General features: G+C 36.2%; 6 protein-coding genes across 10 annotated transcripts; 3 read left to right on the forward strand and 3 right to left on the reverse strand.

The window, feature by feature from the left end:
- Positions 1 to 1,982: 1,982 nt before the first annotated feature.
- Positions 1,983 to 16,149, forward strand: NUDCD1 (NudC domain-containing protein 1). The gene is made up of 8 exons (XM_051214621.1): positions 1,983 to 2,018; positions 4,976 to 5,343; positions 5,382 to 5,591; positions 7,604 to 7,808; positions 9,297 to 9,470; positions 10,672 to 11,032; positions 11,874 to 12,147; positions 14,163 to 16,149. The coding sequence occupies exons 2-8, from the start codon at positions 5,110 to 5,112 to the stop codon at positions 14,685 to 14,687; spliced, it is 1,983 nt and encodes a 660-aa protein (XP_051073588.1). The 5' UTR covers positions 1,983 to 2,018; positions 4,976 to 5,109; the 3' UTR covers positions 14,688 to 16,149.
- On the reverse strand, positions 9,258 to 22,717 carry CSN2 (COP9/signalosome complex subunit Csn2). The gene is made up of 2 exons (XM_051214637.1): positions 16,375 to 22,717; positions 9,258 to 15,317 (listed from the first exon to the last, which is right to left on the reverse strand). Exons 1-2 carry the CDS (start codon positions 17,260 to 17,262, stop codon positions 14,868 to 14,870), a joined length of 1,338 nt encoding a protein of 445 aa, XP_051073589.1. The 5' UTR covers positions 17,263 to 22,717; the 3' UTR covers positions 9,258 to 14,867.
- PPM1A_1 (Protein phosphatase 1A) lies at positions 18,148 to 37,120 on the forward strand (the record flags this gene model as incomplete). 4 transcript variants are annotated; one of them, XM_035730508.2, is made up of 8 exons in its annotated part: positions 18,148 to 18,271; positions 23,981 to 24,228; positions 24,269 to 24,615; positions 30,465 to 30,714; positions 31,831 to 31,948; positions 32,865 to 32,976; positions 35,130 to 35,177; positions 36,794 to 37,120. In XM_035730508.2, the coding sequence occupies 8 exons, from the start codon at positions 18,148 to 18,150 to the stop codon at positions 36,828 to 36,830; spliced, it is 1,284 nt and encodes a 427-aa protein (XP_035588012.1). In that variant the 3' UTR covers positions 36,831 to 37,120. The 4 variants fall into 4 exon arrangements, with proteins under 4 accessions (XP_035588012.1, XP_051073590.1, XP_051073591.1 ...); XM_051214645.1 differs by lacking the exon at positions 18,148 to 18,271 and adding an exon at positions 19,819 to 19,886 and having other exon boundaries at positions 32,220 to 32,976; XM_051214646.1 differs by lacking the exon at positions 18,148 to 18,271 and adding an exon at positions 19,823 to 19,886 and having other exon boundaries at positions 32,865 to 33,059.
- Positions 37,121 to 47,784: 10,664 nt separating this feature from the next.
- DZANK1_1 (double zinc ribbon and ankyrin repeat domains 1) lies at positions 47,785 to 89,905 on the forward strand (the record flags this gene model as incomplete). 2 transcript variants are annotated; one of them, XM_035730507.2, is made up of 17 exons in its annotated part: positions 47,933 to 49,140; positions 49,168 to 49,527; positions 51,683 to 51,833; positions 53,535 to 53,658; positions 55,574 to 55,635; positions 59,745 to 59,836; positions 62,170 to 62,371; positions 63,864 to 64,431; positions 65,628 to 65,852; positions 67,876 to 67,979; positions 76,465 to 76,867; positions 77,818 to 78,038; positions 80,551 to 80,628; positions 83,294 to 83,421; positions 84,468 to 84,872; positions 87,078 to 87,152; positions 88,170 to 89,905. In XM_035730507.2, the coding sequence occupies 17 exons, from the start codon at positions 47,933 to 47,935 to the stop codon at positions 88,306 to 88,308; spliced, it is 4,545 nt and encodes a 1,514-aa protein (XP_035588011.1). In that variant the 3' UTR covers positions 88,309 to 89,905. The 2 variants fall into 2 exon arrangements, with proteins under 2 accessions (XP_051073593.1, XP_035588011.1); XM_051214661.1 differs by lacking the exon at positions 84,468 to 84,872 and having other exon boundaries at positions 47,785 to 49,527.
- A 3,749-nt stretch (positions 89,906 to 93,654) lies between these two features.
- AP1S2_1 (AP-1 complex subunit sigma-2) lies at positions 93,655 to 98,433 on the reverse strand. The gene is made up of 6 exons (XM_012944276.2): positions 98,237 to 98,433; positions 95,826 to 95,902; positions 95,608 to 95,786; positions 95,459 to 95,567; positions 95,288 to 95,425; positions 93,655 to 95,248 (listed from the first exon to the last, which is right to left on the reverse strand). Exons 2-6 carry the CDS (start codon positions 95,826 to 95,828, stop codon positions 95,204 to 95,206), a joined length of 474 nt encoding a protein of 157 aa, XP_012799730.2. The 5' UTR covers positions 95,829 to 95,902; positions 98,237 to 98,433; the 3' UTR covers positions 93,655 to 95,203.
- Positions 98,434 to 106,233: 7,800 nt separating this feature from the next.
- VMP1 (Vacuolar membrane protease) lies at positions 106,234 to 122,872 on the reverse strand. The gene is made up of 8 exons (XM_051214684.1): positions 122,773 to 122,872; positions 121,992 to 122,458; positions 121,849 to 121,959; positions 121,643 to 121,810; positions 116,117 to 116,344; positions 113,893 to 114,071; positions 109,631 to 109,724; positions 106,234 to 108,404 (listed from the first exon to the last, which is right to left on the reverse strand). Exons 2-8 carry the CDS (start codon positions 122,253 to 122,255, stop codon positions 108,246 to 108,248), a joined length of 1,203 nt encoding a protein of 400 aa, XP_051073594.1. The 5' UTR covers positions 122,256 to 122,458; positions 122,773 to 122,872; the 3' UTR covers positions 106,234 to 108,245.
- Positions 122,873 to 144,179: the final 21,307 nt, after the last annotated feature.

The raw sequence follows: 144,179 nt of genomic DNA on the forward strand, positions 1-144,179 counted from the left end.
GTAGCCCACCTATATGAGGATTGCCGAGGTGGTAGGCCCTGTCCTTTACACGTTTTTTTATCGTTTAGACAGTCCACAAGTGGAATGGTCAGCTCCAACTTGCCTTTGTTCTTGGTCCTAGCTTCGGATGGCCTATCCGGGTGCATGTGGATTCCAGGTGGCAATCGACGTCTGTTGGCACGAAATACTTCCAGAACTGCAGCCGCCATGTGGGAAGATGGGAAGGTTATCTTCATTAGCCGAGGTCTGGAATCACCGTCCTTCTTGGCTAGTCTCGTCACATGCTGAGTCAGTATGTGTTTGAGCCTCAAGGACTGTTTGATGAATTTCCATTCCCTGATGTCAGAATTTGATTGAGTAGGGTCTGCATTTTCCGGTATACCTTGAACAATTATGTTTCTTCCGCGGAAAAACTTCTCGCGAGATTCTTTAGGGATGTTTCGTATGATATTGCGCTCAGAGTACGGTATGTCGGGCAATATTCTTACGTTACCATCTGATTTTAGCAAGTGACTTGCTAGCAAGACGTCCTCTACGTCGGTAGCATTCTTAAGTGTTACTCAGAGAAGCCTCGGGTGATTTAGATGCTTAGAATCCTTTCCTCGAGTGAGCCGGGTGACCGTCAAAGGCTCTATTCTAGGAAGTTCGAGCTTCTTGTTCAATTCACCCCAGAGCATCCTGTCGTTTTTGTCCTGCAGACTGAGAGGAAGGCCAGGGTTGTCAACGAGGTTCATGATAATGAGAGAATCGTCACGAACTGTTGTTAATTTACCAGGTTTCACGATGGGTTCAGGTTTAATAACTTGTTGTTTAATAACTTGTTGTTTGGAGGTCAGTGTGCATTTTTGAGTCTTGGGCTCTTTATTGACCGGACGAACAGTCTTGGGGGTAGACTGTGCGACCAAATCCCCACTTATTTTCCGTGCAGCAACACTTGGGTTTCTCGGCTTAGGCGGTGATGCCTGGTTCTTTTGGGCTCTCTTAACGTGGGTCGAATCACCTACAGGGTTTTTGGGAACCACTGTTGTGTTCAGGGACCCTGAGCTGGGAGACCCGAGTTTGCTTAGGGAGTCTAGTACCGTCGACGTGATGATGGTGCTGAGCCTCGACACGTCACCATTAGTGTTGATGGATGCTCCATCGATGGTATACCTATCGACATCCCTATTTTTGAGTCCGTCGCACGCTCTTGTTTGTCGACCGGTTTTTTTACTATCGTTAACTAAGTTAACCGACAACTTGTTCCGAAGACCTGTCAGTAGGACAATGATGTTGCTCAGCAAGACTACTGCGTCCGTGCTGCACGTGACACATACCCACTTTTGGTCTGACTTGCTGAGTCTGTTGTAAGAAGTTGGTGTCAGATCTGTGCATGCTTCGTGGAACCAACCTTTGCAGTTGTCGCACTGCATGCCAGTTGTGACAGCAAAACGGCATCCCGGACGTTTGCATGAGTTTTTCATGACTGTGTTGAAGCAAACTATGTTATAGATGCTTGCAAGAGCCTAAGACCTTTTTAAAAAAACACTAAAAACCACATTGAAAACGGATAAAAATGGACAAAACGAGTGATATAAACTGAAACTAGTCTATACGTGAAAAACAAAAAAAAAACCGAATAGTAAGCTGAGGCAAAACCACAGGTAACTATTAAATATAGTGAAACTCAAAAAAAGTAATCTACCGAACGTATAGCTCAGGATAGATTCTTTAGAACTGAAATGGTACTGTTGTTGCGTAAGAACACAGCAAAAGTTTGATAAATGCAAATCACGTTAGGACTAAACTTCCCGTTCGAAAAGCGCACGTAATATCAGCACCGTCTGTTAATATATTCAAAACGAGATTGGACCTCGACAGTATTACAAACTGCAAGGATTAATATAGGTCGACAGACCTCCTATCCTTAGTACTGAAGACTGAGGACTGTATTGGACAGTGTTTCGAAGGTCACCCGAAACTTTTGGAAGCAATACGTATCACAAGGTCATTAAGCGGGGACAGTAAAGAACCAGGCCGTGGGTTCTCGCTTATTTTCTATCTTGTCTCTTTCTGTGTTTATCAACTGGATTTGCTACCGTCACAAGCATTATAAAATTCATAACGCTCTTAATCCAAAACTATATTTTATGTTAAAACAAGAGACTTATGTATAAACATCTTGTTTCAATCGAAGATATATTTTTAGTTCAACTTTATTTTTTCAACAACCTAAGTAGAATGTACTAATTTGTAGAAAAGATACATCACATTGGTGTAACTAATCACCTTCAAATTCTTCACTTCGTCGAGCGTTCAAATCTTTTGACGAGGAAATGCTTCGAATTTTTATATCCCACCTACGTACGACCACATTTAGAGTACTGTATCCAAGCAGCTAGCCCATGTCTGGTAAACGATGCTAACTCACTTGAGCGTGTCCAGTGTGTGGAAACGAAATTAGTGAAGCGTCTTTCTAAACTCCCTTGAGATGAGCGTTTAAAACGCCTAAACCTTTTCCCCTTGTATCGTAAGACGCGAGGTGACCTCATACTGGCATTTCGTATCTTTAATTATGATTTGGGTGTTAATATTTATCTTTTTGCTCCCTCCAGCACTAATAATCTCCGAGGTCATAGCAAGTAGGTTCATAAAACCGCGATCTAATAAACTTAAAGTGGGGTCCCGTTTTTCTCATCGAGTAGTCAATGATTGGAACGCCTTTCCCGAACAAGTGGTATCAGCCCCACCAGTCAATATTTCCAAGGAGAAACTGGACCTTCACTGGAAGGCAAACTGCCAGGATTAACACAGGTTCACCAACAAACTATCCTTATTACTGAAGACTAAATCGTATTCAATCCACTTCCATTTATCCGACATTGTAATGTCGGGGACATATCCCTGTAGAGTCTGCTGATTTTAATTAAATTTAGGGGTCTTCCCCAAACTCATGTGAAACGTCATAGTTTTCCCCAGCCCTGGGGAAAATTTTGGAGATTCTATGCGATTTTCCCAAAATTTTCAATTGTGGCTTCCCCAAACTTTGGGGAAAACCCCAAAATATGGAATTCGGGTCACTCTTTTCTTAATTATTCATTGATTATCAGGTCATTTAGTCCTACCAATCAGGTAGATCGTGCGAATCCAAATTTGAAATCAAAAAGTTTTACTAACGTCAAAAACGTCACAAACAAGACTTGCACGCGTAAGCCATTCAATAAAATCTCTATAAAAGGCGATTTGGTAAACATATAAACAATTTGCAATAACTTTTGAAAGTCCTTCATAACGACCTCTCGTTTCACCTAGAGATAATCTTTCACACGTAATTATTCTTATCCCGAATAACCTGTACTTTACCGATCCCTTTCACTTCAAATCGTCTTTCAGGTTACTGCTCTCCATTTTCATATCTTTATGTTACACTACGCTTATGCCTGGTCCTCATATCGCATGCACCATAATCTTTCCATGTCAATTACTCTATTAACATTTTCATTCTCTTCAAAGATCTATCAGGTACCTTTCCCACTAGTAGATCTTACTGTTCTAGATGAGCCAGCAGCCTTACTGCTGACCTTACACGGTTGGTTATGAACTGTTTATAAAAACACAAATTATATTTTAGATTCAACCTAGATATATCTATTTAAGGTGTTAATTTTTAAGAACAAATCTTGTTTCTTTGTTAGGTATTATCGACAGAACATAAAGTCCTAAAATTGCATTGATTTTGCACCTTTGCTTCATTTCGCTAAACTCTTCACCTTACTGGATTAAAGTAATAGTGTCGGCCACCGAGTCAAATATAACTTAAAAGCTGGTACATATATGTATCATTTCAAACTGCCAAACCTCAACAAAGCGAGATGAAACTGTCAAGACATTTTAGATCATAGTAGTATAAATGACTAGGAACTGAAAATATGACTTTAATAAAAACACGTATTTGTGGAATATTAATGAATTATGAGGTCATTTGAAAGCTTAAGATCTAAGGGGAGATAAAGAGTGAATTTAACCACACCATCGAAAATGATCCTAAACCATGTTGTTCAAAGTCTCTAACCCCTGGTTACAATAATCTCTCGGGGCCAACTAGGTAATCTCCATCTAGTCAGTGACTTTATAAACTGGTTCCACGTTTGCATTTAGCCACCTTTAAATTTCTTTCAGCTTACTCTTACACTAGCCACCATCGTGAGTTGAGGTAAGCGGTAGCACATCCCCATGACCTCAATCAATAAAGATTTACCACACCATCAATGGACTTTCTCTCTTTACCTAGTACCTTCTGTCTAATCTTAACATTATTCATTTGGCTGTCCCAACGTAAACGAACAACGCTTCAAAGGCGTTTATGATCAGATGCCAACAACCTAAGAAAATTCTATTTTTAAAGGCCACATTTCATAGCCATAGACTAAAACAGAGAGAACTTGTAGATGAAGATCTCACTACTCCACAAGTAACATAAGTTGGCAAGAACCAATTGAGCTTTCTAAATCCATAATGAGATTTAGCCGGGCATCTACCTACTAGGGCTAATAAGGCTTCCAAGATAAGTCAAACATTCGACAGGCTCAACCGCTTCGCTGCCCATTGTTAGTTCAAGTTTTGATGCAGATCAGTCTTAAGGCGACATTTTGCATCCAGAACGAGCAAGACTCATCTTAGATATGCCAACATTGTGATTTGTTTTTGCGTACGTAAATTGACCTGACTCAATGCCAGCAAAAACTTTAGATCTATCCTTAAAGTAAAACTGCTTGAGTGAAGGAAAAAGTCGTTTCATGTCAGCTGCTCACAAAGAATAGAAGATAAGCATATAAACACATGGTTAGTTGATAGTATCATATAGTCCTGAGTTTATAGAACAATACAACTCGTTCCCATGCATACCAATTCACTTAGAATTTAGTATTTCGACAACTGGTAACACTATTCACTATGTAAATACTATATTTTCTGCTTTCTATATTTTTTATTTCAGCTTGGTCAGTCAACTGTGTGGTATATGTTTCAGACTTTCGTGTCAACTGGAGCAACAACCTTGTCAGTACCACGTTTTCACCAGCAACTCAATCAAAAATCTAACGAAAACTGAACGGGTCGCCACTCTACATAATGAATGTTAGTTTAAGACCCGACCATTCACTTCTCGACCCGAATTTTGAGTCTTATAAACTCAGTCTGCTTAAAATACCTATTTATGAGGCAAGTAGTCAAAATGGAGTTTACTGCAAACCTCTCAACGAAGTTACTTCTAAACAACATCTCAAAGCATACAATAATATTAACTGCCTGTGTGTTAATCCGTTTGATACCAGCTATGTTTACTACATGAGTACCGATGGGTCTGTAGGTTTCTAATATTGTTTAAACAAGTAGTTTTGTAGTTAGTGTCGATGAAGGTACCACAGTATCCACAAAACTTCAACCAAGGAACCATTGTTTTCACACTTCCTGATTGGTGTGAACCATCTGATGAAAAGTTTCGTAGTGTGTCGATCCAGTTTCCTGCGCTATATTATGTATCTTTGTATGATGGTTTAGGTAATCTATATCTCCTAAAGCCAGATGTTCAACAAAGAAATGATTTACTCAACGTAAGTTTTATATTTTGCCTTTTCGACATTTGATTTTAGCTCGTTTTCTTTCAGGGTTTTGTATGCTGAGAATAAATTAGCTCCACTACTTACTGTAATTGCTTTTCATATCAAAGTAGCCCTGTGCATGACTAGTTTTCGAATTTTTACTCCTAATCACATCATGAAACTATGGGACTGAATAGATCTTCAAACTAATTGCTACTTACTGAATAACTTGAGTGAACATTTTGAACAATCCAGTCATTACTTATTTTGAGTCAACTGTGACATCCTAATTAAAATTTAACTCGTAATACTTCAGGTTAAATACGTGAGTATTTCTCACTTTATTGCAACCACAGTCGCGAAGAAGCGGTCATCTAACCGTTGCTGACCCAGCGAGACTCTTTCATTTCTCAGTTCCAAAATACTGTCTAATCACTTCCGCTCTCTGAATATAGGCTGCATCAAAGAATAATACTGAACATGAAAGACTTGGAAAAGACTTCAAATTGGTATGAAGCCGTGAAAGACTTCTGTTCCAGTTGACATCAAATAAATGATAAAATCAAATTGTGATGTAATTTGATAAATTAGGATATCTGATGTTTCGCAACTTAGTTCTGTTCCATTTTTCACAGAGTAAATAAATAGATAATCGAATTAACACAGGTTTGAATAGTAAAGAGGATTAGGTCAAATATTTAGTTCAGTCGAAATCAAAACTGTTCTGATTCTGTCACCGTCTTTTCATTGGTCAAAGTGATTTTGTATGAGACATCACGATGTGTACTTATGCGTGTGCTAGTGAATGTCGAATTTGTGATTTGAAGAAGTAGAGTTAAGATTTCTAAGATTATGTGAAACGCCCCAGCTACGCGCCCTTTTTTATAGTTTAAAAAATCTTTCCGAGTTGTTTCGATATCTTTAACATTGACTTCGTGGTTGTTGAATACAGCAAATACTACTATTGTCCATTTAGTCTGCAAATTTTCCAGTTTCACGGGATCGTTGGGTATTTTTGTATAGCTTAGGTGTTGCGTGGCACGAGTTGAGATTTTACGAGGAGACTTTCCAAAATAGAAAGCATCACATTCGATACAACTTAATCTGTAGAAGTAATTCTGTATTGGTGCGAAAGTGATCTTTTCCCTTGATCTAACCTAAGTATTTCAAAGAGTATTGGTTGTTTTATGGACAGTTAATTCTATTTAGCTTCGAGATGCGTTCCAGTTCTTCCGTTGTACTATAGCAGGAAGATAAAACTACGATACTGACCCATGAAATTTCTTTTGAGTTGTTATTCAAAGGTACTTCGTTTTAGTATGTTTTAGTGCTAATATTAGTAGAATTAAATCGTCAGGTGTTGACATTATTTTTCCCTTAGCTTATCTCTTTCTAAGATAATGATCTTGTTAGCTCCTTTGAGTGAATTTAAAGTCATGAGAGAAGCAACTTAAACTGAGTGGCGGGACGTTAAAAATTCTGATTCCTTGCACTTGTAGTATCAGAAATATTTATTGTTTTGTTGCTATATTTAAATTTTTATCGGAAAGAACTAATGCATGTGTACGAAATTGATGATTACGTTTTGGTCGTGTAAAATTGACATGGCAAGTCAGTAATGACTGAGTAGAGAACATGAACTCTTATTTCCGCCACTACATTCTTCAATCTCTGATTATTACCATTGTGTACTAAAAGTGGTAGTGGTGACTCAACAATTTCGACTGCTCAATAAGTTAAAGATTCAGATTCCTGTTTCCTTTACTCTTCGTGAAGTTTATGCTAGGTCTTTATTCACGCGTTTGTTGGAAATGTGTTTCCATTGCAATAAAGTATTACATATGCGTATAAAAACTGCCAAACTAAAAAATCAAGCATAAAGTTCAACTGCTCTGAAGTCTTTATGCGAATCGATCAGTTTTCTCGAAGTTTCCGGTGTAATATACGAACCTAATAAACACAGTTAACTTAATTGCGTTGCCTAGTTTGTTATTATATCTGTTAAATCTTAAATATATTTTCAGGTTGTTAGCAGGATCCAACCTCCTGTCCATGCGAAAGATAGTCAGCTATTAGACTGTTTACTTAATTCTGATGACACTTCTCATCAACTCTTTTTGGATTGTTTATTTGTTGGTATTTCGAAAAAATCTGAAGAAGATCCCATATGTAGCGATTCGACTTCAACTTATGTGACGTATCTTGAATGGATCTCTTACAGCTCACCAGGTATTTGGTTACATTTTGATATTAATCATTTATGTTAGTTACCGCTCATAATCTAAGACGCCAGATTATTTTAGGAAGATAGTTTTAGATAGCACCTGTGCTTACCGAAATTTGTTTTAAGATGAACACTTCACTACCCAACTTTTATGCTAGACACGAATTTAAACATAACTATACTGATCATCTATAAAAAAACTGTAGGCCTGGTTTTACTAACAATTGTTTGATCAATAATTCATTATTAAATGTTATTCTAGGTTAGCGGTAAGACGGAATTGTACATGTTTCTCAGTAGTATATATTTATATCTCTCATCTACCCAACAACTGAAAGAAACTCAAATGCTTTAGTATATTGATTCTGGACAATCGCAGTTTAAACTCCAGACGGCATAAAAGAATCCTTCACTACTTATATCATAGAAATTGTCATTTGCTCATTTTCCAATTCTTCATCATATTATTCGTGTATGGTGATAGGAAATGGAGTAAATTTGGTTCCAACGCATTCGTTTAAATTTCACAATTGCATAAATCTGATTCACGTAGCTGCAGAATTGCATTTTGAGTTATTTTTGGTTAATACCCAAAGTTTTACTTCATTATTATGTTCCATGTAATCCACTAATCATCGTTCCTCCTATTCAATTTGTTTGATTCTCTTAGGCAGTTAGAGTAGTATTAACTCAATATTCCATTCACAATGGCTACACATAGTCTCATCACTTTTATGTAATTAGTTTCAACTAAGCACATAAAGTCACTCTTCCAACACTCACTGTCTTACGCCTTTGCGATGGAACAAACTATCAGTTTGTAAACTAGTGAGCGTAACAATACTAAACGATACATTCGCAATTCCTTTTTTGTCAACCTATATGAGTAAAATATAAGTTAATAAATTGACTCCTAGCGACCAACAATTTGGAGAAACCATCGGTCACTTCCCAACAATTCTGTTATTGGCATTCAATAGTTGTGGATCATAGATACGAAAGTAGTCACTGATCTGTGGTTATTCTACTACATCATACCACAGATTTACTAGTTGACCTGTTCAACTTCCCATGAGTCAACTAGATTAGCAATTTAAAATGAAAATCTACCAATCACTTGATGCACATCCTGACATTTAAATAATCAACCCATAAGGAGGACACGAATAGAAGAAATAAAGAATCGAAAATATTAAACCACAACTAATTGAGTTATTCGATTCCCTTACACCTGGACAGTTGAAATTTGAAGTAATGGTCCTACGGTTAATACCAATATAGCTGATTATTATAATTTCTAAATGATAAGTATAATCAAAAGTGTAACTCGATTCTCCGTATGACACTTCACTAGATAATAAGCGTCCATATTCTCTGCTCATCGACGTTTGCACCTTGAATATTCTCTTATACTAATAGCATTTAACTGAATAATTGTAAGTTGTTTTTGAAAACACCTACAAAACACAGGCTCTATTGTTTTCGTTTCCTAGAATCCAACATGTCCTGGTCCATAGTGCGGCACCAGAAATTCGTTGCATCTTCATTTCCTGAGTTCGCTGCCTTCGAGGGTGATTGTTCAGCACTGCATATTTGCTCAGAAAGAAAATTTCATGCTATTTACGACTCCTGCAATCCATCTGTTCATGAAAACTACCTTAATAAATGTAAGTTTCGTGAACCGTTATAAGGGGCTGGTTGTTTCCATGCCTTTTGTTGAAATACGTAAAATGCCGTCCACCTGTGCTACAAATCCTCTCCACCATCTCAATACGTAAAAATGTTCTGAACAAATCGGGCATTTCCGGATCGCCTCGACATTGCTTTAATTCACAAGTATTATAAGCAAAGATAAATGGTAGCTAGTAGTGGAACCCAGGACGCCCGTTTCGTCATATATGGGACTCGTCAGCTGGATGTACCAGCATTCCAGATTCGATGTTCGCTCCGGAACTCGAACTCAGTACCATTCTCTTTAAACGCCATCTCGTTATCCACTTAGCTACTGAGTCCTGATATGCAAATAGGGCGAAACGCGCGTCTCGGGTTCTACTACTAACCACTATCCATCTTTGCTTATAATGCTTGTGAATCAAGGCAGTATTGGGGACATCCGCAAAGAATGCACATATGCCAATGAGAGTCTGATCAATTGCAATCCTAAACATTAATGGGAAGATTCAAGTAAAAAAATTCCAAGTGAATTTAATGCTTAAGTAGTTTGTATACCGTTTGAAAATAATATGATTTCACTAATATCCTTCAACTTTTACTTACTAAATCGTTTAAAGGTGGGTACACGAACTTATACTTGAACGTCAAACTTTATTATACTGACTTTCCGAATGCATCGGTTTCAGGTCTTCCTTTTAATATTCCTGTGGATGTATTGTACCATTTATTGTGATGGTATTTTCAAAGGTTATCCGCTATGTTTTATTTCTAATAATAATGGAAAGGACTAAAGGTTTTCCATGTTACATCGAAACTAGTCTGAAATATAATACAACTCAGTAACTACGTTATTTTTTAGGCTTGTGACAGCATTTAAATGATAACTACAGACCTCACCCATGAATGAAAATTGATGTAGATGGAATAGAATCTCATCATTCATGCTTGTAATTGAATATCAAATAAGTAATCCTCCAAACCATGGTTTAAGTTCGAACAAGCTACGTGACTAAGTTCATTTCACAGTATTAAAATGACTGGTTTGTACATGTGGTTCCTTAGTTCCTTGAATTTTAATGATTTTCCCCATAATTTTTACCCCAGCCGTTAATATTTGCCATTCTCTACAGTTATCTAAAAAAAATTACGAACAATCATGTTACTAAAATTGGTAGCTCTTTTGTATTTAAACAGATTCTGAGTCTAAACAAATGGATACAGAAGATACATGTATTGGACAGGATCCCGAGTTTCTCGTAACTTGGACACAAACTGACGCCGATGAAGATATCAATCCTAGTTTGCTCAATGTCACTTTTACGCTAAATGGTATCACTCTCCCATCTTCATATGATTCGAATATTGTTTCTGTGGAAATCATTCCAATCTGTGAAGAGTCATCTAAACACCAGATACTCCGCGCGAACCTGCACTCCTATATTCCAGTCACGAAAACTAAAAAAATTGGTGATCGCCCTATCACACTGATTGATCAGATGCTCTATGAACCAGTAGAACCCAATTCCTCGTGGACCTATGATCGAAAAAATAACCGGTACGTCATTAAATATCCAAGATTATAAGTCCGATCTTTATGCTCGATATTATAACAGAAGACGGGTGGAGTAGTTGATTAGTGGTTGAAGTTTTCGACTTTCAGCTAATACATTCGAGGTTTTAACCTCACCACATCCAATTTAGTTTGGGTAGTTAGGTAGTCTCATTAACTTTCACACTAACGATGTCTCAAAGCCGGCTTTATAAACCCTATGCTTCCTAAACAGATTAATCTTAACTAGCTCTTTAATAGATGAAAAATAACTGCCCTATTAAGAACAATTTTCGAATTATTCTGCTATGCTAATTTAAAGATGTAGATCATTGATGATATTTTGTCAAATTCATGCAAACAATTATATACATAAAAATAGTTTGGTAACTTGTTTTCACGGGGAATCATAACTCTCCGTGATTTAGATGGTTTTCACATCCTAAAGTGTAGCAGAAATTGTATGTTGTACAGTTGATACAGCAAAATGCACAAATAGTAGATATCAAAAATGTTCCAGTTTGTGAAGTCATAAATATTTATCTGAGTTCCTGTCTGTCGAAATAGACCAGTTCGGCCCCATAAATAATAATAAAAGTAGGCTAAAAGAAATCCTTTTTCAATACAGATGAGCTAGTTTTTGGTTTTCACGTAAGAACTAATACTGTATATTTCGTTTGTTGACTGAAATGTAGTAAAATATACCCAATGTCTCAATGTTACGAAATGTTCCAGTAGTAAATTCTTACCTCACTAGATAAGGTTGGTTGGTGCATATTTTATTACCTTTCTGTATTTGTCTTATATTCAGTAAATTGAAAATACGAACTGTGGTTTTCATTTAAAGCATTGAAATACGCATAACTAAACAGAATTCCCATTACTGGCCCCGTTTGTTACTCGATCCACATGAAAATAAAATATTAACTGGAATGCACTGCTCACATCACACTGGTCTGGATGATCAAATGCGTGTACAATCAGATGGAAAGGCTGATTTGACACCGAAACCGCCTTTCAATGTTGGCCAGCTAGAAGAAGTTGATTTCCCAATGAGTGAAGATGAAACTGATCTTTTATTACAAAGGTTCGATCATGAAACTCTCAAGTGTACTCATCAGGTATGTGTGGGGATTTATTTGCCTTATCAAAATCTAGAGTGGTGGTTGAGTGCCCGACTCATGGCCATTCAAGCTACAAGTCCCTATTTACTTCGACACAAATCTATAGGCTAGTGAGTTACATTAAGTTAGTTACCAACTGGCATTGTTAAATCTAATATGACTGCTAAAATAAAGCTATATGTATTTATTTTGTAAGCGATAATAGAATAAGTTCAAAATGATATCTGATTCTATGATAAATTAGGCATTCCCTTCGAGACCTTTAAATACTGATTGGGCAAAAAAATATTCCTCTTCAGTTATTCCCTCGACACAGCCCTAAACTATGATGAAATATAAAAATCAACACCAAACAAATGATGGTTAGTCAATCGGCAATACACATCTCAGTCAGTCAATAACTCAGAGGATGCTAAATTAAAGAGAGGTAACATTCAGTTAATATCAGTGCAAAAACATTAAGAACTGAAATTTTGTTGGAGCAAAATTGAAATTAACCACATCAATATAATTTTTTAGTGTTATTTTTCAAAATAGTGGTATGTGGTAAACTAGGTAGTTGTTTCATTAGGACATTGTGTGAAAATGAAATTAGGGATTGACAAACGTATCCTTAAGTAGGCCATTGTAAATTAAGAATCTTTTGATTAGATGATATTCTTCGAACAGAGATTTGTCTTACATGCTTAGTGACCATTCAGTTACCCTAAATAGGTACTTTGTACCGTGTAATGCAATAAAACTTGGTTACACTCTGAGATTTAGGTCACCACAAGATCCACCTATTTTTGCCTTTTCTTTTTCCTGGCTATTAATTTAATGACTTCATTAAGTTTTGCATGTCTTAAACATCTTAAATGAGTAGTAGTGTTTCAGCTTTACGGTAGAAAATTATGGGATGTGCATGCTGTAATCGTCTGGTCTGAACATACTGTCAGCATTATTGGACTGTTGATGAAATTACCCTTCTAATACCAAACCTGAAACAGCTAACAGGAACTGGCATGCTATGCTTCCTACATTTGACTTCAGCGGACAGTTCCCCAGATGTGTTGATATAACAATTTAGGGTAAATTCCCGATATTCCAGGTTCTAAGTTATTTTTGTGCATATCATTTTTTATTAACGAACAGGCTTACCACGCCAAATAATGGCTTCGATTTAGCTACATCACACTAGGTCACCAGTGACATTGATTCGCAAGCCTTTCCTTGTAACCGGAAAGCTCTCATGATTCATTGGCAAGAAATAAATATTACTAACCATTTAGAGGGTATAAACAATCAGGTAAGCTACCAACTTCTAAGACCTGCCCATGTTTTTAACCTATTGCATACAGTGAACTGGCCCAGCAAGACCGTAGGTTAAACATTTTGTGTTTTGTTTGTCGGAGAACTGCGAACTAATAATTTAAACTGAATAGCCTGTAACCATACCGTTCTTAGGGTTAAAAATATTACTGATCGATGAGATTGTTATTTGGAAAATTTTCTGCAAGTTCACGCTGAAACCTCAGTTTGGACAGATTTCCCAAGTACTCCTAACTTACAGTAAGCGGCTAACCTACTTCCGTCAGTTATTAACGAAAATGGAGCTTAAGTAGACCTGTTTTCTATATGGGTTTTTTTTCTGAAAACTAGATGAATCTGATGGGACGACTGGTGTAACGCCTGTTATATTTTGTGGATATGATCTCGTTACTGATACGAAAACATTTGCACTGATATTACGAATAACCGATGTCAGTGTTTAAAATTAACCTACGCATTCTTTATAATAGCATTATGCGAGTATTATTTTGAAACTATTCCAGCCAAGTCTCCTTTCTAAAAAATGATTTACGTTAGACGTAAGCTTTCAAGACACATAAATTTAGTTATTTTTCCAGTCTCGCAATCCAAGCAGTCTAGTTTTCGTACTCATTTTTAGTTGTTGTTTATACATGATTCGAACTAACTAGATAACCCTTTTTATATTAAATTTGTTTAATAAGCGAATTGCTCTAATTTAGGCCTATTTATCAGGACACCAGTGGTTGTTCAAAATTCGTTGTGCTACGGGGAAACCAAATGCTACACACGCTTTCTGTATCCGTCATGATGTAGATGGGATAGTTTGGTTACCACTATGCCAGAATACACTGACAGGAAGAGACCCATGTGTATGGAGACATGTCTCAACTTTGCAAGCATTTGGCTACGTTCTCGCCAGTAAACGTGAAAGTAGGTTTGTTTCTAGTCCAGTTTTATCGGACGGATCTCCACTAAAATTTGTGGCAGTTGCAGACTTGACAAGGAGAATCTACATATATTGTCAGCCCCTATCAAATGATTCTAAGGATACAGAACTCCGGAAACGCACAACAGCTAACTCATCTTCAGCAAAAAAGCAACAGATTGTACATGTCGCATCACAACACGTAGTTACCCTACCAACTAATGACCCAATAATTGGATTTGTTGCTACAGACAAACCCTATCCATCAGTTTTGGTATGCACACAGTCTACATTGTACTTGTTATCACTTGATGGATGAAAGCAAATTACTTGCGTTATCAGTTGTATTTTTGCCATAGTAAATTTTACATAAGATTGTTAACAACGTTTCTGTTTGCAAATCGTACGCTTTTTGTAATTTTCGTGTATTGAAGAAAATTCGGTATGTTATGTTGCATGTCGTATTGGTTTTTTGTCATTGCTTAAATTCAAAAGCTCTTTAATTAGTTATAGGTACTCTGTTGGACATCGCCGTTTGTAAATGCCGTAACCGTAGGGCTAACTTGTCAAGAGCCTGGTAACGCGCTTCTGAAGTAGCTTCTGTACTAAGCACCAAAATTTGATGCTCTTGATCAATTCGCGCTTGTATTGTATTATCTAAAATGCAAGCCACTAGAAGACTTTCTACTTCTGGGTCGCTTAGATTTAACCGTTGTGAAATGAAAGGTATGCGTATTCTGGTGTACGGGCGAATTAGTTTGATGAGAACTTCAGTTCTAATATTACGAAGTAAGTCTTCAATGTGTTCGCGAATAAAAGAGTCTTCCATAATTGAATCACGTTGATGTCGTAAAATGGACTCGAATTCTACGATATTATTGTTCTGATAAGCTGTTACAAGACTTGTCATAGCCACAATTTGAGGATCATTTTTGTACGGTTTTGTTTCCTACAAAGCAAATGCAGTTTAAGGAAAACATGTAAATAATATTAGGGTAATGAACTAAAGTCAAAATAGAACCTTGGCTCATTATTTTAATTGTAAATAAATCTTCATATTGCTTCTTGAATTCAAAATAAAGCACATTTAGCGTACTTCACTTATCTGAACAGGGAAAAAGTGGAACAAAGGCTATTAAGAAGTGTAACATAGTAAGGAATGATGACACTACATAAGAACATGTGAAATGATGCATGTTATTACGAGCTTTTGAGGCATCGATCAACACTACTACCACTCAACCTTTACAAAGTTGCTATCAGGTGGTTACTAACCCAAAAAACAAAGGAATGGCAAGTTTAAGGGACCCTCTATGAACTCTTTGGTTTGAAACTACGTGGAGATTATTATACTGCTTATCATAATCAAGACACTATAATGGAGCTTTCGAAACCTAAAAACACTTCAACCATATTGCCTTCTAGCAAAGCTCTTAGAGCATATTCTGGTTCAACACACTGAAGAAAGCTCTGAAATTATCGAAACACTCAAATCTCAACCATTTGGGTTCAGACTCAGACCGAAAAGTACTACAAACACACCAAAGCTATGGCTAAATACTAAATACACGTAACTGCATCTAGTAGATGAGTTGCCTCAGTACATAAAAAGGATTAGTCCATTGTAATTTATATGACATTTAAGTGACTGAATGAGAATAAGAAGGTTATAAATAAATTGACCATCTAATATAAACTTGGTTTGCTACTTAGGAGTCGGTCTTTTACATATTTTAGATTGTCTAGGATGAATTTATATGCTTTGACGATGGTCTAATCCCTTGTGATGGGGGATAATAAGCCATTTTTGCTTCGGAGTTATGGAGCACTTTTAGTTTGCTATAACTCTAAACAATTCAGTTACAGAGGAGTATGAGTTGCATCGTCAAGCACAATCAGATAGATTCAAAGTATTATGAAGTCATACAGTCTACAAAGTATTCGGTTAGTAACCATACCAAGCAATTTTCCCATCGCTTTGAAAAATAAAACAATAAATCGCAAACCTGTGAATCGAATGGATTAATACCCGATTTCATCAACATGCTGGCCAAGACAAGATACTTTAGACAGTGTGTCCTACGTTGACATCCAGATTCATCATAGTTCTTGAAGGCTTCGAAGAAGTCAGTATGGGATTTCGCATATTCTCCTTCGCGAAGATGCATTTTCCCACCACATTCTCGTATTATTCCCATTATGAGAGGATGTGGAATGGCTGATTTAATATGCAAAGACTGTTCATATAATGCTTTAAGCTTTTTGTTGTTTTTTTGGGCTGTATACATTTGAATTTCCAGTGCGTAAATTTCTAGCAGCTGAGTTCCTTTCTTAAGATCGTCTTCTCCATCATTTGTCTGACAAGATTCACGTAACTCCTTAACAATCTTTTGTAGATGCATATAGTCACCACGTTCCAAGTAAAGTTTACCCAGTTTTGTGTTAGTTTTAAACCACAATCTTTCGTTTTTCGACTCACGAAGGGCATCTAGAGTAGTGATATAAAACTGCTGCAACAAATCCATTTGTTTGGAGGTTGACACGTAATCCAAAATCGAATTAATGGACTTCTCAGAATAATTTCGAGTTACAGCTGACTTTATGTAGGTAAGGAGGACTTTATAATTTTCCATCATATTATCGAACCTTCCAAGCCTGAAATTTATTTTAATCATTTGCTTTAATGCTCTGAATCCCCAATCGCCTTTATTCCCAGTACCTTCAATATCTAAAACTTTCTGGAATTCTAAAAGTGCCATATCTGGATTGTCATCTTTTCGCGACTTTGCCATGTAGTACTGATTTTCTAAATCAACATTGGGTTCGGAGTTGTCATCTGAGGAATATTCAACGGATAACTCCCCGTCATCAAACATATCTTCATTTCCGAACATAGCTTCCTACATGTATATGTATGTATCCGATTAGGACAGTTAAATACTATAACAAAACAACAGTTTTTTTCATTTAAGCGATTAGTAACAATCTAAAACAGAAAGTTATATGCATAAAACATGTGAAACATGTTTGCGTACTGAAAGTTGTGGAACGATGTTAAAACTCACTGAAAAATAGCTTTTCTGTGTGGATACACTCAGTTCTTGATAAAATTCAGGTATATACTAAATTTATAAGCTTTTGGGATTCTGATGAATACCCTAGTAATAAGTTTCGCTTCCCATTAGGAAAATATATTCTCATCCTACAAATACCCTGGTACGGATGAAATGCTCTCACATGGTCACGCGCATACAGCCACTGCCAAGAAAGGTCTACTCATCAGCTTCTCGCGGTAGATGTTGTTCAGGAAACTGAGATGATGAAAAGCAAATGTCCGGTGCTTTAACCGGGCTGGTGAATACGGATGGTGCACCTAGAGGAGTTAGAAAACCCTGATCCCAAAGCAATGGTGCACATGGGCTCCAGTACCGTGAGGGGACAAAAGGTGTATGAACATACTGTTGGCCGCGGGCTACCATGGGAGTGCATCCCGTGACGTTGCTCTACTGCTTTGTGTATTAGACCTTTAGGTCGAAAGCTCCGGGCTTGGTCCCCTAGGAAGACCACCTGCTTCAGTTTGCGCACCCGGGTAGTATCACAACGCACAAGCAAATCAGATGACTTGTGTAGCGCATATGTATTCGGTGCCCCTTTGTACCAATATTTATGTGTTCAAATAAATAACTAACATCCAAATAGCGAAATAATTCACAACCATCTTCATTACATGCTTCTAATTGTCAAGACTTTAAATTGAATTTCTGAAACACTACAGTTCCATGTTGAAATGCAATCATAACCAGAAGTTCCAGGATAGTTTACAACCGCAACAAAGACAACGAAAGCAGGAATATCTACATCAGTATGGCCTGGAAGAAGTCTCGCACTTGACGAATAACAGAAGTGAGTTATCAACAGAACTTTCATCACAATCTTAGGGTTAGTATTCTCTAACCAACCAACTTTCATCAAGAACTTGAAGCGCGATCTCTCACATGTGACCAATTATATGTGCATTTATCAAAGCACCTAGTTCCTCAATCGAATTATTTTTATTTCCACGTTCTCTCTGATTACATTTCATCTCCACTTCAACATGTTATCACATCATGCTGCAGAATCTAATTGTAACGGCCATACGGTTAATCATCAATTTATAATCTCTACAAATACATACAATAATAGAATTTTGAATACAACCTCGTCGAAAAAGATTCCCTCGCGGAATAAGTAGTCAAAATGGTACTTAGCGGTCGTAAATATGCTTGCACGATGGGTGACTCAACAGAAACACACTCAAACTTGTTACTGTTCGACTACGTGCTTTCTGACTACACTCCACTGAAGTTTCACTTATCATGTTACGAAACATTCAGAATCCTATTGGTTATTAGTTGAAAATTGACTAGGTTATTTTAAGCAAATGGCTACTATGGGGATCACAAACATGAAAAACAATAAGGAGAACAGAATAAGTGTGTCGTTAAGCCGAGATAGTCTGTAAATAAAGTAATGCATATCAAGACATCTGACAAACGACTTTCGTTTGCAAAACACGAGGACTCTGTCACAAATGGTTTGTTGTTCTGTTTGCGAAAAAAGACTGACACAGGTTCTCAGACATCTGTCCCCGGACAAAAAAATCAAGCCTGCTAAATTTATAGTGTAAAGTACAGAATTTCTTGACTGAATCTTGTAAATGACATCAGATGACTGTCATATCACATGTATCAGAAAATGTGAGGATTGGCGTGCGTTGTACTTTAACAAGATATGCTGAGAAAGACACTGACGGGAAGCGTATATGCTTAGTACCACAGAAATAAGTAGACTGGCATACCAATTCGTATACATTTATGACAGTGCCAGTCAATCTGAATCTTTGGTACTATTGGAAGCAGTTTCGCAAACTGATAAAAATGGCAGATCAAGGTATGAAATCAATCGAATATACATTAATTGTCATTCAATCAAATATATTTGGTGTCTATAGCCACTAATTATTGACCAACTTGCTGGCTCGCACGCCGTATACATTTTTAAACACTTTCCGAACAAACCATCAATACTTTCAATCCATTACTATAAAAAAAACAGGTGGCTTGAGGTAAGACCAAGCAGTAAAAGCAAGTCAAGGATATCAAACAATAACTTAAGCCGAGCACTTTATGTAGCGAAACTTTGGAAATTACCTCACATCTTGACAACAATCAATAAAAAGACAACCATGCAAATTATCATATTTTTAATGCATATTATGTTTTAGAGATCACTGTTACTACAACTCATTTTACAAATATGCAGATATACAGGACTCGTCATCGCCATACGACGTTGGAATAAACTATCTAAACACACGAGAAGCAAAAAACTAAATTTTTCTTTCCATAAAGTACATTTTAAGAATTTCATCTTAATTTATTGTAACTGAACCAGTGAGTACATTGTTGTTTTGTTAAACTTGTTCGAAGGTCTATGTTACTACTCTGATGATTTGGTGTTGAACTCTGCCAGTTATGTATGTCGGATTGGTAACTTTTATAACTGCGTGAAGAGAGTTGCGCTAAGTGTGATGATTTTATTTGAACACTGTGTCTTTTTTTATTTCCTAAAGTGTCGGTAGTTCCTTTTTAAGCTGATCAAGGTGAATATACCTACAAATCGCAAATATTCCACGATTATATCAGAGCTGTGTAGTGTTTCTTACAGTTAGTCATATGTAAAGTTGGTATGTTTACTCATCCAGCTTTATCACTTCAGCTATGAAACACGCTCAAATTTGATCGTGTTGAAACAAATTTGGTCGATGTGTCATTGTAGTGCTGTATCATGTTCTGATTTGGCAACAGGGAAACCGTTTTAATACATTTCTTCGTATCTGATTTACTCTTAAGTCATTCAAATGGGGGAGACCACTTCCGGTAGTTGGTTGTCAGTAGGGAAGTTCTCCGAATTGTCTTTATTGTTGGTTTCGAATGCCCTCGCTCTATTTCCTGAAGTGACCTGAAAGACGTTTCCTACACATCTGTTTTACTCCATATTCTGTGTAGTCATTGTTGCAGATTAACAGTTATAATAACCCTTGGACTACAGCGTGACACTTCCATAGTCCTAGCCGACCATTGGTTCGATAATCTCAAGTGATTAAATTCGATAATCCAAAATCCTTGTTATAGTGCTGTATCAATGACATGATCAGCTTCGTATAGTTTTTGTCTTGGATACACTCGCATTCCCCGGTGTATATTTGCTAAGTATTCAACACGTCTTTGTGTCATTTTGTTGTATGTTCCTTAAATACTCCGGTAGGCATGTCTCTACTATACTAGCACTTGTACTCACTAGGCAGGTGTTAGATAATAAATATGGGTGCTTGTTGTCGATAGATTTTCAGATTGTAAAAGTCCATTAGACTGAGTTTTCATGCTGAGCTGCTGTTTGCGAATATCACTTGGCATATATTCTTGTTCTCAAATGTGTTGGCTTTGACTCTGTCAGAGTTAAAACGGCCGAGAGTGTGCTCTCACATGGCTACGCGTATATAACCTCCTCCAGGGAAGTCCTACTCACTGCCTTCTCGTGGCGGGGGTGTGATTTACGAAATTGAGAGGTACGAAAACCGAATGTCCAGTTCTTCAACCGATGCTCCACTGTCTTGTGCATCAGACTTTTAGGTCGAAGGCACCGGGCGTAGCCCCCTAAGAAAACCACCTGCTTCGGTTTGGGCGCGCGAGCAGTATCACAGCCCTCACATAAATCGAATGAGATTTTTTGTGATGCATATGTACTCGGTTCCCCGTCGTACTAGTATTTATGTGTTCAAATTAATCTATCAATTTAAGTGGTTCAAACAGTAATACACTTTTGTATCGCTTCTTCTCTGAAAGTAAATAAATCGTTTAATTACCAATAAATTTCAGTTTCAAGGCATGGGTCAACAGCAAGTTAAAAATACATTTTGTACTTAATCACTGTCTTATCAACTCGTTATTATTTCTTGAACTTCTCCATATTACAAGTTAGATATTCAGGCCTAACCAAGATATGTCATTTCTCACTAACTTTATTGAATCTGTCATTGATCTGTATGTTTCTGAATTCAAAAATTAATAACCTGCAAAATATGTGGCTTTCATGTCATATCACGTAAAATGTAGTTAATTTTTAACACTGCTTATCTCCGGATACTTTTATGTATTGCGGGGCAAATAGTGTTTGTTATTTCGTTAACTAACATCAAATAACATTCACCCTCCTTACATGTACTGTCTAACTAATTTAATTTATCTATCGGTGGCTCCGCTAAGCGAAAACACTGCCGAAAATTAGCACCCCAATTACCCTAGTATAGACTACGTAACATTCAATGCTCAACTGCTGGATCACAGATTTAATCACTGCTCTGTGTATATCCGTTACGACAGCCGTGTGGTATCACATTCCACCCTACTTCCCAACTCTATGGACTTCCAGGAAACCTCTAAATTATGCTGCTGTCAATATATCTGTGATACCTATTAAATATCGGTAAATCTAGTTCAATATATTTCCCAGTTGGCCTACATAAATTTAGGCCACCCTTCATGTTTCCTAATGGAACTGCCTTTCTGGCGTTTTCCATTTTGCGTCATTTGTAGGTGTGATATCCACTTGTTAACAAAGTATGTGATTACTGCTCAGCAGTCCGCCGTGCATTACTTTATGTCTGTGGAGCATGATCTATGAAAGTTGGGGACGTGGTTGCTGCAGTTTTTTAATCGTCGGTGTCTTCAAAACATTACTCGCGTTTTCTAGTAATTAAGTGAGTAGTGCTAAGGTTCAATATATGGTATTAACTAACAAATTTTCGCGATGAAGTCGTGAATCTTTATCGACTGGTATGAACATTTGTGTATCCCTAATTACTGCTTAAGTTGACGCACAATGTTTCTTGGTGTAGGATCAGGTTGAAAAAGCCTGTGGCAGACAGAACAACGCATGGATTTGTTTTGATAATTTTGTCTCGAGCTTATGTAATATTGCTACTTAGACCGTCGCGCATATATATTAGGTTCGTTGCACGTGACTGACTGACCATGAAGTTATCAACTGTTTCTCTGATCCATGTTAGATCCAGACTACTTGGTTGGATCTTCATGATAATGGCGATCGGTTTTTGAAGATGATTAGTATAACTCGTGATAGTCTTCAATAGCGTAATGCATGCACTCTGTATCTACCTTCACTCTTGAGCTCCACTGTTCCTTTATTATTTATTTATTTTAACACATAGATATTGGTACAAGGAGGCACCAAATACATATGCGCCACACAATTCTCATTCAATATGTGTGAGGGCTGTGATACTGCCCGGGTGCCCAAACCGAAGCAGGTGGTTTTCTTAGGGGGCCACACCCGGAGCCTTTGACCTGAATGTCTGATCCACAAGGCAGTGGAACATCGTAAGGAGATGCAGCCCCATGGATGCCGGTGACCAACAGTTGGTCCATAGGCCATTTGTTCCCGCAGGATACTGGAGCCCATGTGCACCATTGGTTTGGAATCCGGTTAAAGCGCCGGACATTCGCTTTTCGTCCTCATTTTCGTGAACAACACCCTCGCCACGAGAAGGCAGTGAGTATGGCTTCCCTGGCAAAGGCCATATACGCGTGACCATGTGAGAGCTTTTCGAGAGAGAGAGCTCTCCCCACTCTTGGCCGTACCAGGGCATTTGGGGGCCCACTGTTCCTGCTTATGTACGTACCTTCGTGATATGTTTTTTCTGAACCGTATGACGAATATTCATTCATCATTAGCATAACATTTAGGCTCCTTCACAATCCATTTTATTATATTTATCTCAGGCTACCATGGAACTGCATCTCCTGACATTGATCCACTGCTTTGTGTATTATGTCGAAGGCTCCGGACATGGTCCCCTAGGAAGACCACCTGCTTCGGTCTAGGCACCCGAGCAGTACAGTATCATAGCCCTTACACAAATCAATGATAACTGCTACTGGCCTCATTGTATTTAGTGTCCCCTCGTACCAGTGTTTATGTGTTCAAATAAATATTATAAATAAATTTATCTCTTCGGGCTAGTGTAGAATGACTCGATCCAACGTAAATCTGTACCCGGTTGTTGATTGTGTTTATCTGTCTAAACCAAAGCTAGTGAACCGGTATTCATTTAATGCAACCTGCAGGTCGAAATATGCCTTCTGATTGCTTAGCCACCGCTTCTTCGAAGTTCAAAATTAGGTAGTTATCTGGTATGCCTACACTAAATCTGTTTCAACAGCTAGTCACTTCAATTCGACGTACACAAATTTTTTACTTATTACTTCTAAAGATGTACTTAACTTTGCAGGCTTTAAAGGCGGTATTGTAATACTGGCTGGTATTCTTTTTGTAAACGGTCCATTTGTCTGACTACTCTCAAAACATGTGATCCAGTCGGTTAGCTTAAGTAGTCGACGTAAACTTAAGTATTACTCAAAAAATTATTTAATCTCACTATATGAATCTGGATATAGCTCACTTCCATCGTCTGTAGTCCCGGATAAGTTATTTTACCAATTTTCCTATTCTTTTCGGCAAAGTGACTAATTTCTCAATTAAACTTTTTAGCGCTTTCTTATGTGCTTATGGGTGCCTTCCTGGAAAAACCCAAAACAGAAAAAGTAGTTAACGTGGGAGAAGGAAACGGACTTCGGTATGCCATTTCAAGCATGCAAGGATGGCGATTAGAAATGGAAGATGCCCATGTAGCTAAGTCCGAGCTCCCCAGTCCTTTCCAATACTGGTCGTATTTCGGCGTATTTGATGGACATGCAGGATCTCGCGTTTCAGAGCTTTGTGCAGCCAAGTTGCTAGATGTAAGTTAGTAATCTGCTTTTTAATTTTGGTTACATTTAGGCTATTCTTAACACAGAAGAATTTCAGAAGCTTAGCTTTGATAAAGAGCTTGATACATCTTTGGTCAAGAAAGGCATCATTAACGGGTTTTTATCATTCGACCGAGACCTAGCATCTGATGATTCCGATGAAAAATCTGGCTCTACAGCAGTAATTGCCTTTGTCACACCAACCCATATAATTATGGCAAATTGTGGCGATTCAAGAGCAATACTTATTCGCGACAACAAAACCTTCCTAGCGACCCAAGACCACAAACCATATAATCCCATAGAAAGTCGACGAATTTCTGAAGCTGGCGGCAAAGTCATGTTGTCTCGTGTTAATGGATCCCTGGCTGTCTCCAGGTAAATCATATTATCTTCCATGTTGTTTTTTCTCAGCTTCTACGCATTTTTAGGTATTAAAGATCAATCTTTAGTGAGGCAACTATTTAAGTGGATGATAAAGCTTCTATACCTAGAAAGTTGTGACACCCCTCAAATATTTTCTCTACTTGTTTTCTAGTGTATTAGATGTCCACAGACATAAAGTTAGAGAAATAGAATATTTCTCTTCAACTCGAAGTCACAGGTGTTAATATTATGCACATGATACATAAGGTTTACTTCCTGTTAATCACTTGTTCCCATTATATCTAAGTAACATTGTGTGATTCAATAATTTTATCTACAAAGTTGTCAATATTGAATACCATTTCGTAATTTGAGAGGTGACCAGCATAGTTCTGTATTCGCAGTCAGTCAGTACCAACGTAGAACTTCGTACGTACGCACATCAGTTCGAGTTGCCACACCACATTAGCACAGAGATGCAGTGGTCGATTCAAATCCCGTAGTGGTAGATGTAGTAAGATTATAAGCTGTAATCGGAAAGATTAGGGTTTGAAGATGTTATTCAAGGACTATAATCCAGTGAAATAAATTTGGAAAGAGAAAAAAGAAAGGAACATGAAGAATTCAGAAGATTAGAATTTGGGAGAACACGAAGAGTGGGTGCACCTGCAAACGATTTTGAGCCATGTCATTCAGGGCTGATGAGACTTCCAAGATAAGTGAAGCGGTCGACACGCTCAATTACTTCACTCCCTATCATTAGTTCGGGTGTCGATGCAACCCAATCCTGAAGCAACATTTTGCATTTCGATGGGGAGAATCGCATCACGAACATGCTTGCATTGTTGCTTAGAGTGGTCAGAAGACTCTGCATTTTGTCAGCGTCTTCACCAAATAGAACTATGTCATCAGCATATTCTAAGTCAACAAGTGAACCTCCCGGTAGAAGTTCAACCCCTGGAAATCTAGACGAGAAAAGTGTTATCTCTAAAAGTACGTCGACGACAAAGTTGAACAAGAATGGAGAGAGTGGACAGCCCGGACGAACACCACTTGAGGTAATCAATTCTGATGGCAGTTCGTCATAAGCTCTCACTCTACCAGTTGTGTTCGAGTAGATAACCTTTATAAGGTTAATGTACTTCTTTGGTACTCCTTTCAGTGACAAACACTGCCATAGAACCTCACGACCAACAGAGTCGAATGCCGCCTTAGGTCGAGAAATACTATTATTGTCGGGCGTCTGAATGTGTGTCTGTGTTCTAGAACCTGGCGTAGTGTGAATATCTGATCTATACAACCACGTCCAGGTCGAAAACCAGCCTGGTTTTCTCTAATCTACTCTTCACGAGCTTTGATTAGGCGTCGAAGTATTATTGAAGCTAATATTTTAGACACTATATTAGTCAAACTGATTCCTCTGTGATTGTCACAAGAGGACTTTTGTCCTTTCTTATAGACTGGCACAGTCAGTGATTGAGACCAGTCAGATGGGATTACGTCCAGTTCCCAAATTCTACCTAAGACCTCGGTTAATCTCATTGCTAATACTGGACCACCATCCCTAAAAATCTCAGGAGCAAACCTGTCAGGACCTGCTGCTCTCCCTCGTTTCAGATTTCCTATGGCTTTTTCAACTTCGTAAAGGGACGGAGGACCTACATTAACTTGCCATTCAGGTTGACTAGAGATCGTGGGAAACCGAAGTGTGGCTGAAGGCCAGTTGAACTGATCCCTAAAGTGTTCTGCCCATCGATCCAATCTCCTGGATTGAGAATGAATAATATGTCCATCTTTCTCTGAGATTGTTTCGCTAACGGTCGGGTTCCTAATTCCGGTTTCCTTAACGAGTCTGAACAATTGTCTGCTATTACCTATTGCCGCTGCCTTTTCCATCTCTCTTGCTTTCGCTACCCATCACTGTTCGCGATCATTGCGTAGACTTCTTGTCAGCTTGTGCTTAAGCTGACTCCGCTCTTCATTATGTTCAGAGCCAGGTGGAATGAGTTTCCGAGCATCTATCAGTGCGATAGATGCTGCTGAAATCCTGTGTTGATCCCTAACCTTCTGGTTTACCTTACTAGAAGATATCACTGCTGTTTCCACAGCTTTTCGGATATCATTCCATGCTGCATCTGGGTGGGCATCATATACATGGCTGCCTAACTGTTTTCCTAGTTGTTCCTGAAATATACTCTTAGCTTGACTATCATTAAGTAGGCCCCTAAGAGGTTTCCTTGCAGCGTCTTTCCTACGTCCAGTAAGACGCAAGCAAATACGCGCTCGCACTAGAGCATGATCTGAATCTAGGCATATGCTCCAGAATGAGCGACAGTCTTCTATCGAGCCCCTCCATCGGTGGCTGATAGTGATGTGATCTATTTGGGTCCAACGTTGGGACGAATTAGGGGGTCTCCATGTTAAAAGATGTTTTCCTTATGTTTAAAGTTAGTATTTGCAAGGAACAGGCGGTTATCTGAGCATAGCTGCAACAGGCGGTCTCCATTATCTGTTCTTTGAGCCACGACACCATAAGATCCACCTAGGTGTCTTTCCCTATCGCTTAGTTTACCTACTTGAGCATTAAAGTCACCGGCCACTATTACTACACCAGAGCTCCTAGCTTTTCGGAGAAGGTTCGAAAGCTTTCTGTAAAACTCATCTTTTACATCATCTGAGCTGCAGTCAGTGGGAGAATAGGCAGAGACGACGAAGAGGCAACGACGAGTGTCCCTATCTTTTCGGATCCTTACTGTTCCGTTTAGTCGGACAGCGCACAAACGACTGTCTACTGGGATCCACTCTAAGAGAGCTAGTTCTGCCCTAGGACTCAATGCTATACCTACGCCGGCGAGGCCACGGGAAGCAGAATCAGGGCTTCCAGATACACGAAGCGTAAATCGAGTCGGTTCTTTATTTTGGTATGGTGAGGTCAAATGAATGACGCTACTCGGATCCTGTATGCGCGTTTCGGAGACGCAGCACACATCGATGGCGCGAGATTCTAAAGTTTTAGCTAAGGAAGCCTGCTGTCCTATTTGGCAAAGTGTTCGTACGTTAAAAGCTCCTACGTGTAGTTTAGAGTGTGGTTTCAGGAGACCAGGAATGGCGTTCCACGTACTCGAATCGTTTGCCCTAGCGGTGCGAGGTGATAAAGAGGCGTGAAGAGGGTTAGTCATGGAGATAAGAGAGGTATTAGGAGGTGTAGGAAGGACCTGAATGTGACCAACTTGGTCTCGTGTGCTGTTACGGGTATGAGGGCTGGTGTCACTTCCCGGCTGCCCACACCGTGGAAGGGTATTTCTTGAGGAACCTGAAAAGGAAATTGGATTAGTGTTGGTCTTGACGACCTGGGATCGTGACCGCAGAGCCCAAGGGACAACTGCTTGTAGCCGGTCGCGCACGGCCTTTTCGTTGAAGGTTTTTGATGTGTTAGCTCCGTTCTTCAAAGGGCCTTACCGCCGGAGACGGAAATCTGTGAGGTAAGGTGAGGTGTGACATTTTTAGGGTCGACCTTTTCTAACCCCACCCCTCCTTGTGGGAAGGCAGCATCGCTGTCATGCTGTTTGTCCGAGGGAAACACCTTACTGCTGTCACACCCCTCTACAGTCAGCAGTACGACTTCGCCCTCAGACCTTGAGTTGCTGCTTTTAGTCTTACCGTTCTCCAATTGACCTGCCTGGCATGGTAGAACCTACAGGAACATATGTTCCAGCCAATATAGCTCGGTTGGGTCATCACGATAGGCAAGCCCGACCACCGCGTCAAGGTAGCAGCTTCGGTCGCATGTATTGCAAATAAGCGTTCTCTTAAAAAAAAACATCTTCATGTTTGGTTCACGCTACCATTAATAACAATAGGTAGCACTGATTTTCTTGATAGATCCTTTATTATTATCCTGACAAGTCCATGAAGTCACTGACAAGTGGACTGAGTCATGTTGGTAGGTGTAGACTACCTGGTTGGGGATCGCGAGATGATAGCAACCGATGATTAGAGACCCTGAATGACATGGCTCAAAATCGTTTGCAATGTCGCAGGTGCACCCACTCTTTGTGTTCTGTCCACTCTCTCCATTCTTGTTCAACTTTGTCGTCGACGTACTTTTAGAGATAACACTTTCCTCGTCTAGATTTCCAGGGGTTGAACTTCTACCGGGAGGTTCACTTGTTGACTTAGAATATGCTGATGACATAGTTCTATTTGGTGAAGACGCTGACAAAATGCAGAGTCTTCTGACCACTCTAAGCAACAATGCAAGCATGTTCGTGATGCGATTCTCCCCATCGAAATGCAAAATGTTGCTTCAGGATTGGGTTGCATCGACACCCGAACTAATGATAGGGAGTGAAGTAATTGAGCGTGTCGACCGCTTCACTTATCTTGGAAGTCTCATCAGCCCTGAATGACATGGCTCAAAATCGTTTGCAGGTGCACCCACTCTTCGTGTTCTCCCAAATTCTAATCTTCTGAATTCTTCATGTTCCTTTCTTTTTTCTCTTTCCAAATTTATTTCACTGGATTATAGTCCTTGAATAACATCTTCAAACCCTAATCTTTCCGATTACAGCTTATAATCTTACTACATCTACCACTACGGGATTTGAATCGACCACTGCATCTCTGTGCTAATGTGGTGTGGCAACTCGAACTGATGTACGTACGTACGAAGCTCTACGTTGTTACGGCCTGACATGAAACGCGATTTTGAAAGTAAGCAATGGAAAACAAAGATGACGGAAAACGACTCGCACTAGCTTAAAAACCATAAAAATCTTGTGTTTTCTGGTTTAAAGAAATAGTTGCCAGTGTTTTGAAAACAAAGCTCACGTTTTCGTTCATGATAACATATGAAAATCAGCAAACAGATATCTGATATTTCTATTGGATATGTTATGCGTGTTATGGACATTATAATTGGTACTCGTGCATCGTTTGGGCCTAAAATTTTTAAAGTGTAACATTTTGTTTTGAAAGCCTTCGTAATCTTTGTACCTTCGTTTAAAATAACTCATTCTCACTAGTTCTGTCGGGTTTTTGTTTATCAAAGAAGTGTGTGTTGTTACATCACGTTTCTTGGTTTTCCTGGATCTCATTAATCTTTCTACTCACATATTTATCAACTTTGTAATGAAAAGTAATGTTGTTATCCGTTTTAGAATCAGTACAGCATCTAGTCTTCGTCTCTCCAGCCTTGCACGTATTTGTTCTAATTTCTGTCCTTCACACTGGCAAACTTTTTCCGTTTGTATTAAAACATTACTTAATTGAAAATAACTTAGGAGCGAAAATATTGTACAAAAGCTTCACTATTACTACAAAATATGTTCAATCTTAATCTTCATATTTAGTTCATCAAGTTGCCATTTCGGATGTTGGACTCAGAGTATTAGGAAACTACGGTAAAGCGCGTGACAAGATTATTGTTCTTGGTTGACTAAGGTGGTTGCGATATGTATTACCTATGCTCCACGGACTACGTTGACGATGATGGTTGATGTAATTGTAAACTGGAAGGAAGCTAGAGGCACCCAAACCTCGTAAATTTTCCCTGTGTCGTTTCACTTCTCAAATTGTATTTTCAACACTAAATTTCTATTACCACTAATATTGTGACTCCCTCTACTACTTCGAGATTTACCATGGCCATTTCATTGCGCCATGTTAATAGGATTTGACAACTTGAACCAATGTACCAGGTTCTACGTTGCCGTTGACTGATTGGTTCATATTTAGTTGAGGGAAATTAGATTAAATATTCTTGGAAGCTTTCTGAGATGTAACCCCTTAGGGAAAGTTTGTATAAGTGGCCTATATTTTTATTGCCAGTGCTTTATATTGAATTGTATTTTTGTTTACAGATCTCTGGGTGACTTCGAATACAAACAAGTGCTTAATCGCGGAGCGACAGAGCAGCTTGTTTCTCCTGAACCAGATATATTCATTGTTGAACGCAGAAAAGAATTCGATCAAGTTCTTCTTCTTGCTTGTGATGGAATTTGGGACGTGTTTGAAAACGACACTCTCACTACATACGTCCTTCATCGGTTGTGTTGCTTACCATCTTTGGCGGATGTTTGTTCAGAAATTCTCGACACTAGTTTGCACAAGGTTAGTTTGTCAAGTGACCAGTGAACTACCATTGTTGTTGTGATTGACAACTGTCGTAGTTTATTAATTGTAAAGTAAACATCTGAATTTATCACTGCACTGCTGTATTATTAAAAATACTAAGATTGAGTTTAATTACACATCATTTAGATATAGGTTAAAGACAATCGCAATCACGTGTGTGAATACAAATTACACAAACTCCATCACGAAATGAATTTTATCCATCATCAGTAGGCTTTGATGATTGCAACTTGAAAATTAAAATTCAGAGCTAAAAGGATTGTTTTTAATAAGCAGTGACGAACATTTAAGTTTGCTTTCTAAAAATACTAGATGCTGCTATAGTGACTTATTGCAAAACATACTACATTTCCGGTTTTATATTCACCCTGTTTCCAACTGTAGTTGCTTTCTGTGTGAGTATTACTGTGTAAATAATCAATATTAAGAGTGCTTTAAAAATACCAACTTTCAATTACCAAATATATATATTATCAAAATGCTGCTTAAAAACAAATCGGAAATATGTTTATTGACCATTATTTCTTTGAAAGTTAAATTGTTAACATAACTCTAATAATATACATACAAGGGTCATCATTTAGTCCTGACATGTACATAATAAATGGTGTGCCAAAGTTCCGATGACTTACAAAGCAGATAATAAGCACTAATGTTTAGCAAGACAAGGGTATATTTAATGCTGAAAGATAATTTGAAATATTAGTCTCATTGTACCGTATTTACTAGAATTTTCAATTGCTTATTTTATAGCCAGATCACCAACTTATCCACTATGAGTATCAAGTTTTTTTTCTTCCCAATTAGTTTGAAAATAAATGAAGTTTCACCCCTCACATATTGATTGTCTATTAATTGTTACTTCAATTTTTCCATGGTTAGTTCTGAATGATTCTTGCATGTCATTTACATATTAGATGAAAAGTTGTCCTAAAATACACTTCATTTGAATTGCTCGGTTCCCAATAATCAACTCAACAGTAATGTTTTGTGAGTCTCATAAAATGAAGTCTTAAAATGAAATTAGAATCATTTTCTTACGTGATTATTTTTTACTATCATACTGTTTTTTTGTTACCTTGGTTTCTTCAGGGTAGTCGTGATAATATGAGTGTCCTCCTGGTAGCGCTAGATGCCGCCCCAACTGTGAATCCAGAGGCAGTTTGTAAAGAAATGGAATTAGATACTTCCTTAAACAATATGATTGTTGGTAAGCTTACTCATCATAGATATATTTTTTAATAACATTTTCATTTGACCGCTTTATTGGTTGTTGAAGACATTCAAACACTAGATAAATAACCTTTCCTCTGCTTTTTATGTCTTTAAATTTATATTATAAAAAACGGTTACACATCGTTTAAATAAGTGAATTTATTTAGGACAGATGTTCAGTGAATTCACTTTTTATTGTTTGTCATAATTTACGTTAATTGAAACACGCGTAGATCGATTTCCTTACGATGGTATTTATTTTTTAGACTTACGTTGAGGACTCTCGGTGAACAAATGAAGCATGAAGTTTCAATATCTTCCTATCATATCAACCTGGACCTGTTTCTCATATTATCCATTCACTCATTCATTCCATGAAATTTATTGTAAAGTACCCAATGTATTTGATTGGAAAATACAATACAATAGTACCGCTAGTATTATTGTTTTACGAATAAGATTACTTTTCTCTAACATTTGTTATCTTTTATCCTTTATCCACATTTCAAGTTCTTGATCACTCAATACACCTATAACTCATGAAATTTTAATCCACAAGGCGTTTCACATTGTCTTTGAGACAATAAAGTTCCACCATTAATTACCGATTCATTTCTGAACAGTAGGTTGAAAATAAAATCCAATCTTTCGACGTTACGATTTAATAGCCCTTTATGTTAGATCAAACCTGCATCGTACTAGTTACATCTCCTTCGTTTTATACAGTCACTCGCTTTAAAATGTTTTCACCATAAATTGGCTCAATTAGCCATACAAATTAAATCAATGTGTATTTTAATTTGCATTATACACACTATAAGTCATTTGTTTGGATTTTAAAGTCTAGTTAATGTAACATTCATAAACTGGTACACAAAGTGTTTATGTCATTTACCTTTATTCATACTCAGATATAATTAATTCAGCCGGCGAAGATGCTAACTTTTTGAATGTGGATTATGTCGCCAGTGCAGTTAAAAGTATGAATCTTCCCAATTATCCTCCGGGTGGCTTCAACACCAAGTGAGCACCTCACTGATAGTTATTATACTAATTATTTACATTGATTTGATAACTCAGCATATGTATAGTGTTAAAACTAAAATGTGAGCATGGTTATTTAGTTCATAATTTGACCATATAAATACTAAATTGTTTCATGTCTAATAGTTGTTTCGTTTAAATTATATTTCACAACTACTACGATTAAACAGGTTCTGTACTTAATACTGCCAATAACATTTTTTCCATCTTTATTCTGTTTTCCTGTAAATTAACATTTTAATTTCCAGTACGAGAAAAAAATTGCGTGCTGTTAGCATTGGTTCACATACATCAGCACGACGATGTGGAATTAAGTAGCAAGAGTCGAAGTTTTCGTAGTATCAACGGAGATGAGAAAGACCAAGCATTGGTAAATACAGCTTGAAGAGTAGTAGTGTCGTTATCCTCCCACACGAAAATCTAGTTCTACAAAAAGTACTATGTCCCGTACTTTGTAAATAAGTTTATGTCTTACAAGTAAGGTGATATAGAAGAAATCAGTTTGGTACACTAACAATTATCAGTGATACTTTTATTGAGTTCATGGATTGTATTGAAAAGTTACTTATCAAACTGCGATGTTTTAGCATGTCAGAGTAAAGTAGTACAAATATTTTCTATACATTCCAGACAAGTTCCATACGATGGCAAGAAAGTTATTTGAAATCCATGTTTTTCAGTCAAAAGATGGTTACTGAAATTTTCTGCCGCACTCATTGTTCTTCAATTTACTAGTTCTCCCTAAATGTAGTTATCCATTTCCTGTCTTTGCCTTAGAGGTAACAGTATCATTAAATAGCATGAATACGTAATCTCCTGTACGTCATGGTATTTATTGATAAATGAAGTCCCATATTAGAATGGAGTATTCATCCGCTAAAATATGGTTAGATTCACCGCCTATCGGCTTGTGCTTGGTACTGGCTATTCCCTAGGGTTTTTCAATGAAGCTTTTCAAAATTAGTTTATTTATATGATTCCAGATGCCAGTTATTCTTCATGTTTTTAGGAATACTCTCCCCAAAGGTCTCCCATATTACAAAAAGGAACAATTTTACTTAGTATCCCTCTCGTTGTCGCACTAAATACATTTCACTTCCGTTCGTTCGAAGCGAAATGTGTACTCAAATATTCTCACAATTCCTGTTTACATTAACTTCTCATTCTTACGACAGTACTATGAATTTAAGTAAACTAGGTTTATCTTGAAATTAGTTTTTAAATATTGCGATGGTTATTCATCATCCTCTCAAGAAATACTTAATAAATATTAATGTTTCGATTGTTGTCCTCTAATATAAGTCAAACCAACTCTGAATACTTATTTAGCAAAAATACACTTCATCTATACTTGACTTACCACTTATGGAAGACCAAATCTCCGTTGTGCCAACGTAAAAAAATAACTTCATCTGCTGTTGTATGTTAAAATGACTGAAATTGTATTTTCCCTTTAATGAATATCCTAGACATTTCGTAAAACATAACATAACCCTTTATCCATCTGTTAGAATTTTCGAGAAACTATCTGTTCATCATACATATTTCAACAACACTTTCACAAAATCTCGGTAGTTCTATTCCCCCTCTCATTTTGTTCCTTATTCTTTCGAAGTCACGGCTGTTCTTGGTTTAACCTTTGTGTCTGACTTTGATTGATTAGTTAAGGGTAACACGTTAGCATCTCTTTTCGTCGTTTATCATATGTGGCTTAAAATGATCTTGGATGCTTAGTTGCGTAAATTTCTTTAATTCAGTTCTCGGCGGCCATGCTGTATCTGTGTTCCAATAATGTAGTAGCTTTTTTGTCCTGGTTAGGTAAAAATAAATAAACAGCTTTTTAAAAACTTTTTTCCCATGTGATTACCCTCATATTTGTGCATTTGACGACGGCTTATTTTCATTATATGCATCCCTTTTGATATCGGTGTATAGTGACCTAAGTCTCCATACATGTTAAATGTTTCATTATGTTGCTATGATGTGCTTGGTTTTTACCATCGACTTCGCTTCGTATCCCATCATGATTAATTTTCTTGACTTAAATCATTTTAAAATATTGTGGATATAACAAGATTTTCTTGAATCTTACATGTCCTTGAATGACCTCTAATAATTTTTTTTATTTTTAGACGCGCTTATGTAGAGAACTTTTTCAATACTCATTTCCGACAGAATAAGTAAGTCATTTCGTCACAATCAAACAATAGTTATATTTTTACAATATGAACAAGTCAGTTCATTTCATTTTTTTATTATATTTACAGGTTGTTATATAGTTTACACTATTTCACCATAGTTTTCTCAACTCAGCGTACTATTTGTGTCTATAGTTTTACAAATATATTTGGAAAATATAGGGAATTAATCACTGTCTATAATTGATAAAGTAAAAAAAAGGTTCATTCTTTATATAAGTACTGACATAATCTTTTTGTAACAAGTAATCGTTTAAACCAATTCCAGTTAGCTTGTGTTAGTATCTAACTTATGTCTTTAAATATTCAAACTTGATTGACTCAACGATTTTTTAACTGGGTATTTACAATAATATAAATTTCAATGTTTATGTAATACCAAAGTTTTGGATAGATAAAGCAGAACATAAATGCTTTTTGGTTGTGCTCTGTAACGGTAAATTCAGTATTTTATAAAATAGCTTACTCCAACAGTGTTTACTTTTTTGGACAGGTTGTGAACTAACTAAAACTAGAAAATTTTTATTGATTGTTTCAATTATTTATGTGCTGTTCGTTGTTTAAGATCTCAAAGTCATGAGTTTGTAGCGAAATCCAGTTTATTATTGTGCAATGTTGAATATTTTATCACATATTAGTAGGGTTTTACACACTGATGTCTACATCACTTTCAGTATTTTCACACAAATTTCCATTACTCGATTTATTGTTATGTACATCGCTCGTTAATTTAGACATAGAGTTTTAGGAACTTGACTTCTAATGAAAAGCTGCTCGCTGTAACCAATGTATTTTAAATAGATAGTATTTTTTACTATCCTACAACAAATCGTACCTCCACCTGTTGTACGAACTTGTGTGTAAGTACTAATTTCAGTGTGTGGGAATACGCTTTGATGGATAGTTTTGGACCCCTCATATTTATTAATATTCATTAGAGAACTTTGTTTTTGTACATTCATAATGACTAATATCGTGAATGTTTTGTCTTCTGTTTTTATGTCAAGTCGACTATTAAGATCATTAATTCAAATTTATTTACCGACTACAGCTTTTTGTTTGTTTTTTTTATTCCTCTATTTCAACATTTAATAAGTAGTGTTTTTCATGAATGTGTTACAAATGTATAGATGTTATTTTGCATGATTGTACAAATGTTTGCGATTGTCGTCGGAGAACTATCATCAGTAAATTTCCTTTAGATCAAAAACATTTACATTCCTAATTGATTGTTAGATGATATAAAGGTTTTATTATGGATGGCGTATATAATCTCGCTGTCCTATAATAATCTTTTCAGTGATTAAGTCAAAGTAGTGAACATTTTTGGCAAATGGTAAGTCTTTCATTGCAACCTTCTCCACATTAAACATGGTCATTTATCAAACACCTACTTCATATTATGTTTTCATCTTACTGACTGTAGACCCATTCCGCCGCTTATTAAATCATTAATAATGTTTGCTTCATAGGGCACCCCGAATAATAATGATAAGACGCATAAAAGAATTTCCCACTTCCTCATGTCTCATAGTAGATTATTTTCAGTATATATTTATAGAAGTGTTTTGCCCACTTTCTTTCTTGATTATTTTCAGGGTGTTCGCAAAAACGCAACTGGATGCTCAAAGTTAACAAAAATTCCACTTTTAACCCTCAAAATTAACGCCAAATGATCACTCATATCTTAATTCATGTCTCATGCCATTCTGGATACTCTTTTAGCATCATTTCTTTACAAACTTATTATACACTTAAATTTTCACCTGTAATTTGCTCCATAATGGTATGTGTATGTATTTCTATTTAGAGACCACCCATATACAGTCGGTATGTATTCGCTTCTTCACTCCTTAATTTGTACGGATTTGTCTTTCTGTCTTGTCTTAGATATTCTGTTCCAAGCAGTGTATAATATACTGTAGTTCACATATTCACTCTCATGTGGAGTATTCACTTCATGTTATAGAATACTGGGTGCGCTTAATTTTCAGTCATAATAATTCCCGTCCCTTTTTACGGACAATTGGTTCATTATGTTGACTCGTAACTTCGTCTTATAGTAGTCCAAATACTATAAGCTCTTCTACTTGTACTACCAAATAAAGGGAATACATATTTGAGTCTCTTCCCATGTGGTTCACAAACCAGTCAACAAGGATAATCTGCAGAAGAGTTAATAGATGATATTTACACATCCGTATCGTCACTAGATATAATATCATCCTGTATAAGAAGTAAATTATCTTCTGACTTATGCATGTATTTTCTGACAAGCGATGTTAAATTAATTGTTTTAGAGCGAATTCCAAGAGCGTCAATGTCTTTACCGTAATTCAGATCACGCAATATACAGATTTACAAGCTTCATATGTCAAATAAAAAAAGGTCTCAATGGAAAAGACTGGAGGAATTGTATAAACTATAAATAACTCCAAATCCCTTTTTTAGTGGTGTCGAAATTTAGGTTGTTATTTTATGTTGTGTTAGTTGGATGAAAAAACGGGGTTTTACCTTACATTATTGAAGAAGTGTAATGGGCTGATCAAAAACAACTTATGGAATGCCCACTTATTCATCACATTCAATTTTTTATCATCAAATAAAAGGACTTAAGTACGTAGCACTTGAAAGGTTGTATTGAGTGTTGCTTGTCCAATTTACCAATGTTTCAACTTCAGCACCAAATGATGATTCTAAGCTACATCAGCTCCTGTTTTTGTTCTAACGTCGTCGATTGACCTGAACTTTTAATGACATGGTTAGCCTGGTTCTTTGTAGTTCTGCCCGGTGAAACACTTGACCTGTCTATGTCTGTCAAGACGGGAGCTGTTCAAAGCAAATGTTTTTTGTTCAGTCTGTCCAATGAGTTTCCATCATTCTAAACTGGGTTGTAACTTTTCATTTCCACAGCTACTTGGATGGTACTTTTAATTTCTTAAACTGTCTGGAAATCCCATATACCTAATTGAGCTGTAACTCTGGTAGTTAGAAGGAACGTCGGACTGATGGCTTTCGAAGAATCTCGACTACCGCCATGAAATTTCAAGACTCCAGAATATAGATCTTGGTTTAAATAACTTTCTGGCTGGAATAATTTAACTTCGTCCGCTTTTGTGAGGTTGAGCTGCTTAACCATTCCCAATTCTACTTTGCCAAGGCTTAAGATCAGTACTAACCCTAGAAGGGCTCCAGGTGGAATTACAACTGAGTTTGCGTAGGCACGTGGATAAAATATATTTGTGAATCTTACTTCTGAATCCGTATGTTACCTAGGCCAACTTCGTTTGTGTGATGGCGGTATTTAGAAGCAACATACGGATAGCGTGGGTCAAACAGAAATAGGCACGCAAGGAATATTGTGGATAGTTAACACACGCACGGCCATATGAAAACAACCATGCTTAGTAGGTCAAAATGTGACTTGTGTATGATGAATAACTCGATCTGTCCGGATGCTGGGGAATCCCTTGTGTGCTTGATACAGTGTTAAAAACCACAAGTTATAATCAAGACCACTCCACTGTGAATCTCCGCACTTCTAACAGATTCCTTACGAAATAATGGCCGTTATAGTGGCTACATGATCAGTACCAACAAATGCGTAGGTATATGAGGAGGTCCGTCTTTTAATTGATTGTCAGTTGAGGCATGAATTATCGTCTATTCAACCTAGTAGACCGGCGTCCATGTCACTCGAAGTCTTTTGCGTTTGACATTTCAGATTTCGAAAATGATGTGCTTTGTAAGTCCCTCATATCGTTACCGTGAAATCGTCAAAAATGGTCAGTGGAGTCGGTGTTTACGCGAAGACTTCAGTTTCCGCAACGGTAAAACACCAGGATTTTCTGTCTTCACAAAACTGCGATAATATATGGTATTCTGTGAACAAGTCTTAATGATGGTTTTCCTATAACTTTTTACGTTCTTGAGACAGACCTGTTTGTTGAAGTTATGAGACCAGGGAAAATTCCGTATAGATAATGAGTATTGGTTAAGTGCTGCAGAGTTTGACGAAAATAGAAGATCAGACTAAGGTATATTACAGAGTAGTCCTACCAGATATATATGTTCCTTTACTCCTGGATCTTGACAGTGAAGGGGTATTCAGAAGCCAGTAGTATTCTTCGGTTGTTCACTCAAACGCATTGTATATTATCCAGGAGTTCCCGTTACCGTCTGAGAAAATAAGAAGCACTGTGAGGAAGGACATCTCCATGTGACTCCCACTTCTGCAATTTCAAAGCAATTTGATGTCTTCCTGTAGATCTAGCACTCATCTGTGAAAAGTTGTCTCCTCAAATATGTAGCTAACACGTGGCCATATGGATGGCGGAAAATCCAGTTAGTTCTCCATTTGCATTCCCCAGATAATAATTTTATCTCGTATTGCGCTTATTCGTCCTTTAAAAAATTCGTAACTCCGGTCTATTTCTCATACTGGTGTAAGTCGTTTTTCGTCGCAAACTAAGACACAGATAAAATAAGCGACTTCGGTGGAACGACCAGGAAATGACCTCAGATGAATCCAATTAGTTCCTTGTTATGTTTTCTGTTGAGTATTGTGACATCCACACAACATCATACAAATGTATAACGCGTTTCTGCAGTTGTTAATTTGGCGACTACGTGTGGTTGTTCATGCAATTTTTAGGGGTCGTTTTATGGATATTATCAGTCACTGCTAGATATACTAGGAACCATCTGTCTTTTCGTTAAATCACTCATAAATTATGGTTACGACCACGCAGTATACATGAAATAAACCCCATCGTTTGATGCTTTTCGTTTGCATTAGTCAAAAAATATACTGTCGGACCTGAGGAAAGATTCTCAATAATTACAATCACATTTACCTTCTGGCAGCCCTGCATGCATGTAAAGAGCACAGCAGGATATTGAATGCCTATGTTTGGTAGGGACTTGCATACATTCCATGACGAAAGCTTTTGTGCCCAAGGAATCCCCCATAATGCTTGCAACGGTATCCAATATTATTTTCACAACCTCGAATAACTCCTCTCGTCCAGCCAAACGGAACAGTGTGATCCCAACTGCAATTATCAGCGATAGCTTGTAGGAACCAGGAATATCTAGAAAATCATTTTTGAAGTAACTCTTTTTCCGTCTTTTATATAAACTCTATGTCGAATCAATACACAACACTTCAGGATACTTTCCTTACAGTTCAGTATTACTGGGTCGTAAAAGCATCTAGTCGGAATGCCGTCTATTAAGTAAAACCATTTCATCATTTCAAGAGTAGCTAGCTTTCGAAGGTTTAACTACACACTTGCTCTAAGAGAGTTTATACTTTAGGTTGCTTACGTCACTAGTAGTGAATACTTCGGGAAATGTATCCTTCAAACTACATTATCCAGCGTGGATGCTTGTTGCATTAATGAAGCTGAGTTCTCCTCCTCAATAGACCATCTTGTACTTGATGGATCATAAACCATAAGACTTGCAGGACGTTCATTGTTGTGAACTATCCTGAAAGACCTCATTGTCACGGTAAGCCACTCTAAGCATTTCGTGACAATCAAGATACTTAAGCCTTCTTGGCTATTGTTATATCTAGAAGGTTGTTCTTGATACACTGTGGTGTTTGAATTAACTAATGATTCTTTTGTACTGGTTGAATGCTCGATTTCGAATTCTAAGTACAGTACATTCGTTGTGCCTGTGTCTTAATTCAATTGCGTTAATCCTGGAATTCCTAGTTCATACGAGAATTCGAATACTATATACACCTCGTATAACGTGAGCACTAGAACGCCAGAACCCTTCCAAGTAGTAATGAGAAGACTAATGAAAGGAATATTATTCCCAGACAATGTCAATTACAGTAAAAAAATTGTCAAGTATTTATAGTTTGTAGTAAGAACAAAATCATCGTTACAGTCCACCAATCAGCATACAGGGCGTTATTAGCATTTTCCAATCGGGAAGCTATACGTAAGAATTCTGGAACATTCTTCCAAAAGGTGATTGGATGGAATAGTTACGGCTCCTTATGAGCCTCTTACAGCTTCCTCGAGTCCACTCGTGTTCCGTAGTCACAGCTGTTATTGTTACAAATGTTTAGTGCCATATGCAATCCACAGTACACAATGTCTAAACAAGTTTCACTTGCAAAAAAATGTAAATCAATGTATGCATATATACATGAAATAGGTAAATAGACACTCCACAATTGAGTGAAGCGTCTTCATGAAGACAGGAGTCATTACAACCTTAAATCAATTTGTTTGACAATATGAGATTTTGATTAGGTCAGCTCCTATAAGCTTTTCATCCCATAGTATATTTGTAGATACGATATATAATGTCGTGCAGAATGAAAACCAGGAAGATAAGCATAATTTCTCACGCGATGAGATAAACACTTTCATAATTCGCATGGTGAACTGTTACTTAATATCTCTCCCTGGGAGTGCCCTCGGATTCTTCGACTGTCTGATAAAAATACTTTATTCACTATCTCACATTCTAAAATAATGTACGGTTGAGACGTGAAAGGACTTAAAACTTAGTCGCTGACTTCTTTGTGAACTAAAGTTGGGGGCACAGAGTGTGAATTTTGTTATCGTATTTCCTCTGATTTATCATTGTGCGTTATGGATTAATGCCACATTTGTACAAACAACAGCTAAGAATCATCGCGATCAAAATATTTTACCAGGGGTTTCGTACTCATCACAGTGTCTACCTCTATAGGTGAAAAGTTACATTCACCCGCTTCGCTTGCATTCAGTATTAGTTCTTATATAATTTGGTATGTTACAAAATAAATCCAGTACGAAAAATGCATAATAGCAACATCCTAAACTCATATCAAGACGATGATAATCCGACTAATCTATCAAAAGACTCACTATCAGAAGCGCCTATGGAGCAGAACCATGTTCTAAACAAGGACATGTAGGAATAACATTTTACTCGATATTAATTTTCCCTATCTTTGCTGCTAGAACGCATGACCTAATCTCAGAATCGCACATTTTCCGTGGTGTGAAAATGTAATATACAATATTTTGCATGGGAGCCACACGATTCTGTGTACTGACTTGTCCTGCTTGACAGTCATTAATAAGCTGCTAAGTGACTTTGAAAACACATTTGGGCTGAAAATAAAATAGTATATTCTATCTGAGAACCATCCTGTCCTCATTTATTTCCCTCCCTGACCTTCGATCGTCCGACTTTTGATGCGAGTCTTCCCACTTACTAAATACTCAGCTTCAGGATTCGTGGTAATAGGAACCAATGTTGTCATATAGCCTTTCGGACAGACATCCTTCATCGTCATTTGGAATGCAGAACTGTGTCGATGAAAATTGTTCAACATATTCAGGCTATGCAGATATACTCCAGAGCCATTTATACTTAGGGTGGTGAACATGAGTCCTGTATGCTCTACCTGTCCTACGGATGGACACACTGAGTCATGTGTTTGGTAGGTTTTCTTTCGTAGTGTTTTGCTTCCTTCGTTGCCCTCGAAGTACGAACTGTAGCGCTCGTTAAATCTGTGCGTATTAATAAACAAAATTTTAATTGATAGAACACTTTGATATACATTGTAAATGTTGATCTCACTTTTACCACTGATAACCTCGGATGTTTGGTAGCTTTTGACTCCTTTTGTGTTGCAACCACTGTTCTTTCACTAGATGGCTATCAATTTTCGAAGACTAGTATGCATTATCCCATATTGCGCGAAATAAACAATCTTGAAACTTAAGTTGTCTAACACCAATAATTACACCAACTTAGAGTTTATTCTGAGCAGTTTAGTGGAGTCCAATCAGTTCATTTTGTTTTACTCTGTTTGTATTCATGCAAACAAATTAAATTGGATCTGGACAAATTCCAAAGTTTTAAGTATCGTGCTGGAATGCCATAGTCTTTGTTTGTTTACTTTTGTTTATAAAGACAGACATCTTGTTAGAAACTGTCACTTTAAAAGAACTCAGCCTCCTTAGAAGCAGGCGCATTATCGCACATCTCAAGTGATCTTACTTCAGTCATTTGAATACAACAGACCTAAATATTCATGCTTGTTTTGCTCTGAAAAGACGTTCGATTTTACAGGTTACCCTGATGTACTGTCCTTCGTTTACCCTGAACCATGGAAAGGGTTATCAATCCAGGATGAAAAAGTCTTCCAGGAGCATCCTCCAGTCTCCTGAAATGTGAGTCTGTTTATGTATAGAACGAGACGACTGTAAATGCTCATATTTAATCACATTCTTAAAATTATTATTTACAAATAGCTTATTGGTACATAAGTGGTGAGAAGCACCGACCTCAGGTACCTTCGGAAAAGCATTTATATACAAATTTTAATGTTGTTCACATAATATTCACAATATTAAAAAAGGTCCCGTAGTATTTGGAGGAAAACTGAGTTGACTTTGCGAAAAAAAAGTAAAGGGTTGTATCCGTTTTGGTTGATCTCGGTGATTAATATATCGTGCTCTGACGGGACATTTGAGGTTAAAGTTTATAGAGCACGTTAGCTGTATTTATCTCATAAGTCTGAATTTTCATAACATTTTGACAATTTAGTTTTAATTTTCTGTTTACTGCTTATCCGTTAATGGATATGAGGTCATTTTGAAGCTCAGTTGAATGCTGTCCGCTTCTCATGGACTTCCGAATATTCGCGTTCTTCACATAAATTAGTGCCGCTGAAATAACTTCATCCGTAAGGTTGCTTACGAAGATCAGGAAGATAGGAGAACCTAAAGTGACCTTTCATTAAGCTCTTAAACTCGAGACCCTTAAATCGCGTGAACTCTATTTGGATTAAAGCAGAACATTCTGTTCTCCATGTAGTTTCAGGATTGAAATACAAGTGGATCAGTAAAACCCATCCCTGCTATAAGTGTGGAGTTCAGCGCCGTATCAAACAGTTTCGTGAATTCGAGCAACAGATTGTCCAGCTGTTCCATACCATGAAAAGATTAGATTTGTGAGGTCTGTAGGATCATAGTGTACTATGATATTTGTATTGCCCTAGTAATAGACTTAATCCTAAAACAATGGATTTGTGATGATGTAACTGCCTAATCTATAAGATCTTACGTGGATGCCACATCATTATCTACCCTGACTCATTCGTATTGTAAAAATCATCAATATATGATGAAGAGCAATTCCAGGCTGGAGATAGAACAATATATTTAACAAAGATAAAAGACTCACTTGGTATTGCTCAACTTGTATCTTCCTATTGAGGTTTAAGACTGAAATTGATCAGTCTGTTATTGGCATCATGTGCATACTGTGCATATGCCTCGATATTGCTTTAATTCACAGGCTTTTTGTAGGCAATGATGGATAGTGCATAAGCACAGTATGCACACATGCCAATGACAGATTGATCAATTGCAGTCTTAAACCTCAAAGGGGAGATACCAGCAAAACAATACCAGGTGAATTTAAATTCACCTCACTGTACAAGAAAGTGGCTATCAGGACCCAGTAGCTGAGTGGATAACGCGATGGCGTTTGAAGCGAATGTACTAGGTTCGAGTCTCAGAGTAAACATCAACTCTGAGATGCAGGTACATCCAGCTGACGAGTCCCAAATAGGACGAAACACGCGTCCTGGATTCCATTGATAGCTACTATCCATCACTACTTACAAAATAGATAAAAGACTGCTACATAAGTAGGCCTACGTCTGCAAGGCCGGACCACGCCATCCTATCAACTCGAATTCATTGGATTCATTCTTCCTACCCTCTCCATCATTGGGACTTTCTCCGCGTCAAATGTTAAATATCTATTTTCCCATCTATTTCGTGTTCAGCTTTGAGGATTGTGTGATTAGCGCCCAATGCCGCTGTTATCCAGTTTTCGTAAACCCTCTCCGGGCTCTATAGACGTCGTCGCTGTGAAAGTCGGGACAGGTCAAATAGTGGTCTTCTGATGGATTCCGCGTTCTATACTGACATTACAGGGCGGATTTGTTGCATTTTGATGGTTTGCTTGCACACCAGAATTTTAGTTCTCTCAGTATCAAGCCGATGAACAGATGGGTATTTCTCTAGCCATCAGGTGGTCTAGGGCTGAGGAGTTTTCTGCGCTTATATTATTCAATTTCAAGATTGGTAAAATCCTTACCATTGGGCTCTTTGAAAGCACACAACCCCTGGCGCTTGGGTTTTCTCATAGTCACTAATTCATTAAGTTATTTTGAAAATGGCCTCCATTTTAGTTGCTAGCTTGGCCTGCAAATACCTCGCGTCTTTTCAAACGTTAGCGTTGCATTTATATGTTATTATTATTACTTATAAACACCTTGTTGGTACACAGGTGTTGAGAAGAGACCATTTCAATTTTTTTCAGAAACGCAGTTATGCACAAGTTTCAATAATGCTTGCATACCATTCGTCACATTTAAAAGGGTTCTGTAGAATTTATGAGAATGATGAGTCAAATATAGATGAAAAAGGAATGAAACGTGAAATAATTAGATAATTTAATAAGTATGTTTGTGAAACCGAAGAAGAATACACGGTAATATATGCATTACAATATGAATAAATAAATAAGAAAATACATTATGATTGTAGTAAGATTCGATGGTCGAATAAGAGTTTGTGCGGTCATAGCTCAGGATGATGTTTAAGATGTTTAGGATGTTCAAGAACAACTTTAGTTTGGCACTGTATGAGCATGAGGAGGAAAATAGGAAAGATAATAACATCAATTTTTGCAGGGGACAAATTATGGGATTTAAACTTGTTCAAACTGAAATAAAGCGAGAAACATTTATTGCTAAATTTTTAAACCCGAGAGAAACACCATGGTCTCATCTGATAAACACACTTATTTTACAGATAATTTTAGGCCACAAATGTGAGTCTTAGACTGATTTTGTGATGGTATGTTCCCTCTCTTTGCTCAGTAGTTCACTGTACTCAATGCTATTGTCTGTGGATGATCCATGTATCTCAACCAGTATGCACCGAGTCATAACAAATATAATTAATATATCAGTTTCAGAATTGTGAAAATACAGCTCTACATTTGAAGACATTTGTTCGCACTGCTTTTTATTGCATTTCACACACCAAGGGATTCACGGTATACTTTGATTAAAAGAATTTCGGGATGTAGATGTACTACTTCTTATTATTCTGATAAATGTATATCCATATTTTGTTTTTTTGTCTGTCTCTTTCCCTAAAATACCACGAAGTGATTCTCATCCTTTTGTGTTTCTAGTTCTTCTGAAATAGCAGTGTGTTCCTTATGACTTCTTAAATATTTTCGTAACATCTGTACGGTAAACCACTGTCTGAGGGGACGAAACATCGTGGTAAATTTGATGACTGCAGTCAGTGATAGCGAAAATAAATCATATTCCACACAGTTGTCTCACAGTGATGTAGCTTTCTAATCTAAAAACACACTATCAACTGTTACTGGGGATCCAACCATTTTGCGCTGCCTCAATTCTAGTACTTACTGCAATATCAACACCAGCAGAACCACTAGTCTTGAATATGGCTCTCGAATAAACAACTGACATCGATATTGAGACATCGCAGAGGCATAGCCAATCTTATCTATTGTGCGATCTGCATTAGTGTGCAGACATTAAAGGAGGACATTTTGAATGGAATACATAGTTTCACGAAGGCAAGTTCAGAATTCGTATTCTATGCTAACATGTGCGTTACGTATGCAGACCGATGTAAGTAGTATTCAGCAAGAACTAGAACGCTTGCCAACAGATGGTCGAGATAGACAGATGAGTAAAGAAAACAGGCAGAAATCGGAATGACAACAGATTTGGAAGAACGATGGATTATGCAAAAGACTACTCAAGAAAGATGCGCAAATGATGTATTTAATGCATGATTTTCATCTTTTACAAAGGCGCTATATGGTTTTGCATAAAAAGATTAATTGTTTAACTGTGCCTGAGATATTTCACTACAGTAGCACTCAGCTGTCTACCAGATAGTCACTTAAAATCGTCCACTTATGATGAGATATCCACGATAGATAGGATGGTGTATGAGTGTAAGAATAACGGAATACACAAAATGGGGATAAAAGAATAGACAAGTGACACAGTTTATGATAAAAAAGGCTACTCAAGGAGGATGTGTAAATGATGCATTTATTGTGTGATTTCATATTTTAAAAAGGCACTGTGTAATTTCGCGTAAAATACCAAACTGGTATTCCTCACCTAATTCTTTGTCAATTATAGCGGAATCGAAGATATGACTTATTTATCTTCAGCTTGCAGCTCAGCCAATAGACGAAGAAGGGGTTAAAATTGATCATACAAATTACATAAAGCCAGAGCTTTCATACGATTCAGAATAAACGACGATGAAATGTTGGTGTACATGATACTGCGCAATAAATTGGCACTCGATATGTCCTCTATTTTTCATCTAATTAGGCCAACTGAAAGGCTGCAGAAAGTGAGAATAAACATCACGAATAAAGAATGTGCTTGTGATTCTTAGATTTTCCAACCGAGCAAGTTTGTATTTCAACCAAGTTAAGAGAAGAATATTGTGAGGATCTTCAATTAACCCATTCAAGATAAGATTAAACATGAACAGAAGCTCACTAGAAAGTGAATTGTTTATGGACATGACTTTCCGTACCCTATGCAAAAGTAAAAAGTTTTAAGCATTACTGTATGGTTTGTTTTATATTACTAGAGCTAGTGTTTGGTTGTGGGGGAAATACAAATTATGTTCCTAGTTGTTGTTTATAATGATGTAGCAAATAGTTTAGATGCAGACGATAAATGGAATGTACTTTTTTTAAAGCAAAGAATATGTCAGGATTTAAATCTGAATCCAGATATTTATTGTCTATCACACAAGAAATCCCGTGGCTATGAATTAATGCATGAGGATCACAAATTACTAGATTATAATCTTACAACTAACTGCTATCTGTATCTCCATGAGCGCCATCCAAAAAGACGTTATTTTGTTTTTTGCTATCCGTGTGAATCTATTCGTCCTGCGTTGATGACTTTTAGTTGTTCGCTTTGCCAATCGGCATTTATTCCTGTTTGTCAGGACGTTGACTCGATGATCTGTAGGGGAAAGTGCTCTTCTAATGACTGTAATTCAGCAGAAGCTAAGATAAATTTTTCATGCACTTTTATGTCTTCTCATAGTCCAACGGTTTTCTTGAAGCATATAAAACAAAATAGTACGGAGATATTTTGTGCTGCGTGTATGTCTTCGGAAATAGAAATTATAATATGTCTTTGCGAGGAGGAACGGCATTCTCTTTGCCTTGAATGTTTCAAAAAGTACACAGAAGAGTATTTTTACTCTGGCATTTTCCATTTCATTGACAACGTTGGATACACTATCAGTTGTCCTGCTGGATGTCCCAATTCTTTTGTTATGGATCCTCATCATTTCCGCATTCTGGGTCCAGAATTTTATTCACGTTATAAAGAGCAGTCAGTTAAACGGTATTTGCTTTCTAAAGGCTCCACATTTTGCCCTTCATGTGGAGTAGATTGGCAAATCATGAACTCTCGAGGTAATGTAAAGTCTCCTGGCATTTGGCATCACTGTCTCCCACCTGTTGGTTGTGGGTCACTATTTTGTTCTTCGTGTGGTTGGAACTGCAGCCAGTTAGATCCTGAATGCTCAAATGATGTATCTCTGAAGTGTTTCTGCGAAGAAAAACACGAGTCTTCTAAGAACGCATCCTCTGCGAATTCCAACTCTGTTTGGAAGTCATTAAAATTAAGAGTAGATGATGCAGAAAGTCGCAAATATATCAATGAAACATGTCGTTCTTGCCCGGGTTGCAAGTCTCCTACTCAAAAACATGGTGGTTGTAATCATATTCACTGCTCAATATGTGGACTTGACTGGTGTTGGATTTGCTGTAACACGTGGACTGCCGAATGCTTATCTTCGCACTGGTTGTAACTTAACACTTTTTATTTTCTCAGATTTCTAATTTTTAATAAAGATTTCTTGCGTAGATTCCAGTTTTCAAAATTTTCGATCTTTATTTATGTAATAGTAAAAATTTTTTTACAGAACATGTCTGCCGGAGCTGTTCGTGCCCCACTTGTTATCCCCCTGAGAAGCCCAGATTTAGGCTTGTACAAATCACATTTGGATACAAATACATATCTGGATCTTACTTGCGATACGCCAGATGTAGCTATTTATTTTACAATCAATGGGAATAGACCAACGGTTGCCAAAAGTAGGAAGGAACTCCAAAACAGTGGGACTTATAAATTCCAAAAGCCTTTTACTTTACCGCCTGGATGTCATACTGTTCGAGCAGTGGCTGTTTCTCTGTAAGTTTTTAAAAGCTGTTTTGTAGATTAATTTATCTTAACACTAAGGAAATTAGATAATCTTCCCGTATCAAACAATTTTTCGTTTGAAGGTGGTTTTCATCACAAACCAGCCATTAAAAACAAATGTTTTGCATCCTCATTTGTAACTTCTATAGTATGTGATTAAAACCCTACTTTGTATCGAATCTGTAAACATTGGAACTTGCAGGGCACGCCTTACTGATCAGTTACCTAACTGAATTCTGATGGTTCACATATTACAACTGTAGTTAGCTCACGATGTGTTGCTATTCCATTAATTTTCGTTACTATTTATATCTGAAAACTAATGAAATGGTTATATCGCCATGATATAAACGCACATTCAAGAAGTATATCACACACAATATCCAAAACACTTCGTCTGCTTTGTAACGCATCCAGTTGATTATGGCTGGTAATAAAAAAATACCTGTGTATATGTTTTATCTTTGTTTTTTATTGAGTAATGTAACGTTTCCGTTCATTGATTTGATTGGTTACTCCTAATTAGACTCATATATATATATATATATATATATATATATATATATATATATATATCGAAAGAGAAACTGGGATCGATTGGTTTCAGTAGCACATATCTATCCATCATTTATTTCCATCTTAATTTGAACATAGTATTTTTTGTACCTGTGATTGTTTAGTTCCATTTGCTTTTTGTCTAATCCCGCATTACTGTCGGCATTTTAGTTATCATCACTTGTCGACTCCTCCCTGTTGATATGAAGTGTGGTTCCATAGGTGGATACAAACTCCTACATCGTTTTTGTGTCTGTGATAGTGTTGGGCAGGCCGTGTTTAGAATAACAGTTGAACAAACAAGGTATCACTCACATTACTAACATCCAAACCGACGAAGAAGGATTGATGGTTCTATGGAATAAAAATTAGTATAAACGCTAAAAGCCGAACTAATTAGCCTTAGCAATATAAAAAATCAGGCTTACAAATAGTTCTTAGTTAAAATAAGTTCCATCATATATAACGAAGTTTCTGTGACTATTAGTTGTATCTATAAGTTACGCTCATAAAGTAATATCATTCTGTACCACACTAGTTCTAGCACTCGTATTTGTTTTCAATCCATGACACTGTAGGATTTGGTACTATGCTACCCCTGTGTTGATTATTCTAGATTTTGTACAAATGAGTTGAGGCGTTCTTTTTAGAACATTAGTCACATGTTCACTTGACCTTGTTGGATACTCGCTTTTAACCTTGATCGCTTTCATATGTGAGCGTACTTGTGCGTACGTGTTCATCAGTTTCTTCGTCATGTGCCTAGCTCGTTTTCCTTACCGGTTATAATTATTGAGTCACGTCTCACAAAATTCAGTAAGCGAACTCGCCTTCTCTACGTCTTACCTTGGTGTCTGTCTGAGAAAACCTGAAATAAGTTAGCCCAACCTATTTCATCTTCAGCTTTTTATTAGTGTCGTCTCCCAAACGGGTTTAGCCTAAGTACAATACATGAAATCAAACGGAGAATTTATGTCCATAGTTCATTCATTGTTCGTTCGTTAGCATTATCACCTCATAATAATGAAGTTAGATAAATGGCCAGTAATAGCTCCTAGGTAATTTAAATCGTCCTGTAAAATATTCATTCTGTATCCATAGTCTGTCCCAGAAGCTGATGACTAACTCTTCTCTATTTGTCCTTGTTCTCGGTTTCTGGAATCCAGTTTAAAATTCATCCATTTTTTAATTGTTCCGTATGTTTAATGTATTTTCTAGCCCAACTAGCTTCAGTATCGATAGGTAGGTCCTTCTAAAAAGAGTCACAAGCTAGTTCAAGTCAATCATTTAGTTCTATATGGTTTTTATTCACCCTCCGACTAATATTGCTTTATAATGAACACTGTTTCCTAGCTTTCAACAAATTATTATCAAGTGTTTAGAATTTATATTAATTTTATTAGCTCTTCATCGTTTCTTCATGTTAAACTTGTTCTTCTCGATAATGTAATAAGAAGACGAAGATTATCAGAACTATGTGATATATCTATTGTATCACATAGTTCTGATAATCTTCGTCTTCTTATTACATTATCGAAATTCATCAAAGGGACTAATTGTTTTAAACTTGTTTTTATTGTTAATATATTAGGGATAATGGTAATGAAAGCAGTGTAGTTACAAAAACATTCGATGTGGTCAAAGTCAAGAGTTTTCATGTTAGTGACAAAAATGACTTTGGAGATGATTATGGTTTTCTTAATGAACTAAACTTAGTCGATTCTAAACGTCGAAGACAATTGGTAACGATTTTATTTAATTCATTATTCGCATAATGTTAATGTGATAGATACTGTGCTATTTTTTAAATTTAGTAAACTTATTGACATAGTATTTTTATCTTCCTAGTAGGAATCCGTCTCTTTATGTTTAGTTGACATTTATTTTCATTTCAGTAAAGATTGATAGTAGCTAGCAGGAGTTAACAACAACACTGTGGTATGAGTGTGTTCAACTGACGAGTATCTATTGGGACGAAACGCTCTCCATGGATCCCACCGCTACCCTATATCCGTTTTTACTTAACTATTAGTGAATCAATCCGCTCAGGACGCAAATCTACCAAAAAAGATGACTGAAAATCCAATCCTCAGCATAACTAACTGAAAGGTTCAAACACTTAACTATGATTTTTTTTATTTTCATTTAGCTTGGAAAATTAATTAAAAGTTACGTTTTTATCATATGCTGATGGTTATCAACCTATTTTTGTTTATGTTTGTTTCTTTTTCGGTCAAATAGACTAGAATAAAATTCTCTATCGTCTGTTTTTGTCATCACAGTTTTATTTTTGTATGTTTGTGGATATGTTGTGCTATCGCCACTAGTTTTTTTATCATACAGTTATCCCTTTGAATTTTCGTGCTTGTAATTATATTTTTACAGCTTAGTAATCATGTAGGTTTGTGTTACTCAACAAGATTTGCCATCAAGGACACTAAGTATTATGTCTTCTGTGGTATAGTATTTGTAAAAACCTCTCTTCGCCCGACCTATCTGAAATCAAGACGTGATTTGAAGGGAAACGCAGATATATTCGAAAGCAAACGAAAATGTTTATATGCTACAAAGTAACCTTTATATAAAACTCACGCTAGGATTTTTCAGGGTCTTATCGGCTCATCCATTAATACCGACTGTTTGGAAATGGACTAATCAACGTCCTTCTGTGTGGATTGTCCTAAACATGTTTTAATCAAGACTTTGTCCTGCTACACTAGATTTAATTATATCTTGCTGCTGACCTAAAAGTATCGACGGATTCAGATTGGTTCGGAAGAGATCACTCAGTTTCCTCGTTTCATTCTTTCGGTGAACGCGCAGAGTTATTTTGCTACCATTTTGTTCTCATAACGTTACCCTTCTTTTGAAAGGATTTTTTAGTAAAATTTTTATTTTGAAATGAGATAGTGCACAATGGTAATATTACGGTAAATAAATATCTGAGTTTCTCCGTCAACAGACTTTTAATTACTTACTAAATGAAGAATGCAAAAACAAACGTTTCTGCAGTGTGTATGTTCAACGAACATCACAACGCTATGAAGTGTTTTTTCTCCCCTTAAACTTCTGTAAATAAGAGGAAATCACACAAAGTTTGTTTGATCGTTCGAGCAGTTGACAAAGTACTTTTAAAACCTGCCATGTGGGGGTTTTATTATCATCAGCATTCAACACTAATATTTAATGATGTTAGTCTTAGTTGTTTGAACTGTATGGATTGTGATCAAATCTACAATACCTAAATTACGGAATTCTTTTATTATCACATTTTAAAATTTGATACTATGATTTTAGATATGCAACTAAGGGTTAATAAGTCCATCTCTAAATGCTACCTATAATTTGCTCAACAATTGAACACATTAAAATATTCCCTTTGATATAAGCGTATTTATCCTAGTTTATTTATAAATTACCCTTTTCGTTTTGAACTTTTCCAGTCGGGAGCTGATCGTCCTGACACTCATGAGTCTATTCATCGCCTATCGGAGAACGATAATGAAACTGTCCGAAAATGTTCTTCAGAAAAAAATTGCTGTCACGTAATCAAGAAGTCCACTAAAGGTACCTTTCTACTAAATACTGGATTTTTGAATTCTGCTAATTTACCCGTTTAGGAATTTGTTCTGTGTTAGATTAAGATTAACTACTTTTATTGACTAGCTAAATGATTTTAGTATAAAAAGCAAATAATTAGTTTTAATGGTTAATTTCAGCTGTCAGAGTATCAGTTATAGATGAATCTTAATAACAGTTTCTCAATAATTGATTTTCCTCTCAACTAGCCGTAAATGATTACATAAAGTTACGAGACGGAAGTATATATTTAAAAAGTGTTATCCACTATTCAAAAGTTTTGAATCATGCTAACACTCATTCGTGAAAACCTACATTAAAATCGGTTAGTTGGTTTTGTCTGGTCTACATGTTTTTGCTTTTACTTTTTGATTTGAAGTTCTTCAATATTGAGTTAGTTGACTAAAACAAAGCTGCCTTTTATTTTTTACGAATTCTTTGGAATAAAAATTGGTTTTAGGTCATGTAATCCATACAGTATACCCATCTATTCATACTCATCTCCATAATAATATTCGCTTTTTTTATTTCTGTTTATATTTCAAACAATTGAGATAAATTTTCTAAATCGTAAAATTAGTCATTCTTCAGCTGAAGCAAACCTAATAATACGTATTACTTTTTAATCTTTCAAGGATTTTACATCTGGTTTACAATCAATTGGTTAGTCTCAGTGACTAAAACGGTTCTTACCTATGGTTGTTTTTTACTTTGTACTACTTTTACGAGACTTTTCTTTGTGACCAGGATTTTTCTCTTCATAATTTAGTCCTTGTTTCCGTGCATTTTTACTTGATAGTCAAGCTAATATTTCTAGTTATGTGGAATTTATCTTCTGTTTTTTGCTCACCTCATTTCTTTTATTCTCAGCATTATTTCTACATTTTTATGTCATAGTAATGTTAGCGGTGGTACATGCTGTTATTTATATGAAATTGTATTGATTGTGTATAGTTACAGTAGGACTTAATTAATTGATCTTTTATGTAGGAAGCGTAACTTTCACTTGTGGTGTAGTGTTCTATATTGTTCAACCACGTGCTGTTCCGTTGTCTTGACTTTTTAATAATAATTTCGAGGTTTACCTATAGCAGTTTTATGAATATCTAGGCTAATAGGTTCTTCGCCTCACTCCATTTGACTTCTGTTTTAAAAAAATCATATTCATGTGCCAGTAAACTGTTTATTTAAAGATAATTATATTTTGTTGTTCTACATATACCTGGATTTATTCATATCTGGTAAATACGAAAAGGGTCCGACAGTAACTGATGTATTCTTAAACAATATCTGACTGTATATGGTTGAAAAATTATGACAAAAAGTAATGTAATACTAGGATTCAGGTTTTAGTAAAATTTAGTGGAATTTTTCAATAACATCAATTTGTTAAGTAGAGCTATCAGAAAATGCCAGTCTTTGATGTGAATTAGATGTGCATTAGAACGAAAGAGCATCCAAGAGAATATTAGCGGATCATTTCGAGTAAATAACATGTAAACATCACCTGAGATAAATATATGATAGTACCTCATTAGTTAATCTTTAATATTCAACTTGATAGATTACAAATAGACATTAAGTGAGCCGAAGGCAGAGTGCTTTATTAGCTATGGTTTAATTGCCTCAGTTGTTTATTTGTGATATTTGCTTGAATCTAACCTGAATTGAGGATAACTAAATTCTAACTCCCTTAAAGAGCTGGAAACCTACGGTAACAATAAAAATTCGTTTCAGACTTTGAACAAATAACACCGTATTTTATTTGTGCAAATATATATGCTTGTAATGCTAAAAAAAGTTGCCTTTAGTATTTATCATAACTGATAATCATATTTACATGTATGAAACCCTTTTACTGACTATTAAATTTACTGATTTATTTACATTAACACTATTTTAGATCAAGAAAATCAGGTTAATTTGAAAAATGAGTCTGTATTGTCAGCAGACAATCAGAATAATGTACGTTCTGTTTCTTTTTCCAAACCGTAACCGTGTTGTTTTTATTATTACACTATCCTCTCTTTTTAACTTCAATTTGTAATTATTTATCTTTGATTTCATTCTGGCCTTTTGGTTACATTGTCAATTATTAGGTGTTATAATTTCTCTTATTACGACCGAGCTATTCCTATTGCTTTGTATTCCTGGACACCGATCCACTCGACAAGTCCCCAAATCAGAACATGGTTGAACAGGAATCAAATTATATTCCAAGTAACAAGGGCAGATAGAATAGAAATAGGAAGCACAATAAGAATACCGTTAGTATATTTATGGTTTTACATGAGAAGATTCTAGTCTTCTTCAACTATTCCCTAGCACTGATAGGTTAGGAAATAGTCAACCAGCGTGCTCCAACATAATCCTGTACGGAATATGCTTTGATGCAATTTATATTCCGACGGCGAAATAATAGATCTTTAAGTGTTTACTTGTTGCGAAATGATTTCCCTCGTCCTCCAGTTAAATAACGAGTTTTTTGCTTGAGTACAATGATTGAAATAAAATCACGACTTTTATAAAAGTTAAGTTTTATAGCTCAGTCGAGCACCAAGTTGGTTACTTGAGTGCTGCCGATTACAATCCTACAACAACTCAGGCTTATCTTAATCATATCTTTTTTAAAGGGGTCCCAGTTTGCCAAACAAGGTGGAAATATTTTATTGTTCCTTCCAATTGAGGTTTATGAAATGTAAACTTTTACGACGTAAGTATCTCCAACAGTAAGGTCTTACACAAACTGTACTAGACAAGTTTGAAATTTTTAATTTCATTTTGCATAAATGAGGAATCATATTCTAATGAACTCTTGTTGATAAAATAATTTAATATGGTAGGTTACTTTGTGTAGCGTTTACAGTGAAACAAGAAATTTTGACTAAATATGTGATTTAAAAGATTATGAAGTGTTTTCAGTCTTATATTATCACAAACATACAATTCTAATAAAAAAACTACAGAAAATTTGGGAACGTTATAATTCAATATTCACTTGAAGCTTCTGTAAGTTATTCATTCACCTATGAGAGATGGTCTATTTAATTTAATACTAATCGTGACTTATTAACATGCTGAAATGGATCATCTAAATTTATGATATTCGAAATAGACCGTCTAAGCATGAGTTTACACAAACGTTAGAAGGTGTTTAGGAAAATAAAGACGGATATTTATGGAATTAAATTCCAATACCAATCTGTTATTATATTCATTAGTTTACGTAACTGTAAAAACAGGCAGTTGTTTGGTCAGTCCAACTATTAGTTTCGTCTAACTTCTTTGAGTAAGTAGAATTTTGAGTTTTGATAAAAAAGCGGGGATAAAAATGCTGGAAAGATTGTAAATGTTTGTTACGGTGTTTTTGAATTAACGGAGTTATTTATTACATGCTCAAAAATACAACCATTTATTAGTTAAAAGAGATATGCATTTAGTTTAGCATTATTTATTACAAAATCCAAAGCACATTTAGTTAAGTGTACACTAAATTGGAGTAACACTAGCGTATAAAGTTACCTATGAAATATCTTTCAATCTGCTGTATTTTTAAATTTTCGGTGTTTTACATACAGCCAAAAAATCATAGGAATTCACACAAATAATTTTTGCGTTCAGATGAACTTTATACAACGTCTTCCTGTACCCTAACTATCTAATTAATCCTAAATTGTATCGACATCTCTCATTTTGTTTCTTATACTTACATATTCAATTTCAACACTAAAACTTACTACCTCTACACTGCTCTCGCTGTGTTAATGGAGTTTGGCAAATTGAACTGATGTACACATGTGCCAGGTTATACGTTGTGTTCGACTGACTTACTGGCACTCAATTTTAATAATTAATCATATGAAATATTTTTCGATCGGTTCTAAGTAACACTTAATTCAAATATATACCTACTGTTAATGAACCCAAAACCAAATTGATCAGTATCAATTTTGCAATCATTTGTATAACTTTTAAATACAAATATTGAACTCTGACAAGATAATTGCAGAACAATTTCTTAAGTTAATTTTTATTCTTAAACTTATCTTTATAAACTTTATATATCTACCTACAGTTTTAGGGTCTACATCATTTAGATGGTCAGTTAACTGAACGCGAAAATTATTTGAAACATTTAAATATTTCCTACTTATTTGCATTCATTAATTGTTAAACTGACTACCTCCAAAAAGTTTATAATGTATTTAAGCTGAAAAACATATAAACAAACTGAAGCACTTGAGATCTAATAAAGAGTGGTGGTTAAGGTACTCAGCTTTCAGTCAGTAGGTTGTTGGCTGAAACTCTGATTCACTTACTTTCGTTTGAGCAGTCGGAGTAACGTCTCTAGTCTTCACACAACTAAAATGTAGTTCAAAGTTGGTTGAATAAAACTTTACCCGATATATGAATCACATTACACTTAAATCGATAATAATTTAAAATAGATTATCATAAATTTTACTCATTGTCTACAGTTTGTTGAATGATATTGGAGTGTTTTCCGCACCTTATCCTATTCTTAATGTGTGTTCAGAACCTCGAAGCTTAAAATCATTTCAAAAAGCCTAATCATCCACTTTATTTTTACTGGTAGAAATCATAATATTATTTAAAAACTGATTAGTGCCTTTATTTACGAGAAAGAAAAAAGGGAAAACAAATGATTACTTATAAAGATATTTTTTCTAAACTGAAATTTTGATATAGATAACCATTAAAGTTTGTTTTTTTTGTTATGAATTTAATCTACACAAATTCATGCAATATCCAAGTGTACACGTATACGTAACAGGAAATCAGTGATTGTAATTCTTATTTCCCTTAACAAGGGTGTAACCTGTTAACCTGTTAGAACTACTTCCCATTTACTGCCTTGTTGATTGACTGGATGAACTAAAATGTAATGTGAACCATTTCTTTCTTTTTTATTTTTAGAGTTGAAACAGTTTGGTGTTTTCTTAAGCTTTAAAAATAACATTTTAAGGCTATAATGTTTTTCTTTAACAAAGTTTTAGAAATTTGTGAATTTAAACAAGTGTTATTGGCTCAAAATAGTTTCTCATATTCAAAATATGAATTCGATTCAATGAGAATAATAAATAAATTAAATATAGGAACCAAACGGAAAAATATTGTCCAGAAACATGATTCCTGAATCCCTCTCGTTCTGCTATACTACATCTAAAATACATCTGAAGTATTATACTCTAAATAAAACGCTTTAAACGTTTATCTTCCTCCTAAAAAACGAATTCTGGACAGTTAATTCATATCATTCTCAACTAAAAATTTCCACTGAAATACTTTAAAAACGTATCCACATAACCTTTGTTGTCTCTAAAGATATAATGAAATGGCTAAGCAGATTTTTAGTTTCAAATAGTAGTTCAGTGACTAGATCGCTTGATTTTTGCCCATTTAATAGCAGGTTCGAACCCATCCCCACCCATTTCAGTTCAACCAACCTGGTAGCATCATTAGCATTTACACCAAAAACAGGCCTCAAATCCACGTACATTTAATTACCATCTTGAATGGTTTCACAAATGATTGGGTACTTAGTTTTAATAACAATATAATAATTATAACTTGCTATTTTCTAATTACACCTAGATGAAGTTGCATGTTCAAGTATTGAAATTGTTTCAGTTCCAAAAACTTCTGCAATATTATAACCATTAAATGTAAAAATGTTTAAAGAATCTATAAATAGTGCTAAAAACCAACAAAGATAAATTCGCAAAAAAAATAACGTGAATAAATCATGTCATTGTTTTCATGAGAATTATATCTATGTAAATTTCTCATGTGTCTTGAATGAACATTTTCGAAAAAATATAGTGTTTTACTTCCCATGGTTGGTAATATTAGTCTACTGAGATCGATTTGCAGTGAAGATCATTTTAAGTTTTCCAGACTCTCCTCATTAATTCGTACTACATGAAATCAATTGTTTTTATTCAACTGAATTAAAGAATGAAATACAAATAATTCACTTTTTTCCTAATATTATTTTCTTTTCATACTAATAAAGTAGCAATAGTCTTTTTAAAATTCTACTTTCCCTTTAGAATATATCGATAAAATCGTCATTGATTCATGAATACCCTGAGCTTTCATCTCATATGATTAATAAACTACAACAGACAACAGATATTTTACGGTTAGTTTTTCGATTTATTTCTACACACTTTCTTATCTTCACGATATTCAAGACTGAATTTTGGTAAGTTGTTGTCCCAGGATACAGATGCGTCCAGTTAAGAAGTCCCGAATGGAATAGAACGCGTATCCCGGATTTCACTACCAGTCAAAATTTATCTACTGTGTTTTTAATGTTTTTTCCTCTGTGACTACTCTTTTTGATTGTTTGGTTTTTGTGTGAACTTGTAAATATATTTCAGCTTGTTCATCATTAGTTCGGTATAGCTGTTATACTTGGTTATCACACATAAGAAATCTGGTCACATTTATTGAAAAGCTTGTTTTCGAATTCTTCGAACACTTAATAAAAAAACGATAGGGTTGAGAGAAAACATCATTGGTGGCGTAATTGATCATCACGTTTTGTGTTCTGAAATGGAGCACATACTACTGGCCGTTGTGGTAATTTGATTCCATTAACTCTTCTTCTAGGTGTTTTTAAAAGTTCTCCCCTCACTCACTTTTTTGAATAATAGTTCAACACCCTTTAGATCACATCTATGTAGTCAATGTACAAAATAGATTTCCAAAAATATTTATAAAAAGCTTGTGAGACACCAATTTCAAGCATTTTTTGCATTGTACTTTCATGTTCTATGTTGATCAAATGTATTCCATTTACTTTCCAAACACTTAGAAAATATTACTTATGTGAGCGACCAAAATAGAATGTGAAACAACCAGTTGTAAACATAAGTCATCGATTCTGACCACCATTTAGTCACTTATCATTACTTACTACCTGTAATACTTTCGTAATTCATTGTTGTTCTGGCTCATTTCTCAGTTATTATATAACTATTACTTAACATAAATTGTAGCAATCTGTTGTTTATGCGTCGCACGAAATAGTTACATGTCACCACAAGTTATCATATCTGTTAATTAAAGAAACTTCTGTGCGTGCAGCGTATCTCATATAATCAGGTGAATGTTAATCCTTCATTATCACCGACCATCAATAACTTATTTCCAGACTTACAAGCTAATTCAATCTTTTATCATTCAGATGACATAACATTCGTTACCAAGTCAACATAAACAAACTTTGTTTAGTTTATGTTGTAACCATGCTAACAGTGCTTAATGATAGTGAAAATATTTTTTAAATGATATAAGTCGTATTTAATTATATGCTCTCATCTTGACCGATAAGTAATAAAACATCCTTCTAATTTAATAACTGACTGTAGTTAAACAACCATTTAAAACCGAGAACCATTGGACAGCTGTTTCACCCTAGTGTAGAACTCTTCAGCGGCGTGCATCCACTATCCTACCGAAAATTGAACCCAGAAACATTTAGACCTCGCACTGAGCACTTAACCTTTAGACCACTGAGTTGACATTCAGTGGTTTACGTTACTAATTTCGGAAAATTCTAGACGTTGCTTGACTGTCCTCCAATATCATGGGTGGGTAAATAAATGATATAGATAGATATGAGAGAAATATGGATGATTTGTAATGATTACTTTCTTCAAAAAGCATACGGTCATCCTACGTGTTATTGAAATTGTCTTTGGCATGCTTTCATTTTATTCTTTTGCAGAAGAGTGAAATATAATGATGTTACTTTTTTCGTTTAAAAAGGTGAATGACATGTCAACTCTCTGTAGTTTGTGAAAGCATTTCTAAACTTCTGTTATTCTTAAGAATATTACCATAACTTATAATAGCAAACACAATAATTTTAAAACCTAGAACTTCGCAAACATTTTTTCTGGGAATTAAATGGTGTTTTGTGTTATAAACCTAATTCGCAATTTCTCAATCAATCTTTGGTATAAGAATTATACGACGTTTGGCAACCTTTTTCAAGCGAAATTGTTAAGAGAAATTAAAAGATTTCAAATTAGGTAGGTTAGATATGAATGGTGTTCTACGTTTTCAACATGAATTTGTGTTATATACTAAATTTATTTAGCCTCGGTAATCTAGAGATTTCATTTCTATATTTTTTAATTGAAAAGAATGCTTAAAAATAACAAATCCGTTGCCGTTATTAAGTGCCTATTCTTACACATCTCCAGGAAAATACATATCTGAGCTTCATTTGTTTAGCATTCGTGGTTTTAACATTTTCGCAATTTCCTTCTTCGTCCAAAAGTAATAATGAATATTTAAAGTTTATAAGTCTTTTATTTGTTGAACTTACTATGCAAAAAATATACAGATTTCAACATACAAGTTTTGTTGGTTCTCATAAACTTCAGCATGTTTATTATTATTATTATTATTATTATTATTATTATTATTATTATTATTATTATTATTATTAATACCGTTCAGATGCCCCAATTGTCACCATCCAAGGCCAGTGAGTAGAAAACAGAACTTTTGCTTCCATTGCGGTGTAAGTCTACCCACATTGTCGACACAGAAATATGGTTCTTCTGCTTTAGAAAATATTGGTGTATGTCCTTATTGTAAAGCGCATGTACCATTAAATTTAACTAGCTGTTTAGTTTGTGAAAGTCCACTACAGATACAGGTATGATTGTTTTATTTAATCTTTTTAACTTAGCATACATGAAACTTACGTTTCTTCATATGTTTAACTGATTTTATTTTGCCGAAAACGTTTCCTTAACTTGTAATTGCCAATTTTTATTTCTCTGTTTAGGTATGTAATGTAGTGACTGCATCTACTATTTTGAGCCTTCTTTTATTACAACTCATCTGCTGGATTTATTCTCTCAATTCACTTAAATATTTGGCTCCTAGAACATAATAAACGTTTTATGTTCTGAATTGTGGAGATTGTTTAATTTCATTGAAACCGTTTGCCGATCAATGTTAGACTACGATATAAAACCTGGAAGCATTGGACGGCTAGTTCGTCCTAGTATGGGACTCCTCAGCAGTGCATATCTACAATACCACACGCGGAATTCAGACCTAGGACTAGTGTTCAGGAGGTTAAGCGTTCGCGCAAAACTGAAGGTCGTGGGTTCGAATCCCGCGTGTGGGGTCGTGGATGCGCACTGCTGAAGAGTCCCATACTATGACGAATTCGCCATCCACTGCTTCCAGATTTGCAATGGTGGTTTAACATTGGTCGGTTCATGATTCTAGTGACAATGAACCTTTATTGGTGGTTACTTCTTCGTTGAGAATTTTTCAATAATGTGCATTCTCAAATATTTCTGTGCTATAACACATGAACTTTAGGTCAAATGGGGAATTATGTGTTTTCCTGTTCATTTCTTACAATTTCGCTGTTAGAATTCTCGTTTGGTTTTGCTTTACACCTTTTGTTACTTATGAGTAGTATGTTTTAATGTAAAATATCTTAATCGGCTATCACAGACGCTTCTTATAAAGCATATTCAAGTCAGAAATCATGTAAGGCTCTTAAACAGATCCTCACAAATGTGAATATCGTAAGCATACAAATACGTATGCATTAACCATTAGTGTAAAATCTGTAAGAGCTTTTATGTATCCTCTTTAGGCTTCGATATCATTTTAGGTTTAGTACTCTATCTGTAGTGTGAATGAAATACTGTAAGATATAATAAATTATTATTTATCGTGGATTACTATGAACCACGACATTTTGCCGTACAAATGCCTTCCTGAAATATTTCATGCCGAGAGGTCATAACCCTTGACAAACCTATCTTTACGGAGTGATCGGACTATTTGTTTGGTAACTTTTACTGTTATACGAATAACGCTCATTAAGTATGTGTATTTCTTGTTACGCAAAGTGACCAAATTTGTCTTGTCATGAGTGCTCGTCTTTGGCTCAACGAATCGTAACCTAATTCGTGTGCTTCAATCTTACTCTAATAATCTTCTCTGCCGTACGCATTATCATTACGTCGATGCGTTGTTTAGTTTCAAAAACCTGTCTTATGGGTTAGAAATAATTCAGACATACTATAAAAGATCTTTGATATAGTCTTGATGTTAATCTAACATCCTTAAATATTAAACTTTGATTTTCGTCTTTTCTGCTTGTAAAAATAACTTCGTAGAAGTATGGACAATGTCGTAAAGAATCTCGTTTGTGTACAACATGTAAGACAATGAATCCTACTGACCTAAAAAGTTGTATAATATGTGAAGCTAAGTTAGCAACAGGAGCAACTAATGTCATTCTTTCGGGTTTCCAGTCTACAATTGATTCTCATCCTCCCATACCTTATCCAGAAATGTGTAAAAATGTACGTTTTTCTACTTGTCCTTATTGCCATCGTGAAAATAATCTTGATGCTCGATATTGTGATTGGTGTGGTTTAGAAGTACCAAAACACTATCAACAATCACTGAATGGTGGTGAAATGAAATCTTCTGATAATATTAATGGTAACAGACAGTTATTCAACTCGAATTCTTCAGATTCGATTCGAGATATGTCATCTGTTGGTTTGCATAACACTCCAAAAGATAATCAAAATAAAATCACTCTACGAGATGGTTTTATTCATTGTATAAAGTGCGATTTACCGAATCCAAAAGAAGCAAATTATTGTTCTTATTGTGGATTAAACTTGATGCCTCCTCCACGTTGTACTGGATGGTTTCCAATGATTAATAGATCAAGTGAGTAAATTCACTTATGTATAAGTAATATTTTAATGATCGTTTCATGCAATAATCTGAACTACATTATTCATGTCATAAAAGCTAACTTGCTTCCTAAGTTATCACTTATATAACAGATAAAAGGTTCTAAGATAAATTTGCATCTAATCTTTAAAAAAATTTTTTTTATGATGATAAATAATTGATTTCAATATATCAGAGAGGGATACATAACTCATTTTGGGAGGCACTTTTAACAGTCCTGTTGGTTTTTCATCTGGCTGTTTTTTATATCTGAGCTTGTTTATTATATTACGATCCCTCTCGCATTGCTTCAGTGAATGGCTACATGAAATACTTTAAAGAAAAAGAACTATCTGACTCCACTTTTGAGCGTATCAGCATCCACAGACTAGAAAAATTATAAGCCTCAAAATAACACTCGTGTAAGGAATGTTCTATAATTTACCACTATCACAATATTATGAAAGGTATCCTATATTTAATACTCTTGTCGCTTTTTTCTGGGCTCAGTACTATCAACGAGATCGGACTATTGTATAATACTTTCGTGTATTACTCGGTTATTATAAATGCTTACTAGTAAATTTTCCATTTATATATTTTGTGGTTTGCAAAAACTTCTGCTACATCTTAAGTAATCAAGTCAAATCAATAATTGGATCAATAAAACATTGTTCATAAGATGCATAAAAGTCAATGAAATATTATGAGTTCTTGGTTAACAATCAGAGTTGTCAGATCTGATGTCTTTCTTATCGTCGATGTGAGAACACCTGTCTTCTGGATAAGGGCGTTCATAAACGTTTTTATTCAAATCCCATTGTGAGTTGATCATATTAGCTGCCTGAATTTTCAGTTGGATACTTTATTGGTCACTCATGTCTTAATTTATCCTATATTCCTAGTGTAACGAGTTTATGGTTTTTGATGATTTGATTAATTCACGTTAATTTCTCCACAATGTTTTGTTCAACTGAAAATACTTAACTAGTAAATTTTAGCTTGGTAATTTGAAACGTGATATGTTCTACGAATCTTGATATTTTGAATTAATCTTATGTAACAGAATATAAATAGATACTACAAGTGATCTGTATATTAAGATAACGTGTAATTACCCAATATTTTTCGGCATACTAAAACATTTGTTTTGGCTTTTTATTATTATGATTTGAATTACTAAATTTTAGGTCACCATGGATTTGATATTGGCGGAAATCAATCTGAAAAGTCGGTTTCACAGCACAATTACTTACAACCTGTAGTCGCAAATGTTTCTACCCAAACTTATGGGATATTTTATCCAAGTTCAACAAACTTACGATGTCAAGATCAGTTAGCTCAAAACCGTTTGTCAGCTGATGTTCAACTGAGAGACAGAATACCTACACTTACTGCAATAAGTCCCGGAAGAGGTAAGCTTTGTATTTTAAAGAGTGTATACTTTGTTAAATGTGGTGAGTTTGCTTTTGATAGTGACCATGTTAACAGTAATAGTGTATGTTCCAGGTAGAGCGGGCATTTGCCAGTTTTTATGAGATAGTCACACACTAGGGATAGTTTTTTGTTTTCATGTGCTAAATTTTGAGGCCTTGTGTAGCCTTATATCTGTCACTTATATCTTCGGAATCCTTAACTATGATGACGGGGTCAATTCGCAAGTTTCAGTTTGTTTATTACAACAGTCTGTTTCTAGCTGCAACTCAATTTTCGGTTCCATCTACTCCTCAACTCAGTTTTTAATTATAACCGAATTCCTTTTTTTTAATTCACTGTTGCAACAAACAAGTGTAAAAATGTCGATTTCAATGGCAGAAGAAATGTCTCTTCTATTTGGTGAAGATGTGTTCAATAGGTCTCACTTACTGCTCGTTGACTTGCTGAAGAAACATGCTCAAACAATCAAATCACATTCAAAAATTATCTATATATTGATCCAACCGATTTGTCATTTGTTAACCTAAAGGACAGTTCCATGGTTAATGAAGAGAGCAATAAAGTTCTTAGCAAAGTAAACGTTAAGCAATTTCAAAAGTTCTCTTGTAATATGCCGCTTATCCTAATAGTTTAATCATGTCGGGTGAAATTAAAAAGCACTGTTAGAGAGATGTATTAATTTCTGATAAGTTTTCATGCCATTTAATCAAATGTGTGTTATTTTAATGACTTATGTATTTCTAGTATAGTCTTCATTAAATATGAGTTCACAACTGATTACTCTTTTGGTGTCATAACAGATATTGTCTGTCCTCACGAAATATTCGGTTCTAGCGAATTCTCCAACCAGTGTGAGAAATATGTTTTAAGTGTGTCAGATCCTTATCACATTTCTGTTGTTATTATACCAGATGTTAAGTGCTTCCACATCTCATATATGTCAAGTAGAACCATGAAGAACTCGGAAATGAAGTAAGCCGACACGTTAAGAAGACAATATATCAGATCATTTGCCGATGACCTTGGGAAGGACATGCGATCGAAAGCTGTTCTAATCATCCACTACTAGATTAATAAATCAGGATCAAATTCAGTTCGAAAATAAGACTATGGATAGTGGTAAAGCAGAGTTTGTGGATGGTCTTAAGGTCATAGATGGAATGTGGCACGCTAGACTGGAGTTCTAGGGTTCGATTCCCGTCTGCGGAGTCGTGGATGCGCACTCCTTAGAAGTACCATACTAAGACAAAACTGCCGTTCAGTGTTTCCAAACTTTCAATGGTGGTGGTCTAACATTAATCGGTTCATAATTTCAACAGTACGTTGTTGTTACTTCTAAATCTTAAGTCTTCACATCGTTACCGTTGGATAGCACGAAACTCAACTAAATAGAAACGATAAGTGAAATTACTGTTAGCTACTTATTGCGTTATTTTTATACTGATCAAGAAGACGATAATATTACTCATTTGAACTAAGTGTAGCATATCGAAATTATTTTGATCAGCTCGTTACCAGTTCATATGTTCATGAACGGTAAATGGACATGACTTGGTTTTGTTGAGTCGTTATAGTATTCGGTGATCATTTTTATCACAAATGGACATCAGCTAAAGACTTATTGAAAGCTGGCATCAGTTGCCTAATTCTCAATTCAATCCCATAAGCTCAGACTAAACGGCATTCCAATATTTTCTCGGACAGTTAACGTTTTGCATTGAAAGTCCTCTCTATGTTAGATTTGTATGTAGTTTCTGTAATTTGCTATCATTTAAGGCTTCATGGGTAATCATTAAATATCTAAATAATATTTTCCCATATAGTCTAGGACTTTTGGAATTATTTTTTACTCTTTCGTCAACTAAATTGTACATATACTCATATTTTTGTATTACATCGTTTGTGAACAAGTGAAGTTTGTTTTGATGATTTTGCACTGCTCATTATTATAGATATTAGTTTTTACTATCCATATTTTCTTCGTTAAACCTAATTCAACAGGTTTTTGGCGAAAACAATTAGACCATATATTTGCACATTTAAAATTATATACAAATAATAATTCAGAATTTCGCGCTTCGATTGGTCAACCTAGATTTGGCAAAGTATGTTTAACTTTATTACATGTACTCAGCTAATTTATTTGAACTTATTTATAATCTAATATGTAATCCATTATTGAATAAGCTTTCATTTCAGTAAATCTATTTCGGCGCTTAAAAAGACTATTCCAGAAACCATTATAGTGGTGGTTCTACGATAGGCATATAAATAGCTTCATTGATTGTTCATACCTTATTATGCACTGGAGTTTTGTTTCTGCTTTTCAGAAAAAAATTGTTCTTCTGTAGCTTACTTGAAGGTATATGTGAATAGGTGAATTATTGGTTGGATCTTCATTCTTAAATTGTTTAGTTATAAAGTAACAAATCGTATTAAAAGTAGTTTATTCACTTGCAGATTATGAAGATAATTAAATCGCTTTGAAACTTCTTTCATTGCAGTGTTTTATAATCTTATTGGAATTAGTTAATCAAGTAACACCATTTCATTAAAATTTAATCACTCTATATAGTAGATTATATGTTTTGTTAAGATATATATTCCTTATCTGTTGAATATGCGATGCAAATACACAAACCTATTCGGAACATTTTATTATTCCACACATTGTCATCCTCTTCTTCTAACTTTCACTTAGTGTGTGTTATTATGTTTAGATTTTGTCTGTCCTGAATTTCTATTCTAGTTCTTCACAAATATAGTAGAGAATAACACAATTTACTTATTACTTGATTTTTTCTGTTTATGTGTGAATATCTCTCTCTTTCTATCTAGTCGTTCTATTTCTTCTAATCATTTCGCTAAAAATTGTTCTTAGCTATCATAAGTCTTTATCATACATTCATTGAATCTCCCTAGTGGGAATAATTAATGTCTACTGTTGTATTTTCATTGTTTAAATCGTATTTCTATTCATAATCTTAGATTTTGGATATGATTGAAAGTGCGCTTTTTAATTTTTTAAATTTCTATTGAAATAAACAACTGTTTGTCACCATTTAAGTATTGTGACATTTCTACTTTTCAAATTTCGTCTTATTTTCAAAACTCCAAAATTCATCAAACCAAATCGATATATTTTTTGCTAATTAATTACTAGTTTTAAATGTAATTCCTTCAAATTAGCTCGTGAGTTGCCATCAAATTTGTTTTTCCTTATGCGACTATTCAATCACCCAGTATATACAGAGATATATTAATATCGTCGAAAGTATACATTCTCATAGTGAATCCGATCTTTAAAAATTCCATTTTATAAGAATTATGTATATCAGGTCCTAAAATTAAATGGCGGGTCAGTAAATATATTGCAACTTTCACGTTTAGCTCTTCAAGAGCTACTGCCGATCCCAAGCCCAGATAAAGGAAGAAGGTTGGGCATGAAGATGGCAACCATAACCAATAGAAAAAAACCTTGCTAAACCATTCGCCAACCAGAATAAATAATTTCAACTCAGCTGTGTGAGTTGAAGGAAGAATTATGGAACCTCATGATGAAAGCTGAGATTCTCCGAACGTCACGAGGCTGATACCACATCTACCAACAACAGCGAAAATTTTTATCGGTAAATGGGACGTCCGGAAAATGTGGGAGACCGAGAGGACCAGTCAAATAGCAACCGGATTGAAGAGATACAACTCGACGGTGCTCAGAATAAGTGAAACCCATAGACACAAGCCGGACAGAAAGGGACAGACATCCAAACGCCAAAGTCAGAATGGACAACAACGGGTGTGAAGATATCGTGCGACGACATAGACTGGGAGAAAGGAACGATAATGGCGAGAGATTCGCAAATCTATGTGCACTGAACAAAATGATTATGGATGGGGCGGTACTTTCCACCAAAAACTCATACACAAAGCTACATGGGTATCACTGGATCACACCACAGAGGCATCACACTGCTATCAGTACCAGGAAAGATTTTCAACCGATTGTTGCTGAACCGGATGAAGGATTCAGTAGACTCCCAACTTCGAGATCAACAGGCGGGATTCCTTGATGAGCGGTCGTACACAAACCAAACCGTGACACTACGGATCGTCGTTGAACAATCATTTCAATGGAACTAGTCACTATACATCAACTTCCCTGACTATGAGAAAGCGTTTGATATAGTGAATAGGGGAACTTTATTGGACCTTCCTCGACACTGTGATTTACTTAAGAAGATCTTTGATATCATGTAACCCATACATTTACCTCATCACCTTGTTGTTGTAAAATATGTAGACGTCTCAAAAACTCTTGTTTTGCAAAAACTCTCCAAGTATGTGGAAACTCTTTAAAGAACTTACAGGTGACAGGCAGATTGGGAGCGATAACCAGCTGAATGTTTGTGACCTAAATAAGTCTTTTGTACGTCAGTCATCTGATGTGATGCTCCCTCTATCCACAGGTTTAAAGAATAGCTGTGTTCCTAGTTTCACCGAAACTGATGTCCGAAGATGTCTCCAGTCACTTAATTTATCCCGATTTTTAGGACCTGATGGTATCCCAAACCTCCTTTTTTAAAAATGTGCTGACGTCCTATGTTATCCATTCACGACTATCTTTAACAGATCCTTCTCATCTAATCTCATACCGAAAATGTGAAGATAATCCCTGTACCCAAGAAAGTATCTGGTGATAAGAATATGAAATTTACGTCATCACCTTGTTGATGTAAAATATGTAGATCAGAATGGATAAATATTTGTATCATATTCTGCAATATGTAGGAAGGACAAACTAATTAACTATGAGGTAATCACTATATAAAAATGAATCACGATGTGTATGTTAGAAATCAAATAATCAGTGGTCTTTTCTAAACAAATAAACAATAAACTTGAGCATTACCAAGAGAATGTGAATTCATACTAAACGATTCAAACATTAGTCTTAACAAAAACAAAACGATGTGTAGTTTAGGTTTTTCTTTCTTTAGAAAAAATCAAATTCAATAATATTCTTTAAAGATGTATGCTAATGGACCAATTATAAACAGTAGACTAAGTGCATTTATTCTATTTAACAATTTTTCATTGCATTAATTTAAAAAAAATAATTTTAAATAATTCATTGACAAATCGATTTCACATGATCTACAAATAACTAATCATGTATATGTTGTATTTTGAAGACTGTGCAACATAAGTTGTGGTGGTGCATTCAATATACCTACATTCTTTTTTTACTTACGCATGTTACCTCTTATGGAGGAGAATAGGCCGCCCATCAGCCTTCTCAATCCAACTCTGTCCTGGACAATCTTTTCCAGTTGCTATTCACTCCCCTGATGTCTGCTTCCGATTTCCGTCACAGTGTGTTCCTTGGTCTTTCTCTTTTCCGCTTCCTTTCAGAATTCCAAGTTAGTGCTTGCCACGTGATGCAGTTTTTGTTAAGACTAATGTTTGAATCGTTTAGTATGAATTCACATTCTCTTGGTAATGCTCAAGTTTATTGTTTATTTGTTTAGAAAAGACCACTGATTATTTGATTTCTAACATACACATCGTGATTCATTTTTATATAGTGATTACCTCATAGTTAATTAGTTTGTCCTTCCTACATATTGCAGAATATGATACAAATATTTATCCATTCTGATCTACATATTTTACATCAACAAGGTGATGACGTAAATTTCATATTCTTATCACCAGATACTTTCTTGGGTACAGGGATTATCTTCACATTTTCGGTATGAGATTAGATGAGAAGGATCTGTTAAAGATAGTCGTGAATGGATAACATAGGACGTCAGCACATTTTTAAAAAAGGAGGTTTGGGATACCATCAGGTCCTAAAAATCGGGATAAATTAAGTGACTGGAGACATCTTCGGACATCAGTTTCGGTGAAACTAGGAACACAGCTATTCTTTAAACCTGTGGATAGAGGGAGCATCACATCAGATGACTGACGTACAAAAGACTTATTTAGGTCACAAACATTCAGCTGGTTATCGCTCCCAATCTGCCTGTCACCTGTAAGTTCTTTAAAGAGTTTCCACATACTTGGAGAGTTTTTGCAAAACAAGAGTTTTTGAGACGTCTAATCTCTAGGTTTATCAGACCATTTTAGTCCTCCTCCTTGTACATTCTTTCTTTTACCCTCCGTAGTCGTTTTAGTTGTGAAGATGTAAGTCGATCAAAACTTACAAAAATGGTTTCAGTTGGACAACAAATATCAAAACAGAATTTAAGGTAACAAGTGATAACATCAGTGATGATTTTCAGTGAGTCATCTGTAAATAATTCCCAGTTAGTAGTATGAAACATGTTTTTCAGATTTCGGATATTTTCTTCTGAGTAATTCCTATATTAGACTTTCTTCGTTTGATGTAAGAGTGTACTCTTCGCATGCTTTCCATATACTTTAGATAGAACATGAATTATACAGTGATCCGAGCTAGACAATGGAGCACGTTTACAAGTCACATATATACCCACATCATTAATGAAAACGAAGTCTAAATGAGCATCCAAACGAGTAGGAAAATCTACTACATTTTGGTGACCCAGTGACGTAAGGAAGCTACAGTCACGTAGATATTGGTAACATAAACATATATGTATTTATTCAGATATTTTGGACGACATCTTAGAGTTAGACAGTCGATAAAGTCATTTGAAAACTTGAAACACACAAACGAAGATCGACACCAGTTCACTTTTACAAACGTAGCTACACCGCCGCCACACCTCTTTTTATTGTTTGATCGATCCTGACGATAAATTTTGAAACCACGTAGTGATACTTGGCAGTCGTCCTGTAAATCATTTAACCAAGATTCTTGAATTGTGATGACACCATGATTTCGATAAATATTTTGACTTAGTAGGAATTGAAGATAGTCCATTTTGTTGATTAGTGATCGGCAGTTAGAATTTAGCAGCTCGGGAATCGACATACGATTCATACGATAACATTCATTGTAATTCCCTCCCTTGTTCTGAAGGATGCTTTGATGATCCTAGGTTCATGCGATTCCTATTCTATAAGTGTATTTCGCGTTCCTTTGGACAGCATCAGAGCAACTCTCTGTGTGTGTGTCGAGTATTTTGTTCTTCATGACCAGGGTTAACAGCACCTCTTTCGAATCTGTCCCTTTCTGTCCGGCTTGTGTTTATGGGTTTCACTTATTCCGAGCACCGTCAAGTTGTATCTCTTCATTTCGGTTGCTATTTGACTGGTTTAACTTATTTTTTCTGGTTGGTGTATGTTTTAGCAAGGTTTTTTCTACGGGATCGGGTTGCCATGTTTATGCCCAAACCTCCTCTTCTACCTGAGCTTGAGATAGGCATTAGCCTCAGAAGAGCTATAGATAGATTTTAACTTAGCTGTTTCCATGTTGTAAATCAAAAGAAATTTGTATAAAAATATAGTTGAATGTAACCTTTTTTTCAGTCAATCGATCAATTATTGATTCATATTTCACTATCAGCAAAGGCGAAACTCCACCCTTTTCAAATAAAAGAACTAATGATTGACATATACTTTTTTACTACTATTTAACATTTTATCTAGGGAGTTATTTCTTTCATTAACTGGGCTTAATCATTTCACGTTAGTTTGTTCGTTCATAATATGATGTTTTAGAAAATATATAACTATAAATGATATCTAGTTTATAAATATTAGAATCATATATTATATCAAGTTATACTTGTGATAAACAAGTTCTTTTAAATTATAATTTATACCCAGATTATAAGTAAAATCTTAATACGCAGATTGTAACTATAGCAAACTCCTTACCGTCAAAATTCTGATTGTTCGTAATACTATTTAGCAGTTAATTTCTCTGCTTCAAAACTCATTAGAGTTATGTGTGCTCTAAACCGCCTGTGGGATTCAATTAAAAGCCTACATGTTTCAAAATAAATGCTTTATCACATAGATATTGGTTGTTTGGATCTTCCCATTGAAGCGAACGACACTGAGTTCAAATCTCGGAGTGAACATCGACTGTGTGATACAAGTACATCCAGGTGACGAGTCCCAAATATGACGAAATGAGTATCCTGGATCCTATCACTATCTATCTCTAGCCAAATGCTTCACCATTAAACGACTTCTTATGATAATACAAGAAAAAAGAGATTGTAAAAGTCAGAAAATTAATTTTAGAGGAATTAGTTTATGTACTTTTTTATGTGTATTTATTTACTAATTAGTTCATGATATGCTTGTATGACCCTGATTGTAGGCTATCTGTTGATTTGTTGATTCTTGCCATTTCTATTTCCATAAATGACCAATCAATGCATTATTTAGTTTCATGTTTTAGTTATCTAAGTATTTTGACTTGTTATTTTTAATATCTTTTTGTCTGATATCTTAAATATATCATCATTTTAGCTATGGGTCTAAAATATACAAAGTACTTGACTAGTTCTTATAGTGTTTTGATTCGCCGTCTGAGAACATAAGGTTTTTACTAAGACCTTGGAGGATATAGTGATCTAGTCAGTTAAATGTTCGTTAAGGATGTTGAGGAATTTAGATCGTCATACTGTGTCAAAATCCATTCGTTGTGAGTCACTAAACATCACATCATTCAAAAACCAAGACCACTTATTCTCGTTACGATTGTTAGCTCATGTTGCTTGTATTATGTTATTGGTGTACTTCACATAAATAATTCTCAGTTTACTTCGGTAACTCAGTTACTGTCTTTAGGATTTTTGAATATGCAGTAGGTTGTTTGATTATTTCAACTTTTCAATGATTAGATTGAACTAAAATACTGTCTAGCCAACAGGATACTGCATTTCGTTTAGCTTTTGGTACAATCTAAACCCTTTATAAATTAATTTATATAGAGAAAATTTTGAGATGGTGGAGAAGATTTGTAGCTCAGGTGGATGATTTTGGTGGAGTTTTGTTCTCTGAGCTGGATCCAGCTCAGAGAACAAAACTCCACCAAAATAGAGAAAATGTTATCAATCATACATATTCATTTAATTATTTGGTGTTTAAATCATAAAACAATAGTCTTGTGCGATATTGAAACCTCATTTAAAACATACTCGTAAAACTGTGTGTTAAACACAGTAGTGCACACTTAATATTGTAAATCTCAGTCACAATATGACGATTAGTTGTTTGAAGACACTTGTATTTTATCTAGGTTATAGGATTATGTTAAATTTAGAAGTAAATATGTGTGTAGCAGAATATTAACACTGTACTATGTAGTAAGTGGTAGAAAATAGAAATAATATTTTTTTATCCACCTCAAGGCTTCGTAAGTGAAACCTTAGGCAACCAACATCAGTGTTTCTGTTATTATACAAATCTTATCGAGCAAGAAGTAACTTCTAGATGATTAAAGATATGGTTACTCTAAAGATTGTAATCTTATAGTATAGAATTGCACTAACTATCCATCTTTTATTGTCCATTGTTAATTTTGTTATCTGAAGAACGGTAATTATATTTTAGCCACTTGTTTTAAGTTGCTTCCGTAAATGTATTCTTAGAACTAATTAAGCAAATCATGTAAACTACAAAAACGAATGATTTCCAATTTTTGTTCAGTATCGTGATGACATTTTTCAAATCATAAAGTAACATTGATGTTCAATTAGTATTAGGGTGAAAAAATCGTTGATAATTATTTCGTCCTGAACAATTGTTATTGTCTATCAATTTTATTTCAAACACAAACGAATAATCATTGTTAATTTAGACCTGTATTCTATAATTATTTATTTTCTGATTAGTTAAATAACACTCTAATTGTAATATCTTAGCTAAGTATTTCATAGTAATGATAATTTGTTTTATTCATCTACTTTAAACAATCCTCGTATGGGACTCCTAAGCAATGCGCATCCACAACCCTATCAGGGATCAAACCCAGAACCGTCAGATCTCACCAAGACCTTAACCTTGCAGCCAGTACTCCAGCAAACAGTGGTTTATATGCCTGACATCAACCGATTCGCGATATTACCTAACCATCGTCCATTGTTTTCAGGGAATATCTGCCTCACTTCTGACACAGCTGGACTTTACTGGTCGCAGATTCTCACAAGAACTCTTAGAAATATCTCCTAAAATTAATCACTAATGTAAATGTCATAATTTTCAGAATGTAGAGGGTTATTGAATATTTTTGCGATTGTGAATTGATTACAGTTAGAAATATAGACTATGGGACAACGGCTCACTAATCTAAAGATAAAGCACTCGCCACGATATCTAAAGGTCTTGGGTTCAATCCTCCGTGTGATCGTGATTGCATACTCTTGAGTCCTATACTGGAACTGTGTCAATGCTTCTTGGGTTTCAATGATTAGTTGACATTTGTCAGTTTCTTATCTCATTGGCACTCTAAAGCCCCCCCTATTCTGTAAACCTTCATCTTAGACTTCTGTAGTACAAAGCCATGGAACACGTACGAATCATTCCTAGCAGTCTTAGGGATTTATGTTAATTAGTTAAGGCGTTAGTTTTCGACTATGTATATTGTCTTTTTGATTTCTTACTGTAAGTATTATTATTAATTCTGATACTTTTTGTATCAAGCTTTTGTCTGCTGACCTTTGTGCACTGGCATCCAATCAGGCAAAAATCACTTTAATCTATTCACTCCCGAATGACAAAAACAATACATCTATAACACTAAATAGAACAGGTCCAAGTAAAATTCCATTGGATTTAGATTACTGTGATAATCATGATAGTGACGTGATTCCTCACTTCAATAAATACTCAAATCAAACTATACCAAACTCTGGTGATTTCAGAAATGATAAACATGAAAATGATTTAGATAAGAAATCGATTGACAGTAAATCATATAATAAAGAGTCTATCAATTTGTTTCCAACAAGGGATGATCATTGTGAATCGTTTCGACCGATCCCAAATCCACGAAGTGTATATAGTAACGATAGTAACCGATCGTCTTCTAGATCTCCACATAAAGGTAAGTGTATACATTAAAAAGAATTTAATATAAACGATACTTATATTTATGGATATGTGCAATATATATTATCAATTGTGATCATAGTTATGCCTAATTCGATCAATTAGAAAGCGGTAACAGATGGTTACTTTATTGTCATTCACTTAGTGAACAGACAAATCATCCAATGTTTATTGATATCTCAGCGTTCCATTCATAATTAATTCTTATACCTCAAGAAACATAAAATTTTCGAACTTTCAAAAGTTCATAGGAAATGACTAAGTCACTCTTGAGTGTTGTTGGAAGTACTGCACTAAGCAGTTAAGATACAATTTGTTTAAAAACCACCCATTACTAAGAAAGAATAATTTTATGATAGTCAACTTTAAGGATTTTTCAATGTTTCTACAATGTGTATGACATGTAAGTTAACTTGCTCAATATAAATCTTTGTCATATTTTATCTATAAAGATTTAGTTCCCTTGTTCAATTAAGTTTAAGTTAGCTTAACTTATACACTTCCACTTAATGCTTTCCTCGAAGTACAATAGTGGCTGGTGTAGGAATATGTTATTAAAAAGCCAAGTTGCAAACTTAGACTTGAGATCAGTTTACGAAGTCAGATATTATTGGACTGAGCCATGTAGGAAAGCTCTGACTTCCAGGTTGGATTTAACGTGTTAATTCTGATTAGTGATCGGAGACCTTTGATGACGTACTTTCAAAATCATTCTTAACAACTTACGTACATTCATTTTTTTATGTTTCTGTTGACATCAAATTTCAGTACTATTTTAAACTTTAAGTGCATGTACATTTGTGCCAGACTCCACTTTTTTTACTGACTGCCTAACTAACTTATAGTCCATATGATCATGCACATGAAAATATTTTATTAAAGCCTATTTTACTTTAAACACTTTTAGCAAAGTACGTCTTTCTTTGATTTATTTTTATTACCCAGCGGACGATCATCAAAATAAAAACAAAACTAAGTCAATTGAATGGGAAGATGTTGATACTAATGAGGATGATGAGGAATCTAGACAAAATACACAACCTCCTACTAAATCAACAAGTTCCATAAAAACAAAATCAAATGATAAATCACTGAGTATACAATCTAATCCTAACTTACAATATGGTGAAGTTGGTGTTGCTCTACTACGAAATTCCAAATTATCGGTGTGTCGCGTTTTCTTTTTGCTTAAAATTATATAGCTTCTTGATGATGATTATCATCGTGATTATTTACTTGGTAATTTATTAGTTAATGTCTTTTTTTTACAAACGACCGTAATTAATGAAGTTTGCATTATTGTAAGTTAACTTCGGGTAGGATGTTAATTTTATTGCATAATTTAACATATACTAGAATTGTGAATTAGACTATATAATGTGAATAAACAGAAAACAGCCATTAAGTCATACAACAAAGCAAATTGATTCAATCGCTTAACCATTACAGTTTCAATCTATTAATAAGATTAGCATTTTTTGCTTATCTGTTACTGTACTTATTAAATTATTGTTACGAACAATTATATTATCAGCTTTCATCGCAAAAATTCCAGTATACGTTCGCCACTGCACAGCATTGGGAATGGTTTTGCTGAACCAATCTTTCTTGTTTTACAGTCAAAATTCTAGTACCTAGCTTGTTTATAATGCTAATTACCTAAATGTGCTTCAGGGGTCTTACGACTTCTGTCAGACTTTCAAGAATAATTACTTTCTCGTAACTCGGGTTTTTTTCTTAGATTTCGGTATATTTATTGAAATCTTACTGTTCCATACTATATAGTATCATAATCATCTCTATAATTTTTGTTTTGCGTATTTGTCGGTTACCAAAATATTATCTCAGAGTCTTCACATCTTGTTAAGAAAAGGATAGCACATGAAACTTCAAATATTCTGTCTTGAAAACTATTATACCGCTTTAAAAGTTTTGATATTCAGATAATTTAAATGTTATCTTTTCCAAGTATTTTATACATACACAGTGATAGATTTATTTAATTGTTGATGGTTTGTGTTAACATTCTTAGAATCTGTTATAAATTTAGAACCATCATAGTACTTATTATTATTATTATTATTATTATTATTATTATTATTATTATTATTATTATTAAATATTTGTGTAATTTCTTCCTTTGTATATCACATTGATTTATGGTGTTAGGTTGACAAATGAGAATATAGTGTTTTTGTCATTATCCAAACACCATCCTTTAAATCGAGGTAATCATGTGGCTTCCACGTAAAATAATAATGTTTCATTTTCCAAGAAAGAAAAAGTATTCAAAGAAGATAAATCTATTTTCAAATACATATTTTGACTGGTTAAATATATAGTCTGCTCATGAGATATATTACATTTACTTAATTATTCTATAGTTACATAATCAAGCTTTTTATTCATTGCGTTCATTAAGAAATTCATTAGATAATACTGTAAAGTAGATGAATGATTTTAAAAAAATAGTTTCACTCTATCTTGCAATGATTTTTTTTAGAATTCATTATAGGTTTTCAATTTTGACCATATAAACAATTGGAATACTAAATAATTAACGAAATAATATAGTTACATTTAAAAGATGAAACATATATTTAATTCTTTAGTTTTTTTATATTTCTATGAATTATATTCATACGGTTCAATGTATGTAACGGTTTAAATAGAATTTTGATTACATTACTGCCATATCATGCTTTATCATATTGTTGTTGAAATACAGATTACAAGTTTCACGGTCTTTAAGAATCCAATGAAAATTTTCATTTTCTTAGTAAATTTTCAATTTCTACTCGTGCATAGTCTATTTAATACTGGCGAGTAAAGAAGGCTTCAAGGCAATCTAACCGGATTTTATATATTCAAGCCAGTGACTTTAGCATCAACAACAATATATATATACTAGTGTAAATTCAAATGTAATTCAAGCTGCTTTTTCAATTTCATTTATTATTTCGTTTTTACCGGCTATGTATTGATGCAGTAACTAAGAACAGATCACTGATTTCTATCAGGACATCAATCAGTAACAAGATACTAATATTCGTTTCTAGTTGATGTACGTTTACAATGCCCCTAAATGCCCTGGCATGGACAAGAGTGGGGAGGGCCCGCCCTCCCTCACGAAATGCTCTCACACGGCCACGCGTATACAGCCTCTGGTAGGGAAGTCCTACTCACTGCCTTCTCGTGGCGGGGGTGTTGTTTACGAAATTGAGAGGACGAAAAACGAATGTCCGGCGCTTTAACCGGATTCCAAACCAATGGTGCACATAGGCTCCGGTATCCTGCGGGAACAAATGGCGTATGAATCAATTGTTGGTCACCGGCTACCATAGGACTGCATCTCCTCACGATGCTCCACTGCCTTTTAGGTCAGATCTTAAAGTCAAAGGTTTGGGGTGTGGCCCCCTGAGAAAACCATCTGCTTCGGTCTGGGCACCCGAGCAGTATCACAGCCCTCACACAAATCGAACGATTTATGTGGCGCATATCTATTTGGTGCCTCCTTGTACCAATATTTATGTGTTTAAATAAAATAATAATAAAATAACGTTTACAATGCAAAATAGGGATAACTTATTGCATTTTATCCGTTTTTCTCTACAATTAACTTATTTTTCGAAAACAATTTGCTGGTTAATGTTTCTTTTACCTCTTCTGCGTTCATAGACTTCAGATCTTAATTTGTTCTACACGCTAAGTCAACCAAAATTAGATATTCATGAAGTTAAACGTCTTCTTAATGAAGTGAGTATTTTATTTACAATATTTAATATCAGTACCATTTAATGTTAAACGAGATTTTCGATTGATCATTGATGATTCACAAATTATAACAATAAAAATTTTATATCCAATGTTCCAAGTGATGATGTAGATATTTATGTTCTATCTTTATACCAATAAAAAATCACAACTATTTAACTATTCATTGGTGGTAAATTAACCATTATTTATGCTGGTAGATTTTCATCAATATGATCCAGTCTTATGTATGATGAATAATTTAACCAGAAAAAATTAAAATTCACATTGGCATACATTTTAACATAATCAAGTATGTTTTAGCTAATCTTTTGTTTAATGTTAAATTGGAGTACGGGTTTTAGGGTTTAAATTCAAGTAGAAATGGACAAGCAACAGTGTATATTCTCTTCATCACTTATTATATTTTGGTTTTAAGTATTTCTAAAATGTATTGTAACAATTTTTAAATGTCGGTTTATGAATTAGAAGTCTTATATCTTCCTGTTGTTGATATTCAGTAGGGAATTAATCATTCTCTGTTGATGTACAAACTTCTTCAATAAATACATGTAATAGATGTCTGCATTTACCAGTTCATTATGTAGTGTCTAAAAGTAGAATCCAGGAAGTGTGCTTCAAGACTCGTTAATCGATTGCATCTAAATCCTACTGCCGATATTTCTCACTCTGACTCCAGCTTCATTCCCTATCACTTCAAATGTGGGAGTCTCATTCACTAGACTAAATTCACAACTAATCAAAAGATTATAAAAAGTGTCATTCATTTGAGGTTTCTATTTCTTGTCGTGAATATTTGGAGCTGAGTTTATTATTCTCTATTGGCAATATCAGTATTTATTTACACAAACTTTTTCATTATATTTTATCGAGGACTGACCTTGGTTTGACAGCCATGATAAACCACGAAGCATTTGATGGTTGTTTCTTCCCGAATATGGGACTCCTTAGTTGTGCACATCCACGACCCAACCGGGGATCGAAATTAGAACTTGTGGCGAGCACTTAACCTTAAAACCACTGACTCAGCACCTAATGTTTAATCTGTTTCAATTTAGCAATTCACGATATTGTGCGATTCTTATTGATTGTCCATTCATGAGACTTGTCTCATACACAACACGGTTAAACTTTTAACTGAGCACAGCTTCACACCAGTACTCAGAGAATTACCCTCAGAAGTTCGTCACTAGTAATCATAAGGTGATTCTTAATTGTGATTCTAAGGTGAATTACTAATGTGTAGCTTATTTGTTAATTACAGTTGTGATCCAAACATTATTTTTGTGATAGGTTATGATACTGTCATCCAGATAATGAAACGAAATTAAATTTTGATGTCTTCAAACATGTGACCCAATCACTGGACGTTGATTGGTTAAATCACTAATTCTGTAGAATATTATTGCCAATCTAGAATTTAATATAAATATTAATGATATACTGAAAGTATGTTATTAAATATATGTACAGTCCAAATTAATTAAAGTTCGCAAATTGACTTTAAGTCTCCGGGTTCAGAAATAAATGCCAGTGAATTCTTCTATAAAGGATGTGTTGTAAGTATACAAATAGTTGCTATGATTACTTACTTCAATATAAAGACTTTGTTTTTGCTTATTTTATGAAAAAGAAAGCTATTAAAATGAAGTTTATGTGCAGTAAATATCAAACAGTAAAAACCCTTCTTAGATTTGTTTGTAAGTCAGTCTGCAGGTATTTAATAAAAGCAGATAATAATCGAAATTATCTTTAAATAGACAAGGGTCACAAAAAATACTATCAATTCAATCAAGTTCAACGTATCATTATTCATATTTTAGGCGCTCACTTCTATTTGAAGACTGTAAGACAATTACTTTTACTGTGTTTTTTTTTCTTACTGATTTCTGCTAATAATCAACTTGACCATTCTTTTTTATCATATTGTCCAAAGATGATATGCTTCTTTTTTTAATGTACATATTTCTCTTTACTTTTAGATCTTTCTTAAATTCATTTTCGTAGTAAATTACATCTACGTTTATTTAACGTAAAGCGTACGATAGACTCATTCAGAAAATATTTTTTATTTACCTACCTTACGCAAGAGGTCGTTAATTACGGTACAGTAACTACTTTTAAATCAAACGAATTAATGATAAAACTTGGTGGAAAATATCCAATTGATTAGAATAACGGTTTGAAACTCCTAGTCATTTTGTACTCAAGTAAAATTAACTTCACTTTTTCTTCTATTGAAAGAAGTTGGACTCAACATTAGACAAAGTCTGTTATTTGGGAATTTCAGTGCTCAACAAATATTACCCTATGTTTATGGTAATAATTTGGCCATTAAGTCAAATATGTAGAAATATTGTTACATACCTCTTCCTTGATTCATTTCTGTGTTATATCTTTGTTTATAACTTTGCAATCCATTAGACTTAAGATATGCTGTTTATTTGACTTTCGAAATATACTGATAGGCTTGAGTTATTTCCTTAAATAATATTGTTAATGGTTTACTTTATTCCTATGTAACTTCTGAAACATATCGTAATACATAATACTCAATTGATGCATTTAATATATCATCCTACATTTTGTCTTTGTCGAATTAACTAACTTCTTTGTCCATCAACATTTTTTTCATTCAATAAAATAGGGTGCAAATCCAAATTGCATTAATGCTGCTAAAGAAACACCATTGATTTGTGCTGTACGTCATGGCTTCGTTGAAGCGATATCTGTACTAAAAGAAAATGGTGCACAGGTTAATGCTACCGGAACATCGTAAGCTGAATAATTTATATGTACTTCGTTTAAGTTTATTGCAATCTACCGATATGTCCTTACTCTTTAATCTTGACGATCTTTAATTGTAACGTAGGGACACACACAAGAACCCTTTTTCGTATTTGTCGTCCATTGACAAAAATCAATCTCACAAGGTGAGATGAATGGTTGCTGACCAATTAATTGCCCATTATTACAACACCCCTGCACTACGTCTAGATAGCTCAATATTACAGTAATATTATCCACGTGTAATAAGAATATCGATTGAAAATATTCTAGTGTTTCCATAGATCATCGGAGTTAATAACTGATATTAATACCTAATTATTTTTTTATTAACACTAATTTTCCGAATACACATTGGCTACCTATCAATAATCCGATTGAAAAATTCATCTAATGGATCGCTCATGGGAATATATTGTCATAGTGATTAAACTGAGTAGTTAAGTTTAGTTTGGCGTCTACAATAATAACCTTGACGGCTACCATAATTCTCTTGGCTTCGTTACTCTGTTGTTAACACATGACTCGTGTCACTATAGTCATGCATATGCTGTTTCACAATACTACTACTGTTAAAAACATTAGTCATTACAATATACGCCCTTACATTAACTACAAATGTTTTCATTTTGACATTTATTATGTTGTGTGTCTGTATTCTCTCGTTGTTTGTCTGTCTAACATTCAAATTATTAGTGGCTATCTTTCTATTTTTATCAATCGATAAAGAGAGTCAGCTTCTAACCATGTATAAATATTCCCTTAAAATTGTCTAAATCGTTTTTCTATACCTGGAATTTCATTTTCCTAGTGAAATATGACATCATTTATGATAATTACTGAATAAAAGATTACTTAGAAACAAAATGAACTACGTTTAAAAATACCATTACTTACTACTTACGCCTGTTACTCCTCGTGAAGGAGCATAGGCCGCTCACCAGCATTCTCCATCCAACCCTGTCCTGGGCAGTCCTTTCCAGCTCCTTCCAGTTCCTATTCATCCTTTTCATGTATGCTTCTATTTCTCGAAGTAACGTGTTCCTTGGTCTTCCTCTTTTCCGTTTCCTTTCAGAATTCCAAGTTAGTGCTTGCCTCGTGATGCAGTTTGGTGATTTCCACAATGTATGTCCTACCCAGCTCCAGTGTCTTTTCCTGGTTTTCTCTTCAGCTGAAATCGGGTTTCTTCTGTCACAGCAGGTTGTTGTTGATGTTTTCCGGCCAACGGATATTGAGTATCTTGCGTGGGCGTTTGGAAATACTTGTACCTTTTTGATGATGGTTGTTGTAGTTCTCCAAGTTTCAGCTGCATACAGTGAAACTGTCTTGACGTTCGTATTGAAGATTCTGACTTTGATATTGGTTGACAGTTGTTTCGAGTCCTATATGTTCTTCGACTGTAGGAATGCGGCCCTTGCTTTGCCAATCCTCGCCTTCACGTCTGCACCTGAACCTCATTGTTCATCGATGATGCTTCTAAGGTATGTGGAGGATTCTACATCTTCCAGAGTTTCGCCATCAAATGTGACTGGATTGCTGTTCTCCGAGTTGTATTTGAGGACCTTGGTTTTCCCTTTGTGTATGCTGAGGCCTACTGATGCAGAGACTGCTGCTACACTGGCTGTTTTTATCTGCATCTGTTCGTGTGTATGCGATAGGAGGGTTAGGTCATCTGCGAAGTCCAAATCGTCTAATTGATTCTGAGCTGCCCATTATATGCCGTGTTTTCCCTCAGATGTCGAGGTCTTCATAATCCAGTCGACCACCAGAAGAAAGAGGAAGGGAGAGAGTAGACAGCCTTGTCTGACTCCGGTTCTTACTTGGAATGCATCTGTCAGCTATCCTCCATGCACTACTTTGCACTGTAATCCGTTGTATGAGTTCCGTATAATGTTGACAGTCCTTTCAGAAACTCCATAGTGTCGAAGAAATTTCCATAATGTTCTCCTATCTACACTGTCAAATGCCTTTTCATAATCAATGAAGTTGATGTACAGTGACGAGTTCCACTCAGCTGATTGTTCGACGATGATCCGTAGTGTCTCAGTTCGGTCTGTGCACGACCAATCCTTACGGAATCCAGCTTGTTGATCTCGAAGTTGGGCGTCTACTGAGTGTTTCATCCGCTTCAGCAACACTCTGTTAAGCAACACATGACTAGAATTTATATTTACAGAAATAATTTGTTCTCACTTGGATCTCCCCTCAATAACTCTTATTTATTTTAATGTTAGGGCTAGTGTCACAGTCATTCTTTTTATATTACACCATCTTTTCGGTCTCTATTTAATTTTTTTATTATCACTATGTGTTTGACTTTTTATGTAATGATAAATGTTTTACTAAGTGCTTTATTAATAAGATATAGATATTGGGATATGAGTGTTGTCTTCATTGTGATGCAAGTAAATCTTATTATAGGCGCTATATTTATGTGATCCGTAAATTTCATTCTATAAAGTAATTGAATCGAAGAAGAGTAATATTTCACTTGAAATAAATGTCGACAAAATCTAGTAGTTTATTTAGATTATCTCATGATAAATCTAAAACACCGTTCTGGGATAAATATTAAGGACAACAGTAACATTGTTTTGTGTTGAGAGAAACACACTAGACCTAGTCAGTATCACTACTGATACTTTACTATCAGAAAATGGTAACACGTAAAGTTATGTAATAAGGACACATGAATAGAGAGTTTACAATTGATTTCTTTATTTTGCCTTTCATAATTATTTGTCTTCTCAAGAAAGAAATATTTTCATGAAAATCGCATTTTTATTCCAAAACGGAAATCATATCCTCTGTTCGTTCTTTCGAAGTTTGCTGTCCGGTTTATTTAGTTTCTTTTTCATTGCATATATCCCACACCGTAAACAATCACTGTCTTGCAGATGACTGTTAGTTGTTTTTTATAATTAGAAATGTTTGCTGCTTAAAGCGTTCCGATCTAGGCATAATATGTTTGATATTGTTAATTATTGCATCTAGAACATGGTCATTTGTACTCGTGCCATTGACAATTACCTGTCAGAGTAAATGCAATCATGAATCGCATTTGACACTGTTTCTGACGCTAATATAAGTACGGTTAGTACTAAATAATATCTATATTCATAACAAGTGTGAGTCAGTTCAGCTACTGCTGTAGAGCTAGTTACATAAGGCACCCAATAAATTCATCGTCATATCACCGAATACTATCCGGCCTGATTGAGCAAAGGGCAGTTAAAGCCGATTAGGATTGATATCCTTGATTGATATAGGCCGACAAGTTAACTTGAATAGAACTTTCCAAGTCATCTACCGAAATCTTACTCAGCTTTAATCTTTTTTCTCACGTAACTACTATTAAGTTTTTTGCAGAGATTGTTGAATTTTCTTTTTTACATCATGGACTAATCTTGGTCATTTTTCTAAATTATATATATATATATATATATATATATATATCCACAGTGAAAAATTAATTAAAAGAAAATACTTCTTTGCTTTATTCCTCTTTTTATTAAATGTCTGAGTGGGAATTTTCACAATAATAAGATCAAAGTGACACATTTAACTAAAGAATTGGTAAATACAGTAACACTGTACTCGCTATTAGTATTATTCCATTAACCTATCTCTCTTTGAAATGTCAGATTAGGCAACACTGCATTACATGAAGCAGTTCTGCGTGGCATTGACGGATTAGAATTGGCAAAAGAGTTATTAAGGTAAGTTGATTGCGCATGAAATTTCGATGTCATTATTTTTTGTTCAGTAAGCTATCCAGTGCGAATATCTAGCTTAATGAGATAAAGTTGAATAAGCGTATTCTCATTATGATGAGAGTCAGACACTATTTTTAATTAATGAAGTGAGATTAGAGCATACACAGTATTAAGATCTTATCGCTCAATCGGGTAGACCATCGGTCTGAATCTTTGGAAACTGCTGGCCAAGATCCATAGTTTATTTGTAATTTCTATACATCAGGATCGGTCTTTTAACTAAAAATATCTAAAACAATCAGGTTATTAATTATATTCAAATGTCCTAACAATGCTTCTAACTAGCATTTTTTGAAGATCGTAATTACAGGGATTTGGATTATCATGCTGTATCTACGTACTAAGTTAGTTTATAACCAACTGACAATAAAAACCCTTCGACTACTCTTAACTCATGATTTAAAAATATCAGTATGAATTTTTGTCCGTCTCCAATAACCCCTATGATTTGGAGATGGTTTTTGTTATGTGAAAAAAGTCATGTTTTATTCAAATCGTTAGTTTTAACAACTTGGTTTGTCCAAAGGACGTTTTACATTATTGTTAGCCGGAAATCACTGCAAAAAAATGAAAAGTTTGGTAAATTCTTCTGTTTTAATGCTGAACTTCACATCAGTGCAAATTCTTCGATCCCCCATCAACCTTAAATCTCAATTCGACTGTTCTGAGTTTAATGTCTGATATTTCCTATTATCGGATGATTTCCGATTACTCCTAGAATGTCTAGTGTCAAGCTGTGTCTGAATGGGCCAACCCATTTGTAAATGACAAAAAGCCTTTGCTGAATACGATAGAACAAATTTTTTAAAAAGATCTTATTCCAAATAAGTTTTCATTTCCATATTTAGTTCTCATTAGATCTGGCCATTACTTATGTAGTGTTTTCTCGATTTAGTTACTGCAGATCCTTTTCCCCATCGTATTTGTTATTATCTCCTTTCTTTCCTATTTTCTACATAGATGTGGTGCAAATATGAAAATAGAAAATAATCGTAAAGAAACACCACATTCACTAGCGTTGCATTCGAATTGTGAACCGTTAATACGGCTGTTCGTTTTACATTTAGGTCAGAAACAATTGAAAGAACTCACTGATTGATACTCCAGGTGAAGTTGACTTGGAATTGAACAATCGTCTCGATATAGTATAATCAATATCATAAATACATAGACTATCCGTTTCGTGTTTATGTTTATGCTACCCAGTGTTTCATTACTTATTTCTCAAAAGTAACCCAACCCACATATCTCTATTACAATGAGATGCATATCATTGTGACTAGTTTTTAACTTACATAAATTTTCTTGTTCAGAAGTTCATTATATAATCTTAGCAGAAAAATCGCATATATATTGTATGATTACACTTATTCGAGGGATAAATTTAATCTACACCTAGCTCACTATTTGATATAAGATCTCATCGTTGTTAATGGCAATGATATTCTATTATGAATAATATTAATAAAACCATTCAAGAAGACGTTTTTTTCTGGATAAAGCTTTTATATTCAAGAGTATTGGTCTTTTTCAGTTTAATAGTATAGAAAAAACGACAAGTGATAATTGAAAATCTCACTGCTTCAGTAACTGCCTAAGATCTAGAACATTATGGCATACATAGAAGACACAAAATCAAACTGTCAATGGCTTAAACAAATATCGATCGTGAATCAGCTTAACAAAACGACCAATTTGAATAAAATAAGGCTTCATGCAATTATCAAACTTAAAGTTATAAGCCCCGATCCAAATAGCATACTTCTCCTTAAGGTTTGCGCTGTTTTGAATGATGTCAATGACTTGCAACTAAACCATTTATGTAAAAGTATAGAAAAACTACTGTAAGACGTTTGACTTTCCTTGCTATTGGTGATTTACTGTCCTCACATTCATCATGAGTGATCGTAAGAAACAAAATAAAACTAAGCTAACTACTTTGAGTAAGCGACAAAATACTAGGGGTTGCATAACAATAAGTTTTCATTTGTCAGGACAATTTCTATACGATCGCCAAAACGAGTGCTTTTGTTGATCATGTGCTATAACACACGTTTTGTGACAGATAGATCTAAATAAATGAGGGATTATTTCGTCTTCCCAAAACAGATTTATTTGGGTTTTGTACATAATGATCAAATGTGATAGCCACGATGTCAGTCAGTTAATTGACTTTTTGTTTAAATTAATCGATTACTATTACATAAAAGCATACTGTGACTAAAATGTAGCTTAGATAAATGGTTATTGTTGAAGGTTCCTGGCTAAATAAGCACTTTATGGAAATTAGTACGTAATCGTAGCAAAGCGACGGTTATCTGACCATCGAAGTTAAAATTACTGTCGTGATTTCAATGCCTACCTCAAAGTATTTGACGATGAACTATCATCAATACGAAAAAGCTCATCTAACTTCGTTAAGCATAAAATCGTTAATACACTAGACCGTACATCGAATCCTTCACATATTTTTGGAATTACTCACTATTACCAAAATAGTCCCAGTTTTGATGCCAACCGATAACTCGCAAGACAGTACAAAGTCATTGTATGTTAAATCTATTACCTATCATAAAGTTCTGTAGAATAATCGTTTAGCTCTTTTGCTTTCAACTCAAGATCTGAAATAAATATACTGTTAAGTATTAAGACAGGAACAATAATAGGTATTTGTCCAATGTGCTTTTCAAAGTACTTTAATGAAATTTACTAAAAACTCAAATATGAAAGTTCAAAATAATTCAGCGAGTCGATGGCTTCGCTGCAATCTAACATCAGAGCAGTGATTTGTTTCTAATAATGACGCATTTCACACAACTGACAAATTGATAGAAAGGAATGGATGAAAAACTTAGCTATGTTCCAAAATTATTCGTTGCTGTCTTATATTTTTAATCCAAGTATCTGATAAGACTGCAGTAATGTAGTTTTCATTATGACAATGAAGAGATATCGACTAACTCCTTCCAAGATGCATCGCACTGCTTCCTCATCCCTCATATATATATATATATACATTAAAGTCTTATAGAAAGTAGAGAACATAATCGCCAAAACGGCTTTGACAGCTGGATATAATTGACCAACATATTGCTTCAAAATAGAACATAGTAGAGTTGCGTCTTTGTAGGATTGCATTGGAGTAAAGATGATCACTAAGTTAAGATAAATTGACCAAGATTTCCATCATTTTGTAGTTCCTTGATATTATAACAACTCCTGAGAGCGGTACCAGTTAACGTATGATTATGCTAAAGACGATACATTTAGCTACAATACAGGTTTGGCTATTGTATTTTTTCGATCATCCCTCCAATATTTTTACATGCTAACTACATTAAACCACTGATATTTTGTATTCGACCAAATCAAGGCTATCAAAATCCATGCGTAATCCATTACACGTACCCTAAAATAAATTAAACACTGAATTTTGCCATCTGATCGTCATTTTATCACTACATCAAAAAAGTGGGACCTCGTTTCGTGATAAACTGTTTTTATTTGCTTCGATGAACAGTGATGCACAACTGGAACGTATGTTTCTCATTGATATCAACGATAATGCTTCATCAGCATATCTGGAGTAGGACTAATAATTGAATGTTTAGGCACGATCTCAAGATTAGCCAAAACAATATTTCAAGAAATGAAAACATAGATTTGTCATGACTAATCTATCAATTTGGACAACTGTTGAAACAGCATTACAAAGGTTCAATACAGCCTTCCTTCGAGATACTGACAAATTCAATGAATTCAAGATAACTCTCAACAACAGGTCCCAAGCCTTACAACATCTACTGAAAGAAGAAACTACTATGGATGACAACTGGAAAGGTATCAAAGAAGCATCAACTTCAACGTGTCAAGAGGTTCTGGGCCTAAAGAAGCACCATCATAAGGAATGGATCTCTATAGAAACACTGGACAGGATCAAAGAATGGAAGAACAAGAAGACAGCAATTAACAATAGCCGAACATGAGCAGAGAAAGTCCAAGCACAAGCTGAGTACATAGAAGCAAACAAGCAAGTGAAGAAGAGCATTAGAGCCGACAAGCAGAAATACGTGGAAGAACTAGCAACGAAGGCGGAAAAAGCTACAAGAGAAGGAACTTTGAAACAGATTTATGATACAACGAAGAAACTGGCAGGGAAATATGGTAAACCAGAGAGAACTTTCAAGGACAAGGGAGAAAGCAAGCCAATCACTGAGATCTACGAACAGATGAACCCATGGGTAGAACACTTTGACGAACTCTTGAATAGACCAGCTCCATTGAATCTATCGGATATCGAAGCAGCACCTATAGACCTTCCTACGGATGTAACTCCACCAACGATCAAAGAAATTAGCATGGCCATCGGACAAATCAAATGTGAGAAAGCAGCAGGTTCAGACAATATACTACCTGAAGCACTGAAGTCAGACACAGAAGTAACTGCGGACATGCTCCACGTTCTATTCGGAAAGATATGAGGAGGGGAAGAACAAGTGCTACTGACAGACTGGAAAGAAGGATACCCCACCAAGATACCAAAAAAGGAGATCTGAGCAAATACGAGAACCACAGAGGCATCACACTGCTATCAGTACCAGGAAAGATTTTCAACCGATTGTTGCTGAACCGGATGAAGGATTCAGTAGACGCCCAACTTCGAGATCAACAGGCTGGGTTCCGTGATGAAAGGTCGTGCACAGATCAAATCGTGACACTACGGATCACCGTCGAACAATCAATTCAATGGAACTAGTCACTGTACATCAACTTCTCTGACTATGAGAAAGCGTTTGATATAGTGAATAGGGGAACTTTATTGGACCTTCCTCGATAATATGATGTACCTGAGATCTTCAATATCATGGAATTCCTACGACGGACTACACTGCAGAGTGGTGCATGGAGGACAGCTGACAGACGCTTTCTGAGTGAGGACCGGTGTCAGACAAGGCTGCTTATTCTCACCCCCCCCCCTTTCCTCTGGTGATTGACTGAGTTATGAAGACCTCCACATCTGACGGGAAGCACGTAATACAATGGATAGATTGGATGCAGCTCGACGATTTGGACTTCGCAGATGATCTGGCCCTTCTATCTCATACACGCGAACAAATGCACATGAAGACAACCAGTGGGCATCAATATACACAAAGGAAAAAGCAAGATCCTCGTACACAACACGGACAACACCAGCCTAACCACGTTCATGGAGAAGTTCTGAAATAGGTGCAAACTTTCATATATATATGGGCAGCATCGTCAATGAACAAGGAAGATCTGACGCAGGCGTAAAGGCGAGGATTGGCAAAGCAGGGTCAGCATTCCTACGGTTGAAGGACATATGGAACTCAAAACAACTGTCAACCAATATCAAAGTCAGAATCTTCAATACGAACGTCAAGACAGTTTCACGGTATGCAGCTGCAACTTGGAGAACTACAACAACCATCATCAAAAAGGTACAAGTACCTTATACCTTTACGTTATAGTTTCATGATGTGACTATTAAAGTGGGAACGCAAAGTGATGTAAACTATCACTAAATAATGTAGTAAAATTCGTAAACAACTAATTATAGACTGAATTCGTTATTCCACAAGAGCAAATGCAAACACATTTCATTATTAATACTCATGAAGCACCTATAAGCACTAAATATTTAAAGATACGTCCACAAACTTAAGATTTACTAACGAATATTTTGTATTTAGGGACCCAAACACTACATGTATTAAATTGACCTGAAGTTATTCAAACTAATAGTAAAAAAGCTTGCTGAATATATGTCTGAAATAAATACTCTTAGTTAAAATACACTGAGATTTCCATAAATTAACGACAAACAATCGTAGTGGGCAACATAAAACCAGTCAGTAACAACGTAGAACTTTGTACGTACGTACATCAGTTCGAGTTGCCACACCACATTAGCACAGAGATGCAGTGGTCAACTCAAATCCCGTAGTGCTAGATGTAGTAAAATTATAAGTTGTAATCCTATACAACAAAACACCGCACATCGAGGCAGTCGGTCGTTGGGCATACGTAACACATGTCCCAGCCATCTCAACTGATGAAGTTTCACTACGTCATCAATTGATTTGCCATCCTTACCTAGTACCCGTTTTCTAACAACTGCGTTACTTACTCGATGGTCCCAGGATATACGAGCAATATTTCGAAGACACCTATGATCGAATACTAGTAGCCTATGAATATCCTCTACTCTTACAGGCCATGTTTCACTGCCATAAAGTAGGACGGAACGAACTGCTGCGCAGTAAACACGTCGTTTGCTTGATAGACGGATATCTCGCCTACGCCATAAATGACGCAAGTTGGTAAAAGCTAGTCGAGCCTTCTGTATCCGTGCTGAGATTTCGTCACACACCAGACCACAAGGGCTGATGAGACTTCCAAGATAAGTGAAGCGGTCGACACGCTCAATTACTTCACTCCCTATCATTAGTTCGGGTGTCGATGTAACCCAATCCTGAAGCAAGATTTTGCATTTCGAGGGGGAGAATCGCATCCCGAACATGCTTGCATTGTTGATTAGAGTTATTAGAAGACTCTGCATTTTGTCAGCGTCTTCACACAAAACCAGGATCCATCAAAAGATGAAAATAACAGAATTATCGACATCCACCAGACGGAAGGACAATTGGTTTCGTATCTCATATAGTCTGGTTTCTCAAAGGTATATATATAATAGTTATATCAGAATAGCATGGATTCATTTTATTTCGTTTCGTTCTCGCCAGCTACATGCATCCTGCAATATTTAAAGGTTGCTATGATCAAAATCAATACAGTATAGCAATAATATGAAAAAAATTAAGAGACAAGGATATTGTGAATATATATCTTATATGAAAGAATATTTTACAAGATTGATAGTAACCTGAGATGAAAAGGCTAGAAACAAGTGGTTACGCAATAGACAGATGCCGATAAGAAGGATAAAATCAACAAAGTTCTGCTTGGTAAAATAAGGCTAACAATGTAGAAGACATTCACAATACAGGCATACTGATGCAACTAATTAAAAAAAGTTGGACAGCCTTTAATGACGTAATGGAAAACATGTTTGTCACCAGGGCAAAGAAAGATTAGAAACCATCTCTCTGACGTCTGATAAAGATAGTTTTAGTGAACTTCAAATGACTGGAGTTTGGTTGTTTATTAATATCCTTGAAGGATTTTAAGGTATTGACTTGATGTCCTGTGTCCAAAAGGTATTTAGTGTTCGAGTTATTTAAAGTAGTACTTTCTCTTGTCCGAAGGGGTTTGGGAGCGTGTCTACACAATCTAAGATATGCTCTCATTATTGTACGGTTAATGTAGCTCGTTTGAAAGATGCAAGTAAATTTATAGACACGGAGGCGAGCAAATGAACTTCGCTTAATTTATCCTTATTATCGGTGTTCGTTTGTTATGTAACTAACTGTTTCTAACCCTTTGATCTTGTGTTACTAACAATGTTATAAAATATTCTTCCACATAAGATATACATTTATAATATTTTATTTAGTTTGTTAAGTTTATATACATCGTTGCTACATTATATGAATGTGTGATCACAGCAACTTCTAAATAAACACTTTCATGTACATAACTTAAACCCACTTTGTAATTTTTACTTTTAAACACTATAGGTTGAAGGCAACTAACGAGAACTGAACGAAATAAGATAAATTCATGTTATCTTCTTTAAAAGTTTCGTTCTTGCTCTTTCCAAAATGATGAAAAAACTATATGCATAGTTATTTCTACACACCACTGAATCTATTCGGTTACTTGTCATCTTACCCTATATCTTTGCATAGAGTTAGTCGTAGATAACGACAACTTTCATATTTTAAAGAAAGACAATATTAATATCAAGGCAGTAGAAAAGTAAAGTTTATTTTCAAGAACATCTGACAATGCCATGGAGGGAGGTAAACGTAAGACTTAAATAATCTGGCGACCCAAATAAAGTACTACTGTCAATTGAGACTTTGGTCTTCGAAAAGTTTTTGTGGGACTTCATCCTGAAAGAAAATCAAATGAGACTAATAGAAAAAACATACCTCTTGAATTATATCTTGTGCATCTATCACAGAAAGAATTTCTTTTGCCCCTGTCTCTTGTACTTCACCAGCTAGTAAATATTCATCCAAAACAAAGTAAGCTTTTTCAAAGTGGAAGATTATGTCCAATTCACAGACCTTAAAAATACAATTTTGTTAAATACGAATTACATTTCCAAAATATTTATCCAGAATCTCCACGTAACGATGAATAATCTCCAATGTAATCAATTCATTATCTGTCTGATCAATAGCGCACACAAAATAGAGACTAGCATATCTGTTAAAGAAAGTGTAATTGCAATAAATTACAAACACACCTTCTGTACACAATCTTAAGGTCTTGCCATTCTAGAAACGAGCACATTTTTGGTTTCCTCGCAAAGACTAGAGAAATAATTTCGCGTAAATACTTTTTCTTTTCTTTCTCCGTATAAGAGCTATACCATTTTTGAAGTCGCACTTTACCTTGACGACTAAACAATAACATAAAATTTATCTACACAATTCGTAATGCAAAACCATGATGTACACTAACCATAGTGCGAATATACAGTGCAGGATTTAAGATGAAAATAATTCGGGAATAAATGCAGCATAAAATGCTTACAGTATCTGGAAAATAAATAGAAGCAAATAGTAATTTATTGTCCACATGACTGATATTACTAAAGAAATAAAATATTTCACTGTAGAAAGGTTGAAGTATACAGCCAATCCATTTTAAGAAACAGGATATCACGGTAAAGTTACCATTGGATGATCATAAAGGTAGAAAATTAGGTTTTTACACCTATATATCTAAGATAGTACAATGCTAATCGTCTAAGATGCATTTATTCAAGTTAGAAACTACCTGAGATATTAATAATAATAATAATAATAACTAAACTACCAATCATCAGGTTAAAGCCTTAAATTAACTAGTGAAACAGTAACTCACTAATCCTCACATATTACACAAAACATTATAACTGCTAGTATAGGAATGCCAACTGTGCATTATGTTTTGATAAAATCAGTAAGCAGGTACAAGAAAAGCGTTCTACTACGAGATTTCTGTACACCAAGTTCGTCTTACATGACTTTACCGAAATGTATTCATGGGAATACTGTGTAAGTTTTATTATTGATTATCCGTGAGTACAAACACTAACACTACAAAAAAGAAACGACTCTAATTTTACCAGACTTAAAGGCTAATTTCATTCCGGAATTGCAGCACCTTACTTCAAATATCCAAACTTTCCCCCATTATAACACATGTGATGAATACCAAATATCCCTATGGTAACAATACCCATATATAAAGGCTTGCTTTTCTATACTTTATTTTCCTTTAGATTACTACGAACCTGAGCGGAATGGAAGCACAGAAAGATAGAAATAAAAACAAACTAACTCAAATATTACCAAATAGGTACTTGTGAAATAGGACATGTGCTGAAAACTCAACATTAAACTACGATGCCTCCGACAAACCATTCTAATTAGTTTACATTAGTTGAAGTTTTTCATATGACAGCTGTTTCAACTATATGTGCACTGCAAAAGTGACATTTATTTTCATGTTATTATTTAAACTATTTCGCATCTGGGTACCGAAACCTAAAGTAGCTTTAGCTGAACTTCATTCGTCAAAGTAAAGGATTTTTCATTGGCTGATTTTTTCCCGCACTTTATATGTGGTTACAATACATGGAGTAAGAGTAAGCAAATGCTGTTACTAAAACTCAGTGCACTGACTGACTCATACAGACACAGCATTGTTGGTAAGGTTTTACAATTATTTATAGATTATATTGCAGAACTTTAAGGTTATGAAATATAAAGTCGCCAAATGACAGTGTAGAATTAACACTATTCTTATCATGAATAATGCTGGGACCTTAATAATCGTGACTTATGGCAAATATGTATGGTGTAACAACCTGTATCTTAGAATGCGAACAAAAAGTTCTATGATCCTTAATAGTAAAATGAGTGAAATTTTGTCCTAGAACATTTCAGATCAATATTTGCAGCAAACGTTTGGCTTTTCAAATCTTCAATGCACTGACTGAAAAGTTTTTTCCAGGAAAATAATGCGAGATTGTTTCTAAATTTACTCTCATACTGCAAGTAGGGAAATAGACTAAGCGTATACGCTTACATATATATATGTCGCCCAGACTGTTACTCAACCGATACAAGAGGGAAAACTGGGAAAGTAATATATGCTTAAACTACAAAAGAATATAAATACTTAGGTTGAGTTGTTTCGCATTTAGCAAACATCGTTTAGAGAGAACTACAATCACGGAATATGATTGTTACCAAGTAAAGGACACGAATCTTATTAAAACATTGGGTGGTATATTTTTCAGCCTAATTAGGTTGATGGACCTATTATCATTAAAATCCAGTAGTTGATGAACATCATTTTAGAAAGGTTTTAAGACAGTGTTAAACTAGTAAATTAGATGACTTATACAAATTAATAACTAAAGGATAAACCCCGAACCAGGGTAACGTGTACAACACACCAGTTTTGTGTAAATACATGTACTGTTTAACATGTCTCAAATAAATACGGAAACACTGAAGAATTGAAAGTTAAGTAGACGATTTTGCGTGCATTTAGGCTAAAAGTAGACAATTCAGCGACATTTAAAACACAGAGTGACATAAAGAAGAAAATCCGCATTATTTCCCCAGATATGCGAAAAGGCAGACATTTTATCGCGTTTCCCTATTATTTCTCATAAATTTCCCAACTCATTTTCTCCTTTATTTTCCCTCTGTTCGCATTTCCCCCTTTTATTGTTAGTTCGGGTTTCAGGATTTTTATGACACTATATTGAATAATACATTTTGCTTTGAAAAAACGAAGGAATTTAAGTGTTCCGGTTACAAATTCGTAAAGTATGTTAATAATACATATTTTCAGTAACAACTGGATGAACTAACCGGATTATGGCACTAAGATGATCATTTCGACTACCGCGCCTAAGGTCGGATTTAGATACAGTACAAAATGCAAGTAGTTACGCCCTTGAAGGTCAAACAACGAGCGTGCTATTGGAGCGTAAGGCAAACGAATGAGCAACTTCAATCCTAAGTTGCAGAACGCAACCTAATTCATTTTGAACCATGCTCAAATTCTGAAAATTTCGAAAACCATTCAAATCAGTTGTTTAATTAATCCAACTACAGTAATAGCTGAACCACAAATCACTTCGATCTCCACATCCGCCCAAGCAACAAATGAAGGGGAAATAAAGGCTAAAAAGGGGAAATGAAGGGGGAAATGCGTTGGAAAATAAAGAGGAAAACGCTCCAAAATGTCACCTTTTTCGCCTCTCCGGGGGGAATAATGCGGATTTCCCCCTTTTTGTCGCTTTTTCACTGAATTGTCTGCTTTTTGCCTATATATACGCCTAACTGTCTACTTTTCGCCTAAATGCACATCGACTCGCCTATTTTTTATCCAAGTTTTAAAACCTAATTGGCATAACCCCAAAGGTCTCCTATGTTCGACTTTATTCCTACAACAAACCACAAATCCGCGCACATACAATCAGGAAACAGATACGATACATGAATATCCTTATATTTAATACTTTTCCAAACTCATTTTTAAAATTTATTCTTGCTTGACGGCTGATATCGATTTACGGTAGAAACCATCACCATAATGAATCAATCTGTTAGTGTATTATTAAAAACAATCTACCGTCACAAGTACCTTACAGAATATCAGGCATTCGGATTCCTGAAGTATTCCGAACAATTGTCAGTATTTACCAATTGGGCCGCCTAATGAAACCTAACATAATTTATGCGTGAATAAATCCTTAAAGTCTGTCATGTTATGACTCTACACATGCTGCGAATTAAACTATCTAATACTAGTTTCTTGCTTAATCCCCTAGCACATGCAATACTTTTTGACCAAACGCAGACACTTCGGGCCATCCCTGATGATAACCACTCGATTTTGCGTGCGCACGAGACCACATTTATGTGCGTCATACTGCACATCTCTTATAATAAGCAGTCAACTGAAATCCCGTAAAATTTAGTGCATCAACAATTGTTGAAATATAAATTCACGTTCCTTCATTTCTGACATTTGATTCAATTGCCCTTAAGATCTTCGTATAAAAAGTTTTGAAAAATGGTGTTGCTGGACAGGGTGCAACCGTATATTCTCTAGTCACCTTGCCTTATGTTTGGGATGGGCGATGCCACAGGTGTTCGGAGTTTGACAACGCTTTAACCAGTAACACATTCTACTATAAATCATACCCACCAAGTAAAATCAAACGATAGAAGCGCGGAGGTTAGAAGATACATTAGATAGGCCATCAATATATCGAAGTTTGACTGATCTAGATTGGCTAGCGATTGAGGGGGATTTTGAGCAAAGCGTCCCCACTCGTGATCTGGAGCGTATCCATGGCCTAGTGCCTTTGGCTAGGTGAGTTCATTAAAACTAATGTGGTCAGCATCCAATGTCGAAGACTTACAGAACTATTTATTTTGTGGATTTATTTAACGCTAAATTGCAATATGGGACAAGACGTTAGTATACAACTGTCTTTAACGTAAATGATAAACCATTATTGTGGATGGACCACGATAGAGCTTCCATAAACGTTACAATCAGTTATGACTGTTTGATCGCAAATGTCAATCATAAATCTTGAGAAAGTTCAACTAAAATATAAATTATTGGTCACAGATCTAATCAAGGGTCCTGGTTTTCGTAAATCTGTATGTTACTAGTAATGTCGTGTTGCCGTAGTCTTGTGAATGCTAGGTTAAGACATCTAAGCTGCTTTCCTTCGTCTGAAATTCCAGTCGAAATATAATCAGTGTATGTTTAAAAAGTCAGTACCATGAAATACGTAACTGATGAGTATCTCCGAGGTTTACTGAACCTGTCAGTCTAAGTGGTATGCATCTAGATTTGGAAAGGTAAAGCGGAGTAAACAGCTGTTCTGACAATATATTCTTCATACACTGAGGTTGTTTAACCCGTTAAAAGACCGATATCAAAATGCGAATGCAAGTTTCACGGTATATACTGACTGATGGTGTGCGTTGAGGAGACGCTGTACGGTTGATTAACATCAAATTATTCATCATTGCCTGCATTTTACGAATCCCAATCCCTATAAAGACCGAATACAGTAATAAAACTATTTGGCTGATCGAGTGACAGTCATTTCCTGAATCCAACACGTGACGACATCCGTTCTACTTAACTTCATCTTCAGGAACTAGGGGGCGGGCTTCTAACAAAAAAGACTATCTTATAGTCATGATGTGACGTGTAACAATGTTTCAGATATATGGTTATCATGGCGTTCATTTTCTAAGTTCAAGACACATTTTGAAAAATGCGGTGGAGCATAAATTCGTTCATAGTGGATAAAATGTACATTTGGATAAAATCCCATCTCAAATATGTTTTGTTTTTACAAAATGATGGACATTACCTTTCAGATGTCTGACAACGAAGTGAACCTTCGTCCTGACATCGGAGATTCGTAGCAGGCCCATTTTTCACTAACTACAGTTGCTTATAATACGTGTCAGCTTCCCAAAATGGTCGACTAAAATTTAATCTAGTGAAATATCTGAACACATCTGAGGGGAGTCCATTGTGTTCTACCACGGGATGTTAATTAACTTTATGACGCAGCTACTTTTAATTTTGAATGGATATAAGAAGCGCTGTCGATTCGAAGGGTGTTAATGTGAAACCTCACAATATATACGAAACAATATTCAACAAGTAAGGTTTATTCAGACACCGCCTGGAGCCCCTCTGTGGCTTCAGCCAGTCGGAAGCCCGAATAACTGAGCAGGGTTCGAGATAAAGTTAGCGACCCCATCTCGTAGAAAACTAACTCGTCAAAAAAACGCTAACCAGAAAAAATTATTCAAACCACTCAAACTCTGCCCTGGGAGTCAGAAGGTCTTCATTTACAAGAGTTATGATGCCTCATGATGAGAGCCGAGTTCCTTCGAAAGCCACGAGCCTGATGCACTTCTAACAACCAGAACAGCCATTTATTTAGGTACATGGAATACTCGTACATCGTAATAGACTGGAAGAGTCTTCCAAATTGCTGCAGAAATGAGGAGATACAACCTGGAGTTGCTTGGGATCGGTGAAACACATTGGACGCAAATTGAACAACAACGAGTAGCTTCAGGGGAGCTTCTGTCATACTCTGGCCATGGAAAAATACCCCACATACACAATCAGTTGCATGATGCTGTCCAAACAAGCACAGAATGCACTTATAGGATGAGGATCTCATGGATCAACAAACCCTCCTTCAAAGAAAAGACAGAGTGCGTTTCAGTGAACGTCATCCAATGCCATGCGCCTACTAACGATTACAGTGAAGACGCCAATGATAAATTCTACGATAGGCTGCAGTCAATCGTCGAGAAGTGCCCAACAAAGGACCTGACCATTCTAATGGGAGATTTCAATGCCAAGGTTGGAATGGACAACACTGGATATGGAGACATCATGGGACGACACGGACTGGGAGAAAGGAACAAGAGGGATTTGCAAACCTATGTGCCTTCAATAAACTGATCATTAGCGGCACTATATTCCCACATAAACGCACTCACATAGCCACATGGACTTCACCGGATCACACTACACAAAACCAAATCGACCATATCTACATCAATAAGAAGTTCAGGAGGACGATGGAGGATGTGAGAACCAAGAGAGGAGCTGATATAGCATCAGATCATCACTTACTGGTCGCCAAGATGAAATTGAAACTCAAGAAGCACTGGACAACGTGGCGGACAACAACACAAAACTTTATTACGGCTTTTCTTCGGGATACTGACAAACTCAACAAATTCAAGATAGGCCTCAGCAACAAGTTCCAGGCCCCTCATGATCTACTCAGTGGAAAAGGAACTACGTTACAGAGCAACTGGGAAGGGATAAAAGAGGCAATCTCTTCAACATGCCATGAGTTTCTGGGCCACAAGAATCACTATCACAAGGAATGGATCACTGTTGATACACTGGATAAGATTCAGGAAAGAAAGAACAAGAAAGCAGCAATCAATACCAGTCGAGCAAGAGCAGAAAAAGCCAAGGCACAAGCTGAATACACAGAAGTAAACGAGCAAATGAAGAGGAGCATCAGAACTGACAAAAGTAAATATGTGGGAGATTTAGCAATGACGGCGGAAAAGGCTGCAAAAGAAGGAAACAATAGGCAACTCTGTGACACAAAAAAACTCTCTGGAAATCACCGTAAACCAGAACCACCGGTGTAAAGCGAGGCGAGTAAAGTAATCACCAACATCAAAGAACAACAAAACAGGTGGGTAGAACACTTCAAAGAACTCTTGAATCGACCAGCCCCACTGAATCCACCCAATATCGAAGCAGCACCCACGGACCTCCCAACCAATGTTGGCCCACCAACAATTGAAGAATACAGCGTGGCCATCAGACAAATCAAGAGTGGTGAAGCAGCAGGACCAGACAGCATTCCAGCAGAGACGCTGAAAGCAGATGTAGCAGTAACTGCACGGATACTACATATTCTCTTCAGCAACATTTGGTATGAGGAACAAGTACCAAAAGACTGGAAAGAAGGACATCTCATTAAGTGGGAGAACTACAGGGGCATCACTCTTCTCTCAATACCAAGACAAGTCTTCAACAGGGTATTGTTAAACAGGATGAAGGACTGCGTAGACGCCCAACTTCGTGACCAACAGGCAGGATTCCGTAAGGATAGATCGTGTACAGACCAAATCGCAACTCTACGGATCATTGTGGAACAATCAATTTAATGGAATTCATCACTCTACATCAACTTCACTGACTACGAAAAGGCATTTGACAGCGTGGACAGAACAACACTATGGAAACTTCTTCGACACTACGGCGTGCTTCAGAAGATAGTCAATATCATACAGAACTCATATGATGGATTACACTGCAAAATCGTGCATGGAGGACAGTTGACAAAGTCATTCGAAGTGAAGACCGGTGTTAGGCAAGGTTGCTTACTCTCACCCTTTCTCTTTCTCCTGGTGATCGACTGGATCATGAAGACGTCAACATCTGAAGGGAAGCACGGGATACATTGGACATCTAGGATGAAGTTGAATGATCTATACTTCACAGATGATCTGGCCCTTCTATCCCAAACGCAACAACAAATGCAGGAGAAGACGACCAGTGTAGCAGCAGTAGGTCTCAACAAACACAAAGCGAAAAGCAAGACTCTCCGATACAACACAGCATACACCAATCCAACCACAATTGACGAAGAAGATTTGGAAGATGTAAAAACCCTTACATATCTGGGCAGCATCATTGATGAACAGGGTGGATCTGATGCAGATGTGAAGGCGCGGATCGGCAAAGCAAGAGCAGCATATTTACAACTGAGGAACATCTGGAACTCAAAACAATTGTTAACGTACATCAAGGTCAGGATTTTCGAAACAAATGTCGAGACAGTTCTACCGTATGGGGCGGAAACTTGGAGAAATATGAAAGCCATCATCCAGAAAATACAAGTGTTTGTAGTGACTCACTTTTATCACGAGAACACGATTGGTTTAATGAAGGCAATTATTATTATAACCAATTTTACCAGTGAATGTTTTAATGTACTTTTGTTTAACTGTGCTAAAAGGCACCCATTATTCTTACACTTCGATTGCGAATTCGGTTACGCTCTGTAACCAAGCTTGTATCCTGGCACGATCTCGGTATTCTTTCGATACCACGAGACCGCCAGCAAATATATCTCGACTTGGTCCATTAACTGCCTTCTGAAATTTGGCTTCCGAGGGATTTTATGGATATCCTGGCACTCGTTTCATTGGTAGCGGTGTCCATAGTCAACCGCGACTCGACGCCACGCTACATGTTTATTATCAGTTGCCTAAGCAAAATACTTCGGATCCATTTGCCAGGCACTATCAACAACAACCTACTGTGGGAGATAACAAACTAGATCCCAGTTGAGGAAGAAATCAAGAAGAAGCGATGGAAGTGGATAGGACACTCATTGAGGAAAGCACTCAACCGAGTCACAAAGAAAGCTCTCACGTGGAATTCTTGAGGCCAAAGGAGAAGAGGAACATCAAAGAACACATTACGCAGGGAAATGGAGACAGACATGAGTAAAATGAACAACAATTGGATGGATCTAGAAAATAAAGCCCAGGACAGAGTGGGTTGGAGAATGCTGGTCGGCGGCCTATGCTCCATTAGGAGTAACAGGCGTAAGTGAGTAGAGGAAGGCTTATTCACGGTTATGTAAATTCAACCGTCTCTTCAAACTGGAGTGAAATCCAATGCACATGTAAATTGTTTTCAATCTTTACAACTTGAAGTACTGATCTTAATAAAAAAAACAGCAGAAACTCACAGATCAATCCAAGATACACAATATTAGTCGACTCATGGACACAATAAATAATTGTGGCCATACGCAGTCTCTTGAAAGATGAGTCTGTAGAGTTATGGTCTACTATGATATTAGTACTGCCCTAATAATAGACCTAATCCTAAAATCGTAGATGTGTCATGATGTAACTGCCTAATCTATAAGATCTTACGTGTAAATCACATCATCGTCTACACCAACTCACTGCATCGTAACAATCACTAATACATGATAGAGAACAAGCTTAGGCTAGAGATAGAACAATATATTTGATATGAATAAAAGATATAAGGTACCATTCGACAGGGACCACGCCCGCAAGGCCGAGAAATACCATTTGATCAATTCTAATTAATTGAAATAATTCTTCCCGCCTTCTTCATCGTCGGGTTTTTCTCCGAGTTAAATATTGAATATCTGTTTTCCCAGTTGTCTCGCGTTCAGCTTTGTGGACTGTGTGGTTAGGGCCCGGTGCCACTACAAATCTACAGACAGTGACTCAGACCGAGCAATAACACTAACTGATTTTACTTGAATATGCTTATTTTTTCCTGATCAGATTTCAATGGACTGATGCTTAAGTAACTAGTTAATACTGTGAACAAACATTCTATTACTCATAAGATTCTCTAAAATATACGTATTAGGTTTAGTTCAGACTATTTTGAATTACGTGACTTACATCCAGAAAGAAAGTTCTACTGATTTCCAGGATCCTCTCTGAAAAAAAGCACATAACTCATCTTCTATGGACACAACAAATGTATTTGTATAAACTCCTACTATAAACTGTTAGCAGAATCATATGCCGTTAGGAAGTTGAACCCAACACAAATTTTTCATAAATATGAAACTGAAGCACACTTTTCTGACCAAGACATCCGAATCCCTGGATTGTAGAGGACTGGATCAGCCACTATCAACATTCTTTACTGCAATTTCAAAAATAAGTAGGTAAATCTTTCCTACGTTTAAATGATTGAGATCAAGTTTTAAATATTCAAAGCAAAACGAGACATGTGTAGTTAAATACTGCAATTATGACCTATGTCTAAACTGATTTCATCAAGATAAATCTATTTGGAGACACATGATGCCCACCATCAGATAGATATCTTGCTGAGCATAAATGAGAAAATTAACAATCTCAAACCGCGTAAGTGACCATCATCAAAAGGCGTAGTCCCACTTGCTCGTTCACAGTTATGTGATATTATTACCAGTCCAGTAACGTTATCTCTGGAATTCGACCGCGCAAAGTAACAATAGTTTTCAACATGAGTTCACGTATCTCGTTGCACTTCATCCAAGTTACGAACCCACTCAAACCAGACCACCACTCAAGACTTAGATACGCCGGACGGCTGTTTCTTTAAAGCATGGGACTCCTCAGTAGCGCGCACCTACGATCCCGGACACGGGGCTCGAACCTACCTCAAGGAGCCGTGTACCCGTTCGCTTTTACATCAAATGCACTAGTTAAAACTGTGTTTTGCGACAATATTGTTAAACTGTACACAATACTAAGATAAATGACTACTCGATGTATCTTAATCACCAGATACTAACCTAGGTTAAAAATGATCTATCAACCTATGACAGCATTTAGTGTCGGCCATTATGTTAAGCCCATATACCTCATTCTAGCTTTCGGACAGCCAATTGTATTCATTCTACTTGAGTCACATTCTGACCTTGTTAATTCGCTTATCGATCTTGACTGTTTTTATATGAGCGTATAGGTGTGTGTACATTTTTTATCCCATTAATCATCACATGTCTGTAACTTACTTTTGTGTAACTATAAATATTGATTAACGCTTGGTTAAAGGGGAGTTGGCTTACCAGCCATCACCACTCTGCGTCGTTTCTCCTCTCTCTATTCCATTCGCTTTATATACAAAATATATGTATTCACAAGTTCATTCTCGTTATTTGACTTATTTAATTCCGTTATTGACTAACGCGATTTAAGTCAATGATTATATACGAGGATAGGCGACACATATATTTCAACAACAATCATCATTACAATCACCTTGGAGTCAGATCTCGGGCCACTAAAGTGGAGAGCCCTTTGGACAACATCGTTCGATCTAAATGACGATTAAATAACGGGCCTCCATACAGTTTTCGCCCAGTCATATAAATATTAAGTAGTTATGATTTTACCGAGATATCTTAAAACTAACCCACATCTTCGACAAATTTAAGGATTGTCATGTTGAAATATTTGAAAATACATTCCAATAGACATTACACTCATCGTTTTCTTGAAACAAGATGAGTATAAACACATAAGTAGTCGCAACTCGCACCATTTATGGAGTAGGTGAGATGTCCGTCTACCAACCAGAGGTCGGGTTTACTGAGCAGCAGTCCGCCCCATCCTACTTTATGGCAGTGAAAATTAGTCGGTAAGATTAGAGGATATTCGTAGGTTACTAGTATTCGATTATAGGTGTCTTCGAAACATTGTTCGTATATCCTGGGACCACCGACTAAGTGATGCAGTTGTTTGGAAACGGGTACTAGGCAAGGATGGCAAATCAATTGATGAAGTAGCAAAACTTCGTCATTTGAGGTGGCTGTGATGTGTTACGTCTGCCCCACCACCAACTGCCCCGACGAGCGATGTTTTATGGTGTAGGAGTAGGTTGGAAGAGGAAGCTAGGGGCGACCAGACCAAAACATAACACAAATTCATGAAGTCACTGACAAGTGGACTGAGTTATGTTGGCAGGTGTAGACTATAGCAATCGTTGGTTAGAGACCTTGAATGACATGGCTCAAAATCGTTTGCCATGGCGCAGGTGCACCCAATCTTTATGTTCTAACCTAAATTCTTCATGTCTTTCTTTTCTCTCCCCAAATTCATTTCAGTGGATTATACCCCTTGAATAACATTTTAAAACCCTAATGTTTCCGATTACTGTTTATACTCTTACTATCTCTGCCACTACGGGATATGAGTCAACAATTGTATCTCTGTGCTAATGTGGCATGGCAACTCGAATTGATGTACGTACGTACGAAGTTCTACGTTGTTGCTGACTAAGTCTTTTCAATAAAAGAAATAAATAGGGAACTTTGTACATGTATCACTGAATAGTCAATGTTAGATACTAACTGCAGTCAAAAGTAGACCAAATTGATTTCGGTACAAAATATAATAGCTAAGAAATTTTAGTACAGAAACACTTGGTTTCGAAACAAACTAGAATGAACACAATTTGGATTTTAAAAATGCCAGAGAAATGACAATTGCATGGTTGTAAAAATTTTGAAAATGAAGTTTACCAACGATTCGAAATAAAATATCGTGTCAATAAGTTTGAAACACTTCCACTGTTGTGCAACACGTTTGGAAACAACATCGGGTGAGTAAAAAGATCACATTTTAAAAGGCAACGTAAAACATAACCTCTGAAAAACTATGTACTGATAGATAATATGGAATGAAATAACTTTAGAAGTCGGAACTAACACAATTTTAATATTGAAAATTATTCATCTTTACTATGTACTTCTCCTTCTGCAAGCCGCCGCCACTCGCATAATCTACGATGATAACTCCTCGCAAGCGCATGAATAATGGATACGAGAAATGAAAGTATAAGTCCAGTTATGAGGACAAATAACACAAACTGAAGCCAACTTTGTTGCTAAAATTCATTGGAAAAGAAAGTGATAGAACAATGATATACTTTAAATTACTTCAAAGGAAAATGTTAGAAATCATTTATAAAAACAAATTTATTGAAGCACACAAAGTGTAAAATATTTGAGTTTTTCACAATGATTTACGACAAAGTTTGCTTCCATAGACTACGTCCATGAATACATGATCACAGTTGTATGTGAATTGCATCCAATTACTACTCTACGGTGATTGAATAGAAATACAATATTTGTAAGGAATTGTTTTACTCTAAGATTTATTAGTAGGGCGGCTACGTAATTGCACTCGACTTTAAAAATCAACACGCACCCCCCTCGAACACGCAATAATTAACTGATTTGCTGAGCATTCGATGATTCAAAATAAATATTTATATCTCATGAAAACTACTCAGGATAAGCCCTGTTATTTTACAACTAAAACTGTTATGACTGCGTCGCCAACTGTTACGTCTGATCTTCGCTAATTGTTATGTCGGAATTACCAATTACTTATATTTGTAAAACGAAGAACCACTGCAATTGTCACGATGCGAAGTAATAACGCCAAGACTGGAACAAGTGAAGATTAATTACCCGTTTTTGTTACTAATTAAGATGAAGTCACATATATGAAAAAAATCGTGAGTTATAAAAAATCGCATGCTACATGTCATGCTGAGCGTAGTTCATGTTAATTTAATACAAGAAAATCGTATCTTGGATAAATCAAATGCTATACCAAATAAAATAATACACCGGCAAACAAAAACAAATACTACACTGAGTAACTATCACAATGAATTAAAAACGGAAGTAATGTTGAACAAAAATTATAATGCATATATTTTTCGCTTTTTAATCCCGCCATATCAACAACAATGAGCTAAAGACATATTAATTTTTTTATACTCAACAACACATAAACAATCTAATCCATGAACATAAGGTGGTGTACATATTAACAAACAAATAAGTTAAATATTTAGAGTGAGAGTTAAGGATTTATTGTGCATAAACATTGTAAATTTAAGACACTTAGTGTGTGATAATTTCTCTGACGAAATGGTTTACACTAAGTCATGAAACGTCAGAAAGTTAAAAATTTCAATTTCCCTACACATTAGGATACTACAAATATTGTAATTTTATAAACAAATCACTTTAAATAATAAAATTAATTCTAGTAACAAAGTACTAAATGGAATAAATGGTAGTTCAAATTACTTACTCCATTAAATTCTTTATTGTGTAGACTAGCTTTTTGTTGGTGTAAATATTCAAGAAACGGAGATTGTAACTGTTTACCATACACTGGAATACGACTGAAATTGTTTAAAAATGAGAAAAAAAAGACGAAATAAGTTAAACAAGATTATTTTTTGAAAAACACATGTTGGTATGAAACAACAGTCGGACAAAGACAATTTTTAATTTGGTATATACGCGAAAACAGATAAACAACTGTTTTATGAATCCAGGAAAATCTACCAGTTAACTAAAATGCGCAAAAATAGCTTTCACTCAAAACGGCTTGCACGTTGCTTTATTTAATTTAATACATAGGAACCTGTTTCAGATTGCACTGTTCGAAAGTGATCAAGCATTTTCTTATAATGATTTAAAACATAGTTAGAGCTAGAAGATAAATATGCATCAGTCAATAACTTATTACTAAGCGAGATATAAAATCTCTTGTATTTACTTATATTGATAATTAGAGTAAATTTAGAATTAGTGGGTTATATAAATGAATCACGAAGTTCTACTAAGAGGCGCAGACTCAAATCGTCTAAGACTTTCGAAACAACCATTCTAACCTAAAACACATGTGCACACAAACAACCTGTTTTTATTGCACTAAGATCAAATTGACCTTTATAAATTACGAAAATCACTTTGTTGTCTCTGGCATAAGTATACCTCCCATTTGCGTTCTTCATTCTTCATTTAATAATTTTGAAAAATGATAGTGTTCTCTTGCTATTTTGTGTGATTGCAGTACAGTTGCCTCAATTGTTTAACTCGTCTGAAAACTTATTTGTATTAGGTCTAACAAAACAATCTCATTAAACTTGATTAGTATAATAAATAACAACAGATAATTCTAGTAACGTCATAGATAAAAATACATTCCACAAGTTACTATCATAATACAATAATACAATTAGTCAAAAGATAAATTTATACAAAAACCTTACGTACTGGTATATCGGATTTCAAGAGTATTTGCCTTCAATAATGAAAGCTACCTGAATTAAACAACCACTGGACATAATTTGCTAAAAAAAATGCTTTTGTTTAAAATATTGACTTCTGTTTTTCCTCTATCTTTTATAAAGTTCTAAGACAAATTTTATCTATTTGCATATGATAAGCAATAAAGTAGGAACCAAAACCTGATACTTATACAAACCCTGTTGGTAATATAGATTGCACTTCTCCAACACCACCCGCTTTTTACTAACGAGCTTCTCTTGGGTTCACTTAAATGCATTAGTAAAATGAGTGGGTCCGGAGATTTCTTGACTATTTTAAGAACTAGACCGTAAATAAACTCATACTTAAGTGTAATGGAAAATTAGAGGAACATTAAAAATGTCAAGAAATCGCCATGATAATCAATGCGCGATTCTTTACATACTTTTTAAGGTTTCTATTGCTTACTCCTATTGTAATAAAATATTTGTAACATTATATTAACTATTCAGTGGGCAACAAGAATCCGTGATGAGCTTTTTGCATGAATTTTAAAAATACTAACATAGCAGCTAAATAAAAGTCGGTAGAACAGGACTGGAAGATGAACATCGGGTGTTGTAGTCAATAGAATGCAGGTTTATAACATAATCATTATAGTCTAACCCGAATAAACTTTCGTAAACTTTATATGTATGAGCTGTGTTTCTTACGAGAAAAATAAACATATTCATTCAAAATGTCTTGCAGAACAATATAACTTTTCCTAAACGTAAATATTGTTCATAATAACTAATCTGCAGACTTTCCAAATAACATTAAACCGTCATTTTAGTTGAGATACTTTGCTTATATCATAAAAGGAAGATGCTTATTAAAACAAACCACATTAAACTTTACAAATGTAGTTTCAGTAACGTTCCTAAAAACAGTCTAGTTGTTTCTTAATCGTTTTGAAAGTTTTCAAAATGATTTCCTAATGTCATTAGTCAACCAGATATTTGGAAAATGTACTGCTGAAAATCTTTATTTATCTCAAGAACAGTCTTTTCGGAACATATCCGAAGACTTTAAGATAATGTTATTTCTGTTTAGCTAATGTAATTTCTTGGGGTTATACGAGTAAATTGATACATACAATTTGATGTAAACTGTGAGGGGTACTAGATAACGTATGATTATGCTAAAGAAGACGATACATTTAGCTACAATACAGGTTTGGCTATTGTATTTTTTCGATCATCCCTCCAATATTTTTACATGCTAACTACATTAAACCACTGATATTTTGTATTCGACCAAATCAAGGCTATCAAAATCCATGCGTAATCCATTACACGTACCCTAAAATAAATTAAACACTGAATTTTGCCATCTGATCGTCATTTTATCACTACATCAAAAAAGTGGGACCTCGTTTCGTGATAAACTGTTTTTATTTGCTTCGATGAACAGTGATACACAACTGGAACGTATGTTTCTCATTGATATCAACGATAATGCTTCATCAGCATATCTGGAGTAGGACTAATAATTGAATGTTTAGGCACGATCTCAAGATTAGCCAAAACAATATTTCAAGAAATGAAAACATAGATTTGTCATGACTAATCTATCAATTTGGACAACTGTTGAAACAGCATTACAAAGGTTCAATACAGCCTTCCTTCGAGATACTGACAAATTCAATGAATTCAAGATAACTCTCAACAACAGGTCCCAAGCCTTACAACATCTACTGAAAGAAGAAACTACTATGGATGACAACTGGAAAGGTATCAAAGAAGCATCAACTTCAACGTGTCAAGAGGTTCTGGGCCTAAAGAAGCACCATCATAAGGAATGGATCTCTATAGAAACACTGGACAGGATCAAAGAATGGAAGAACAAGAAGACAGCAATTAACAATAGCCGAACATGAGCAGAGAAAGTCCAAGCACAAGCTGAGTACATAGAAGCAAACAAGCAAGTGAAGAAGAGCATTAGAGCCGACAAGCAGAAATACGTGGAAGAACTAGCAACGAAGGCGGAAAAAGCTACAAGAGAAGGAACTTTGAAACAGATTTATGATACAACGAATAAACTGGCAGGGAAATATGGCAAACCAGAGAAACCGGTCAAGGACAAAGGAGGCCCGGGACAGAGTTCGATGGATAATGCTGGTGGGTGATCTATGCTGCTCCACGAGGGGTAACAGGCGTAAGTAATCCATCAATTAGGCGATATATAAGGTACTGTTAAACAGGGAATGGTTGTCCTTCGTGGAAACAAGTGGCAGGTAGTCGAAACCACATCTTCATCATTCAAGTAATATCAACTACGGTAAGCAAATGAAGGCATACTCAGAATGTGTATTCCAGTGTGACATATAAACTAAAACCTATTATGTTGACTTGTTACACATGTGACAAAATTTCAGAAATTTTCCCCATTGTCAATCTCCCAACATTGAGCCCATGATAATCTCGTATTTTGGAACACATGACAAAGAGAAAACAATTACGTATATTCACATTTTTGAGAAATAAAGTTACATCCACAATAAAAGGTCAAATGTTTGTTTCAAATACATGGTGGACAAATTATATAGCGGAGTTTGAATACTTCACTTATACTTAAAGTGTGTGCTGATGTTGTTCAGAAGAAAAATTACCTTTCTAATCTACAAATAACGCAGTTTCGAAGTATTTATGTCGTAACAGATGCGAACATTAACCGTTTCTAACATACAACATCGTCAAATCCATTAATGCATGCTTTATTTTGGCCTTTGTAAATTAATATAATTATAGACTTAGAAATGTAGAGCCTGATGGTGAAATTGTCGAAAAAAACTGTTCGCTCAAATATTCTTTATTTTTGGATATTCTACGGGGATTTTTAAACTGCTAAACTATTAAAATATTAAGATTTTAGAAATATGAAGCGATTTACATTTATATAAAATATTTAGTTGAGTTTCGGTAATCGGGAACATATCATTTTAAACTGTAAATAAAAAGGGAAAATTAAATGGAAAAGCAATATATTGGAGATACCTCCTCCTGAATTCAGTCATCAAAGAGTCTTTATGGAAGCCTCATGGGAGAATAACAGAAAACAGTTCAAAGTAGAGAAAATATATAAAATTTTACTTCATGTAGACAAAAAACTAAGTGTTCGGTACATTTGAAGTTTTGAAACAAGATTTTAGGTGTAAAAATGGTTCTCAATCTCAGGTTATAACATTTACAATTATTTTAGTTACATGCAATTAATCATATAATATTCAAAGGGATAAAACGTGCTACCTACCCAATTAACTCAACTAATGTTTCTACATGGTGCTCAGAACTTAAAGCGATCACAGTTAGCTGTTGTAAATGAACCTTGATCAAGGCTTTGCCAATAAAAGTTGCGCCAAAGAAAGACCAAAATGGCACCAAAAAGTGTCCACATGTTACTCCAGCCAAATCGAACAATGGGTTGGGAATCTATGTAAAAATATAGAATTCGCTTAACATAGTTACATGTTACGTGAAAAGATAACATTTTTGAAACATCTCCACAGAATATTCAAAGACCTTAGAATGTTAGAGTGAACAACTGTTTCCAGTAACTTCATCATTAGACACTACAGTTTTAAATCTATAATTATTGCATTATTATGGCAAATTTATTGAAAACAGTTATTTGCTATAGAACGTATAAAGAAGTGTACGATCATCACGTATTTAGCTGATCCCGTATGTATGTCACATAAATATCGCAAGTAAATAAAACAGATTTCAAAAAATATATTCTCAGTTTCCGTGAGTTTACTTACTATTTTAAGAACAAAATAAAAGCGAGAAGGAAAATCCCCTAACTTTCGCTTTATGCAGACGAGCGGTGATACACGAATTCATAAACAAGAAATATTTTTTAACGGATAATAATAATAATAATAATAATAAACATGAAAGTCTGGTTACATTAAAAATGTTCTCGTTTCATAATCAAGTCTCTTATATTGAGTAATGTCGATTATTTGTGAAATTATCTTTAAAACATTCCAACTAATTTTTATATTATGTTAGCCATGGATATTTGAGGTCAAGAGGAATTCCAAAATACATGACTTTCGATTAAGCATACAAGATCACTGATAAACAGTTTCTCAGCGAATAATTTGGGTTACCAACGATTGGTTCGATTTAAACTACTTGCTATTTGGACAATCCAGGATTTTAGAGAATATAATAGCAGAGTTCAATGAACAAACACTAAGCAACCTAATCTGGACAGTAAGTCAACTGCATGTTCAGTTAAAATTGACCCAACTGATAAAACGTATGCCTATAAAAGCACCATTTATTCAAATACTGAAAGGTACTTAGATATTTTCAAAGACTATAAGGGAGTTGATAGATTGAATATATTCAATCGCTAAGGATAATAAATTGTTTATGTTAACTTCAAAGTGTTCGTATAACACATGTGAGTGTTATTAGTTTTATTTCGAATCTGCGCCGGCAACTTGGCAGATACCACATTGTGTAAGTTGTAATATATGTATAAAATTATAAATCGTCAATAGCAAATAGAGTTTGACTAAGATTGTAGATATGTTGACAACTTATTTGAAATACAAACTAATTTTCTACACACACATCATAGATCTCAAGAATATATTTTTCAAAAAATTTTCTAAACAAATATCGCTGAGTGGAGCATATATATCTGGCGCCCCCCCCCTTGTACCAATATTTGTGTTGAAATAAATAAATCGCTTAATTCATTATCGAACTGAAAAGGTCACATGGAAACAATGGAATATAACTGTTTCTCTTTGAAATGATAAGGTTAGACAGAATAGATTCAACCATTTGCCTTTGTCATAAAACAGTTGTGAATGAAGGGTAACTGAAGAGAGAAAAAAATTGAACATCATACTTGGAGATGATGCTATTCCGCTTTGGCTACACTCTGTCGACCTAATTTGTAAACCAGTGAGGTAAAATAGAATTATGTACCTTGCATAATTGGTGCATGCAATAAAGATCCCTTGTGACTGCTGAAAATGAGACGGATGAACTATCTTAGAAATTTCTTACTGAATCGAACCCCTTAGATATTTAGAAGATCAATACCATTGAGACTAGCAAACAACAGCTAAATTCAGTTGATACATTCTAACAAGCGTTTCCTGTACTCGGCGTTAAATCAAACTTATTACGAGTAGTAATAGTCCCCATTTACATGGATTCAAACAGTATGATTTCAACCTGAGACAAAATTTTCTGGACATTATACCTAGTACACAACATTCTAAATACTTACTAAAACAAGACTATTAACTTGTGAAAAAACAGTTATGCCACAATATATACTACACAAACCACATGTTAATTTCTCCTGAATTCGCATTTAAATAAATAAGCTAGTCAAGTAATGAAGTAATACTGACAAAGTGGCTAGCTAGTTTAATTCCAAAAACTTGTAATAAAGAGTAATCTAATTTCGAAAGCAGCTATTACATTGTAAATTAATAACTTACAGACGCACAAAGTAAAATTCCAATAAATCCAGCTTTCATGATTAGATGATGCAAAAAACGTTCAGCTTTCTTTTGAAAAGTAACTGTTTGATCTGAAAGATTAGCAGAATTTTCATTCGACGAGATGGATTCCTGTAAATCCAATAATTCATCACTGTATTCCCCGGAAAGCTTGGCACCTCGAGCCATGAAATAAGGAGGCAATTCGCCAAGCGCAGTCCCTAAGCCCTTAAAATGGATGGACAAACACAAACTTATAGGATGTTAAGAAGTGAAAATGACAAGTGACGATGTAAATAAATATCCAATATTATCTCACTCCACAATGTAAACATGTTTCCATAATAAAAACCATAAAGGCACTGAAGATTCCAATCGATCATTTACAAACACTATCCCAAAGTTCAGATAGTACAATAAATACTTTGTCTAGCTTGGTTTCAAATCCTGAATTCCAGACCAGTTCCTAACTTTTATTTCTAATGGGATTATTTGCAATCACTAACTAATTACTAAACCCAATTTTGTACACATTTACTTTTAGCCGTACTTACGCGATCATTACTATTCATCAACCGATTGTTTGGATGTTATATTCGTTCTACTACTAACTTACTATTACTTTCGTAAGTAGGACTAGATTAAGATATGCTGTTAATTGATTTCTGTTTTGTTTCAATTGTATAATGTATCACAGTACAGCCATAATGAAGAACTAATTAAAGAGAAATGTTTCCTTATTCTCTTTGTATTTTCAATGTCTGATTGAGAATACTGAAGTTAATACAAAAACTTTTATCTCCCCTTTGCATATAATGTACATCTGTTGTACGACCAAGGGTAAGGATCTGCTCTCCGTCAAATTATTTATTATTTATTTATTTGAACAAATAAATATTGGTACAAGAATGCACCAAATATATATGCGCCACACAAAACAATGAGAATTTAAGGGGAAGGAAAAAAAGGAGAGAATAATAACGAAGAGATTGATGTAACGTGGTGTAATAATAATGGTAAAGATGGGGGAACGGAAAGGTAAAATCAGAAGAAATCTTTCAGTTAAGGAAGACACAACCACTTTTTTATGAAGAAAGTAAAAGAAGGTTACAGCACGAACGCCACTGGCTTCTATTCTGAGCCATATCTGATAACGTCTCTAGCCACTGTTGCACCATCTCTCGGACCCCAACCAGGGAGTCGTGAAGGACCAACACAAGCCAGTCCTTTACAGCTTTCTTTCATCCCAAGATACCATGTCATATACTGACCACCTCTCCGCTTCTTCCAACCAGTCCCAGAGTCGGCAAATAATACACGACGTGGAATTCTCTGGGACGACATTCGTAGAACATGTCCAAGCCACCGAAGTCGGTGTTTCAAGATAGTGACACCAATCGCATTATAATCTCTGTGTCCGAACACACGATGCCGATCCTCTACATTACTAACATGGTGTTGCCACTGAATGTCAGCAATCCTTCGGAGACAACGATGATCGAACACAGAGACTCGTCTAACGTCCTCGACTCGAAGAGGCCAGGTTTCACAAGCATAGAGCAAAACTGCTCCCACCGACGCGTTGTAGATCCGACCTTTAAGAGCCAGAATAACATCACGAAGGCGCCAAAGATGGCCCAGATTGGCATTAGCCGCTCTGGCTTTCACTATACGTGCATTGATCTCATCACTCACAACCCCACCAGCACTTATGCAGCTACCTAGATACACGAACTTCTCAACTACTTTATCTGCTCACCATCCAGAGTGAGTACAGGATTAGAATCCTGCCAGTCTTGTAGAAGTACTTTGCAATTCGAAGGTGCAAAGCTCATAACGTACCTACGGACACTGATTGCCAACTAATTAAGTGCGGATTGCATGCCTTGGGCATTATCACACAGTAAGACAATATCATCCGCATACTCAAGGTCGAGTTGTCTTTCTCCAGGCAACAGATCCACACCACCATTACTTACATCCATCAGAGCCGTTTCCAGAATGTCATTGATGGCAAAGTTGAAGAGGAATGGTGAGATTGGACAACCCTGCCTAACCCCACTGCTCGAATGGAACAATGAAAAAAGGTGGTTGTATTCCCTTACTCTGCCTGAGGTGATTTTATATAGTGCGTTTAGGATGTTAATAAACTTCTCAGATACACCCTTCTTCAATAGACAATCCCAGAGAACAATCCTATACAACGAATCGAAGGCAGCCCTGATGTCAAGAAACATTACGATTGTTGGCCTTTGATAAGTATGGCGGTGTTCTAACATTTGGCGGAGGGTCTCCGCAAACGATGAACTCTCTATATCTATATCTCCGTGAAATACCTCATACGATTGAGCGTTTACAGCTTTTTCTAGGGAAATCTTCACTAGATTTACGTGGTGGAGATGTGAAAGTGGACATTCAACCTCTAAACCAGGTTGGTGATTACCGATATCCACCAGAGAGACACCCTAATTCCAAACCAATGCTCCACATAAGCTCCAAGATAATAAGTATAGTGTACGAGCCAACTATAGACACTATCCTCCTTTGATTGCTTCATTTGGTTATGCTTTACTACCTTCTAAACTACACCATTAAATACTTACTGTTTTCTCGTGACGAGGGTGTTGTTTACGAACGAAAAGCGAATGTCCCGCACTTCAATACGGTCTGTGGGTACGGAAGATCCACCTGGGGGATATGGAAAACTGTGATTCCAAACCAAGGGTAAACTAATGTGCAGATATATTTGGATGTCTTTATAGCATGATATGGTTTATTAGCCACGAACCAACTAATGCACTCAAACTTCGTTTGGAAAATAAAGTCCCGATTTTCTGACAACTGAGGTTAAGCTCTTTATAAATTACTACACAAGGAAATGACTCAGCTAAAAGAGCATTTGAGAAACTGATCAGTGAGGAAAATTACGGACCTACAAGACGATACTGAACGAAAGGAGTCCGTCCCAAGAAGTGAAGTAAACTTCAAGAGCACCTAAGAACAGCTTTTAGGGTAAAATGCTATATAATATATCCTGATAATAACCTGATGGTGATCTTAGCCTTGATAATTTTGAAGGAAATCAATGATTGCAAGTCAAACATTTTCTGGAAAACCTTGGTGATTGCATTCAACTCCAATCCTGATACTTTATAATTTGAAGACACATTGCAGCTCAATTAATGCGATTAGGGCTTCACCGTGACACTTAACTTTTGAATAAAGAGGTAGGAATACCTTAGAATCCACACCTTACGGATCTCCAAATGGTACTAGATACGACTAAGTTCACAAGTGGAAAATTTAACTAAAAGAAACTGCTACATGACTGCCGGATAAAATCCCGGGAACTGATCATTAATTGCACAATTACTAAACAGTATGGGACGATTATTATTAATGTATGGTGACAGACTCTAAATAGAACAATTGGGTTTATTGCCTGACTTATAATCAAAAGATTTTGAACAGACCTTTCATGGAGATATTAGTATTCATGAATCGTTTTTGATCTTAAGAATATTGCTACATTAAAACGTCTCTTAATTGAGACCTGATAACTGAATGCCCAGTGCTTGAGCCAGTAAAGCCACAAACTTCTCAGTGAATAAGAATCCAGACTAAGATACTTGTTTGGGATAGGAAAAGAACGTCGTTTGTTGGTTTTATCCGCCTTAAAAAGTTTAAACTAAAATGTTTCAGGGTAAGGAGTTCGTGTAAGACAAGAACGTGAATCCAATGGACACGAAAAGTAGATGAGTGATGACTGTCGATGGGGCACTACAAAACTTTCTTCTTACATTGCAAGTACTCTGAGATACAAAGGTATTCCGACTAGATTCTAAAATGGACTATCCCAAGCGTGAAGTCACAACTAACTGTCTAATGAATTAAACAAATATATGAGGTGACTGATAACTACTTCGTTGGCTAAACAAAGAACTGTTCGTCACACAATTCTAAGGTGGGGAGAAACCGATTCATTAGTTTGTAAACAAATCAAAAGCTTTGGATCTGGAAATAGGGTGGTCAAACAAAAATAAAAATAAGCAGTAGCAACTGAGTGTAAAAAAATTATGATTACCATTAACACACTGCCGACGAAATACTTCAGGCTAACGGTCTGATTACGTCTAAATCACAAACTTAGGTTGGAAATAACGTTTTCGTTGACTGGATTTTCAGGAATTCATCTCCTTCCAAGAGGTCCACTTATCGACTTATAATACACAGATAACAGTCCTGTTTGTTGAAGACACTGATAAAATGCAGTCCTTTGGAAGCACTGAGCAACAATGCCAGGATGTTTGGGATGCGATTCTCTCCCTCCAAATGCAAGTTGCTTCAGGACTGGCATGCGTTAACACCTGAACTAAGGATGGGGAGTGAAGTATTTGAACGCGTTGACAACTTTAATTATCTTGGAAGTCTGATCAGCCCTAATGGGTTGGTGTCTGACGAAATCTCAGCACGGATTCAGAAAGATCGTTTGGTTTTTGCCAACTTCCGCCACCTATAGCGAGGGTGAGATATTCGTATATCGATTAAGGGACGAGTATACTGTGCAGCAGTTCATTCTGTTCTACTTTATGGGTGTGAGACGTGGGCATTAAGAGTAGATAACCATAATTTACTAGCATTCGATCACAGATGTCTTAGAAATACTGCTCGCATCTGCTGGGATCACCGGGTAAGTAACAGTGAGGTTAGACGCAAGGTATTAGTGAATAATGGTAAATCAGTTGATGAGGTTGTGGATCTTCATCGACTGAGATGGTTAGGATGTGTTACGTATGCCTGAACACCGATCACCACGACGCGCGATGCTGACTAATGTTGGGGATGATTGAAAGAAAGTTGGGGGCGGCAAAACCAAAATGTGGCATCATCCTATAAAGTCACTAACCTCTGGTCTGTACCACGTTGGTAGGTGCAGGCTACTTATTTGAGGTTCGTGTGATCATCGTGACTAACAGATGGAGACTCTGAGTGGCATGGCTCAGGATCGATCACAATTATCAAGGCGTATACACTCTTCGTCTTCCCTTAAACTATGAGATTTAAATTGCTTTATACCTTTATTTCTACGAACTAATTCTTTCTCCCTGTATTATATCTTTATACACAATCTTTTGCAGATTACTATCATTAAAGTAACTACTTCTATAAATTTGGTATTCATCTTGCTGTGCTCATGTGGTGGACCGATGTATATATGTGCCCGGTCCTACGTTGTAGCTGACTAATTGACACCAACTGTTGGGCAGATGCTGAAATTGTTTTGAGTACTTTAATCCTCCATACTTTCAGAGCTCTGAACAAAGCGTTCAGGATCGTATATACAGTCAACAATGCGATATACGATAAGTAAACCCAAACTTTAATCTGACTTCAACACTAAAAAATGCATTTAGTTACTTGTCCTCTAGAGACAAAAAACAACTAGATGTTAAACATAAATTGAGAGCATCGAAACATAAATAAGGGGTCAAAACTGACCGATCCATTATCACTTCGTCAACATACCCACATGACTGACTCCATTTGCACTTTCCGCATAATTTTCCAAAACGTAATTTTTTCAAATGGATTTGGATTATCCGGACATACAATTCTATCCGGGTAGGGTGGACGAGGAAAATCAAGTGTTTTACATTCATATGCGCTCATCGTGACTTCAGCTATAAACGGACCCTATCAACAAGTTTATTGTTTAATAAAAATTAACTTACTAGATACAAAACGAAAGTGTGTAGACCGGTACCAAATCCACATGATGATAGAAATCCAAGCCAAACCCACCACGACCACCATAAGAAAGTAGATTTCATGCGGCCAAAAGTCTAAAGATAACGGAACTAGATTAACAGCTTACATTAGAATGAGGACCTTCCAAGTAGTCCAAAAAAAACAGTAATAAAATTATGCTGACAACAAAAACACATCTAGTTTTGTTTTGCAAAACAGTAAAGCGCAGCTGAGCAAATCTGAATATACACTCCAAGGAGAAATAATACAGTGTAAGTAAAGGTGATTTCCAGAGAAATAGTTGGTCTCGTTGCATTTGTTCTTTCACTTTCAAATCTAATTTAAACTGAACACCGTTTCGTTGGCGTTTGATCCCCTTTCCCAAGCCCATTGAAACTGCAAAGGTTTATTATACAAATCAGTGGTATAAATCCAAACAGTAAGCGTGGATGAACTTCAAACGCCGTATATACGGCAGAAGTGTGGTATGACCTTCAAATGGTTCAAATAGTTGTGGACTGATTAGAAGAAGCTATCGCTTAACAGGCCTCCGTGTCTATTAGCAGGGGATCACCAAAACCTCCAGGCAGGAACCTAGGTATGTTGACAATAAAAGAGGAAAAAGAAATTGGTAAATCATTGTATGATACTATCCATAATCCTTAAGAATAAACCAAGTTATCTCTTAAAGGACTCCTGGGAAGTCGCTTGGACTAGCCTAGCTGGCAGCGAATTCTAGCATTTGACAACTCTTAAGGAGTAGAAGTTGTGTCTACAGTCCGTTCTGCTATGTTATGTCTCCAGTTTTTGGGTGTTATCCCTTAGGTTAGTGTTGGAACTAAGCTTAAACAGGTGTTTAAGAGGATGTCCAGAAGTGTTAAGGATACTGTAAGCCATTAGAAAGTCACCTTTAAGACGCCTATACTCTAATAGGTAAAGGTTAAGTTATTAGAGGCGCTCTTCATAAGGTTGAAATTTGAGTCCTCAAACTGATTTCGTGACTCGCCGTTGGATACGCTCCAAAGTGACCTTGTCCTTTTGGAGTGAGGGGGGAGTACTATGTTTCCGTACTCTAAATGGGGACGGATGAAACCATCGAAGATTATATGGAAAGTTCTTCTGTCAAACTGGCCAAAAATGCGCTTCAATGTTACCAGTACAAGGTTTGCTCGGAAGTCATTTTTGTCATAGCGTAAGACTTTAAATCGTTGGGCACCAGGACTCCTAAATCTTTTCGACTCGGGATACTACCAGAGAGGAGTTTCCCAAGTTGTAACTGTAGTCTGCGACATGTCGCAGATGGACTACTTTACACTTTGAAGCGTTAAAGGTAAGTCCGTTATCGTCTGCCCAACTTTGAAGTCGAGTCAGATCCTCCTGAAGTGCCTGTGTATCGTCTTGGTTGCGTATCTCTCTCCAAAGTTTCACGTCGTCGGCAAAAAGTAATAAATCTGACGTCACCTGTTGAGGAAGATCATTTATGTAGATCAAGAAGAGAAGAGGCCCTAGTACTGAGCCCTGGGGGACCCCACTAGGACATTCCATAGCCTGAGATAAAGTGAAATTAACCCTAACCTTAAAGTGTCGATTTTTCAGGTATGAAGTGAGCCAATCGATTAGAGGTGGTCTGATACCTAATCGTTTGAGCTCATCGATAAGACATGTATGGTTAACCTAATCAAAAGCTTTTGAGAAGTCTAGGTAGATGATATCAACATTCCCCTTGCGATCAAGGATGCTTGTCCATCTGTCCACCGCATTCAGCAGGTTGGTTATACAAGAGTAACCCTTCCTGAAACCATGCTGTTGGGGTGGGAAGAAATTTAAGGACAGTAAATAGTTATTTATACCATCGCATATCAGGGACTCCATGATTTTTGAAGGTATTGAGAGAAGAGCCACCGGTCGGTAACTTGAAGGTTCGCTGCGTCGACCCCCTTTGAAAATTGGTGTGATGTGAACCAGCTCCCAATTTTCCGGTAGTTTTCCTCGATTTAGCGAGAGTGAGAAAATCACGCTACGCGGCGTTGCCAAGACTGAGGCTGCTTCCCTCAGTACGGCAGAAAGGTCCATATCCGGGCCAGGAGAAGTGTCTGTTCTTAAGGGCTGCAGTTCCCAGAACACCAAGTCAGCGCTCAGGTTCACTACGGAAAGTTCTTGGGAGTTGCAGATGAAGCTTTCATCAGTATAGTTGATATGGGTCAGTTGAAATGGCCGAGAGTATTGTTCAGCCAGAAGGTTAGTGGCGTCGCCGTCGTTATTGGTCAGGCAGTTAGGACCTAGCAATTGGGAAACCCTAGTTTTGGCTTGACGAAGAGAGGTTGCATAACTGGATAAGCTTTTCGGATTAGAGACAAATTTATCCATAAGCTTTGTCTGGTACTGAATCCTGTCCTCTCTTATAAACTTCGTGCATATGTTCCTTATATGTTTGTATCTCCTGTACTCGCCGTTGTTGTCAGTTCGTTTTTATTCTACCCGACAGTGTCTTTTGCGGTTTAGCAAACGAAGAGTGCGGTTCTTGAAGATTGTAGGTTCCTTGTAGCTTTTGGAGACCGTTTGAGAAACTGATTGCTTTGTAGCACATAATAGCGTGTGCAGTAAGAAGTCCCAATAAGCATCCACATCAAATTAAGAGTGAACATCCCAATCCACCTGTTGTAGTTAGTCCTGTAGAGCTGACACATTCAACCGTTTGGAATGTTGTTGGTGAGATATCTTAGCTTAGTTTTGCTGACGAAACTCAAGGCTATGACGGCGTGATCGCCTTTCCCCAGGAGAGCCAGGATTGAGAGGTTGTCAACTAGAAATCCTTCGTTTGTAAGTACACAGTCTAAGCGCGACAGTGTCTGACTGTTTCTCCAACGAGTAGCCGACTTCACATTTTCGAATAATCCCAGATCCTCAATGAGGTTGAAGAACAGAGTTCCAGTTGAGTTTTCACCTCCAATATACGTACGTTCCGCGAAATTGACTCTAGGGAGATTGAAGTCCCCTAGAATCAGAATATGAGTGAAACCTAGACGCGTAGAGCGGGATAGTCCTTCCAGCATACTCAATGTCGGCAGTGGGCCTCCTATATGTGACTCCGACTAGGCACCTCGAAGTAATAGACAATGTTACAGAGCACCATATGGATTCCTCAAGATTGTCTAACTCGAGGCTGTGAACTTGGTGTAGCTCTAAGCAAGATCGTATGTATACGGATACTCCACTCCCAATTCCCGTTTCTCTGTCGTTGCGAAACAAAGACATCACAGGTATTGCTAGATCCTGATCCGAGAACTGAGAAGACATCCAAGGTTCAAATATTACTATCAGATGAGCAGTAGTAGCATAGCTTACACCAAACTTTGTTAAATAAAGTGAATTCGTTTTGCGTTGTTTTTTAATGCTCAGCATAAGTATTAGTTGTGCAAACAAGATGTTTTATAAATGTATTATCAAGGGCAAAAATTTATTTTACTGATAGAAGTAATCATAAATACGTGCACAATTGTAAAGTGAATTAATGATTAGTTTTACTGGTGAAATAATATACTTCGTTTTTTCCACCATGTTGAATCTTTAAAATATCTCATATAGTTAATTCAATTTTAAATGGTTTGAATTGTCGTGTCGTCGGTGTCTAGCTTTATTCGCCTTCATTTAAAATTGTTGTGACTGCTTCATAAAAGCTTATCTAGGGAACTAACCCATGAGAACTCTAAATGACTTATTTTAGTCGCTTTAGACAAATAAACTGGTACTGACGGGGAGGCATCTGGAAAACAAAGGTCATCCAGAGACCTGTGGGAAAACATAAACCGATATTTATTGTTAGGATGCGCTAGTAAGGATCTTTAGAATAAACTCTTTCATTTGTAAGAGTTTAAATCAAACCTCTGCGCCCCCAAATGCCCTGGTACGGCCGACAGTAGGGAGAGTCCGCTCTCCTTCTCTAATGCCCTCACACGGCCACGCGTATACAGCCTCTGTCAAGGAAGTCCTACTCACCGCCTCGTAGCGGGGGTGTTGTTTACGAAAATGAGAGGACGAAAAGCGAATGTCCGGCGCTTTAACCGGGCCAGTGAACACGGTGAGTCCACCTAAGGGAGTTGAAAAACCCTGATTCCAAACCAATGGTGCACATAAGCTCCAGTATCCTGAAGGAACAAATGGCGTATGAACCAATTGTTGGTCACCGGATACCATGGGACTGCATCTCCTTACGATGCTCCACTGCCTTGTGGATCAGACCTTCAGGTTGAAGGCTCCGGGTGTGGCCTTCTAAGAAAACCACCTGCTTTTGTTTGAGCACCCGAGCAGTACCACAGCCCTCACACGAATCAAATGAGGTTTGTGTGGCGCATATGTATTTGGCACCTCCTTCTACCAATATCGATGTGTTGAAATAAATAAATAAAATCTAACTTCATCAGTTAGGAGGTCTTGTGGCACTGTCTTTCGTTGGTATGTGTTTCTAAAAGCCAACTCGTCCTGATAAAAGACTAACTGCACTGTTGATGGTCAGGTATGAACTTGAGAAGAGCTGTTTTATCCGCATATGTTGCGTTAGGTTTTTATCAGAATGGTTTATTTCTCATGAACTCCTACCTTGTCATATATATACTTCTAGTGGCGACAACTTCATCTCACTCCATGCATCTATTTCGATTGAAATGCAATATTGTCGACTTGGATTGTCAAAACATATCCCTACTAAGGGATTAAAATGAGCAACTATTATACCAATTCTGCAATTTGGAACTCCCGGCTTCAAAGCCAAACCACCAAAAGAACGTCTGAATTCCACCGTAATCTCTTATACGGTTGAGGTTCAGTATGTGTCGAAAGTACTGGTGTTTTGTTGTTGACCAAGACTTCATGTCAATTTATAAGAACCCGCGGCTAAAACCCCAGAAAACCTATGAAATGTGTACACAAAAGTAGATCTAACAAGCACTTATCCGTTATATGATTGTAAACTAAATACACCATGTAAATGTTATCGTGAAATGTAACTTAAAACTGTCATTTGAATCGAGTTTTAAATCCACTGAATGGATGATAGTAGTCAAATTCTAGGCATATGAAATAATCTAAGTATACCAAAATCAAGGGAAACGGTACCAAACTTTTTCGAAACACTTGCTGGAAAAAATAGTAAGTATGTGCAAGTAGATGCATAACTGTAATAAAAGCTGATTGAACTTAGAACGCACGTAAGGCGACTCACTGGAAAAATCTAAATATAGTCTATTTGGGAATGCAGAACGGGATATACTTCCAACCTTTTGCTTGGTTTGTTGGTCGCATAGCGCGTCCAAATCAACATTGGCAACAATACTACATATTGTTGATAAAGCATATATATATATATAGGCTCTTGGTACATAAGCCATAATATCAAAACGAATGTAAAATAATCCACTTAATAACTCCGTCAAGATCTCTTTTATGATTTCACTAAACTGTGGTGGCCAGAATACTGTACCTTTTAATTTGAACTACTCAGAAAAACTGTAGGGTATTAACAATTAAACTCAGAGTAAGTTAGGAGTTTGACGAAAAGATGTAGACGATAGTGTTAATTTTAAGAATTTTCTTTACATGCATGTACTGGTCTGTCACATATTTAAGTAGGTTGCGTTACTTTGCTACTAACCTGGTTATCTGGGACATCTATATTGAAGTTTCGACTTTCTATTTCCCTTTGAAGCAACAACAGCTCACCCTGAGCAGCCATTTGAAAAAATGTTAGGTCTTTAGATTCTGTTGGAGCAAGTGTTTGAACATTTCTTCGCTGCACATTAGTTAGCAGAGTAGAGATTTTATTTGGTGACCGACCACAAGGTCTGTTGAACTCGGCTTTTGATAAAAAGTCGGGCGGAGGCACAATTGACCGGAACGACATTTCTGTTAATCAAGCCATCAGAAGTGTTACACGTAGTAAGACTGGATGGCAGGTTTCCGACTACTTTTAACTGAACGTAAATAAAACAAGTAATACCATTAAACGATCTTCCGAAAGATGTGTACCAACCACAGTTACTGAGATTCAAATACATCTTAACCATTAGTAGCAATCCAGTGAATAAATTGAAAAAATTACGATATCCTGAGTGCAAAATCGAAAGTGTCTTCGCCATTGGAACTCTTACTTAACCGGCTGCTTCAAACGAGTCTTGGCGTATGATGCTGTAATACGGTTGCTCATATAGTAGGTTACTTGCATTCCAACCACTAGGTCCCAGTTTTAAACCCCGTTTCGATGAACTTGTAACCTGACGCTATGTCAGCAATCGTGCGCCACTTTATGTTGGGTACACGAACCTGTCAACTAAATCAGAATAATTAACGAGTAATGTGTTGGTAGTTTTTGTTTAGAAAAGCTTTTATATGCGCTGGAGCCAAAAGTGCTTCAATAAGACTCAACACCGTCCAGCATCTCAAACAATTTTTACCAAAGTTTCGAGTTTAACCCCGGTAAATAAATAAGGATGCGAAAAACTAACTAGTTTGTGAGTCGAGGACGACACATGAATATACATTTCTTTTTAAGTGCTGGTGTTGGCGTTAGTGATGAGGTCGATTCACGTATAGTGAAAACCAGAGAGGCTTGTGATAATCTGGGCCATCTTTGGCGCCTTCGTGATGTTAGTCTGGCTGTAAAAGGTCGGACCTACAACGCGTCGGTAAGAGCAGTTTTGCTCTATGTTTGTGAATACTAGCCTCTCCTAGTTTACGGTGTTAGACGACTCTCTGTGTCTGATCATCGTTGTAACCGACGGATTGCTGACACCCAGTGGCAACATCATGTTAATAATGCAGAGGTTTGGCATCGTCTGTTCTGGCAAAGCGACGGTAATTCAATTGATGTCACTATCTTGAAACACCGACTTCGGTGGCTTGGACATGTACTACGAATGTCGTCCCGCAGAATTCCATATCGTGCATTATTTGGCGACGCTGGGACTGGTTGGGAAAAGCGGAGAGTTGGTCAGTGTATAACTTAGTGCCGTTGTTAAGGTCTGGCTTCTGTTGATCTTTCACGATCCCCTGGTTGGGGTCCTAGAGATGGAAGGACACAGTGGCTAGAGACGTTATCAGATGTGGCTCGGAATAGAAGCCAGTGGCGACCCTGTTGCAACTTTATTTTACTTTCTTCATAAAAAAATGAACTTAAATTCTTTGAATGGAAGTTTTTTGGTTATATTTTCGCTAACTGCACTGCCTCTCCTACTGTTATTATTCCATTTTCACACACTATTTTCTGCTTGTTATTGTTCTCCTTTTATTATACGCACTTTACACTCTATCTCTTCACGCTCTCATTGTTATTGTGTGGCGCATATGCATTTGGTGCCCCTTTGTACAAATATTTGTGTTCATATAAATAAATAAATTCTAATTGTTAATTTATCAGGTCCTCAAAGTTTACACTCGGAATAGAACATCTGAATTAAGCATTATGCATTAAACTAGTTGATACTTATAAGCGATTTATAGCAAAAATTATAATAATCGCCAAACCTGTTGAGCTCAGATCATAGAAATAGTATCAAGTGACTCAACAATATTTTGATTAGATAGACATTTTAAGTTGTTGTACATCAAGGGACAAGCTCTGCATACTTGAATACTACAAGATGATGAGGTAAGATTTGTTGAGGTATGACACCATATGATCAACACGGTCAAAGATATGATGGTGGTTAAAGAGATTAAGGTAAGACGAAAAAAATGAGACTTCAGAAGTTAATCTTTGGGGATCGGTATTTATATTTTCAACAATTAGCAAATTGTATTTTTACACTGCCCTCGTCATAAGTTTTTATTTTACTCACTAACGATTGTAACCCCTTTTGCCGTCCATCAGTGAAATAATTATGAGCGTATTACCTAGTTCGTCTTACCGTATACAGTAGTCAAGTTAGAGAGCTCAGTGAGTATAGACGGAAAATCGTTATGAAAGGATTACATAGTGACAAATATTGTGATGCATCGATGAAAAACAGGACTATTAGGCAAATTAGGTAACCTACAGGTACAAATGAGATTGTGACAAAATATATTCATCATATTTTCCCTACTTCATCTGAGAGAAACATGGTCATCTTCGAACATTGACAACTGCAACACACGTAAGCCTGATCCGTACGACAATAAGGACTTGTTACAACAAACAGAGAGACTCGGCTTTCAGTCACACTTTAGGTTTAAAGTAGTGAAAGTACTATTCGAAATGAAAGTGGTGAGGTTTCAAATCTGCACTCCAATGGTCAGAATTCGAATGCTCCACGAAGAAACTGGCATATTTGGGGAAATAATTCTAACTTATTCCCTAAAAGTGACTGAATTCAATCTCTGGGGCATCGCTAGAACTTTCCAAAGTGTTCACACATATTACGTCGCTTTTATAAGTAACAGTTAAGTTTTACTTAACAATGGCTTATATCGATGATGTATGGTAGGGATTTCACAGCCTTTAGATATTATATATGTATACCGCAGAGTGGTACAAGTAATTAGATAAACCACTCATGATATAGAGGTTTTGTCAAGCAAATATCAGTAATGGAAATGCCGGGAGTTACTGCAGCTTACTTATTGAGAAAAATACCAAATTACGCATGCAAAACCATAGATTTTGTCGCATAATTTTCCATAAGTTAGACACTTAGTACTTATTCTACGAGTTGATTTGTTGTCTGGTTGTAGAAACTTTAACTCGACAAAAAATAAAGAAAACGGTTGGGTTCAACTACCCTTCTTCCATGATTTGCACGACTGTATTGACAAGCGCGATGTATGCACGAAACAAAGGGCAAATACACTCGAACACTCAACTAATATCCTTAGATGTAATGTGAAGATGTAGTTACTAATAATTAAAAACTAGACGTTGGTTTCCAGTCAAACTTAAGGATTACTCATGGCACATCATTTACTTGATGTGGAATACTAACGGGGCTACGGCGTATGCAATTCGACCATTAATTTTTTTGTTATCGAACGCATTCTTTCCAGATCAAACCCATTCATTTGACTCTTATCAAAGTTAAAACTTTGAATGATTGATCATGTCTGCTCTATGACTATCTATTGTAAATGATTGTTGACTGGTTTGATCCTTTGCATATAGAGATTTAAAAATTTTTAACAAGGGTATTCTTACCGATTCTCATGCACATGGCAGTTGCATTCGCAAACTATTCTATGTTAAGTGGCACGTTACTTGGTGCCAGAGAGGCTATTGAATGTATATTGATTAGGTGGATTATTAAGGTATTTAGTACTTTTGATGAAATTTGTTGTCATTGATTTAACACGAAACAATTTATGCACAAACAGTTTACCTTGAAGAAGTCATTTATTATGAGTCATTCAAAGAAGATTTATATCCATAACGGCAGAAAGCAATAGCTCGATTAAGTTGAAAAAATCTTGGTTTGTTAGGACGTTTAATGTGTTGACATCAAACACTTGGATCTTAGTGTTTGCAGTGTTCTCCATGCATGACGTTACAGTTCAATCTCCCGTAAGAGTTATAAACGATAACGATCTTCTCAGGAACTCATGAGGGTCGAATAATGATTTTCCACAAGGTTTTCCTGACCATTCGATAGAGTGATTTTGGATAACTCTAGAAGTTGATGATGGTAGGTTACACACGACTGATTGTTCAACAATGGTCCACAGTGTCAAGATTTATTTGTGTTATAGTCTATTGTTACGAAATTCAGATTTTTGATTCTGATAATATATATCTACCGGAACCTCCATACAGATTAATAACGCTGTTAAAACAGTCCGTTAATGACACAAGCATGATGTCTTGAGTGTTCACACTTGAAAAATCGCCTTTCTTTGTTATCACTGAGACCGTTAGTAAAAGACCAACCCGATTTGGACAGTAGTAGTATAAATTGATCTGCACTAACGTCGCACCTTGGGAATCTCACGAATCCAGAATCATCAAAGCATCATTCAAAACAAAGAAGGAGGGGATCACAATGAATATCATCCAGTGTTATGCACCCACCAATAATAGCAACGACGACATCAAAGATCAATTTTACGAGCGGCTGCAGTCAATCATAGAGAAGTGCTCAAGAAAGGACCTCAGCATTCTGACGGGTGATCTAAATGCCAAAGTTGGAATAGATAACACCGGATATCAAGATATCATTGGACGAAATGGACTGACTGGGAGAGAAAAACAAAAATGGGGAAAGATTTTCAAATCTGTGTGCATTAAACAAATCGGTCATAGGAGGCACAATATTTCCACACAAACGGATGCACAAAGCTACATGGATCTCACCGGACTACACTACAAAGAACCAGATAGATCATATCCTCATCAATAAAAAATTCCGAAGGACAATGGAAGATGTGAGAAGCAGGAGAGGAGCTGATATAGCTTCAGATTACCACTTAGTTGTGGCCAGTTTAAAACTGAAGCTAAAGAAAAACTGGACAACTCGACAAACAGCACTACAAAGGTTCAATACAGCCTTCTTTCGAGATACTGACTTACTTAATTACTTACTTATGCCTGTTACCCCCAATAGAGCATGGGCCGCCGACCAGCATTCTCCAACCCACTCTGTCCTGGGCCTTCTTTTCTAGTTCCATCCAATTCTTGTTAATTTTTCTCATGTCTATTTCCATTTCTCGGCGTAATGTGTTCTTTGATGTTCCTCTTTTCCTTTGGCCTTCAGGATTCTGGTTAGCGTTTTTATAGCGAGTTAGTCTTCTACGGGATGGGGACGCCAACCCCATACACAACCCTCCTCCCTTATCCGGGCTTGGGACCGGCAGTAGCCCCCGGCGGGACTCCAGGCGGGGTTTCGATATACTGACAAATTCAATGAATTCAAGATAACTCTCAACAACAGGTCCCAAGCCTTACAGGATCTACTCAAAGGAGAAACTACCATGGAGGACAACTGGAAAAGTATCAAAGAAGCATCAACTTCAACGTGTCAAGAGGTTCTGGGCCTAAAGAAGCACCATCATAAGGAATGGATCTCTATAGAAACACTGGACAGGATCAAAGAATGGAAGAACAAGAAGACAGCAATTAACAATAGCCGAACATGAACAGAGAAAGTCCAAGCACAAGCTGAGTACATAGAAGCAAACAAGCAAGTGAAGAAGAGCATTAGAGCCGACAAGCAGAAATACGTGGAAGAACTAGCAACGAAGGCGGAAAAAGCTGCAAGACAGTGGAATATGAAACAACTTTACGATACAACGAAGAAACTAGCAGGGAATTATAGTAAACCAGAGTGACCTGTCAAGAACAACGAAGGAGAGCCAATCACTGAAATTCATTAACAGCGGAGCAGATGAACCGTGTACATTGAGAAGTTCTTGAATAGACCAGCTCTACTGAATCCACCGGACATCGAAGCAGCACACACAGTCTGTAATTTTTAACTTCTGTATTGGCTACTTTGTTTGAGCTGTATTTTTTAGTAATGCATAGGAATTCAATTATTATAACGATAAGCTACTGCAACTACAGCTTTTCAATGCATACCGATTAGTGAACATCAGTATTATATCTTAACACTCTGTTACGGTTGCAGATTAAAATTTTTCCTATATATTTATAGACATAATTAGCCAATCACATGCTTTCTATGCGTTAATCTATTACCTTTATTTGTTTCGATTCAGTTACTGGTGGATTTTCTTATTATCCAGGTGCTTTTAAATTTAATTTTGTACACAGATACACATTCTCCCGGTATTTTTCAAGTACCTCTTCATCATTTTTTTCCCTTTTTGGTATAGTTGATTATATAGTTCACTAACTTACCAGAAATGATATCACTCGATGTTCCAATCATCCATGGCCATCAAACAAATCAAGAGTGGGAAAGCAGTAGGACCTAAAGATATACCAGCTGAAGCACTAACGTCAGACGTAGAAGTAACTGCAAACATGCTTCACTTTCTATTTAAGAAGATTTGGGAAGAACAAGTGCCGATTGACTGGAAAGAAGGACACCTCATCAAGATTCCAAAGAGAGGAGACCTGAGCAAATGTGAGAGCTACAGAGGTGTCACACTACTTTCAGTACCGGGGGAAGTCTTAAACAGTGTTGCTGAACCGGATGAAACACTCAGTAGACGCCCAACTTCGAGATCAACAAGCTAGATTCCGTAAGGATCAGTCGTGCACAGACCAAATTGCGACACTACGGATCATCGTCGAACAGTCAGTTGAGTGGAACTCGTCACTGTACATCAACCTCATTGATTGTGAAAAGGCATTTGATAGTGTAGATAGGAGAACATTATGGAAACTTCTTCGATACTATGGAGTTCCTGAGACGATTGTCAACATTATACGGAACTCATACAACGGATTACAGTGCAAGGTCGTGCATTGAGGACAGCTGACAGATGCATTCCAAGTAAGCACCGGGGTCAGACAAGGCTGTCTACTCTCTCCTTTCCTCTTTCTTCTGGTGGTCGACTGGATTATGAAGACCTCGATATTTGAGAGAAAACACGGCATACAATGGGCAGCTCAGAATCAATTAGACGATTTGGACTTCGCGGATGTCCTAGCCCTACTATCGCGTACACACGAACAGATTCAGATAAAGACAGCCAGCGTAGCAGCAGTCTATGCATCAGTAGGCCTAAGCATACACAAAGGGAAAACCAAGGTCCTCAAATACAACACGGAGAACAGCAATCCAGTCACATTTGATGGCGAAACTCTGGAAGATGTAGAATCCTTCACATACCTGGGAAGCATCATCGATGAAAAAGGAGGTTCAGATGCAGACGTAAAGGGGAGGATTGGCAAAGCAAGGGCTACGTTCCCACAATTGAAGAACATATGGAACTCAAAACAACTTTTAACCAATATCAAAGTGAGAATCTTCAATACGAACGTCAAGGCAGTTCTACTGTATGGAGTTGAAACTTGGAGAACTACAGCAACTATCATCAAGAAGGTGCAAGAATTTATAAATAGCTGTCTACGCAAGATACTTAACATCCATTGGCCGGATACAATCAGCAACAGCCTTTTATGGGAGAGAACAAACCAGCTTCCAGCTGAAGAGGAAATTAGGAAAAGACGATGGAAATGGATAGGACATACACTACGCAAATCGTCAAACCGCATCACGAGACAAGCCCTAACTTGGAATCCTGAAGGGTAGCGGGAAAGAGGAAGGCCAAAGAACACATTACGTCGGGAAATAAAGGCAGATATGGAAAGGATAAATAACAGCTGGAAGGAACTGGAAAGGATTGCCCAGGACAGGGTTAGATGGAGAGTGCTGGTTAGCGGCCTATGTTTCTTCACGAGGAGTAACAGGCGTAAGTAAGCGAGTAAGTAACGTCGCACCTTGGGGCTAGTACATAACATGGTGCGTGTTATCAATTTAGCGGAACACAAATCACCGAAATAAATAGTTCTGTAAGTCTTCGACATTTGGTGCTAACCTAATTAGTTCTACTGGACGCACCCTAGCTGAAGATGCGCAGTCACGTGTCCCTACCATATCACAAGTTCGTACACTGTGCTACACCTGTCCTACAACCGTCAGCTAGCCGAGATTAAATGCTTCTCGTTATGTTCCTTCCGGTTTCAGTTTTCGCCCTGGAAAAGACAGGAGGCCAGGTGGCTGTGGTAGTCCCCCATTTGATCCAACGTTCTTTTGAAAGTGTCGACAGATGGAGCTTTAACCACGTGTTGAGGTAATAGATTCCACTCGATGATGATTCGATGGGGAAGTCGATAGTCAACTGACAAGTAATTTGTTCTGGGCTTGTGAAATATTTTTGTATGTCCTCCCAAATTCTCCGTTTTGGAAGACGAGAAAAATAAGGGCATATCAGGTGTAATTCTATCACTAAGTAATTTGAAAGCTATGATCAAATCCCTACTGGTTCCTCGATATGATAATGAAAATAAGATTAGTTTAGTCAGTCGAATAAAATACAAGAGCTTCGATATTCCATGAGTTAGCTCGGTCGCGGTTCGCTGAAACCGTTCCAAAAGCTCACTGTTCTTTTCAATAAGGAGCTAGCTTGTATACAGTACTCAAGTTTAGGACGCACGAACTTTAGCCAACATATTGACCGTAGGGTTCCGTAAACATTGGTCGCTCTCGCACGATGGCGTGCAATATCATTTTAAGTCTTGGCTAATGATGACTCGTAAGTCATCGTGTGTTTGGACGACAAACAGCTCAATATTAACGATAGCTTTTCGAAAATACCTTCAAACCTTTTCATTTCATAGATCTGATTTGGATGTACTGGAATACTTCGATTATAAAAGCGTTACGTGTAAAAGCGTTGTCGAACTCCGAATATCTGTGGCATCTTTACGTGATTGCCAGGTGACATACCTTCTTTGGTAACTGACTAGAATAATGTCTTGAAAACTATGGGTAAGAAAATGAAGAAGAGTAGGGGTGAATACAACCTAAGGTATCTAGAAGTTCTATGTCCAAAACAGACTGTCTGATTAGGTTCTTTCGTGTCAGATAATTGATCATATTGATGACATGAAATATTGTTTCAAACAGCTGACGAAACTGCTTAATTTACGCACTGTAGTCGTTTACTAGGATCCTGGTGGAATTTCACTAATTCAGTTAGTTCATACTGCTATGCCTTGACCATACACAGTAAAAAAATTCACATAATCTTCAATAGTTTTATTTGTTCCCATTCAGAGTACGGAATAATGTTATTTCCTCCCTCACTCCCAAGGATAAGGACACTGAAACGTATCGAACAGCGAGCCACGATATCAGTTTGGATACTCATATTCAAGCCTGATGCTTCCAATTACTAAACCTTTACCCAGTAGAGTACAAACGTCTTAGAAGTGATCTTTCAATGGCTTACAGCACCCTAAACACTTCTATACATTACCTTAAACACCTACTTAAGCTTAGAGTGAACACAAACCTTAGGGGTAACACCTGGAAACTGAAGACAACACGGTAGAACAGACTGTAGACACACCTTATACTCCCTAAGAGTACTCAAATGCTGGAATTCGCTACCTGCTGAGCTAATACAAGCGACTTCTCAGGAGTACTCTAAGAGAAAACTTGATCTATTCTTAAGGACTAAGGATAGTATTATATTATGATTTGCCAATTATTTTCGTTTCCCTCTTTTATCGATAATATATCTAGGTTCCTGCCTGAAGGTATTACTGACCCACTGCTGCTAGATACGGAAGCTCATTAAGCGAAAGCTTCTTCCATTCCTTCCAAGACCATTTAAAACAGTTTCGGCGCTGATTTAATACACAACGTCACGGTAAGGAAACGATAGCCTTATTCGATCAGCATATTGTTTAGATTATCGGATTGTATTGATTTCAAGTTTTTGTTGTTGCCACTTGATGTAGACCCTAATCTTTACACTTTGGTTTCATGATTATTTATTATTTGGTACAGTTAGTATAATCTACACAAGGTATGTCCACGATATCGTAGACTTGGATGCGCTGTAGCTCCATTAGTATTCCACATCAATTAAATGATGTGCCATGAGTAATCCTTAAGTTTGACTGGAAACCAACGTCTAGTTTTTAATTATTAGTAACTACATCTTCACATTACATCTAAGGATATTAGTTGAGTGTTCGAGTGTATTTGCCCTTTGTTTCGTGCATACATCGCGCTTGTCAATACAGTCGTGCAAATCATGGAAGAAGGGTAGTTGAACCCAACCGTTTTCTTTATTTTTTGTCGAGTTAAAGTTTCTACAACCAGACAACAAATCAACTCGTAGAATAAGTACTAAGTGTCTAACTTATGGAAAATTATGCGACAAAATCTATGGTTTTGCATGCGTAATTTGGTATTTTTCTCAATAAGTAAGCTGCAGTAACTCCCGGCATTTCCATTACTGATATTTGCTTGACAAAACCTCTATATCATGAGTGGTTTATCTAATTACTTGTACCACTCTGTGGTATACATATATAATATCTAAAGGCTGTGAAATCCCTACCATACATCATCGATATAAGCCATTGTTAAGTAAAACTTAACTGTTACTTATAAAAGCGACGTAATATGTGTGAACACTTTGGAAAGTTCTAGCGATGCCCCAGAGATTGAATTCAGTCACTTTTAGGGAATAAGTTATAATTATTTCCCCAAATATGCCAGTTTCTTCGTGGAGCATTCGAATTCTGACCATTGGAGTGCAGATTTGAAACCTCACCACTTTCATTTCGAATAGTACTTTCACTACTTTAAACCTAAAGTGTGACTGAAAGCCGAGTCTCTCTGTTTGTTGTAACAAGTCCTTATTGTCGTACGGATCAGGCTTACGTGTGTTGCAGTTGTCAATGTTCGAAGATGACCATGTTTCTCTCAGATGAAGTAGGGAAAATATGATGAATATATTTTGTCACAATCTCATTTGTACCTGTAGGTTACCTAATTTGCCTAATAGTCCTGTTTTTCATCGATGCATCACAATATTTGTCACTATGTAATCCTTTCATAACGATTTTCCGTCTATACTCACTGAGCTCTCTAACTTGACTACTGTATACGGTAAGACGAACTAGGTAATACGCTCATAATTATTTCACTGATGGACGGCAAAAGGGGTTACAATCGTTAGTGAGTAAAATAAAAACTTATGACGAGGGCAGTGTAAAAATACAATTTGCTAATTGTTGAAAATATAAATACCGATCCCCAAAGATTAACTTCTGAAGTCTCATTTTTTTCGTCTTACCTTAATCTCTTTAACCACCATCATATCTTTGACCGTGTTGATCATATGGTGTCATACCTCAACAAATCTTACCTCATCATCTTGTAGTATTCAAGTATGCAGAGCTTGTCCCTTGATGTACAACAACTTAAAATGTCTATCTAATCAAAATATTGTTGAGTCACTTGATACTATTTCTATGATCTGAGCTCAACAGGTTTGGCGATTATTATAATTTTTGCTATAAATCGCTTATAAGTATCAACTAGTTTAATGCATAATGCTTAATTCAGATGTTCTATTCCGAGTGTAAACTTTGAGGACCTGATAAATTAACAATTAGAATTTATTTATTTATATGAACACAAATATTTGTACAAAGGGGCACCAAATGCATATGCGCCACACAATAACAATGAGAGCGTGAAGAGATAGAGTGTAAAGTGCGTATAATAAAAGGAGAACAATAACAAGCAGAAAATAGTGTGTGAAAATGGAATAATAACAGTAGGAGAGGCAGTGCAGTTAGCGAAAATATAACCAAAAAAACTTCCATTCAAAGAATTTAAGTTCATTTTTTTATGAAGAAAGTAAAATAAAGTTGCAACAGGGTCGCCACTGGCTTCTATTCCGAGCCACATCTGATAACGTCTCTAGCCACTGTGTCCTTCCATCTCTAGGACCCCAACCAGGGGATCGTGAAAGATCAACAGAAGCCAGACCTTAACAACGGCACTAAGTTATACACTGACCAACTCTCCGCTTTTCCCAACCAGTCCCAGCGTCGCCAAATAATGCACGATATGGAATTCTGCGGGACGACATTCGTAGTACATGTCCAAGCCACCGAAGTCGGTGTTTCAAGATAGTGACATCAATTGAATTACCGTCGCTTTGCCAGAACAGACGATGCCAAACCTCTGCATTATTAACATGATGTTGCCACTGGGTGTCAGCAATCCGTCGGTTACAACGATGATCAGACACAGAGAGTCGTCTAACACCGTAAACTCGGAGAGGCTAGTATTCACAAACATAGAGCAAAACTGCTCTTACCGACGCGTTGTAGGTCCGACCTTTTACAGCCAGACTAACATCACGAAGGCGCCAAAGATGGCCCAGATTATCACAAGCCTCTCTGGTTTTCACTATACGTAAATCGACCTCATCACTAACGCCAACACCAGCACTTAAAAAGAAATGTATATTCATGTGTCGTCCTCGACTCACAAACTAGTTAGTTTTTCGCATCCTTATTTATTTACCGGGGTTAAACTCGAAACTTTGGTAAAAATTGTTTGAGATGCTGGACGGTGTTGAGTCTTATTGAAGCACTTTTGGCTCCAGCGCATATAAAAGCTTTTCTAAACAAAAACTACCAACACATTACTCGTTAATTATTCTGATTTAGTTGACAGGTTCGTGTACCCAACATAAAGTGGCGCACGATTGCTGACATAGCGTCAGGTTACAAGTTCATCGAAACGGGGTTTAAAACTGGGACCTAGTGGTTGGAATGCAAGTAACCTACTATATGAGCAACCGTATTACAGCATCATACGCCAAGACTCGTTTGAAGCAGCCGGTTAAGTAAGAGTTCCAATGGCGAAGACACTTTCGATTTTGCACTCAGGATATCGTAATTTTTCAATTTATTCACTGGATTGCTACTAATGGTTAAGATGTATTTGAATCTCAGTAACTGTGGTTGGTACACATCTTTCGGAAGATCGTTTAATGGTATTACTTGTTTTATTTACGTTCAGTTAAAAGTAGTCGGAAACCTGCCATCCAGTCTTACTACGTGTAACACTTCTGATGGCTTGATTAACAGAAATGTCGTTCCGGTCAATTGTGCCTCCGCCCGACTTTTTATCAAAAGCCGAGTTCAACAGACCTTGTGGTCGGTCACCAAATAAAATCTCTACTCTGCTAACTAATGTGCAGCGAAGAAATGTTCAAACACTTGCTCCAACAGAATCTAAAGACCTAACATTTTTCAAATGGCTGCTCAGGGTGAGCTGTTGTTGCTTCAAAGGGAAATAGAAAGTCGAAACTTCAATATAGATGTCCCAGATAACCAGGTTAGTAGCAAAGTAACGCAACCTACTTAAATATGTGACAGACCAGTACATGCATGTAAAGAAAATTCTTAAAATTAACACTATCGTCTACATCTTTTTCGTCAAACTCCTAACTTACTCTGAGTTTAATTGTTAATACCCTACAGTTTTTCTGAGTAGTTCAAATTAAAAGGTACAGTATTCTGGCCACCACAGTTTAGTGAAATCATAAAAGAGATCTTGACGGAGTTATTAAGTGGATTATTTTACATTCGTTTTGATATTATGGCTTATGTACCAAGAGCCTATATATATATATATATATATATATATGCTTTATCAACAATATGTAGTATTGTTGCCAATGTTGATTTGGACGCGCTATGCGACCAACAAACGAAGCAAAAGGTTGGAAGTATATCCCGTTCTGCATTCCCAAATAGACTATATTTAGATTTTTCCAATGAGTCGCCTTACGTGCGTTCTAAGTTCAATCAGCTTTTATTACAGTTATGCATCTACTTGCACATACTTACTATTTTTTCCAGCAAGTGTTTCGAAAAAGTTTGGTACCGTTTCCTTGATTTTGGTATACTTAGATTATTTCATATGCCTAGAATTTGACTACTATCATCCATTCAGTGGATTTAAAACTCGATTCAAATGACAGTTTTAAGTTACATTTCACGATAACATTTACATGGTGTATTTAGTTTACAATCATATAACGGATAAGTGCTTGTTAGATCTACTTTTGTGTACACATTTCATAGGTTTTCTGGGGTTTTAGCCGCGGGTTCTTATAAATTGACATGAAGTCTTGGTCAACAACAAAACACCAGTACTTTCGACACATACTGAACCTCAACCGTATAAGAGATTACTGTGGAATTCAGACGTTCTTTTGGTGGTTTGGCTTTGAAGCCGGGAGTTCCAAATTGCAGAATTGGTATAATAGTTGCTCATTTTAATCCCTTAGTAGGGATATGTTTTGACAATCCAAGTCGACAATATTGCATTTCAATCGAAATAGATGCATGGAGTGAGATGAAGTTGTCGCCACTAGAAGTATATATATGACAAGGTAGGAGTTCATGAGAAATAAACCATTCTGATAAAAACCTAACGCAACATATGCGGATAAAACAGCTCTTCTCAAGTTCATACCTGACCATCAACAGTGCAGTTAGTCTTTTATCAGGACGAGTTGGCTTTTAGAAACACATACCAACGAAAGACAGTGCCACAAGACCTCCTAACTGATGAAGTTAGATTTTATTTATTTATTTCAACACATCGATATTGGTAGAAGGAGGTGCCAAATACATATGCGCCACACAAACCTCATTTGATTCGTGTGAGGGCTGTGGTACTGCTCGGGTGCTCAAACAAAAGCAGGTGGTTTTCTTAGAAGGCCACACCCGGAGCCTTCAACCTGAAGGTCTGATCCACAAGGCAGTGGAGCATCGTAAGGAGATGCAGTCCCATGGTATCCGGTGACCAACAATTGGTTCATACGCCATTTGTTCCTTCAGGATACTGGAGCTTATGTGCACCATTGGTTTGGAATCAGGGTTTTTCAACTCCCTTAGGTGGACTCACCGTGTTCACTGGCCCGGTTAAAGCGCCGGACATTCGCTTTTCGTCCTCTCATTTTCGTAAACAACACCCCCGCTACGAGGCGGTGAGTAGGACTTCCTTGACAGAGGCTGTATACGCGTGGCCGTGTGAGGGCATTAGAGAAGGAGAGCGGACTCTCCCTACTATCGGCCGTACCAGGGCATTTGGGGGCGCAGAGGTTTGATTTAAACTCTCACAAATGAAAGAGTTTATTCTAAAGATCCTTACTAGCGCATCCTAACAATAAATATCGGTTTATGTTTTCCCACAGGTCTCTGGATGACCTTTGTTTTCCAGATGCCTCCCCGTCAGTACCAGTTTATTTGTCTAAAGCGACTAAAATAAGTCATTTAGAGTTCTCATGGGTTAGTTCCCTAGATAAGCTTTTATGAAGCAGTCACAACAATTTTAAATGAAGGCGAATAAAGCTAGACACCGACGACACGACAATTCAAACCATTTAAAATTGAATTAACTATATGAGATATTTTAAAGATTCAACATGGTGGAAAAAACGAAGTATATTATTTCACCAGTAAAACTAATCATTAATTCACTTTACAATTGTGCACGTATTTATGATTACTTCTATCAGTAAAATAAATTTTTTGCCCTTGATAATACATTTATAAAACATCTTGTTTACACAACTAATACTTATGCTGAGCATTAAAAAAACAACGCAAAACGAATTCACTTTATCTAACAGTGTTTGGTGTTATTTCATTACAAGCTATTCAAGAATCCGTATTTTTAGAGGTGTGAATATCGATACAAGTGCATGCTTTTAATGGCTACTTGGCTTTAATATGCTCTGTTATTTAATTTGCAGGGATTTACTCCACTGTTATGGGCTTGTGCTAATGGACAGAAAGCTGCAGTGGAGTTACTCGTTTTCTATGGTGCAAATATCATTCTATCTGGAGATAACGGAGAAACAGGACTGCTCCTAGCTGCTAGCCGCGGTCACTTTGATGTGGTTCTTTACTTGCTCAAGGCTGGATGCCCAGTAGACCTGTCCGACGAACTGTGCAACACTGCGTTAATGTTCGCAGCCTATAACAATAACGCCGCAATCGTGTCTCTGTTACTCGATTGGGGTGCTGATATTACTTCTATAAATGCAGATGGGTGGACAGCACTGGATTTTGCTATACGACGAGGCTCACGTGCTAGCCAACGTATAATTGAGAAGCATATTTTGTCTCTGTTGCAAACTCATTAGTTTTTCAAGCCAAAGCGATCGGAAAGTTTTTTCCATGTTGGGATGTATTTATGTGGTTTTGTATTTGTCATTATTTAAGCTCGATAATTTTCGGACATTTTCACATGCATTGTAAAATTGTCTCAACGTGTATGTATAGATAAACGTAAATTAATAACTTTTGTTAACCCACGTAGTACCAACTTATCTGATGTTTTCTTAACTGTGGTGAACATGTCAGATCACTGAAATGTTTCGTACCGTGTAATCATTTGGGAGAAAACGTCATCTACGAGCGCGTGTTGAATATCAATGTTATCACTTGACTTACGCTCATTTCTAAACTAGTCTATCTATTCGAACAATTGTGACCGTTTTTGAAAGGCAACAAATGATCGTTCATGAGACCAATGAGTAGGAATCATATTCGTTTGATGCAGTAGGTATGAATGGTTGATATTGAGCAAACCAAATAATCCAAAAGTACAGCTCAATCACATCTGTTCTACCGAATGTTTCTATATCCTCAATACCAATACAGTGATGAATGTAAGTATAAGGCTTGCGCATCTACCGATAAACACAACTTGACTAGGAGTTCGCTTCTTAAATGTCATCATTTTGTGTGAAATGATAGAAAAAGCGATGAGTTACAAGATCACTGTCTTCATAGTGGTAAAGTCTACTAGGTCTACGAGATGGTAAT

This window comes from Schistosoma haematobium, chromosome 1, assembly GCF_000699445.3.
Source record: "Schistosoma haematobium chromosome 1, whole genome shotgun sequence".
NCBI classification, from domain to species: Eukaryota; Metazoa; Platyhelminthes; class Trematoda; order Strigeidida; family Schistosomatidae; genus Schistosoma; species Schistosoma haematobium.

What these genes read in the sequence shown, in the direction of transcription:
- VMP1 (XM_051214684.1), bottom strand. Translation starts at nt 122,255, where the DNA reads ATGGGCTTGGGAAAGGGGATCAAACGCCAACGAAACGGTGTTCAGTTT. An exon ending in TGGAAGGTCCTCATTCTAAT is followed by an intron (nt 121,960 to 121,991) that starts GTAAGCTGTTAA and finishes CGTTATCTTTAG; the next exon opens with ACTTTTGGCCGCATGAAATC. An exon ending in ACATTAGTTGAGTTAATTGG is followed by an intron (nt 109,725 to 113,892) that starts GTAGGTAGCACG and finishes AAACAATTTCAG; the next exon opens with TCGTATTCCAGTGTATGGTA.
- NUDCD1 (XM_051214621.1), top strand. Translation starts at nt 5,110, where the DNA reads ATGAATGTTAGTTTAAGACCCGACCATTCACTTCTCGACCCGAATTTT. An exon ending in GATCTCTTACAGCTCACCAG is followed by an intron (nt 7,809 to 9,296) that starts GTATTTGGTTAC and finishes TTCGTTTCCTAG; the next exon opens with AATCCAACATGTCCTGGTCC. An exon ending in TATGATCGAAAAAATAACCG is followed by an intron (nt 11,033 to 11,873) that starts GTACGTCATTAA and finishes TTTCATTTAAAG; the next exon opens with CATTGAAATACGCATAACTA.
- AP1S2_1 (XM_012944276.2), bottom strand. An exon ending in TGGATAAATATTTTGGAAAT is followed by an intron (nt 95,426 to 95,458) that starts GTAATTCGTATT and finishes TGTATTTTTAAG; the next exon opens with GTCTGTGAATTGGACATAAT. An exon ending in CACAAGATATAATTCAAGAG is followed by an intron (nt 95,249 to 95,287) that starts GTATGTTTTTTC and finishes ATTTTCTTTCAG; the next exon opens with GATGAAGTCCCACAAAAACT.
- CSN2 (XM_051214637.1), bottom strand. Translation starts at nt 17,262, where the DNA reads ATGTTCGGAAATGAAGATATGTTTGATGACGGGGAGTTATCCGTTGAA. An exon ending in TTAATCCATTCGATTCACAG is followed by an intron (nt 15,318 to 16,374) that starts GTTTGCGATTTA and finishes TTTGCTTTGTAG; the next exon opens with GAAACAAAACCGTACAAAAA.